The following is a 144179-nucleotide window of genomic DNA, read 5'->3' as shown; positions in this document are numbered from 1 at the left end:
GCGATACATTAAAGTCAGAAGTCCGATTTGACCATTGAGTTGGCGGATGAGTCATTCCACAGTGTAACTAAAAAACAAAACCATCGAGGAAGAGTTGGCACAGTTCGCAAGAGGACAAGTGGCCACTCCCTGTGAGACATTGGCCATGACGCAGAGGTAGGGAACTCCAAATGAAAAACAGCAGACAATCTGAAGGGGAAGAAGAGGAAGCAAACATTCAAGGATAGATTGGCTTTAAGCCATGAACAGACAGAGAACAGAAAAAGAAGAGAAGAGGAAAAACAAATGAAGACAGAGAGAGCAAGAGGAAAATAAAAGATAGTGAAGCAAGAAGTAGAAAACAGAGAGCCGAGCTGACCTAAGGCAGCATTGGGCAGACTAAAAGCTTGAGAGGTTCAAGCAATCCCTGAGAGGATCTGTCGGGAATTGAGTACCACATTGGGTTCCTCCCATTAGAGACCCGAGAGGTCAAGAATTGGATAGGAAAAGAGTCTATGCACTCTAGTGGCTTGGGGAATACAAGAACCACCCTACCAAGCATTATCTATTTCAGGAGACTCACATTGAGCTCCTCATTGTAAATCTATACTTTAAAGACACAATAAAATAAGGTCACCACTGAAAGCTGGACCAGAGACGTAACCCAAGAGGATAGGGTGAACTCCTTATTAATTGTTGTGTTCTTGTATTTGCCTACTGTGTTTCTCTTACTGTTTTCCATTTTTCAGTGTCTGTGTATTTTGCAATCTGATCGATCCGTTGTCTAAAATGACATAGAAACACACCAGCACATGAGTCTGTAACACCTTCATTCAGTAATTATTTAACTAAGATCACTCAAGAGTGAATTTCAGATCAAGTGGTATTAGAGCTTTAGGTTGTTAAGGGTAGACAAGCTTGTGTTGGTATAGCTGTTGAATGCTAACTAGATCAAAGCTCAAACTAGGAGAAGGAGAGTTGGTCGAAACTAATCCTGAAATTGGGAGAGTCTATCCTCGGAAGACAATGTCAGAGGAAGGTTCCATGCGGCCAAACCCTCAATTCATAGATAGTTTCCTAGCCATAAAGTCCATGGTAGAAGAAATGTATAGGGACTTTAGAAAACATAAGGATGAATATTCATCAGGCTCTAAACAAGAAAAAGGAGAAGATGAGTCTCACTTCCATGACCACTCAAAAGGAAAAGGGAAAGAGGAAAGCTTTCTCACACCTACTTACAACCCTGAACACAAAAAGAAAGCATCTTTGATCAAACTAGATGTTAAATTTGATCTACCTATATATGATGGAGAGTTGAATGTAGAAAAGTTGGACAATTAGATTAGACAAATTGATGTTTATTGCAGAGTGCAGAATATCAATTTAGACAAGAGCAAGATTCAGCTGGAAAGCCTAGGCCTTGGAGGCACTGCCTTGGTTTGTTGGGAAGGTAGAACCCAATCTGACATGAAAAGACATGGTAAGACTGTCTTTGTCTGGAGTGAATTTGTTTCTGCAATCAAAAAGAAGTTCTATCCATTGGCCTACATGCAGGAAGCCATGATGACTTGGCAAAATCTTCGACGGTTGAAAGGGCAAACTGTGCAAGGGTAAACTCAAGAATTTAGAAAGAGAGCATTGATTCTAGGAATCTCATCAGACTCACCTGAGACTCCGTTGAAGTACATTGGTCGTCTACACAGCTACATGAGGCACACTATCCTCATGTTTAATCCCACTAGTATAGATGAGGTATCTGTACAAGCTACTCATCTAGAAGCTAGAGGAAATAATGGAAATCCAGAAGTTGGGGGATCATCCCAACCCACTACAAGCAAGAATAAGGAGAAAAGAAAGCAAAAATGGAAAGCAAGGAAGGCTAACACTGCACAGAAAAGCAAAGCTTCATGCACTCACTGTAAAAAGGATGGGCATGATGATGAGCACTGTTGGATTCTGCATCCAGAGCTGAGACCTAAGAAGTTCGAGGGCAAGAAGAAGAAGACTGCTACAGATATTCAGAAAGATTTGGGGTTAGACTCAGGAGATGAAACAACCATTGCAGCCACAGGTATAAGAGGTAAGAATTCTGAAGCATCTACTAGTAATTCTGCACAATCTACTATTGATGAAGAAAATGAGAGAAAAAGACATGAGTTTTTCCATATTTGAGTTATTTCCAAACATCAAAAGATTGATACTTTGTTTGATAGTGACTCACAAGTAAATTTAATTTCTGAAGAAATTGTAAAAAACTTGGGATTAGTAACTACACCTCACAAGAAACCATACCCATTAGGATGGTTGAATGATAAAGAAAAACTACAAGTGACTAGACAATGCAAACTCAAGTTTTCTTTTGGGTCAGCATTTGTAGATGAGGTTGAGTTAGACACAATTCCTTTGAACATATGTGGAATTGTTTTAGGAAGTCCTTACTTGTATGACAGAAAAGCTATTTTCTATAGAGCTGAGAACAAGTATCTACTTGTTAAATATGGAATTGAATACTTTGTAAGAGCTCATAAGCTCAAGAATAATTATACTCTCATAAACTCAGGGCAAATGAAAAGAATCATAAATTAATGCAAACAATTCTTACTGATGGTTGTAAAGGAAAAGAAACCTAATAAAACCAATGTATTTGAGGGTTGTAATGCTAAACAACAAGCTGACTTATAAAAGGTTGTTTCAGAGTATGATATCTTGTTTCAAGAACCTAAAGGTCTACCACCCAAAAAGGAAATAGTACATGATATTATTTTGCAGCAAGATGCTCCATTGCCTAACATTGGAATGTATAGGTTGTCCGCTTTAGAGAATGCTGAAATCAAGAAGTAGGTGTAGGAGTTGCTCGAGAAAGGATTCATCAAACCTAGCACATCAGCATGTGGCTCACCAATCGTTTTGGTGAGAAAGAAAGATGGCTCATGGAGAATGTGCATTGATTAGCGAGCACTGAACAAGATAACAATCAAAAATCATTATCCCCTTCCTTGCATAGATGATCTTTTAGATCAATTGAAGGAAGATATTTATTTCTCGAAGCTAGACTTGCACAGTGGATACCATCAAGTCAGAGGTGCAGAACAAGATGCATGGAAGACTGCTTTCAAAACAAAGCAGGGATTGTATGAGTGGCTGGTTATGCCTTTTGGCTTAACTAATGCTCCTGCTACTTTCATGAGATTAATGAATGATGTACTCAGACCTTTTCTTGATGATTTTGTTATTGTGTATCTGGATGACATTCTGATATTTAACAAAACGTGCGAAGAACACTTAAAGCATGTTAAGCAGACACTAGATGTTTTGAAAAGAGAAAAACTTTATGTTAAACTCTCAAAATGTGAATTTGGAAAAACATCTCTGAATTATTTGGGTCATATAGTAGGGGGTGGTGAATTGAAGATAGATCCCTCTAAGGTGGCAGTCATTGTAAACTGGCCAAAACCCAAATCTGCTACAGAAGTTAGAAGCTTCTTAGGAGCAGCACAATATTGGAGGAAGTTCATTTCTAACTTTTCCTTAATTGCAGCTCCCTTACATGCTTTAATAGGATTGAACAAGGTGTTTCAGTGGGGAGGCAAACAACAGAAAGCCTTCGACGCCTTGAAATAAAAGATTAGTACAACACCTGCACTAGCACTGCCTGATATTCAAAGACCATTTGAGATCCAAACATATGCCAGTGACTATGCCATGGGAGCAGTGTTGACATAGCACAGTAAATCCATATGTTATTATTTTGAGACATTTAATTCTGCAGTGGTTAACTATCCTACATATGATAAAGAATTGTATGCATTAGTATAGAGTGTGAAAAAGTGGAAACATTACTTAATGGGAAAAGAGATAGTAATACATACTAATCATCAACCACTTCAATATCTACACTCTCAAACTAAGTTGCAGCAATTAAGACACTATAGATGGATGGGTTTTCTACAACAGTTTCATTTAGTCATCAGATATAAAAAGGGCATACATAATAAAGTTGCAGACATGTTATCTAGACCTATTATAAATGCATCTACTATACTTAAGCATAATTCTATGTTACATAAGAGCTACATTGAACAATATGCTCAAGATATAGACTTTAAAGATGTATATGCAACTTTAAGTCAAGGCAAACAAGTAGAAGAATTGGATTATCATGTAAAGGACCAACTCTTATACCATTGTGGGAAGTTATGCATTCCACAAACTGAAAGAGTAAAGATAATTCGAGAAGCACACACTTCTCTAATATGAGGTCACTTTGGGGTAAGTAAAATAGTTGCACAACTGCAAAGATTTTGTTATTGGCCAAAAATGAATGAGACAGTGTCTAAATATGTAAGAGGGTGTACTATGTGTACTAAAACCAAGCCCAACAATAGAAAACTAGGCTTGTACACTCCATTACCAGTTCCTTCTCACCCTTAGGAAAGTGTTTCCATGGATTTTGTTGGAAGACTACCTAAATCTAGGAAAGGTCATGATTATATGTATGTTGTTGTGGATAGGTTCAGCAAAATATTTATTTTTATACCTTGTAATAAACATATTACAACTGAACAACCTGAAAAACTGTTCTTTGAACATGTATGGGTTTCATTTTGGATTGCCCACTTCCATCGTATCTGATTGAGACACCCGATTTGTGGGGAAGTTTTGGTCAAGTCTATGGGAACTAATGGACACCAAACTAAATAAAAGCACAACTTTTCATCCACAAACTGATGGGCTGACAGAAGTAGTTAACAAGACAGTGATCCAGTTACTCAGAGGATATTTGGCTCAGAAATAACATTTAAACTAAACCCCTCTCTCTGTACATCAAGAAGAGGAGTTATGTGACATGCGAAGAAAGCATCTGGATGCCTTTGCCTGGAGTTACAGGGAAATGAAGGGAGTACACCCTTCAGTTTATACTCACCACATTTACATCAAGGAAGGTTGCAAGCTAGTGTGCCAGCCTCAAAGGATAATGAACCTAGCCCTCAAATACATAGTCAAAGAAGAACTACAGAAGTTATTGGATGCAGGGTTCATTTACCCCATCTCAGATAGTGAGTGGGTGTCTCCTCTGGTTCTAGTTCAAAACAAAAATGGGAAGTGGAGAATATGTGTGGATTACAGAGAGATAAACAAAGCCACAAAAAGGATCATTTCCCTCTACCTTTCATTGACCAAGTATTTGGTGGTATGGCAAGACAAAAGTTCTTCTCTTTCCTGGATGGATTCAGTGGTTACAGTTATATCTAGATCAGCCCATAGGACCAGGATTAAACCACCTTCACCTATCCCTGGGGTACCTTTTCTTATAGGGTCCTTCCTTTTTCGTTATGCAGTGCCCCTCCCACTTTTCAGAGGCCAGTCCTGAGCATATTTGCAAAGCTAGTCCATGACTCCGTGGAAATTTATATGGATGATTTCACGCCTTATGGATGTGATTTCCTAGAGGTTCTCTCTAACTTGGGAAAAGTATTTAAAAAATGCATTGAAATAAACTTATCCCTTCATCTTGAGAAGTGTGAGTTCTTGATGACTGCAGGGACTGTTTTAGGTCACTCAATATCCCAAGAAGGACTGCAAGTAGACCCCAATAAGATAGTTATAAAAAAGAGGGTCCCTACTCCTTAGAAGCATATGGATGTCAAAAGTTTCTTAGGCACTTCAGCAAGGTAGCCTCACCTTTGTTTGGACTGTAGGCCAAGGACTCCAAATGTTTATGGTCAGAAAGTTGCCAAGAGGCCTTAGAAACCCTAAAGGACAAGCTGACTACTGCACCTTTACTCTGAGGCCTAAATTGGGCTCTTCCTTTTCACATCCATGTTGATGCCTCTGACAAAGCCATAGGAGTAGTTAAGGGACAAAGAGATGACAAGCTACCTTATTCCATTTACTTCATCAGCAAAAAGTTGTCTAAAGTTGCATTGAATTACACTGTGAATGAAAAGGACCTCCTAGCTGTTGTCCATTCCTTGAAAAAAATTATACATTAAATTACTTGTTACCAGACCTTTGTACATATTGACTGTTGAACCTCATAATTACCCCCTCCTTGACAACTTTTCTCACTTCTTTCCCTTTTTTTCCATTAAAAGATAGATCCCCATCACTGATAAATGATAGATTTTGTCTCAAGGAGGACATTAAATGATTGACATGTTATACTTTTATGTTTTTGATATTTGAATAAGTTTTTGCAAATTCACTACGAAACGCAACCTATTCTGCAGCTAACTATGTTTACCGTAGCTACTTCCATGGTTTAGCAGGTTACAAGTGTCAAACGAAGAAACCGTCCACATGGGCATCTCTGGAATCATCTCGACATGGATCCTATCCTAGTCACCCAACCCAGATCGATAAAAAATCCAGCTCAAGACCACAGTAAAAGGTGGAGTCAAACATATGAAACCCGAAAGCAATAGGACTCTTTGTCTACCCTTTCGTGGTTAATTAATAAATCCAACAGTTCTATTGAAGCATTAACTCAGATCAGCCACCTATGTCAATGGTTCTGTGAAACCACCTTGTTCAAATTCAAGTCACCTGTAGCTGATCAAACATTTATGCAGACTGGTTGGAATACGTGTAGACCACCTGTAGCTAATTTTCCTCAAAAGACAGTTATGAATATTTTCTTTTAAATACTAGTTGAACAAAATCGGAAGGGGTTCAAAGTTTTCGATGTATTAAGTTTAAACTTATCAACTCCGTAATTTTGGACTTTTGTTCCTGTTTTGTAATACAAATTCATGTGTTGATTGATGATCATTTGAAGGAGCATTTTGAATTAAGTTAACAGCTCAACCCAGTCAGTTGCAAAGGGCCCTTGCTGTTATAGACATTTTTGTGCCTCGCGTCAAGGAGCAAGGAATGTCGATAATTACAGGGATCCTCAGTCCCTAAACATGTTGTTCTTACCCCTAAAAGAACAAGGTCATCAATCAACAGCACTTCCAATCAGTTCCCCACCTGAAAACACTTCAGAACAGGCTTATTTTGGATCATGTCAGCTGCTAAACTGAGCTTCTGCGCTGTATTGCAACTGTCCCACTCTGTACCTGCGCTGGAAGTCAAAAACTATGAAGGCTACCTGCGCTGGGCGAGATTGGCCAAGTGGCACAGTCATCCTGCAAGGTGTCAATTGCCCAGGAAGCTTCCAAACTGACACTTGGGTCATGAGATTCGCCCTGTGATGAGTAAGAGGTACTTGATCACCATGTGTAACCAAGGATCTCCAAGTGGACACAGGAATTGAAGATTAACTGAAGATGGAGAGGACACTAGTCAGCTATATGTCAGCCTCTAACTGACTCATCCTTTCCTCTTCTTCCCTATATATAGAGCTCTTCTATGAGGTCTAGGGAGGCTGAAATTTTGTATAAGCAAGGAGGTGCTGTTGGTATACCGCTAGGATTATTTGGGTGATTGTTTTACTAGAGGTCAAGAAGAGAGTTCTTGCTGCCGAGGAGGTGCTGCTGGATTGGAGCCAATATCATTGGTTGTAACTTCCTCTGGAACCCTGTTACTTTCTATCAATAAAGTTTGCATGTTCTCCTATTCACTTGTTTTACATAGATGCTTTGTGTTTACATGTGTATTCATTGCAATCTAATCCATGCTTTGATTATGAGTGCTTGTATCTGTTAGTTTGCTCTCTCTTGTTGTGCAGGTCTTTTGTGTAGCTGGATCGGCTTGGAGAGCAAAGAGCTGGGAGCTGGATACAAAGGAAGAAGGATAAGGATCAATCAAGCGCAAGACACCAGGTTGGTTGACCTTCTTTCCATTCTGTCTGTATACTCATAAAGAAGAACATGAAAACTTTATCATTCAGTTGTTGCTAGATTCTGTCACATCTAGAAAGGGTTAGGGTCATCCGCATCGGATACTTTTCCCCACAACAAACTGGCGACTCCGCTGGGGAGATCCTAGTATCTTGTTGTTGTTATTTGTAGTATTTTGCTATTTCTATCTTGAAGAACCGAGTACCGAATCGAAAAGCTTTTGACTATATCAAAAGCGAAGTAGAGGGTTTTGCTACTCTTGCTCCTTTGCTGAGCAACTTCAAGATTTAAAGAGCTAATCTACAGGTAGATCTTTACTCTTTGTGATAGATCTTAGTCCTCTTGATCATCCCTCTACCTGTACTTAACCCATAGCATTTTGTTTCAGTCAAAACAGTACATTTTTGAGCTTTTTATGACCCGGAATTGTTAGCAGACGTAACTCTCGTAAGTCAGTGCAGGCTGTCCACAGGCAGTCTGCATTACAGCGCAGGTAGCCCTTTCGGGAACTGCGCTGAGAGTGAAACTGACAGTGCAGTACCTGCGCTGGTCCAGTTGGCCTTAGGCTAGCTTAACTCTTCCTCTGTGTCTTGGCCCTGTTTGCACTTGTTTTTGTCTGATTGCTTGCTGGTTAATGTATTTGCTGTATACCTCATCTCCTTGACTTCATTTCGCCTCAGTTGTGTGATGAAATTGTAAACTTTCTTTCAGTATTTCTTGTTTCAATTACAATTTCCCATAGTGAAAAGCAAGCCTACAGCCTTGACCTCTTAGATTGCGATCTTATGAGTTAGTGTTATTGCTGTTCATAGCTGTTTTGGATTGATTTGCTTTCACTTTATGGTTTGAATCTGTATTTTTCTTGTATTTTAAACAAGTCTTTCATAAGGTGTTCTTCTGATTGTGGACAAGCTTGTTTATTCATATTTGAAAAGTTGATTCAAAAATCATACAACATTTTCCTTTTGTTAAGCATCAACATTAAGGAAAACGAAAAGAAATACATGCATTGTGCATTTTGCATTTGACTGTATATATGATGATTTAGGGAAATGTGCATTATAGTGTGTGTTCTTTGATCTGTGGAAAAGTTGTGTCTTACTCTTTCTTCAAGTAGATTAAGGTTTTCATAGTTGAAAGACTGAAAAGATTTTGCTTCTCATTCTTAGATTGCATATAGGAAGTTGTATATATACATCTCGTGGTGAACCTGAAAGGCAAACTACTAAGAAAGATCAACATTAAAATAAATTCAATTTACATAACAACGCTTTGGAATTTAACGCAAACATCTAGAGGTCTAGGTAGAGACGTGTTCCGGCGTCGTTAAACATAGTGACTGTCGATCTCTACGAAGGTGGGTGATTCCTCCTGAGAGTCGGTGGCACTAACACGGATTTGAGCTCCCTCGTACCGTCGAGTATATTGGGAGACCCCTATAGGCTTTTATCCTTTTATCCTTAGGAAGCCGTGTCGACCGCCCTACTGATCGCGATGCAGTGAACACAGCATTCACGAAGATCGACCACCCGTACCGTAAAACGTATTCTGTGGTTTCGCGAAAAGTTTGGCACTCCCTCTACCTAGATCTCCAGAGCAGTTTCTTTTGGCCTTTTTCAAACTCTATAACTGAAAAAGTCCAATCGAGCATTTGTCACTTCGGGCTCGTTAATACATCGAAGGCGACTAGAGTCATCTTTAGCTTTTTCTCGACTCTTAAAACATGAAAAAGCAAAGTTTGTGTCTAAAAGCGTCGTAAATAAAATTTATCTTAAAGCGGAACATAATCACCTGTTATTCCCACGTTGATCTTTTAGTTGAAAAGTATGGAGCCCACCAACCAAGGAAGTAACCTTAGCGGAAGTCCAAATCCCTTCTCCTCTTGGGGAGATGTTGGTGCGCCCCATATGGCTACATTGTCGCTTCCAGGATTGACAATTGGCCTTCCTGTTTGGCTCTTTTCAACTAATGTAGTCCAAATCGCCACTAATCCTGAGCAATCGAATCAACAGTCAGAACCATCTGAAACTACCCACCAGCCTTCCACTTCTTATAATACTTCCTCTGATCCTTCATCTTCACAGGGTAGAGCCGGCAAAAGTCAGCCTCCCAAGGAGAAGAAGGAAAAGAAGAAGAAAGGAAAGAAGCAGAAGGAGCCTCTGGCGAAGGCGACTGGGGGCAAGCAGAAGAAAACTGACAAAAACCCACACACTGCACCGACCGGGCCTAAATCGCCATGTGTCATTTGCAAAGGGATCCATTTCCATCGTGATTGTCCTTGTATTCCCCGGATACTGAAGGACTGGTCCCCAAGGTTGCACAATCCGGTAGCATCAACCTCTGGTTGTCAAGTTGATTGCATTCCGTCAACTAGCGAGAGTGAAGGACGAAGAAGGGGACCAAGATCGCCCTGTCTATTGTGTGAAGGTAGTCATGCCATCCACAAATGTCCATTCTTAGATAAGGCCAAGAGAGTTTTGGAAGATCGCCCGGTGTCACCGTTGCGACTTCCGCCTGGATATAAAAAACTCGCGCCTAATCCCTCGACAGTTGTAAATCCAGTTGGCCCTCTTAAGTGGTCAGCTGAAGTGTCGGTCATCGACAATGAACCTACAGAATCTAGACCAGACGAAAGTCTAAAGGTCGAAACGGCAGTTGACCCGGTTCTTCCTTCAGAGGTTCTATCGTCCAATGACCCCGTCGTTGAAGACCCGTCTTCAAATGACACCGTCACCGAAGAGTCATCTTCATGTGGCACTCTCACTGATGAGAACAAGGATGACACCATCCAGGTTCTCTTTATCAGCACCGACTCCGACGAGCATCTGGGCAATGCGCCCATTCCTTTATCGCAGGAAGGAACATCATCAGAGTCGCATCCGGCCGTATATTCGGTCCCACCACCAAGCAACCTGGTTGTATCCTTTGATTGGAATCAACTAGGCAGACCCCGGTTACCAGCCAGCATACCATTCAGAATCATTGTCCAGATCTATAGAATGATCATGGCTGGTACTATCATTGATGAAGGGGCATCTGTGAGTATCCTTTCCTCTATTGCTTGGAAAGCACTGGGTTCCCCGGCGCTTTTACCTGAGTTAAGAAATCTCTCAGGTTTTGATAAAGGAACCAGTCGACCATTAGGAATCCTCCCCGATGTACCTGTTACATTGAAGGGGAAGACCGTCAGGATGAACGTGTTGGTAGTTCAAGGACCCTTGGATTATAACCTACTCCTTGGACGCGACTATATTTATTGCATGGGAGCGATAGTCTCCTCACTCTTTAGAGTAATGTGTTTTCCACACGAAGGAAGAGTGGTCAAGCTCGTAGACCAACTTTCATTTCCAGGATCTCACATCGCAAATAGTCAAATACCAATCCTAAATGGTCTGTTCGCTCAAGATTCGCCTCCGCCCCCAGTCCTCCTTCCCGATGAATGCGAGTGATTCGGAAGGAAAAGACTAGGACCCAGGGGGCATGCACCCTGGTCTGCTTCGGGCAGAAGAAACTCCGGGTATAAGGAAGAATTTCCGCAGAAGAATATGACTGGTCCGTACCCCGTCCGTAGGAAGTGGGGTTGTTCCGGAATAATAATCTTTTGTTAAAGTTATGTGTTTGACCGAAGAGTCATTCACCTTTGTCTAAAGAAGTGGGCAATGCCCAAGTAGGAATTCCCTTATTATAACAAGTAGTCACCATCTTTAAATTCCAGCCTCGCCCATCGAAACATGATTTTTGAAGGATAAGCAGGGGCAGTAAACTAAGAAGGAGACCGTATTGTTGTAACAGAGGGTAACCATCTTTGGACAACCCAATGATAGACACCGCCGAAGAAAGAGATTGATTTGCGGCAGCGAATAGAACCACTCTTCGGATAATAAGAAAGAGGCAAGCCTCCCTCGATAATACCTATGTTTTATCTTTGAGTAGTGTTCTTCTATTGTCACAAATAGCTGTTTGTTAAAAGTGGGCCGACAGGAAGTCTGAGTACTGCGTAAGACCCCTTAAAATAACGAGAAGACTAGTATCGTTAGCATTAGATTGGCAAGATGACAAGTAACTGTGAACACCCAAAGAAAAACAAAAGTAGAAGAGAGGAGGGGTGGGGCCTCGAAATTCTATTCTATACCTGGGGGCATGCAACCTTTTGGAATGCAAGCAAGGGACGACTATTGATTTTTTTTAAATTTTTAGGTCCTCCCTTTAAACCTGTAGGTCTAACCCTTTAAACTCGTAGGATTAGCCGTTTCCGAACTTGCACAAAGAAAGCCTGTGGGGCAAAAGTAAAATTTGCCAAAATAAGAGCATAGCTGTAGTAAGGCATAAGCTCTATAAAAATTGGTCCTTATAGGAGGCGTTCTTATGACTGGTATTTCGAGCAGTTTTAGCATATAGTTCATGCTCGTTAAAAAATAAATGCGAAATCCGAGCAGTTTTAGGCCTGAATCCATGCTCGTTAAAAAATAGAAGAGGGTGAGCAAAAGTTTCCCCCAGAGTTCAAGCTCATGGAAAAAATGAACCGGTAAATAACCTTTTGAGATTGTAAATTCATTAGCCATAAGAACCTTGATCGTGTTTTCATCCACCACCTCCATCGTTCATTTGGCCAAGCATTCACTTCCATTTGTGTGTTTACCTCTTTTGAGAAACAGCTGCGAAGAGTGATTTCACCTAGCCATCCTTGTGACACTGCCGTGATTGGAAATTCCAACCTGTACCTGGAATCTGTAGCTATACTTGTCTATCACTCGTTTCTCAAAAGACGAGTCTTCTTTCAGCTCTTTTCACTGACTCGTAAAATATGAAAAGTTTGCCGAGTTTTGGCCTTCCAGCTCGTTAAAAGACCGGAACGCTATCCCTCCTCTAAATTTTAATCTTTTTGGACCTGAGGGATTATTACACAAAAGGATCGAGCGCTTGTCTTGTTCAGCTCGTAAAAGTATCGAATAGCCATCCCTTCTGTATTGTTTTATACTTTTTCGGACTTAAGGGATATGCTGACGAAAAAGGAACTATGGAATTAACTTTCTGTACCTTTTCAGACTCTCTAAAAATGAAAAGGACCGAGTTTTCTTTGTCGTTAGACTCGTTAAAATGATTAAATAGCGACAAACTTGTCTTTAGACGAGAACGAGTTTCCCTATCGCTAGGCTCGTTAAATCTTAGCGATGGGCTTGCCCGAAGGGCAGGTTATAGAACAAGCATATGTTATCCTCCTCAAGCTTGACAAAAATAAAGAGGTACTGGTCAGAAATGACTGGGGAAAAATTGGGAGAACATCAAAGTTTAGAGGTAGCAAGTCACTCTTGAACATGACACTTTTCCTCCGTATCACATCGGGTTGGGTTGTCTCATTCACCGGTCTCGTCACCATGGTCCTCGCCACACCATCCATTTGGGGTAATGCTACCGATCCATCGCATCAGTGTCGTTATATGTTCAAGAGGGGTCATTCAGAAAGTGTCAACCGTGTCCCATCCACTACCATACATCATCCTTCATCCATTTTCATGATCGCCACCCTGATTCATATATCACAGTTTGTTTCCACCTCCACTAAATCATTAGCTTCGTTCCGTGTCATTGATGTGGGATTCATCAAGGCCCTCCTTTGACGGATCGCTTCTTGTCGACATCAGCTCATTATCCAAGAAGTTGATCTAGGAACACCCCCATCAGTACTTTGAAGCTTGCATGCCTCAATGGCAAGTTTCTCACTTCCGGCGACAGGTATACCTCAATGACCTTCGACCGGAAGATTTTGCGTGGCGTTCGACGCTAAGTCCTTTATTCACGCCACGTGAATTGTACTGCAGTACCTTGAGGGTCATTGTCATTATTGGTGATTCCTCTCGCGCTTGTTAACGGTTTTCATTATTGACCGGTAATCAAGCGATGTCTTTCCATGTTCGACTTCGACGCAATTCTCACATGGATCGACTTGTACTTAGAGTGAAGATCGAACGAGTTTGAAGACCCCGGATCTAGTTTCATCCATCCGGGCTGCGATATATATTCAGGAAATATAAAAACATTTGCCATGTACATCATTGCAGCAGATGATCATCCTATCAAAGGATGATAATTTCAGCAGAAGATTATCAGTCTGGCCACAGACGATCGTCTGTCATATGTATCAAAATGTATTTATAAAAGCTGAGAATGGGAATTCCCGCCTCAGCCAGACCATGAAATTGAATGAAAGATAATGTATTGTATTGTATTGTATTGTATTACAGGGCACTCTCCTCCGGTACTGGAACGAACTTCGGACCCTCTAGCTAAAGCATTTCACCCGAGTAACGGCCTCATACTTTAGGGGGCAACTGTTATAGACATTTTTGTGCCTCGCGTCAAGGAGCAAGGAATGTCGATAATTACAGGGATCCTCAGTCCCTAAACATGTTGTTCTTACCCCTAAAAGAACAAGGTCATCAATCAACAGCACTTCCAATCAGTTCCCCACCTGAAAACACTTCAGAACAGGCTTATTTTGGATCATGTCAGCTGCTAAACTGAGCTTCTGCGCTGTATTGCAACTGTCCCACTCTGTACCTGCGCTGGAAGTCAAAAACTATGAAGGCTACCTGCGCTGGGCGAGATTGGCCAAGTGGCACAGTCATCCTGCAAAGTGTCAATTGCCCAGGAAGCTTCCAAACTGACACTTGGGTCATGAGATTCGCCCTGTGATGAGTAAGAGGTACTTGATCACCATGTGTAACCAAGGATCTCCAAGTGGACACAGGAACTGAAGATTAACTGAAGATGGAGAGGACACTAGTCAGCTATATGTCAGCCTCTAACTGACTCATCCTTTCCTCTTCTTCCCTATATATAGAGCTCTTCTATGAGGTCTAGGGAGGCTGAAATTTTGTATAAGCAAGGAGGTGCTGTTGGTATACCGCCAGGATTATTTGGGTGATTGTTTTACTAGAGGTCAAGAAGAGAGTTCTTGCTGCCGAGGAGGTGCTGCTGGATTGGAGCCAATATCATTGGTTGTAACTTCCTCTGGAACCCTGTTACTTTCTATCAATAAAGTTTGCATGTTCTCCTATTCACTTGTTTTACATAGATGCTTTGTGTTTACATGTGTATTCATTGCAATCTAATCCATGCTTTGATTATGAGTGCTTGTATCTGTTAGTTTGCTCTCTCTTGTTGTGCAGGTCTTTTGTGTAGCTGGATCGGCTTGGAGAGCAAAGAGCTGGGAGCTGGATACAAAGGAAGAAGGATAAGGATCAATCAAGCGCAAGACACCAGGTTGGTTGACCTTCTTTCCATTCTGTCTGTATACTCATAAAGAAGAACATGAAAACTTTATCATTCAGTTGTTGCTAGATTCTGTCACATCTAGAAAGGGTTAGGGTCATCCGCATCGGATACTTTTCCCCACAACACTTGCGCTGAAGGAAGTTTTCTGTTCATTTGTTTTGTTTGTTCAGTTTTAATTTCATCATTTGATTTTAGCAGTGTTTGTAACTTAGGTTGATTTCTTTTAGTTCTGATCAGTAGCATAGTGTTAGAATTCAATTGTGTAGTCTTGTTTCTCCAATCCATTTCGTAAAGGAAATGACTTTGTTTCTAAACAGAGTAAGATTGAAAGTAATGAGGATGCATTGTTGATTAGTTTACTCACTATTTTTGTTATTTATTTCCTAGTTCAAGTTGTCAATGCACTGTATTATTGAATGTTTTTGGTCACCATTTCAAGCAAATATCCATCCTAAACTAAATGGTTAAAAATTCACTTTACATAAGGGTTGAAACCAATCAGTTACTCTCTACATGTTTTTATTTAGTTTTTCTAGATCATGAAGTACATAAGTTTCTTGAATTCCATCTCAAGCAAGTTATCTTTCAAAATTGAAGGTTAGAGTAACTAGAAGTACTTCAGTTAATTTCATTCTCTGTATTTATTTCAACATGAATTACAACTTTACCTTCTGGTTTTAAGAATTAGATTCATGAATTAGGACAGATGACAAGATAGGATATATGCTCTATTTTTCCTTCTTTTAACTTAGATTTTGACTAGTTTTAAGCTCTTGGTTCACCTTTAGGAAGTTTAGATTCAGTTTCTCATAGTTCAAATTGTACATCATTAGGAATCAAAGAACAAAAAACCACAAAACAATATAAAATACAAAAAAATGAAGTAATAAGGGTTAACTAAGCACATATAGTGCGCTACACTTCATCATCTTACGAACCTCGGTTGATAATTTATGCAAAGAAATTTAGGACACTAAATTGACTAAACACTAACCATGTTTCTACTAAATATTTGATGAAAAATCTTGATGTGAATGCCCAAATTATTATATGGTTTCTTTTGTTACAACAGTTTGATCTAACTATCACTGATAAGCCTGCCTGAGAAAATGTAGTTGAAGATTTTTTGTCTAGATTGGCTTTGCCTGTAGGTGAGGAAGGAATGGTTGATGATGAACTGCCAGATGAACATTTATTCACCATTTCATTTCTACCTCCAAATCTGTCATCCAAGGAAAAGCGCAAAATTATATGGAAAAGCGCCCCATTCACTTGGATTGGGGGCAATCTCTTCAAGTTGGGCCCAAATCAAATTCTGAGAAGATGTGTCAAGGAGGAGGAAGTTTTTGACATCCTTCTGGCCTATCATGATGGGCCTTGTGGAGGTCACTTTGCAGCCAAAAGGAAAACCTTCAAGGTACTACAAGCTGGCTACTATTGGCCCACTCTCCACTAAGATGCAAGAAGATATACCAACCAATGTGACCGATGCCAAAGAATGGGGAAACCTACTCCCAGGGATGAAATGCCTTTGCAACCTCAAGTGAATTTTGAGCCATTTGACAAGTGGGGCATGGATTTCATTAGGCCCATTGATCCTCCATTAGGACAAAAAAAGTACATCATTGTGTGCACTGACTACTTATCAAAATGGGAAGAAACCAAAGCTATCGAAGTAGCCACATAAGAGAAAGTGGATGATTTCTTGAGGGAGAATGTGTTTTACAAGTTTGGATACCCTAGAGTGCTAATCACTGATCATGGCACTTAATTGACCTCACACGTGATTGAAAATTAGTTAAGCCACCATAATATCAAGAACATGAAGTCCACTCCTTACCAGCCTCAAGCCAATGGACAAGTAGAAGTTACCAACAGAGCATTAAAAATCATTATGATAAAGGTGATGAGAAGCAACAAGAAGGAATGGGATGACAAACTAGCGGAGGCTACTTGGGCCGATAATACAACTTGGAAGACAACAACTAGCTTCACCCCTTATGATTTTCTCTGTGGGAAGAAGTCTCTGCTCTCCATTGAGTTTGAGTACAACACTTTAAGGATGACAGCACAGTTGGATCTAGATGTTACAAAGGCACACCAAGAGAGGTTGCTCCAGCTAAATGGGTTAGATTAATTCGAGATGCAGGTCCTCCTGCACATAGAGGTGACTCAAGTACAAATAAAGGTTTGGCATGACAAAAATATTGGAGACAAACTATTTCAAGAAGGTGATTGGGCTCTCCTGCATGACTCCAGGGTCAAGGATTTCAAAGGAAAGTTGATGACAAGATGGTTGGGTCCATATGTGATAGAAAATTGCATGAACACGGGGTTTCTTAGATAATAACGATTGATGAATAAGGTATCCCCTTGCTTGTCAATGGGTATAGATTGAAAGCCTACAAAAATCCTCTGTCAAAAGAGGAGTTCATTAGTAGTATTAGTAAGGAAATAATGGTGATTGAAGGAATATCAACTTCCACCTCACCAAATTGTTGAAGACTGTTGAATATTTGAAAAATAATAATAATAATAATAAGAGAGCTAGGTGAAAACCATCATGAGGCACCCGAGGCCCACTTTTGGGTTGAAAAGAGTTAGAAAAAAAAAGGAAAAAGAGAAAAATATAAGACCCTTGGGTGAAAACCTCCTTTGAGGTGCCTAGAGTATGAAACTAGGATAAAAACCTCCTTTGAAGCACCTAGGGTAGGCAACTAGGATGAAAACCTCCTTTGAAGCAACCTGGTTATCTTTAAAAAGAAAAAGAAAAAAACAAAAACATAATGGCAGGGACCTCAAACCTGCCCACTCATAAAAATTATTGTTTTTGCAGGTTTTACATAAGATAATGGAAACCAAGTTCAGATGGAAGAAACCCATGAAAAACCCCATTTTTCCTTCATTCATGTCATCTCCTCCATGACCCCATGTTTCATTCATCCATACTCATCTCCATCCATGAAAAAACTTATTTTCAGGCAATTATGTGATTTCTACAGGATTCTTTGATCTACTTAGGGGATATGATGATGATGTGGCTAGGGAGTTTGCAATGCCACTCATACCTTAAGCTAGAGTTAGTTCCACTGATGTAGTGAGAGGATCGTCAGTAACAATTACCCCAAAAATAATTAGCAAAATTACTACACTTCCTCTAGGTTTACAAAGGAGAAAAGAGGGTAAAGCTAGCAACACTCTTGCCAAGAAGTACTTTTCTTGCAAGGTGAGGAACCATTTGAGGCAAAAAATGAGATTAGAAGGGAGATCATTCCATATCCTTGGGATGAAGAAATTTATCACATTCTCAAGTATATTTCTTGTGAGGGAAGGCTTAGTATAGTTTATGGTTACCATTTTAGACTCCTCCATGACCTGAGATTCAGAGAAGAGTTACATCCTCATATAATATTTAGTTTACCCTATTTTTTATTGAAATCAATGATAGACATGAGAATCAAAGTAAAAGAAGGGAAACATCATCATCTGGCACATCATGGAATGATCAAGCTCATACTAGAAGATGCCCTAAGCCAATTAAGAATCCCTATTATGTGGTCAACATTTGCAGACATGAACAGAGAAGATGTAATTCATGCCATTGAGTATGAAAGAGACCCTACTTATAGTGGTGAGGAAGAGGAAGAAGAACTAGAAGAAGAAGAGGAAGAAGAGTCTGAAGAAGAGAAAGAAGAGCCTGAAGAAGAGGAGCATTGAGAAGAAGAAGAAGAACCAGAGGAAGATGAGGAGACAAAAGTAAATGAAACAGAGGATGAAAAGGACAGTAGGGAAGAAGCACAAAAGGATGGATCAAGTCATGGAATACATAGCAAGGAAGGAGAGGAATCCCCAAGAGTGTCTCTTGAACCCACAGAGAAGGAGGCAACTTCTTCCATGATTTATCTAAGTACACCTATAAAATCAACAAGAAAGAGGAAGAGGTAGACTCCCATATACTTTAGAACAAGGAGGAGCACTAGGATAAAACAAGGTAGACCTCAAACACCTACCAAGACTCCTATAATCATTGAAGAATCACCAAAAGAACAAGAAAATATAGTCTTTCTATGAATGAAAGGTGAAGAGGGAACATCAAAACAAGCTTCCCTGAGGTCACCAATCACCTATGTTAGGAGGCCGGTCATTAGGTCAACCTCAGAAAAACAAATTAAATAACCTTTGACCCCTTTTAAAAAAGGGAAAGTCCTCCTACAGGAAACATAGTCATTCCTACAGAAACTATGTCAAAACTAAAGTAAACATAAAAAAAAGAGCAGGAAGGACATCAGGGACAAAGGGAAGGAAAGGAAGTAGCAACACCAGTATAGGGGAAGACAAATACTTCAAAGACAGTAAAGGGAGAGTCCCAAGAGCTGCAAGAACCTATCCCACAACCAAATCTTAGCTTCTATTATAGATTCATTAAGGGAGGCAAAACAATACCACGAAAATTTTCCATCCCTTTATTGTTTGAGCTTGAAAATGAAAGAGCAAGGACATATCATTGGATGCAAATTGTTAAATCAAAAAGTGTAGAGGATGTGTGCCATATGGAAGAGAAGTTGCTAGAGAAGGTGAGAGAGATAAGAGATAGGGAAAGAGTGATGAAATCTCAACTAGAGGCTAAGAACACATGGCTGAGGAGGAAAGTACAAGAAAAAGAGAGTCAATTGGCAGCTATGGCAAGTATATCCATGGAGGCACTACAGTGTAGGATGCCGGAAATATCATATGCCTTGTACCTCAAAGCACAATGGTTGCAGTTTCAGATAAGAACCCTAACACAATGAGGGACTATGCCTTTCCAAGACTATAAGTAGTTCATTAAGCTCTATGACCAAAGAACCCTAGAGGACAGGGCCAAGATATCTAAATTCTACTTACATAATTTTGCCTTAACATACTTGACTATGTGGGACCCCAATCCAAAGATGGGGGACTTAGAACTAATGGCCTTGGCATCATGGATGTGTCATGAGGACGCCAGGGCTAAGGAAGTAAAAAGAGCATTGGAAAGAGAAGAAATATATCCCCTTTACATGAGAGTAGAACAGATCAACTCCATGGTTTTCATTATCACCCAAAATCTCATCGTCAATGATCCCCAACTTGCACCAAGATACCTAGCTAGAGAAGATCAAGCAATCACTCATTTTGAGGACACTTTGAGATTGCTAAGTGAAGAAAGCGTGCATGCATGCCAAAGGAGATGGAGCACCTTACCCTATAGCCTAAAGATCAAGGAGTATCGTTCCTCTGGAAAATGAGGGATGCACTAGAGAGGAACCCGCTATATAAAAGGTCTCTGTAGAGAATCAAAGTCAACTGGATTGGCTTGAAAATCAGTCCACCATCGCTCTTGGTATGTTATAAGGGAGCAAGGAAGAAGAAGAAATAAAGAAATGGGAGGAAATAGAGAGGCATGCGGGATTTTATCCACAAGAGGAGGAAACAACAACATAAGCCTGGAATGTCAGGGAGGCTAATAAAGCAATGAAAGACATGGACATAGATTGAGTTTCTCAAAGGATAAGAAACAGTTTCATTAGGGTGGTGATGATAAGTCTCATTAATGGCTAAATTGTATGGACCTTAATTCCACTCTCCAACTTATTAAAATCAACTTTTCCCACATTTCCTTACATGTTTTTATTATATTTTGTTTAACGAGAAGGGTAAAGATGAGATATCATGTCTTGTGGTCTAATGTGCATTAATTGCAGGTTTTGGAAAAACTTTTGGCTAATTAAAGTGCAGGAACTCAAAGTAGAAAAGCAAGAGGGATTTTTGGAGATTGGATCTCCCTCCATAACTCCTCACTCACTTGAATATTCCTCCACCAGATCTCATCATCTCAGAGTTACAAGCAACCGAGCCATTAAGGACATTGGAAACCAAGCTAGTGATAGTTGAAGACCAGTTGATCTCGAGTTGGGAGCCCAACCTCCCTAAATTTAAGGAAGTTGTTGGTAGCTTCATTGGATAAATAAGAAGGCCTAGAGCCTCATTAGGATTCGAGTTTTTTTGTTGAAAGCAAGATTCATTCTCGAGCTAAGACACTGTGATTGATGACTCTTATGTATTTTTGATATTTTAATAAAAATGAGAAGCATTTCCTTCATCCAGCACTGAGTTGACTCAAAGGGATGCAGCTCTTGGGTTAGGGCCCAACTCTAGCAGCAAAAGTTCCTATTTTTGTACCTGTATGCTTAGATTACATTCATAGTTAATTGTTGAAGTGACTTTTTGTTTTGCTAATCTGCAAGTATTTGGGTGATTAATTAGTTTTCTTCCATTTGTGGATAGTTAGATCAATGGTATCTTAGTAATAGTAATCCCTTCATAAAAGCTTGTGATAGTTGCTTTCACCTCATCCCCTTTATGGGATGATGACTTGAGGGTTCCATTCACACAACCCTAAAACATATTTCTTGTTTGATTACTGCATAATCTAGGGTTTCTTGGTGAATAGGTCATTGTCTTTGAAGATTCTTAGGATTATTTTCAATTTTCATTTTGATCTCTTAAGTTTTTCTATGGTTTCAAAGCACGTCCATTCATGAACTTAGCCATTAGCTAATAATAACTCTATTTTCCTCCATTCAATGAATATTTTCCATGTATAGATGAATTTGTGCATAAATGAAGACAATACTATATGTTGTTGAAAGAAATTCTAATTTTCAGGGAGACCTCATCTCATTCGCCTCATCCAAGTCTTATCCATCCATGCTACCAAGGTCCACTAAACCCTCAATCTGAATTCTTGTTTTGTAAGCAAAGTTGTCATTTCCATTGAGCAAATCCAACCATATTGAAGCATATGACAGAGCCTTGTATAATGTTCACCTCCTATATGTCCTATCTCCCCATTAGACACCTTTCCCACACTTCATTCTACCTTTCCTACCATCTCCTAAGCTTTTGGCCTGTTTCTTGTAGTAAAACAGGGCATCCTTTAGTAGAACTAGGACATCCTGTCATAGTACTACATGAAACCATGTAGCAGCCCATTTTAAGCCTGAATTTATCCAAAATTTTCATCGGAGATTAGATTAGGCCTCCAATTGGCTTCCACACCCTTGAGACTAGTCCATACCTTTTCCTCCATACCTGTCTCCCCTACCAAAGAATAAGTGAAAATTAGTATTTTCATTCATAAAACTAAACATAAAAAATTGTTTTTTTCTGCAATTTCTAAATTAGCACATGCATGGAGCATTTATAATACTTCTTAGATCATATTCCATGCTCAGTTAGTCTAGATCATCACATGTTATAAACAAGGTTAAGCTAGGTTTGTTTTGCAAGAAAAATGTGTAAATGTGTAGCTAGATGACTTCGTGTCACCTTATAGCCTCTTCCAATTCAATCTTTCATTTCCTAGAGTAGGTAACATTCCTTTTCTTTCATTAATGGTAATTTTCCCTTTTCCTTTTGGTAGTTAGACTCCTTCCAGTCAATAGAAGACTGGTTTGAAAAACTAGTGGTCTATCACCCCAGTTGAAAAACTACAAGAGTATACCATTGCATCTACTATGTATACAACACTGTCACCTCCAAGTTTGTATGAACACCGGGTTGATGAATTAAAGTTGGTGCCCCCATGATCCAAAATGGATCTTGGATAAACCTCTAAGTCTAAAAGACTTCATATAAGAGTTAAAAGGTGCTAAATGGCACAAATCCTTTGTAAATCTGAGTCGAATAAAGAAAAGGTCAAAGGTGAAGTTTTATATAAATATCGCATCAGAAAGGTTCGAAAGGGAGGACTTAAGAAAAGTTAGTAAGGACCCCCGATTAGCGATCTCCGATATATCGCATTGGAGGAAGGCCTACATGCGATATCAGAACCCTAGGCAAACGATTTGTGATTGTGATCGGCTGATTGGGAGATCGGCGATCGACACAGTCAAAGGGAAGTTGTATAGACCATGGGCCATTGTGACTTGCGATATGTGATGCGTCGATAGTGCAATCGGTGATCGAGATCACAACAAGCGATGATGCGATTGCATCTAGACCGTTGGATCACGAGCTTGATCAGACAATGGAGGATCAATGGCGGGATATCACATCGCTATTATGTTAGGTCCATGAAGTGAAGCTCCTACCTGTTACGATTGCGATATGCTATTAGAGCCTGGACCCGATGGGATTATAAGCATGATTTGATATAATTTGAAATCCAGATTTACGAGATTTCTGTGTATTTAGGTTTTTGGACCTTACACAATGCGATTGCAATATGCGATCAAAACACAAACCTGAAGGGTTTATAGAGACGTCTTGATATTATTTGAGTTCTGACAAAATGCCCCATGATGGTTTTTCATTACGTGTTCGAATGCGGGATTTCTACAGGAGAAAGGCCGTTAGTTCCTTTCCAATTGAAAATTGCTCCTATTCTTAAAGAGTTTTGTGCCACACTAGCAGGGGGTATTGTGGAACAAGAATGTGTTATGGAAAACCCAGAGATCCACAGAGACGGAAAGGAATGATTCCTCATGATCAAAGGGACAGAGGAACAGATGGAAGCTGCAAGGTCAGAGGATTCTTCAAAGGCCAGAAAGCCAAGCGAAGAAGCAAGTCTCCTTTCAGGAGTTTCCCTTCAAGGAGCTCACAGCTAGGCAAAGATCCACCAGAGGTTGGAGGCAGAGCCATAGTTCCAGTGAAAGCCATAGAAGCCACCAGAGTTTGTGAGCGATGGAAAAGGGGTGATTCCTCAAAGAACTGAGCGTAGTAGATTTGCAGAGCCAGAGAGCTAAATGCAGCAGAGTTGCAAATCGTGAGAGCCTGAGAGCCAAAGAAAGAGCCAAGAGCCTGAGCCTGAGCCGAGAGCTAGAGCTAGAGCTAGAGCCAAGAGCTAGAGCCAAAGCTAGAGCCAAGAACTAGAGCTAGAGCCATAGCCAAGAGCCAGAGCCAGAGATAGAGCCAGAGCTAAGAGCCAAAGCCGAGAGCCAAAAGCCAAAAAGCCAAACATGCAGGGATAAAGATGGCATTCTAAGCCCATAGGTTCATTTGTAAACCAATGGAGTTAAGTGTAGCACTTGTAAAAGAATTGAAGCCATAATCCCAGAGAGCCTAGTCGAGTTGGCTAGAGCTCACATAGACGTAGCCCAAGAGGTTTGGATGAACTCCTAATTATATTGTTGTTATGTGTGATTGCATATTGCTGCATTGTATTTGTTGTTATATGTTTTATATCAGTTCAAGCAAATAAACTTAAAGAACTTAACAGTTAAAGTACAAACAAAAGCATACACCTATCTCAATTTATTTAATCTGCAAATTATCAATCATAAGCATAGATATTGGGGATATATAAGCTTTGCAGTGGGAGAGGTTCTTGTAAGCATGACAAGAAGCCTTTAGTGCCCCATTTTCTGATCAAGTGGCATCGGAGCCAGGTCGATTAACCCCACCTTCAAAGAAGGTGATATCAGAGCTTAAGTTACACCAGAGTAGGTTGTATCATGAAGCAGGTTGTATCATGATGCAGGTGATATCAGACCAGGATGCTTGATTGAAAGAGTAATCTATATGCTTGTTTGACTTGAAAAGTGTTCAAACAGTAGAAAGAATTTAGCTGTTTGATTGTTTGTAAATTGACTATTGTTTGAGTTTGCAGAGGTGAAGGGAAAGCTATTGATAGATAAGTCCAAGAGAGGACAATAAGGAAGAAGGGTTGAAGACATTCTTCTTATCCCAAAGGACCTCAAAGAAATCCTTGAAGCACAAGAGGTTTGTTGCAAAAGGTTGCTTGAATAAGCTCTTTGTTAGTCGTGTTTGAATTTATTTTGTTCATTCTGATAATGACAACTTATACAAGTGATTCCTCAAATTCTTCTTTCTTCACAAGATTCTTTGATGAAGACATGAAGAAAGACTTGTTCACCATGATGGATATGGTGAGAGAAATGTATGAGGATGAAAGGAAGAGCACCAAACTTCGAGATTAGTTGAATTCCATGAAGGAAGAGAATCAGTTTCTTTCTGACAAATTGCAGGAAATGGAGAGGCAAATTCATATTGCAAATATGAACCTGGAAAAGATGCATGAGTTGGAGACACAACTCTTTGTTGCCAAAGAAGCTATGGTCAAGTATCAGCTTGAAGAAGAGGTAAATAATTCCAGTTTGTCTTCAATTTCCTCTAAGAATTTTTATATTGGTTCTTTTGAAAAACATACCAGAGGCATAGGTTCCAAGTTAATGTCCAAGATGGGCTATGAAGGAAAAGGCTTGGGCAAACATGCACAAGGTATTTTTGAGCCAATAATAGTTGAGGAAAGGCCTAAGTATTTGGCCTTGGCTATGGACAAGCTTATGGAGAGAGTTCCAAAGCTACCATGAAGACCATTGAAAAAACTCCAAGAAGGAGTTTCATCGCAAGTCTTCTACCTCAAGAGTGTGAAGATTGTATTCTTGGCGAATGCAATAGTGTGAAGCATACTTTTTAGGAAGAAGGTGTTCATAAGCATACACTTGAACCAGAGAGTTGTGGAAACTCTGAAACCATTGAAGAGGTTGATGGTGTTCCAAAGGGAGCTACTTCTTCATTCAATTCACCTCCTCATGAAGGAAATAAAGGTGAAAGAGAAAGGTATAAATCTGGTTCTAACCATATTCCTTTTGATGATGTAAAGCATGATAAATTTCCATATAAGCATGGGAAAAGAATTGCATGTTCCTTTTGTAGTTTGGATAACCATAGTGTTTCTAGATGTTGGAAGAGAATGGCCACATACAGGAAACTTTTGAAGGAAAGGAAGCAAAAAGCCAAAGGTCCACTAGACAAGGCAAATCATGTTGTCAAAAAGATGCACATGAGTTGCACTTACTACCATAAGTAAGGACACATTGCTGAAAAATGTTGAACTTTGAATCCAACAATGCTTCCATGAAAATTGAAGAAGGTGGAAAGAGAGAATGGCAAGAATGGAAAGAAAGATTCCATGATTGATGTGTTTCAAGATGATTCACATGTTGATGCTGATTTGCAGACAAAGGAAGGACCCTTGAAATGGATTGGTAATAAATGGTTAGAGTTCTTATCCAATTAAAGGTTGCATGTCTATTGATATAATGCATCTATTTGCATTTCTTTGTTAATGCAATGCAAGTTGCAGGGTTTTACCAAGAAGGTGAATGGAAAAGTTGAGTAGGAGACTCACTTTATTGCTACAAAATTATATTCATTTCAGCTTCAAAAGTACAGTGTGCTTAAGCGAAAGTTGAAAGATGAAATGCATGCATAAGTATGATATGCATGACCACATGGATGTTGATGATTTCCTTGTATTTGAACATGTATGTGTGATTAACTTGAAGGGTTGATTACTTTGTTGTAAACAAGCATGTAATGTTAATGTTGACTTGGAAAAAGTTGATTTGGTCTCCAAGATGGAGATAATGATCAAATGTTTCATCTTTGAAAAAGAAATTTAAGACTCTTTTTCTACAAGCTTGACTTGAAGGGTCAATTGTTTTAAAGGCATGTTCTGTTGGCTTGTTATCTATTCAATCATTTGTATGCAGATGTAAAGACATGGAGGTGTTCATAAGATGTGAAATCTGTTTCGTTTGTTGAAGCAGGAGTTTAGGCCATCCAATTGTTGTCAGTAATCCTATTGCTGTTAATAGTTTTTGTTGACAGTATGTCAAACAGGTACAAATGAAAATTTTGTGAAGCAGATGTAACTTCACATTGGTTTGAGCCACCTTGGATCAATGATCAAGGCAGAGAAGTTCAAATTACCTTCTGTGACCTTCTCAGAATTTTGTAGGAAGTCAAGGAGGAAGACAATTCTTCCCAGGAGGACAAACACATCTAGGAAGGGAGTCTCCAAAGGCTTTCATTCAGAGGCACCATGCAAAGCAAGTGTATGGAGGCTAAAAGAAGAGGGTGAGGTACTCTCATTTACTATTCAGATCAGTATATCGGTCTTTTGGAGTCCAAAAGATTTTTAATGGGAAGGCGTGATCCAAAATGGATCTTGGATAAACCTCTAAGTCTAATAGACTTCATATAAGAGGTAAAAGGTGCTAAATGGCACAAATACTTTGTAAATCTGAGTCGGATAAAGAAAAGGATCAAAGGTGGAGTTTTATATAAATATCGCATCGGAAAGGTTCCAAAGGGAGAACTTAATCAAAGGTCGTAAGGACCTCCGATTAGTGATATCCAATATATCACATCGGAGGAAGGCCTGCATGCGAAATCGGAACCCTGGGCAAGCGATTTGTAATTGCGATCGGGAGATCAGTGGATTGGCATAGTCAAAGGGAAGTTGTATAAAACATAGGCCGTTGTAACTTTTGATATGCGACGTGCCGATAGCGCAATCAACGATCGGTGATTGGCGATCAGGATTGCAGCAATACAAAGGGACCATGCCATTGCAACTTGCGATGAGCGACGATCCGATCACATCTGGACCGTTGGATTGCGAGCTTGATCAAACAGTGGAGGATCAACGTTGGGATACCACATTGATATTATGTTAAGTCCATGGAGTGGAGCTCCTACCTGTTACGATTTAGATATGCGATCAGAGCCCGAGCCCGATGGGATTATAAGCACGATTTCATATAATTTGAAATCCAGATTTACAATATTTCTGTGTATTTCCGTGTATTTGGGTTTTTGGACCTTACACAATGTGATTGCGATATGCGATCAAAGCATGGACCCAAAAGGTTTATAGAGTCAGCTTGATATTATTTGAGTTCCGACAAAACACCCCATGATGGGTTTTTCATCAGTTTTCCTGTGTATTGCGTTACGTGTTCGAACACGAGATTTCTGCAGGAGAAAGGCCACCAATTCCTTTCAATTGAAAACTGCTCCTATTATTAAAGCGTTTTGTGCCACGCTATCAGGGGACATTGTTGAACAAGAATGTGTTATGGAAAATGCAGAGAGCCACAGAGACGGAAAGGAATGATTCCTCATGATCGAAGGGACAGAGGAATGGATGGAAGCTGAAGAGTTAGAGGATTCTTCAAAGGCCAGAGAGCCAAGCAAAGAAGCAAGTCTCCTTTCAAGAGTTTCCCTTCAGGGATCTCACGGCTGGGCTAAGAGCCACCAAAGGTTGGAGGCTTGATAGAGGCAGAGCCACTAGAGGTTGGAGGTAGAGCCGTAGTTCTAGAGAAATCCAAAGAAGCCACCAGAGGTTCGGGGCAATGGCAAAGGGGTGATTCCTTAGAGAAATGAGCACAACAGAGTTGCAGAGCCAGAGAGCTGAACATAGCAGAGTTGTAAAGGCTGAGAGCCTAAGAGCCAGAGCTAGAGCCAAGAGCCAGAGTCAGAGCCGAGAGCCAGAGCCAGAGCCAGATCCAAGAGCCAGAGCTAGAGCTAGAGCCAAGAGCTAGAGCCAAGAGCCAGAGCTAGAGCTAGAGCCAAGAGCCAGAGCCAAGAGCCAGAGCTAGAGCCAGAGCCAAATCCGAGAGCCGAGAGCCAAAAAGCCAAACAAACAGGGATAAAGATGGAATTCTAAGCCCATAGGTTCATTTGTAAACCAATGGAGTTAAGTGTAGCACTTGTAAAAGAATTAAAGCCATAATCCCAGAGATCCTAGTCGAGTTGACTAGAGCTCATAAAGACATAGCCCAAGAGGTTTGGGTGAACTCCTAATTATTGTTGTTATGTGTGATTACGTATTTCTGCATTGTATTTATTATTATAGGTTTTATATTAGTTCAATAAAATAAACTTAAAGCACTTAACAATTAAAGTACAAACACAATAATACACCTATCTCAAGTTATTTATTTTGCAAATTACCAATCATAAGCATAGATCTTGGGGATATATAAGCTTTGGAGTAGGAGAGGTTCTTGTAAGCATGACAAGAAGCCTTAGTGCCCCATTTTCATATCACCTCAGGATTTGTACCATTCTTTTTGCAATACTGACACTCATCAATTTACTTTCTGTTGGAAATAATACTGAGAGGGGGGGGGGGTGAATTAGTATTATCAGATCAATAAAACTTTTTCAATGCTCAGAAACATATACGCTACTTCAGTTAAGTGAACCAGCGTGCACACGCTACTGTGTCTAAAGAAAACAACGTATAACCAGAAAACTTATAATTCAGTTAGTTTATCTTCAGTTAAGTGCATCAGGACATTATTCACCATATTAAGAGTAAACAGATGCAGTATAACAGAACAGATGATCACACAAAAACCACACACTTGAACACCATGATATAAGGTGGAAACCCAATGTGGGTGAAAACCACGTGCTGCAAGTCGTCTCTATCTTTCTTTAATAAGAACTTCAGTTTACAATCTTTTGTATTGGTGCAGCCTTATACCAGTACGCAGGCTACAACCTGCAGAAGGCTTCAACCTTCTCTCGTTCTCCAAACTTCCTTGGAAGCGAGCTCCAACCCCCTTTGCTCTTGTACTAGCCAAGATACTAGTACGTAGGTGCTTGCCTACAATCTTCTTTCCTTCAGGTACCACTTTTCATCAATTTTCAGACTGGATACTCCTGAAGCACAACATTACAATCTGAAGACCATGATTCATTCATAAATCATTGAAGCATAAAACAACCAATACTAGCATCATCAATCTTTGAATCACTGAACCACTGAAACCCTGTCAACACCTGTCACCAGAACACAGAGCAGACTACAGAACTCTGTAATAACAGTTAGACCCAACTGCAAACCCAAAAATCAAGCTTCTAAAGATATACGCTACTTCAATGAGAGCAACCCGCATATACAGGCGCTTTTGCCGAAGACAACCTGCATACAGATCTAAAAATAAACTCTTTCAACTTGCAGTTGTACCAGACATCAGTTAGACCCAGAACATAACATTGCGTCAGTATGTAGATCTAGAAATACGCATAAACAACCATAATAGTGCTTTTCAAACCATTTGATCCCGATCTCTCCTTAGATCTTGTTCTTCATCAACCAATGAGATCTCTCCTTAGCTCAGATCAAGCAATGCATCATCAACCCATAACCTGCATACTGGATCTAATACTTCCTCAGATGTTTCAAGACATTTCAGATGCCCTTGCCTAATGATCTTCTTCTCCTTATATAGCCTTAGGCCTTGCTCAATACCTAGGACCAAAACCATAGAAATCAAAAACCATTAACTTCACAACTAGGGATCGACATGTCCGTCGAGACACCATGGTCCAAAGCCATAGGCACAACTTCCAAGGAATAACCGCCATGGACCAAATATGAGTTTTCCATATACACACTCTTTTACTGAAGCCAACCTGCGTGTACACGCGACTTGGGCTTAATGAACCTGCGTATATGAATTTTCTCTTCTTCTTATAGTCTGATCATCAATTCCTTGCTGCTGACCTTCTGCACTATGATTTGTCATCAGTGTGGTTTTCCATCAAGGACAACACTTGTCTCATAATGCCAACAATCTCCCCCTTTGGACTTGATGGCAACCCCAAGATCCTTAGAATCATTCTCCCCCTTTGTCATCAAGGGAAAAGGGTTGTGCTCCCCCTGAGTACATGCTGATCTCTCTGCTCTGTTGTGCTGAACATGCTCCCCCTGACTGTAGGAAAGATCTGCAAAAGATGTTCTTCAAATGAACCAAGACTTATACATCATAAAGGACCTTCCTATCACCAAAAGAATCAATGTATGCATCCATACTCCCAATCAAGAGGGGATACATCAGAAATTTACATATAATAACCAATAACATTACATCATTCATCCCAGTCATAGTGGGGAAATCATAGGCCGTTACATGACCTTGACACCATAAAAGAGATATGACATAGAGACAAGACTTATGAAAGACACCAGCAGTATCTGATAAACATCTTTTATATCAGCAGCCAAGATTTCCTTCTGAGCTCCTTCTCCTGAAATTAACAACAGTTGTGAACTAGGACCAAAAGCATCTAAATGCCAACAATGATGTATGAGACTTTAAGCTGCTTCCCCTGAACCTGTGCCTGCTGCACCACTTGAAACTGTGCCTGAAGAATTCTGGCATACCCATCTCAGACCTTCTACAACCAGAGTCTGCCCTTACTGTTCAGAACTTCATATACGTGACTTCTCCTGCATAAAACAGCGTATGTACGCGGATAGGATTTCTGCAACACGCGTACACCATACACGCGAACAGACAAGCTTCAACAGCAGGATGAAGCATCAATTACTCCCAGCTTTTGTCTGAGATACTCAAAAGTTTCCTTGGGCAGTGGTTTTGTGAGAATATCAGCAACTTGTTCATTAGAAGGAACATACTCCAACTTGACCTTCTGCTCAAGCACTGGTTCCCGAAGGAAGTGATACTTGATTGGTATGTGCTTGGTCTTTGAGTGCATGACTAGATTCTTTGAAATGCTGATTACACTTGTATTATCACATAAGATAGAAATTGGTGGAGTGCAAGTGATTTGGAAATCTTGCAAGGTCTGCATCATCCAAAGAAGTTGAGTGCAACAAGATGCCGCAGCCACATATTCTGCTTCAGCTGTAGATAAGGCAATCGAACTCTGTTTCTTGCTGAACCAAGATACTAATCTGGAACCCATGAAGAAAGCACCACCACTTGTGCTTTTCCTATCATCCACACTTCCGGCCCAATCTGCATCTGTGTAAGCATGAAGAGTGAGATCTGTATCTCTAGGATACCATAAGCCATAGTTTTGGGTCCCTTGAAGATACTTGAAGATTCTTTTGACTGCCTGAAGATGAGTTTCCTTTGGATTGGCTTGAAATCTTCCAACAATTCCTACTGCATGCATAATATCTGGTCGGGTACCTGTCAAATAAAGCAAACTCCCAATCATGGATCTATAAGTGGGTTGATGAACTGCTGTTGATTCATCATTTGCACTGAGGCTGCATCCTGTAACCATGGGTGTACATACTGGCTTTGAATCTTCCATCCCATACTTCTTCAAGATCTGCTTGAGGTACTTGGTTTGAGACAAGAAGATACCTCCTTCATTTTGTTGGATTTACAATCCAAGAAAGTATGTCAATTCTCCAAGTAGTGACATTTCGAATTCTTTCTGCATAACCAAGGCAAAGTTTTGACTCATAGTCTCTTCATTGCTGCTAAAGATAATATCATCTACATAAACAACAAGTATTAGCAATTTGTTATTTTCAACTTTTATATATAGATTGCTATCTGTTGATCCTTTTGAAAAGCCTTGTTGGTGAAGGTATTTGTCCAACCGATAGTACCAAGCCCTTGGAGCTTGTTTGAGACCATAGAGAGCCTTTTTCAATCTGCATACAAGGTTTGGATCATTCCCAAGAATGAAACCATCTGGCTGCTCAATATATACTTCTTCTTCTAAGTCTCCATTCAGAAAGGTTGATTTCACGTCCATTTGAAATACCTTGAAGTTTTGAAATCTTGAGAGAGAAAGGAACATTTGGATGGCCTCAAGTCTTGCAACAGGAGCAAAGGTCTCTTCAAAATCTATTCCTTCTTGCTGCGCATACCCTTTACAAACAAGTCTGGCCTTATTTCTAATTACTTCTCCATTTTCATTCAATTTATTTTTGAAGACCCATTTATTCCTTATGACAATTTTATCTTTTGGTCTAGGAACCAATTCCCAAGTATTGTTCTTTTCGATCTGCTCAAGTTCTTCATCCATTGCTTTGACCTAGCATTCATCTTTGCATGCCTCTTTCACATTTTGTGGTTCAGTGGAAGAGAGTAATGCCAAATAGCTTGAAGCTTCTGCAATTCTTCTTCTTGTTTGTATTCCTTCTTCTTTTTGCCCCACAATCTGAGATTCTGGATGATTCTTTTGAACATATATGGATGGAGTCTTTTCTTCTATTCTTGTTTTCTCCTCTGGTCTTCTTGAGGTTCTTCTTCTTCTTGAGGTTCTTCTTCTTCATCATTCTTCCTTTGAGGGTAGCCTTCATCTTCTTCGATGTATTCATGATGAACTTGCCTAGGAATATATCCCTTCTCATCAACCACTACATCAATGCTGTCAACAATTCTGCCAAGTCTTTTATTGTAGCACTTGTATGCTTTGCTATGTGGAGAATAACCAAGAAGAATGCCTTCATCTGCTCTTGGTTCAAGTTTGCCAAGTTGCTCATCAGTATTCTTAATATAACATTTGCTCGCAAAGATTTTGAAGTGGTTCACCGAAGGAGTCTTACCACACCAGAGCTCATGAGGAGTTTGAGTGCTATTTACTCGGACATTTGTTTTGTTGAGAATAATAACCGCAGCATGTGCAGCTTCACCCCAGAAAGTTGCGGGAGTACCTGACTCATCAAGCATAGCAGGAGCCATTTGTTGGATTGTTCTGTTCATTCTTTCCACAACTCCATTTTGTTCAGGAGTTCTAGCTGTAGAGAATTCTCTTCTTATCCCATGTTCTTCACAGAAATCGAAAAATTCATTCGAGGTAAACTCCCCACCTCTGTCAGATCTGAGGCACTTAATTTGTGTCCTGATTCATTTTCAGCCAAGGCTTTGAAGGATTTGAATTTTTCGAATGCTTCATCTTTGTGCTTCATAAGTCCTAACCAGACAAACCTGGAGAAATCGTCAATGAATAATATAAAATATTATTCTCCTCGAGGTGTTCTTTTTTTGAATGGACCACAAGTATCTGTATGTACTAGCTCAAGAGGCATGCTAGCTGATCCTTCCTTCTCTGGAAAATTAGTTCTGGTTTGTTTTCCAAACTGACAAGATTTGCATGTAGTGTTGTCTGGAATTTTGATATCTGGAAGACCGTAAACTGCCTGATATTTGCATGCTTTCCTTATTTGTGAAAAGCTTATATGCCCCAACCTCCTATTCCATAGCCAGTGTTCATCATCCTTGCTCAAATAGCATTGTTGTGGTCTTTCTTCAAATATGTATAGATTATTTGGAGTCCTTCTTCCTTTGATCACTGTTTTACCTGTATCAAGATCACGAACACAACATCCATTTGATCTAAATATTACCTCTGTTCCTTGATCGCACATCTGACTGACACTCAGGAGATTATGCTTCAATCGATCAACATACAAAACATTTCCAGCTTTGACCTTCTCTTTTAATGGAGCAACACCTTTTCCTTTTATGGCTGCAGAGATATCGTTTCCAAAAGAAACTTTCTTCCCCTTTTCTAATGCGGTATATGACTCAAGCTTTTCTTTGTCCCCTGTCATATGCTTCGAGCATCCGCTGTCAATGTACCATAGACTTTCTTGACCTTCTGCATAAAAGGCTATCCCACATCTTTCTGGTTGTGGTTCCTTTATTCTCCATGTTCTGACATTTGAGGTTTGCTCCTTCTGAAATGTCTTCCAGAACCTGCTCCTGCATTCAGAGTCTTCATGACCAAAGTTATTACAAATAGAGCATTCAACTTCATTTTCAAGAACCGAAAAGTTGTTATAAGTTCTTTTCATGGTTCCAGTCATTCTCCCTCGCTTTTGAGCTTCTCTAGTCATGATTGTCTTGTAGGCAACACATTAAGCTGCTTTGTGACCGAAGTTATGGCAAGAAAAGCATTGGCCATTAAAGAAACTTCTGTGATAATCAGATCTGTCATCCAACCGATTGTAGCTTCTATTGATTCTTGGAGCAAATTAGGAAGATTTTACCTGAGGCTGATTGTAGCTTCTGTTTGTCCTTAAAGCAGTTTGTCCCCAAATTTCTTGATGGTCTTTATTTGTTCTTGAGGTAAACTATCCCTGATTCACCTGATGACTTTTATTTGGCCTTTGCTCGCTTCTCCGTGCTGCATCAAGATAACTTTTAGAGGTAGAGGCTTGAGAAGTTTCTCCATTATAGCCCAGACCTGTCTTGTTTAGTGGAGACCGTTGCACATTGATAATCTCATCCAAAGTTTCAGATCCTTTGACAAACTTAAGATTAATAGCTTTTGTTTTCTCAATCTCTTTTCTAAGACCAACAATTTCACCTTCTAGTTTTTCAAGATGTTTTTCCTTTTCATCAATTTGAAATTGTAGAGTATCAATGATCATATTCTTTTCTTCTATACATCTCTTGAGTCTAGTAATTTCATCATAAAGGTTATCCACATCTATAGCATCCATATAATCATCATCTTCAAATGCCATTAACAACTTATATTCATTACCTCGTTCATCTTCGTCATTGTTCGATAGACCATCACTATCTTCATGGGTGTAGTAGCTTTTCTTATTTGCACTCTGTTTCTTGTTCCATCTAGCAGGTTCCTTTCCTTTATCCTTATAAGGACATTTTGCAGCATAATGACCTACTCTTCCACAAGCAAAGCATTTAAAAGGTAACTTACCTCTGAACCTTCCAGAACCCCTTTGAAGATTTCTGACAAAATTTGATTCTTCTTCCTCTTCTTCTGGGACGTGGCTTGCTTCATAATAATATTCTTTTCCTGATGCCTTGAAAGCAGCTTCTCTTCTGTCTGATGGACCTCCCTTTCTCATTTCATAAGCAGTTAGAATTCCATGTAGCTGAGACATAGTAAGAATTCGTAGATTTTCCTTTTCTTCTATTGCAGATACTTTAGATTCAAACTTGGGGGATAATGATCTTAGAACCTTTTCAACCACTATAGCCACTTTTATTTCTTCACCCAAATTTTTCATACAATTAACAATCTCATCTACCCGAAGAAAATAGTTAGCCACACTTTCATCATTATACATCTTGAGAGTCTGATACTGAATCCTGAGAGTTTGAAGTTTAGCACGCTTTACCTGATCATCTCCTTCATAGCTCGTGACAATTGTGTCCCATATCTCTTTTGCGGATTTGTAGTGCATTACCTTCATGAATTCCATTTGGGATATACATCCTAATAGGGTACTGACTTCTTTCGCATTTGTTTCATACTTCTTTTTCTCAGCTGCATCTGTAGGAGTAGCTGAAGGAAAAGCGTAGCCTGTTTCTACGATGTCCCAAACTTCTGTACAAAGAGATTGAAGATAGGCAGTAACTCTTACCTTCCAATAATTGAAGTTTGTCCCATCAAAAACCGATGGCCTGATTGATGCTTCTCTCTCGTAGTTGCTCATGATGAACGATCTACCTTCAAGCGATCAAGCTTCTCTGAAGGACCTGCTCTGATTCCAATTGTTGGAAATAATACTAAAGGGGGGGGGGGGGGGGGTGAATCAGTATTATCAGATCAATAAAACTTTTTCAATGCTCAGAAACATATATGCTACTTCAGTTAAGTGAACCAGTGTGTACACGCTACTATGTCTAAAGAAAACAGCGTATAACCAGAAGACTTATAATTCAGTTAGTTTATCTTCAGTTAAGTGCATCAGGACATTATTCACCATATTAAGAGTAAACAGATGCAGTATAATAGAACAGATCATCACACAAAAACCACACACATGAACACCATGATATAAGGTGGAAACCCAATGTGGGTGAAAACCACCTGCTGCAAGTCGTCTCTATCTTTCTTTAATAAGAACTTCAGTTTACAATCTTTTGTACTGGTGCAGCCTTATACCAGTATGCAGGCTACAACCTGCAGAAGGCTTCAACCTTCTCTCGTTCTCCAAACTTCCTTGGAAGGGAGCTCCAACCCCCTTTGCTCTTGTACTAGCCAAGATACTAGTACGTAGGTGCTGGCCTACAATCCTCTTTCCTTCAGGTACCACTTTTCATCAATTTTCAGACTGGATACTCCTGAAGCACAACATTACAATCTGAAGACCATGATTCATTCATAAATCATTGAAGCATAAAAAAACCAATACTAGCATCATCAATCTTTGAATCACTGAACCACTGAAACCCTGTCAACACCTGTCACCAGAACACAGAGCAGACTACAGAACTCTGTAATAACAGTCAGACCCAACTGCAAACCCAAAAATCAAGCTTCTAAAGATATACGCTACTTCAATGAGAGCAACCCGCGTATACACGCGCTTTTACCGAAGACAACCTGCGTACAGATCTAAAAATAAATTCTTTCAACTTGCAGCTGTACCAGACATTAGTTAGACCCAGAACATAACATTGCGTCAGTATGTAGATCTAGAAATACGCATAAACAACCATAATAGTGCTTTTCAAACCATTTGATTCCGATCTCTCCTTAGATCTTGTTCTTCATCAACCGGTGAGATCTCTCCTTAGCTCAGATCAAGCAATGCATCATCAACCCATAACCTGCATACTGGATCTAATACTTCCTCAGATGTTTCAAGACATTTCAGATGCCCTTGCCTAATGATCTTCTTCTCCTTATATAGCCTTAGGCCTTGCTCAATACCTCGGGCCAAAACCATAGAAATCCAAAACCATCAACTTCACAACTAGGGATCGACACGTCCGTCGAGACACCATGGTCCAAATCCATAGGCACAACTTCCAAGGAATAACCGCCACGGACCAAATATGAGTTTTCCATATACACACTCTTTTACTGAAGCCAACCTGCGTGTACACGCGACTTGGGCTTAATGAACCTGCGTATATGAATTTTCTCTTCTTCTTATAGTCTGATCATCAATTCCTTGTTGCTGACCTTCTACACTATGATTTATCATCAGTGTGGTTTGCCATCAAGGACAACACTTGTCTCATAATGCCAACATTTTCAGCTTATTGGAACTAATGCCCAAGTGGTCAAGTTGGTTGGGTGGATTATTTGTGAGCTTTTTCGAGTTAAACAAGTGAACCTACTGACCGCGCTAGTCCACCGACGATTTGGCTAAAGGTCACTGATATAGTTAACTAGGCGAAAAATTTGTCAGTGTTAATGGTCGCTGACGGGTGAAAATATCACCTGGTTAATTGGATTGTTTGACTGCCAACTAGATGCCATGTGGCATGTTATAATTGGGCCATATGACCCCTCCTCATTGGTCCACTTCTCACTCAGTCAAGCCCAGTCAACACCACATGCCATCATCTATTTGGTCTATACTAATGACATCACTACTAATTGTGCCGATGATTTCATTATTTGTACTACCATGTGTCGAAACCTGATTGGTCCAATATCACTAACTATTATAGTGATCTCATCACCTATATTTCCATGTATTAGCACTTGATTTGTCCATACTACTAATTGTGTTATTGACATCATCATCGGTACAATTGATGTCATCTACCATGTGTCACCATCTTATTGGCATGTTGGTGCTGACCACACTACCACATCATCATTCGTACGACTGATGTCAACTTCCATGTGGTTGTTTGTGGGTCTTGCCTGCAAAAGTTTTAGTTGTTTTTCAAAAACTTCAGTGAGCCATAACTTTTGTATACGGTGTTGGATTAAGGTGTCGTTCACACCGACGTATTCAAAACGACGAGATCTTCGATTTGAGATAGGTTTCACTGAGTTTTGACGACTTCAAAAATTTGGCCTTTTAGTGATTTAGGTGGATATTGGTGGCCACCCACCTATTCCAACTAGGCATATAGTTGGTTTCATCAGTTTCCTTGATTATATAAACATTTACTATTTTTAGAATTTTTCCAAGTCCTAAACTTCCAGAGTTGTTTTGACCCTCTAAACGACATTTTTTTAAGCTCCACAATAGGCCCATAGTCGTAGGCAAGGGCATGCCATAAATCCTATAGTACTTGGAGAGACTTTTCTAATGAGGTACCATATGTGCCAAACAGGGATCATGTCCAAGTTACGACTCCAAGATGTTGGCTTCCCAACTAATCCCAATGAGGCCCACAAGCTCTTGGTGTTCCATCTCCTAGGGTTAGGGTTTTGGTTTTTTAGGGTTTCCTTTTATTGTTCAATAATAAAAAGGCCCTTGAGCCTCATTGTAACACATTTCAGAGGCATGTAACCACCACATCTCTTCTCATAGATAAGAAATGATTTCCAGAGTTAGTTCATTTCCAATCTGTATGTAAGAATCTTTCAGTTCTTTGATATTAATGAAATGAAGGTTTATTTCTGCTACATCTTTGTGTTTATGTTTATATTTGTATTTTTTTGTGTTCCTCCATAAGTTCGGATTAGTGTATTAGAGAATTTTTCTCTTTCTCTTTTTTTATTTTCATGTCCCCAACAAGGCCACGGTATAAGGAGTCAGGGCTTGAACTAGTTGATCCTTTGCAAGAACAACCTCACAAATCCCGATGGCCTCCCATGGCAGAAGAAACGAAATACGAGGGAGCACAAGATCCCTTCAAAATATTTCTGGAAGAATCCCTCAAGTAACAAAGGAAAGTGATGATGGATAAATTATCCCAGATACTTCGGCGGATGCCAACAAGTGGCTCATCTTCATCTAGTAGCCTCTCTGGAGGTGCCATTCCCTTCAAGGTACAAGTCAACTTTAACATTCCCATATTGGAAGGCCAAATATATGCATACATCGTAGATAGATGGTTAAATCTATTGGAAGGATATTTTTGGTTCATGATTTTTCCAATAGGGAAAAAATTACTTTTTCACTCCTCAAAGTCGCCCCCCATATCAAGGACTGGTGGGAAACCTACTGTGCATGGAGGGACGAGAGATAACCCTCACTATTTTCTACCACACCCACTTGGAATTATTTCTGAGACACCATCAAGGAATAATATTACCTCGTAGGGAGCTATGAGGACAAGTGCATATAATGGAATATGATGTGGAAACAAAGGGATCCTGATGTGCATGAGCTAGTGAATCTTTTCCATACCATGTGTACAAAGTTGGGTACCAAATATTCTAAGAAACATCTGGTGCTCAAGTACCGTAGTTGTTTGCATAAATACATTCAAAAGGAAATTAAGTTCCTGGATATCTCCTCGCTTTGTGCAATGTGCCGATATGATGCCAATATTAAGTAGAAATTTAGGTAGAAGAAGTGATACTTTGGATCTACGAACCCAAAGCAGATAAAAGGAACCCCTAAGATATAGAGAAAAGGGCAGATTCTGGCCTCGAACTCCGGGATAACTCCTTGAAACTGCAAGCCAATAACAATGGGAAGGCAAAGAAAGACATCAGGAAGTGGTGTGAGTTCCATAAAACACCCACTCACAACATGAACGAGTTTCATGCGATGCATGCACTGGTGGTCGTGCTAAAAGACTCAAAGACAGATGCATGCACTGATTCTGAGCTGAAAATCAACAGGGGAACTAAAAAGGGAAAGTAGATCATTGATTTCGAATACATTATGATGGTATCCACCACCAAGCTCCAAAAGGCGGAACCTGAGGATCCATAAGAGGGTGAGCACCTCTTCCACTCATAGATGCAGGTAAAAGGTTTGCCATGTAGTTCATCATTGACAATGGGAAACAGAAGTACCTAAACTCAAATGACGTTTTTAAGAGATTGAAGTTGCCAACAACCCTACACCCATAGTCATAAACCATTAGGTGGCTCCACCAAGGGAGAGATTATTGTGTCAGCCAATAGTGTCGTATGCCTTATAGCATCAAGCCCTTTGCATATGAGGTATTGTGTGGTTTTTCCCCTCTAGAAGTCTGTGATTTTTTATTATGTCATCCATACATATGGAAGTGTCATTTTATATATGAATCTAGATCTTGTTATGTTATTATTACTTTGGGTCAAAAATTGTACAAGATACCAGAGATAACACCACATATCACCCTTTCTTTAATCTCTGCTATACAATGTAGTAAGATCATTTCCCAGACCGAGAAATTTTTCTTCCTTATGATTCACCCTCAGAACAAGAGGAATATTGTGGCCACATCCACAACCTCTAGATAGGGCTCCTCCACATGACAACAATAGATGGAAAAGGTCATAGGTGAGTACAGGGACATCTTCACCTCACCCACATTGGTACCCCTACATTGTCAGGTCAAGCACTCCATCGATCTGATCCCTGACATGTCGCTACCTAATGGACTAATTTATCGATGCTCTATTCTAGAGAACAATGAGATCAAGGGACAGATTCAAAAGTTGTTGTATAAAGGACATATTCAGCTAAGTTCATCACCATGTGGGAGCCCGATTGTAATGGTACAGAAGAAGGACAGAACCTAGAGTCTCTGTATTGAATAGCGAGTGCTTAATAAGAGCATTGTCTGGAATAGGTATCCAATCCCATTAATTGATGACCTTCTACACCAGCTTAAGGGGGGAAAATATTTTAGCAAGATTGACTTGAAGTTTGGAAGACTACCTTCAAATCCAAGGAGGGAATTTTCAAATGGTTGGGTTGATGAATGCCACCCACAACCTTCATGTGGTTGATGGATGAAATCTTGTATACCTTCACTAAATCATTCTTGGTAGTGTACCTGGATGACATTCTAATCTTCAGCCAAAGTTGGGAAGAGCACGTACACCATATTCGACAAATCCTATAGACCCCGCAAAAACACAAATTGTGTGCCAATTTGGAGAAATGCACTTTTGGTATGAGTCATGTTTAATATATGGGGTACATCATTGATGAGAGGCTTGTGCATGTGGACCAAAACAAGATACAAGTTATTCGATATTGGCCTGCCCCAACTACTCTACAACTTTTCCGGGTCTTGCCAATTTCTATCGCAGGGTGTTGGGATTCTTTCATATCACTTGGCCTTTGAGTCAAGTCACCAAGCGAGGAGCCAAAAGAAAAGTTCTTTTGGTCTAAATCCCAATAGAAGGTGTTTGTCAAGTTGAAGAATCATCTTCGATATACACCAACTCTTGTAGGTTTTAACCCAATGTTAGGGTCCTATAAATTATAGGATCTCAAGGTGATTTAGTATTTTGTAATTGTAATTTCATATTGTACATAAATTTCAATATTAAGGTGATTTCCAAAAATATGAAAAAAGAAAATAAAAATAGGGTATGTTTAAAAAATAAATAAGAAAAAAAAGAAATATGAACCCCACAAAAGAAAAAATACAAAATAGTACTGAAAGCACTGCAAGTCTAAGTGCCACTACTGATAAGTTAGTTCTTTTTAATTCATTATCAAATAAGGTTGTGCGAAAATTGTTTTTGAATGCCACAATGACTAGAATTTTGTTCAAATCATATAGTTTAATCATGATTGAACACATTTAAATTTCTGTTAAATAGGTTAGTGAATTGTTGACACCTAATCATAGGGATTGGGTGAACAACTGTAATTAGTGTAAATAAATAATAGGGAAAAAGGAAAGTCATCGGGAGATGAACTGAACAGTGACTCCCTCTTGTATATAATAATGAACAACCTGAATGAATAATATGATTACATTTGAGAAATTACCTCCTGGTCTGACATTGTATCAGACCCATTGCCATTTTTGGCTTCCCTCTCTGCTTTATAGCTCCCTTCTACTTATGTTCTACCTATTTTGCAGAATTGACCTCTTGCAACCACTCATGACGTTCAACTGGTTATGTGAGGCAACTACTCCACAAGCGCAGTTGAGATATCACTCCCACACCTGTATTCATGTTGCCTACCGATATACCTCTCATGGTTTCATCACTCTCTTGGTTTCATAGTGTTAAACACAGGTGCGATGAATGAAATTCTCTTATGACTGTGTATCGGTGTTCTAGACCCCAATCGGGTATTTTTCTCTATTCATACATTTTATTTATAAATCACAGTCAATTAGTGTTAAGTGTTAATATTGAGTTTAAGTGCTAAACCTTTCCTTAAGCACCTTTATTAAAAGTATGAATTAAGCACGTGGGTGGTATTGATAAGTGGTAAGCGGTATCTCACACGCCCTAAAGGCTGTAAACGATATTCCTAAAATTCAGACGATTAACCTTAGCGGGCGACACATAGCATGGGAAAACCACTTTTATCACGTGTTCTCGACCTAATATCGGTCGTAGAAGATGTCACGTGAGATTGCGTGATAATCGTTCAATTGGATGGGTCACATTGATTGTGGGGATCGTCCGGGTTAGTTGGTGAGCGGACAAAGCGATATCCATTGGATCTGGAGAAGTGAGATCAATGACACGGATTAAAGTGCTTGATAAAAGGAGAATTCATCAAAGGACCAACAGTGATTGGTCAGATAAGCAAGACCCTCAGGGGGTAAATCCATGTACAGAAGCAGATTTAAGCACAACTGATTGGTTACAAATTTAAACAGTAGTCGAATTACAAGCTACCACCTCATTTTTTTCAACCTCCTACGTCATTTTTTACCAGCGGAAGAGTGATTTTGTTTTACACAGTAGACATTTTAAAAATGTACCCACTGATATCTGTTGTGGGAGAGGTTCTCAATGGGAAGGAGAACTATCCTGAGTGGTCTCGAAAAATCAAGCACACTCTCATTTATAATGATTTGTGGAAAGGAGTGTGTGTTGGAAACAGAGACAAAGAGCTAGAACAACCTAGCTCAGACAAGGAATTCACCATTTGGGAAAATAAGAATAGCAAGGCTTATGCATTGAATGCAGAATTAGTAAATGAAGAGGTGAGTGTTATAGCTCCAAATCTCACTCTTATGGTTTGTGATGCTGCACTCATGGCCTAGGCCAACCCCTCCTTCCAGACCTGGTCCTAAAATTTAAAAAACAGTGTTTTATTCCCTATACGCGACATTGCCCTAAGTTAGACGCGTGTACACGCGGGTCTGTGTATACCCAACCCACGTGTATGCATTAAAACACTTAAAAAAATAAATAATTCCTCATTTTCAGGCGGAGATCGTGGGTTTTACCTGCTGGATCACCTGTTAGTGCCCGTGGCCCAACTGTTCCCAAAAAACTCCTAACTAAAAAACTACTTTGGAGATGGTATAAAAAGACATCAAAGGGAAGGCCAAAGGGGAGAGAAAAAGAGAGCAAGATTATTATGTTGAGATTTTCCCCTTAGACCAGGTCTGAAGTCCTTGGTGCTTTCTGCACTTCCCCAATATGGTCGCCAATTTTGGTTGAAGGTGTTATCACTGAAAATATTTCAAAGGAAAAGGAGAGCAGAAATCTTCATCAAATTCAAGCAAGGCAGCTCCTCAATTAAGCAAGGTATTTTCTTCCAAGTTGTTTTGTCTAAAGAAATTCCAAAGGAGAAAATGTCAAAAGAAAGGAAAATATCATCATCAGTACAACCATCACCAATGTACAAGAATGACAGAAACAAGGCAGCCGGCAGTCAAGAAGAAAGACAGAGCTTTGAGGAGGATAAGGAGAAATTTTGAAACCAGCTACAAATCCACGTTTTCGTAGCGCAGACAGTGTAAAAATCCTGTTTTGCGCTACGAAATCAGTGTTTTCGCAGCGCGTTGCGAAACCCCTGTAGCAGCCTGTTTCAGCAGAGAAAACAGTTTTACTAGGTAACTTCCAGAAGTTTTTCAGAGCAGCTGAGAGATCAATTTGGCAAACTGAAAGAGGTTTTTCTTCCTAAAATTTTGAATTACAAAAACCTCTTTCAGATTCTTCAATTCCATTCTGAGGTGGGAGAAATGTGTGGTCAAAGTTGCGCTACGATACTACTGTAGGTGCAGTTTTTCATCTCCTGTTTTACACCTGTTTTTAAAAGACTTATTCTGGGAATCTGGAGAAGTGTTTCAAAAACCAAAAAGAGGTTTTTGTTCAGAAGGGATTGTTTCAAAAAAACCGCCTTCAGTTTCTCCAAATACATTTTTTACGAGAAGTTATGACCTCTGTCCCAAGACCTATTTTTCAGCCAGAACAGAGCAAGGGACAATTTCCTGTTTGACACGTGTTTTTCAAGGACAGATTCCGAACAGCTGGAGGAATGTTTTAAAAAACCGGGAGAGGTTTTTGTTCTAGACATCATGGGCTAAAAAAACCTCCTTCCGTTTCGTAAACTGTGTCATGAATGAAGAAATAAAGGCTCTGCAATTTTCAAGGATCTAAACCTAAAAACAGGGAAACATGTTCCCTAATTTCTAGGGTTTGTCATCAGCAGTTGGGTGACCACGTGGGAGGCTTCATCAAATTCGACTTCATGGAGTTTTAGGTGTCAAATAATGCTTTAAATGCTTAGATAAGGTTGTTGAATCATGATAAGGAGTTACACTCCTAGTTGGATTAGGTCTCTAGGACTGCTAGTTAGGTGTCATTTGCATTTAATAGTTAGTTTTGAGTGTCATTAGGTGTCAGGTCAGGTAGAATTCGAATTTTTCTCATCCTAGAAGAGGAATCCAAGTTGTGTAAAGAGCTCTATATATAGCAGAACAGCTGATGTACAAAGGGTTGGAAAATGTTATAGAAAAAGACTACTTTTGTAAATGCTATGCAGTGATTGATATATACAGAAGCAGTTGGACTTTTCTGAAGCTGAGATTCTTAGTGTACTTCAGTGAGCTTCATCTTTTTTCTTTTATATGCTTTACTTCCATAGTATTAATGCTTATTACTCAGAATTCATGGTGGAACATGCTCTGACTTCCTTTAAGTGTTAAACTATGGTGAATTGAGTTTTTGAGTCCTATCTTTGGATGTTTTTCTTCAATGTTTTAATACTTAATACTCAGAATTCATGGCTATTCATGCTTTGACTTCCTTTAGGTATTAAACTATGATATATCACTTTAGATTCTTTCCTTTTAAATACCTTGATGTATCATTACTCAGAATTCATGCCCACATGCTCTGACTCCTATGAACTTCAAGTTATTAAGACTTTTTTGAATGTGTCACTCTTTCATTGAAGTATATACAAGCCTCAGTTTTATAAGAAGAGTTATTTGTTATCCTTATCTCTGTCACTGACTCCATAGCCCAATGGTAGCAAGTCTCCATCTTCCAACCTACAAACATATAAAATCACAAACCATAGAGTTAGCCATCTATCCATATCTTTAATCAATATCATTAACCCTTTGAGAGAGCCCTCTCAGGTTGAGGAGGCTAAGCCTCAGCCAAAAGTTGGTTTGAAAGAGTTACATAAGGTCTTCCTGATTAGCAGCCTATCAAGAGCATGATTTTGTGATAACATTTTGGTGCGTCTGCCGGGAGCCTGAAGATTACTCATTCCCGAAATTATGAAGCTGAACTTCTGAAGGTAGCAGGAGCTCAGAAGGTTTTTTGAGGCTGCAAATCTACCTTGGCGACTCCATTGTTGAAGAATTCAAAATTCATACATTCATGGTGATTCCACTGGAGTTATGAAGGACCCAGAAGCTACCATTCTTAGTTCAAGGTATGCATGCATAGATTTTTCAAGAATTCATGGTTTCCCAAATCATTTTCCCAAGGATGCATATTTTCTAAGGAATGGTCCCAAATTTAATGGAGAAGATTTGAGTTTAACTCTGAAGCATATCTCAGATTTCTGTCATTTTGCTGGGCTTCTTAGAGTTAAACATGAAGATGTTTGCATTATGTTATTTTATGATTCACTTCAAGGGAAATGCAAACAATGGATTGAAAGCTTTCCTGCCAAATCCATTAAGTCATTTCAAGACCTTTGGCTCATGTTTTTGGAGGAATGGATAGATAGGTCAGAGTTGGTGACAGACTCTCCTTCAGTTGAGGGTTTCAAACAATGGAATGATGATCATATTAATGAAGAAATAGGTGAAAATTTTTCTTTGTCCTTGTCCTCGTATCTAAAGTCCTTTGACTGCAAGGCAGAGGATAAGATGAGCTTTTTGGATGAATTTGCTGCGGACATTGAGAAAGAAATTGAAGGTTTAGAAGGTCAAATTCATGCATATAGTTTCCATAATCATGATCATTATTTTCAGAAGCTTTCTATGACAAAACACAAGGAAAGAGTGTTGGTTCCTTTCTCTTTTACACTTGAGGAAATGCACACTGCTGTTGAAGATCAGTTTGCACAGCCAGAAGGTTACAAGAAGAATCAAGTTGTTCATGTGTTCTGGGATCCTATAGCTGATTACATGGAAGAGTTTTACTCTCCAGTGCTTCAGTTTACTTATAAAGATCAGAGACAATTTCAGTGGCAGCGGTCATCACACTGTCAGATTGGCTCTGAACTCCAATGCGGTCAAAGAAATAAAATATCAGATAAAACAGAGGATTGGCTACATTGGAAATTTCATATTGATTGAGCAGAAAGAAATTGAAATTGTTAGGGTAGGTAGGTATAGGTAAATTCAAATAAGCGCAAGGTCAACTGAGCATTTTTCATTAGAAGTAGCTTTCCTTCTCCTACAGTCATGCTTGTCAAGAAAATTTCTGTTTGTCAAATAAATTCTATAAGGCACTGGAACTGCAGGTTCTTAGTGCACCACAAGGGCACACTATCCCAAGTGGAGCCACTGTTATCACTGAAAATGTTGTTGCCAATTTTTTTTAGCCTAGCTTAAAGACAGGGTGTTTTCGCAGCGCCTGAATTCCTTTTTAGCAGTTTCGCAGCGCTACATGTTTAGGTGTTTTCATAGCATGCTACGAAATTGGGGATTTGTTTGAGTTTTCAGTAGAGGTTAAAATCCTAGCAGGGCTGTTGATCCAAAATGGCCAATGGAAGGATTCATTGAGTTCAACCAAGTTATGTGTAAGGAATGGAAATGAGCTGCCCTTCTATATCACTCACGTTCCAAGTTGGCGGTAATGCAACATGTCATAATATGGGTGCTTGCAAAGAGACGGTTGACAGTTGTATAAGCGAAAGTTGCGGTGGTTATGAGGTGGACATAATGCACTTTCAATAGGAACCGCAATTCCAGGTCGTTTGTCTGGCACCAACATAAGTGATAATACAAATGGCGCTGGAGGAAATAGGTTTGCCCATTTGGTTAATCTATATGCATCCACATAGTCGGTGTCTTGATGGATTGGATCCTCTTTGTGGCAGAGTCTAAAGATATTTTTGATCAGAAGGCAAGTGATAGAGATTGGATTGATGTGCAACTTCGGTGGGGAGATTATGATTCTCATGACCTTGAACGGGAGCGTATAGGAAAGGGCCTGCAACTTTATTCTTCGGAACCAACAGAACCGTATTTGTCATCTCAAAATTGTGTACAATAATAATGGGTATTTGTTACGGTCAATATGTTCAGTTGATGCAGAGTGTGATAAGGTATTGATTGTATTTCTATTCCGAACCGTGGGTATCAGAGAAAACGCAGAACTAGGTATCAGAGGTAGCCAAGAAGGTAATAGTAGTCGAGTTGGATCCTCGTATGGTGCTGGAATTGCAGCGCAGGGTACAAGGCACAAGCAGTGCCATTCGGCTGCAGGTCATTCAAGGAGATGTTCTCAAATGAACTGCCTTATTTCGATGTGTGTGTAGCAAATATTCCTTATCAGATATCTTCTCCGCTTACATTTAAATTGTTATCACACAGACCAATTTTAGATGTGTCGTTATCATGTTCCAAAGAGAGTTTGCTATGAGACTTGTTGCAAATCCAGGAGATAATTCGTATTGCCGGCTTTGAGTGAATACTCAATTGCTAGCTCGTGTTTCACATCTCTTGAAAGTTGGCAAGAACAATTTCAGGCCTCCTCCAAAAGTTGACTCCTCGGTTGTACGTATTGAACCCTGTAATCCTCTTCCTCCAATTAGTTTCAAGGAATGGGATGGCATGGTTCGCCTCTGTTTTAATTGTAAAAATAAGACTTTAGGGGCGATCTTTAGGCAAAAGGCTATCTTATCACTACTGAAAAAGAACTTCAAGACATTTCAAGCATTGCAAGAAGCATGTCAGAAGACAAATGAGTCTGAGAACAATTCCAGAAGATATGGATATTCTCGATGAAAAATTGCTTGAGAATATTGATGATACAACTGTCAAAGGTTTGAATGGATACAGATTTACGCACGGATCCTTCAGCTAGTACCCAAGATTGAGAACTTCCGTTCCACCCTAAGATGTATCAAGTTTTGGGCAAAGAGGAGAGGAATATATTCACATACTTTCGGGTTTCTTGGAGGAATACACTGGGCTGTGCTTGTTGCACGGGTTTGCAAAATGTTTCCAAATGCCACCGTCAGTATGCTGGTTTCAAGATTCTTTTGGATATATGCACATTGGCAGTGGCCAACTCCAGTGACATTGGTGGAGACTCAGCCTGATTATTCTGATGGATCAGATAGACATCACCATATGCCAATTATCATACCAGTGTACCCCTATAGTCGCTGCAGTTACAATGTTACAAAAAGCACCCTAAAAAAACTCAAGTCAGAATTTTCACGTGGCTGGGATGCAATAATGAAAATGGAGTTAAATTGGAGCACTTTTCCAAACAGTGGTGACTGGAATGTACTCTTTGAACGGTTTCCTTTCTGCTCTAGTTATGATTTTTTCATTCAAATCCATGTTACAGCTTCAGATGAAGATGATTTTCAGAGTTGGAGAGGGTGGTTTGAATCATGTTTCTGTCATCTTCTCTTGAAGTTTGAAAATCTTCTAGCATACTGTGATCCAAATCCATACCCATATTTTGACAAGAATCTAAAGGAAGCCACCAACATGGTAGTTTTTCCATAATGACCAATAGCAACAGCTGCAACCAGTGGGTTTGTCTACGATGGCAGTATCTTTCAAATGGTGAACCGTGAAGCCTAGCAAACAGCAGCTATTCAATTTTGTGAGGATTTTAGAGGAAGACAGTGTTTTTTAAATCACACAGCAGTTTCGTAGCGCGCTACGAAACTGCTGTAGGTGGTGTTTTTAACATAAACAGGCAGTTTGGTATACAAGCGGGAATTTTAAAAAGAGAGACACCTGTCCATCAATACAGCCTATAGCTCATCCAGGATGTGGCAATCCGCTCTATTTTGGTTAATGAAAGGTTAAAAGCATACTCCTTTGGATTCGAATATGTTGAGGCAAACCAAAGACCGACAATGAGGAACAGTTTCCTATATTTCAGGGTGTGGGAGAACATGTTATATTAAAGGCAAACAAGCAACTACAGACACCTGTCACAGCCAAACTTAAAGAAGCCATTTGTCAGAGGATGAACCTGTTCTCTCATTTTCCTCGCAGGAGCACCAGTTTGATTGTAATAAATGCTATTTCCAGCATGATGTAGAAGTAGAGTTTTAATTGTTTTAGGATTCTAGCGCTGTCAATGAATAGTCAGCTGTAATTATTAGTTAGTTAAAGGTTAGTAGGTGTCATCATAGGTAGAATCGAGCTCCCCTCATGCTGGAGGAGGAAGCTCCAGGTAGTTAGAAGCATATTCCTATATATGGCTAGATCATCTATGTATTCAGGGATGGATGTTTTGATAAAAGACAAGACTATTTTGGTTTATGTATAGCAGATTTCAGTAATGCAAATAACTGTTGCTTCTTCTCAGGATTCACAATAGATCTAATGGTTCAAATGTATGATGGTTTATTCCCTTTAGTGTTCTTTTACAGTCTTGTTACAGCATAATCACTCAGAATTCATGTTTAATGCTCTGACTTCCTGTATGCTTTGCAAGCTGTGTTTTATGTAAGTTATGTTTGAACATTAGATGTAAAGTGCCCTGACTTCTATGAAAGGATAGTGTTTTGTTTGCTGAGATGTGTGAGACTCCATAAGCCCAATGGGAATCATTTTGATATTTGTCCAGCCAGCTTATTTTTCATGTGTCTTGTAAGAGTTAGCCATCTTGTTCAATATCAATAACCTATGAGAGAGCCCTCTCTGACTAAGGAGGCTAAGCCTTAGTCTAAAGCCTGGTTTGAAATAGTTTCATGAGATCTTGCTAAGTAGCAGCCCTTAGTACCTGATTTTGTGATAACACTACCATCAGACGATCGTCTGTGCTATGTACAAAAAATGTATTTATAAAGCTGAGCATGGGAAATGCCCGCATCAGCTAGATCATGAAAGAAGTATGAAAAATAATGTATTGTATTGTATCTTATTACAGGTCACCTCTCGGCAATTGAATGAACTTCGGATCCTCCTAATAAATCATTTCACCCGATAAACGACCTCATACTTTAGGGGGCAACTGTTATAGACATTTTTGTGCCTTACAAAATGAAGCATGAAATGTCAATAATCTGAGGGATCCAAAGTCCCTAAACATGTTGTTCCTACCCCTAGAGGAACAAGGTCAGCAAACCATAGCACTTCAAATCAGTTCTCCACTAAAAAACACTCAAAAACAGGTCAATTTTGGATCATTTCAACTGCTCCACTGAGCATCTGCGCTGAATGTCAACTGCCCCATGGTGTACCTACGCTGAATGTCAAATTCATCAAAGGCTACCTGCGCTGAGCGAGTTTGGACATGTGCAGGAATCTTTCCTGAATGTGTCAGTGCCCAGGAAGCTTCCAAAATGACACTTGGATCAGAAGATTCGCCTAATGATGAGTAAAGAGGTTCTAAAACTCCAAGTGGAAGGTAGAATCTCCGAGTGGACTCAAGAACTAAAGAATAACTGGGGTTGAATAGGACAACAGTCACACATCAAGCTGACTTATCTTCACTCCAAAACTCTATATAAGGATCTCATACCATGGGATCTGGAGGCCGGAATTTTGTGCAAAGAATTGTTGTTGGTTTACAGTTGAGAGTATTGGGTGATTGCTTGAAGGAGGTGAAGAGGAGATTTCTTTCCGTCGGGACGGTGATGCTGGATTGGGCCTCTTATGGTTGTATCACTACCTGAACCTTACTTTCTTCCATCAATAAAGCATTTGAGGTTCTTCTATTCGCATGTGTTTCAATGATGTATTGTCTTACTTGCGTATTTGATTTATGCTAATCCTTGAATCGATTATGAATGCATGCTTCTTGTAGTTTCCTTTTCTTGTCTTGTTTGCAGGATCTTGTGTAGCTGGGCCCGTGAGAAGACTTGGAGCTGGGAGCAAGCAACAAAGAGAGAAGATTGGATCGACCATTCGCGCAAGACATCGGTGAGTGGATCACTTCCTTTCCTCTTTTGCATGTCATAAAGAAGTAATCTTAGATAGCTTTGCTTTGACTGTTGCTAAGGAACTATCACCCTTAGAGAGGGATAGGGTCATTCCGTGTTGGATACTTTTCCCTACAACATGGAGGAAAGACTTTCTTTTGAGTTCTTTGTTCAAGGGCAACACAAATGACTCTAGCTGCCATCAAAATATGGAAATAATGTCCCGTTACCACTCTTTTTGAAATATATAATTTTTTTGTCTTTTTATTTTATATGAATCTCAAAAACGAATAAAATAATGCTATAGCACAGTGGAAAGAATGAGTGCCGAAAAAATAAATGTTCTAGTTCCTGGGAAGGGAACATTCCTATTCTCAATGCAAGGAGGCGAAACTAGTCAAAGACACTCAAAGGGATGTTCTTTCTGTGGGAAAAAGGGTGTGTTAGGTTGCAGAGGCTAAGTGATTGCAAGGTTGATTTTGCAGAAGACATGGTTGATAAGTGGCTTAAACATGAGTCCAAGTGAAGCCGGCTCAAGGCATAAAGGTGCAAGTAGTCAATATGCAATGCAGCAATGCAACTCAACACAAAGGAGCCTCTAGAGCATAAGGCTAGAAAATAGCGAAGAAGAAAGAGAATGAGTCTTCAACGCACAAGTCATGGTGAGAATAAAGAGGACTCCTGAGCATAAGAACAAAAGTTTAGCATGGGTGCCAAGTGACAACCAGGTACTATCTAAGGCGCCCATCATAAGGTAGGCTCTACCACACAAGTTATGACACTTCTATGTAATGAGAAGGTTTGGCATCATATCTTGGTGGGGTCGATCCTAAGGCCAAAATGGGAAAGGAAACTGATAAATGCACAATGCAGGTGAAAAACCTAACCTACATGCCAGTTTCGAGAACCAATACCTGTAAGAGCGGATCAACCATAAAAATGTCCAAAGGATAGATATTTCAAGTTCTGTAAACATAAGTAGGAACACTAGACAAGAAGTTAATACATCCCATATATAAACTTTTGATAAACTTTTGTGTTATATAATACAAAACTTGAAAATATGTGCCTTATATATACAATATGGTACAAGGAACCACGCAGCCTTACGGCTTATGCATAATAGTACTTTGGGATAAACCCCTTACAAGGCTCAAGCCATGGACTCCTTTGGTAATTAAAGCTCATGGCTTCAAAAAGTTCCTCCTGTGAAGGAAAATCAAATTCCAAGAAATCATGAGAACTACAAGGATCAAGAGAGGGAATTAAATGGTCGCATGTCCCTATAGGAAGAATCTATTGGTCAACTGTTGGGACCAAGTCCCAAGAAGGAGAATAATAATTCAAAGGATCCTTCTCAGAAGCAATTGAACATTTAGGATTCAATGCCACATAGTTCACTTGTGGCGGGGTAGAGTCTACTTGAGCACTTGGAACAAACCAAGGGGTAATCTGTAGTAAATTTGAAATAAGGGTGGTGATTATCAGATGCAAGTTGATCCATAGTGACAATATTCTCATTATGAGGAAAACACATCACTCGAAAGAGTGAAGACATCAAAGCATTCATGGCATAGACATAATTAGGCCCAAGTAGAATATTAAAGTATAAAGGGCGATCAACCACCATCATATCGATAAAAACAGTCCTCCCACCTAAATTAATAGGAAACTAAGGAAGAACACCCATAGATTCTCGAGGTTGTCTATCATAGGCTAACAACTGACTATCAGTTGTCAACAACTTTGGAGAACCCAAAGCTTTCCAAGTCAAGGAGCATATAATACTTGTAGAAGATCCTTCATCCATCATACATCGATAGATGTTTGTGGAATTAACTCTAACCTTTATCTGGAAAGGTGCAGTGGAAGGAAGGTGAGGCTCGACAAGGCTATCCCAATCAAAGGAGACACTCCTAGAACTTGGAGGGGGAACATTCGAAGAAACTGGACACCCCCCTATACCCGAAGACTCTGTACTAGAAATAAAAAGGACTCTCTTGTTAGGCACTTCACCCCTCGAAATAGAAGTGTAATCAGCTATAGATTGCACTGGCTTGACCACATAAACCTATGGTTGATGAGACTATTTAGAAACCATAACGAATTGAGGAGTAGAAGAACTTTTAGATTTAGAACATATCCTTTGTACCTATGGAATACCAGGACACAAATGAGCAATATGGTCTCCCTTACATATATCACAAGGGAACTTAGGTTTAAAACTTCTATGCCTAGATTTATGATCAGCCTCTATTTCGCCAACATGACTAGTATTGGTTTGCAGAGAGTCCCGAACATGACTTACAAAGGTCGATGACTCTCTCCCTAGATAGATAGGACTAGTGCCCCCAGACCTACTCATAGAAAGAGGTGAATCAACAGAAATATGACTCACAAAGGTAGGTGACCCATTTCTAGTATGTCTTACAGTGAATAGACTTATGCCCCCAGCTGAAGGCTCATCTCCAACATGAATAACAGAGGTTGATGATATATTGTTGTATGACTTGCAGTGACTAGACTTGTGCCCCCAACTTGACTTGCAGCAGCTGAAGGCTCATCTCCAATATGACTAGCAGAGGTTGAAGATATATTTCTAGTATGACTTGCAGTGACTAGAATTATGCCCCCAGCTTGAATTGTAATGGTTGAAGGCTCATCTCCAACATGACTAGTAGAGGTTGATGATGATTGGATAGAACAATTCTTCTTCTTCGTCTTCGTCTTTCTCTTCTTTCAAGATCTCTTATTACAAGAAGGAGGAGAAAAAGGAATCCCAAATTTGTCTTTTAAAGAAGATGAACAATTAACACCCACTTTATGCCCTTGAAATAAAGCATTCATCTGAGAAGCTTCAAGAACATCAGGAATATTTGGAGTGGACCACAACTAAACTAGTAGTCCAACATTTAATCCAGGAATATTCAAAGTGGCCATCAAGGGGGTACCAACATTTCCAAAGAAATGAAAAGCACAAGGATCCCATTTTGGGAGGGTACCTTGGTTGGTTTCCATAGGAATATTGGGCATATCTAAATTATTCACAGATCCTTCCCTTATGGGAATGTACAAATGAATTTCCAAGGAAGATAGATGCACAGTAGAAACCTTTTCCCTTGAGGAGGCAATTCCACAACTTTCAAAAGATCAAAATCCTTTCAAGATTGGCGGAGTGGTAGGTAAGTTACTCAGAATCTAAATTCCAAAAGTTACAAGAAAAAATACCTAAATCCAACTATACACAAAGAGCAAAGATAAATCCACTATAAAGTCCCTAAAGATACAACCGATCAAGCAACTTTCAAGTATTTCTGTTTCGGGTGATGAGGACCAGACACCAAAATACAAGAGAGGGAAGTAAGGGAACTTCTGAAGATAGTTTGGGATAGTAACAGCCCAAGCCTATCGACAGAGGTAACATAAGCAGTTATGTTGAGCTCCAGACAGCAGCCTTTGCCAGTGTAAGCACCCAAGCTTCGCAAGGGTACCCTCGAGAAGAATTCAATGCCACATAGTTCACCTATGGCGGGGTAGAGTCTACTTGAACACTTGGAAGAAACCAAGGGGTATTCTGTAGTAAATTCAAATTAGGGTGGTATTATCAGATGCAAGTTGATCCATAGTGAAAATATTCCCATTATGAGGAAAAAATATCACTCGAAAGAGTGAAGAAATCAAAGCATTCATGGCATAGACATAATCAGGCCCAAGTAGCATATTAAAGTCTAAAGGGCAATCAACCACCATCATATCGATAAAAAAAGTCTTCCCACCTAAAGTAATAGGCAACTGAGGAAGAACACCCATAGATTCTCGAGGTCTTCTATCATAGGCTAACAACTGACTATCAACTGTCAACAACTTTGGAGAACCCAAAGCTTTCCAAGTCAAGTAGGATATAATACTTTCAAAAGATCCTTCATCCACCATACATCGATAGACGTTTATGGAATTAAATCTAACCTTTATTTGGAAAGGTGCAGCAGAAGGAAGATGAGGCTCGACAAGAATATCGCAATCAAAGGAGACACTTCTAGAACTTGGAGGGGGAACATTCGAAGAAACTGGACTCTCCCTATACCCGAAGACTCTGTACTAGAAATAAAAAAGACTCTCTTGTTAGGCACTTCACCCCTCGAAATAGAAGTGTAATCAGCTAGAGATTGCACTGGCTTGACCACATTATCAACCAATGGTTGATGAGACTGTTTAGAAACCATAACAAATTCAGGAGTAAAATAACTTTCAGATTGAGACCATATCCTTTGTACCTTTGGAATGCCAGGACACAAATGAGTAAGATCGTCTCCCTTACATATATTACAAGGGAACTTAGGTTTAAAACTTTTACGCCTAGATTTATGATCAACCTCTATTCTGCCAACATGACTAGTAGTGGTTTGCGGAGAGTCCCGAACATGACTTGCGGAGGTCAGTGACTGTCTCCCTAGAGAGATAGGACTAGTGCCCCTAGCCGTACTCATAGAAAGAGGTGAATCAACAGAAATATGACTCATAGAGGTGGGTGACCCATTGCTAGTATGACTCGCAGTGACTAGACTTATGCCCCCAACTGAAGGCTCATCTCCAACATGAATAGCAGAGGTTGATGATATATTTCTGTATGAATTGCAGTGACTAGACTTGTGCCCCCAACTCGACTTGCAGCAGCTGAAGGCTCATCTCCAATATGACTAGCAGAGGTTGAAGATATATTTCTAGTATGACTTGCAGTGACTAGACTTATGCCCCTAGCTTGACTTGCAATGGTTGAAGGCTCATCTCCAACATGACTAGCAGAGGTTGATGACGATTGGATAGAACTATTCTTCTTCTTCATCTTCGTCTTTCTCTTCTTTCTAGATCTCTTATTACAATAAGGAGGAGAAAAAGGAATCCCAAATTTGTCTTTTAAAGAAGATGAACAATTAACACCCACTTTATGCCCTTGAAATAAAGCATTTATTTGAGAAGCTTTAAGAACATCAGGAATATTTGGAGTGGACCACAACCAAACTAGTAGTCCACCATTTAATCCAGTAATATTCAAAGTGGCCATCCAGGGGATACCAACATTTCCAAAGAAATGAAAAGCACAAGGATCCCCTTTTGGGAGGGTAATTTGGTTGGTTTCCACAGGAATATTGGCCATATCTAACTTATTCACAGATCCTTCCCTTATGGGAATGTACAAATGAATTTCCAAGAAAGATAGTTTGACAATGAAAACGTTTTCCGTTGAGGAGGCAACTCCACAACTTTCAAAAGATCCAAATGCTTTCAAGATCGGCGGAGTGGTAGGTCAGTCACTCAGAATCTAAAGTCCAAAAGTGACAAGACAAAAATACCTAAAGAAAACTATACACAAAGAGCAAAGAGAACTCCACTATAAAGTCCCTAAAGATGCAACTAATCAAGCAACTTTCAAGTATTTTTGTTTTGGTTGATGAGGACTAGACACAAAAACACAAGAGAAGGAAGTAAGGGAACTTACGAAGATAGTTTGGGATAGTAATAGCCCAAGCCTATCGACAAAGGTAATAGAAGCACTTACGTTGACCTCCAAACAATAGCCTTTGCTGATGCAAGCACCCATGCTTGACAAGGGTACCCTCCAAAAGTACTACTCAACGTGATGCAATGTCACCCTCAGGTGCCACGGGATTCCCCTCCACAGCGACCTATAAGATTCCTAGGAAAGGCAACTATGGGCACCAACTCGTATCAAAAGCTAGGCGGAATAGTCGTGAGGCGGGATACAGCAAGTAGGAGAGGGGGTATCTCTCTTCCTTGTCTTCACTCTCCCCCGTGCTTAACTCCTAGTCACAGAGCTTTCCTGGTCTTTCTAACGATATTATATTTTTCTATTTTTTCAACTTCTACGTTTTGTAATTTTGGCAGCCTTGGAGAGTTAACTCTCCACTCACCTAATCCAAGGCCCTAATGAACCTAAACTTCTTGGTTTTTTTTAATGACAACAATAAAAGTTATAGTTTATTTTATTAATCGCTTGATTTTATATAGTTGTTCTTTAAGTTAGGGGAAATTATGAGAGTGACACTGATGATGTTTTGACGCAATAGAAACCAATAGAAACTTAGCTGCATGAAAATGCAGTTATTTTCTTCAATGGAAAGGGATTTCTATAGAGTTCTATGAATAAACTTGTACAAGAAAATTTTCCTTTTTCTAGAAAACATACTCCATACACACAAAAGATGACAAAAAGACTAACATGTCTGCAATGCAAACTATCTTAATGCACACTATAAAGATAGTGCATGGATGCTCATACAAGAAGAAAGTGTTTCTTTATAAGATCAAAAAGGCAACTTAACAATAAAGAGGGCAAAAAGTTTTAACACAAATCTCTCCTCAAAGCAAGAAGAAAAAATTGCAAAAGATCACAATTCAGTTTTCAACAATAAAACAAAAGAAACTGTAAACCAAAAACTTGGAAAAAGAAAAACAAAAGCAATGTTTTTTGAGCTTTTTCTTTTAAGGAAACAAAACAACTTTTGAAGTCACAAAAGTACCACTAAAACTCAAAAGGTCAATAAAAAAGCACAAGGATTATTTCAATCTTGCAAGTTATAAACTCGAAAATAAAAGAAACTTCAACAAGAAAGACTGCAAACTTGTACAAACTGATCCAAATAGTAACAAAAGATTTCGACAAACTGACCAAAAGTCCAAGAAATAAATACTTTCAAACTTGTCAAAAAGACTGTCAAAAAGCAAGAAAATCAATAAGTCCACCAAACAAGGGAAAGCAAAGTAGGAGAACTTGAAATCCGAGCTAAAAACGAAATTGAAAACAATTTCCTATTCTAGAAGACCTGTTGTCTTGTTGGGGCCTGACCCAGGTTTAGCATTAGTTAGCCAAACAAATCCTACACCACTGGCCCTTTCAGCATCAGCCCGCAGAGTGCAAATTGAAGTCTCACTCGAAGCAGTATGGGGGGATGTTGGAACCAAGTTTCCGCACCCTGAGATGGTCGTGATGTCGGTTTATTCCTTCTATTCCTGCTTTCATGCAGGTCACTTTAGTTCTAGAGATTTCTAGAATAGCCCTTTCTTCTACCCTTCAGTACCTTTGCAGAAAGGTATGATTGACCTTCACATAGCCCTAACCTATAGTTCAGGTGCTTTCACGCTGCTGGGGCAGCGCACCGTGCAGATTCCCAAACTAGTTTAAGTGTCTTTATTAAACAATCATAGTAAGCACTGCGTAAACAAATGTTCTTACTTGCATTCACTTAACCGACATAATTACATACATTCACGCATCATATAAACATTATAAATAAAATTCATACATAACATGTCAAGATGCATAAACATGAAACCAAGACAAAAAATTCGTAGAATGCTTCTCTTTATTGATATCTTTAGATGATTACAGACTCTATTTTCTATGCACACACAGCTGCAGGGGTCCACACACTTAGCTACAGTCTTCCACCCTAGGCCTCTGCGCATAGCTGCAGACCCTCTACCTACGCTATGACTCAAAACTTAGACTTCTTACTTCAGAGATATGACTATCTGACTCCGACTCATGACTAAAAACTACTTAGAGCTTACTTACTTAGCTCTTTTTTATACAATCCCATGGTCCACAGACCATGGGTATATATTTTACAGCCGAATTTTCTTTACAAAAATAAGGGCAGACAACCCTTTATGACTCATGACACATTCGCGCTCTGCGACCACAAAATGCAGAGACTTTAATATTTTATTACAAAATTCGACCGAAAACATGGGCTTTTAGCCACAAAACTGTCCTTGGGGGATCCCGTTCCTAACAGGCCCCCAACACAAACATCATGACTCACCTTGGAGTCACTCAGTAGGCACGAAGATCTTTGCACGAAGACCTTCTATCTCGACTCATATGACTGCAACCTTCGAAGTGCACTATGCGACCGCCAGCTTTGCGTCTTCAACCATCTGCTCAGTCACTGCTCTCGAATTGTTGGCCTGAAGCTTTTGCTGAGTTGCTTGCAGAGTCACATGCTTTTCTTCAATATAACCTATCACTATGTAAACCTCATCCAGTTATGGCTTCAATCGTGCCTTCAACACTGCTTCCTTGTGCAGCGCTGCATCCACCTGTTCTTTCACTTGCTTGGCCTCCTACAACTTTTCTAGTCTTTGTGTCAGCGCGATGGTTCGTGTTGTTCCCTTGACCTCATCATAGCGCTGTTGTAGCTCGCGCACTTCCGTATCTAGTTGTTTTACATTGGGGTCCTCCTACAAGATTGTCAGAACCTCAAACGACTGCTACTTATCTTGCTGTAGTGCCATATGCTCATTGTTGATCTGTTGTTAGCTGATCATCTGGAGGGTACAGTGCTCATGGGCCCTTAGCTCTGCAATCAATCCATCCTACAAGAGGTGGAGCGCTTCACCAAGGATCACTTCCAGATTCATCCCTACTCCCTTTAGGGCACTGAAAGTGGGCCTTTCAGCCTCATTCTCTATGGTCAATGCTCCATCGGGAAGCACGATCGCATTGGAGGCCTTTGTGTGAAGCAGCTTGACATCTTCTGAAGTGCCGATAGCAAGGCTGGTAGACATCTACCAGCTTATGATGTGCATGTCTACAACTCCTGCAAAAATGTTTGAATATCCCCTACGATGATCTACTGGTGCTGCTCAAACTGTTGGAGGGCCTTCATGGTGACATCTCGCACAGTGTCACCGATATCCTGCAAGTCGCCCTCTATTATCGTGATCGGGTCTATTGATGTCTTGGTAGCCTTTGATTTCTTCCCGGACCCTCTTTTCTCCTATTCCCTTGGATGCTTGATGCGGGCAAACATCACCTGTGGGTCCACACCGTGTTGTTCTATTTTCTCATTCGTCTCCTCCTATATCTTAGGTGAAGGTGACCTCACGCCTTTGTTAGAGCCTCGCTCTATCCCACCTATCTGATTTATTGTTTTTTGCGTGGCCTCACACTTTACATGGGCCTTGTCAGCAGCCTCCTTCTTTCTCTTTTCATCTAGCTGAGTCATCTTTAGCTTAGGCTCCTCCTTCTTTCTCTGCGAGGTGGACTTGCTCCCTCCCACCGCCAGGTCTGTTGTAGCACGCCACTCTGCTGGCCATTGATTAAGTACTGCATCAATGGCATCATCCATTGCCAAATAAGGCAAGTCATAACATTTTTGTGCAGGTCATTCCGCGCCCTAATGGATACATGATGAAAGTCTTATTTAAATTCTACATAGCCTTGCAGGTTGGCGTATACCATAGGCTACACTCACGGTTTGCAATTGATGGCAATGCGAATGTTCATCTCCATCAAGATCTAGAAGATCTTGCTGTCCTTGACTCATTGGGCATTGTCGGTCACCCACAGTGAAGCGTACTTTGCTGCCTCTGGTAGGTCTGGCGCGACCAAAGGGAATTGACTGTCGTCTGGCAACTCCCATGCTACCAGCACAATCAACAACAAGAGTCATGCATAGTGGAACATCTTGCTAAGCTCCTTTGCTTCGTGGAAGTTCGCCAGGAACTCTCTGCGAAGGTAATCTGACCAGTTGAACTAGATTCCTTCGTTGCACTGGGCTACTAGCACAACGACAGGGGACATCACCTCATCAATGCGACACTTCCTCATCACTTTACCTACTAAAATCTGGGTAGCTACCTTTATAGTAGGGTCACAGATGCTGGATATAGCATATCCGCACAACTTCTTCACCAACTTAAACTTTTCATTCATGGATTCTGTGAGGGCTTGCTCAGCATTCTTTCCACCAAATATCATGGACGAATTCTCTCCCGTGTAAGGCAATTGTGTTATCTTGTGGATCAACTTTCCAGTGATGGGTATTTACTCCTCCAGCCACAAACACCCATCATGTACCAAGCATAGTAGCTGCTTGGTGACCAATATTGTAACCGGGGTGCGGTTGTAGTGTGGAACCCAAAGCAGGTTGAGAAACCTTGCCTTGTCTACTCCTCTAAGCCACCTCCATGGCTCTAATGTGGTCATTCCAGTGTTTTTATTGATGATGTGGCACATCAACTGCTCGGTTGGCAGGTGTGGGAACTTCTCATGGTCGGCCAAGTCACGTCTTCAAGTTTTAACAGTGGCACACACACAATGCGTGGTCCTTTGAAAACAATCTCATCTAGCAGTAGAGGGGTTTGCAAGGGGGTCTTCCATTAATCGATGTATTTCGGCAGCTTGGTCTCGCCCTTGCGCAAAGGGACATACTTAGGCAATTGAGTGATAGGGTCAATACGCTGAGCTTCAACTTCCTCCACATCAACTCCCACATACTCATCATCCATCAGAATGTCTTCGAGTTCTTCCTCCTCCGGATCTAAGTTGATGGTTTTTCCATTCTCCTGTGCAGTGGGCTTCAGTGGGTTTCTCCTTGGCGATGCATGCACCGGTATGGCAGGCTGCTTGCCCTTTTTATCCTTAGCAGTCTCCTTAGTTGGGGTCAGCTTGCGTCTTTGCGTCCTTTGTGATTTGGGGACTTCTGCTAGTACTTCGACGACCTCTGCAGCAGCGACTTCTGCCTCCATCTCAATTTCCGGGATTGACTCCTCTGCTTCGGTATCTAGATATTTTGTGGCCGTGACATGATTTTCTACAAGAAATCCTATGTGTCCTTCGACAACGTCTCAAATACTTTACTGGCTATCAGAAGTTCATAGTGTTCGTGATTCATGTGCGCCTGAGAGCTCAACAACTTAATTCTCAAAATGCCAAGTGTTTTTCACTGGACATCCACTTATAATTTATAGGCCATTTTGAATTCAAATCTCACTGTTCCCCCCAAATTCGGTTCATTAATGTTCAATTGGCAGCATATTTTCAAGGATCTGGCCCATAAATTTCGTCTTAAATGTTGTCTGCCCACTCCATTTGGCTGTATTTCTCTTGTCAAATCATGAACAGTGACTTTAATGGTCACTTTCATCCGACCTGCATGATTTCTCCTTGGGTAGCGCAACTCCCTTCGCACTGCCTCGAGCCCTGTGACACTTCCTTGCTTCGTACAATCCTCCAATCACACAACTCCCTAACTCAAGCAATGTAGTTTATAGTCCCTCACCTCCTTTCAGCTACCTAGAGTGCTAAGACTGTGTTACCTTCATCTAGTCACATGGCCGGACCACCGGTGTATGGCTTCAATCGACTACCATTCACCTTTCCTGGGAAGGGCTCTACATTCAATTTGACCAACTAAATTGCTCCTCCGTCGATAATTTCCTTAATGACATAGGGCACTAACCAGTGCATTCTGAATTTCCTTGGAAATTTATCAAACTTTCTATCATATAACAAAGCTAGGTCATTTACCTTAAAGGTGTGTAGCTTAATGTGTAGATCATGCCATACTTTTTCGCACTACTTTTGGACCTGTTGGTGAAATCCGGCCAGAAATATTTCTTCCTCAAGCTTAGCTAGCTGCACGAGCCTCTCCCCTAGGGCTATGCGATCTGTCATACCTGCGAGTGTCGCTATGCGTAGACTAGGCACAATATATTCCATAGGAATTTCCACTTCAACACCATAGATAAGCCTAAAGGGGGTTTGTCGAGTCAAGTTCTTGCATGTTGTTTGATAAGCCCATAGTACTGCAGGTATGCGTAGGTCCCAATCACTTTGATAAGCATTGCAACCTTGGTTAGCCGTTCTCCAAAACTTTATTGAATGCTTCCACCATCCTGTTAGTCTACGGGTGATAAGGCATGCTCTTTTGGTGATATACCTGAAATTCTTCTATCAACGCACTGCTCGTCTCATTTAGAAAGTGCGTACTGTTATCACTCATAAAAATATTTGGATAGCCAAATCACGTCAGTACATTCTCAAAGAGGAACTTCGTAGCAGTTGCACCTGTGCAATCCTTCATAGGATGTGCCTCCATCCAATAAGTCAAATACTCTGTCGCGGTGATGATGTGCCTCGCTCTCGTCTTTCCTTGGGGATGAATGGGTCCCACAAAATCTATCGCCCATTTCTCATCGAGTTGTAACGTCATCTGTGGATTTAGAGGCATATCATCCCTCCATGATGCCCTTCCAGTCCTTTGACACACATCACACGCTTTGCAATAAGATTTTGAATCCTAATGGAGGGTTGGCCACCACAACCCTGTGCGTAGAATCTTTTGCGCGGTTAGTCTCCCTGCATAATGTCCTCTTGCAGCACCCCCATGAGCATCCACGAGGATGCTGCTCCTTTCAAACTTCGATACATTTCATCTCAAGATCTCATCTAACCCCATTTTGTACAAATGCCCGACAATGACAGAAAAATCCATTGCGCGCACCACTAATTCCTTCTTCTACTGGATGGTGTATCCTTTCGGGGCAGTTCCTATTGTTAGGAAGTGTATTATATCCTCAAAATGACTATCCACGACTCACACTACAAATAGTTGCGCATCATGAAATCCCTCCTCCAAATTAGTGGGATCTTCTCCTGCTTCGATACATGACAGATGGTCTGGTCCCACCCTCAGTCATCCAGGCTTCACAATAACTTCAAAGTCATACTCATGGAACAATAACAGCCACCTGCAGATTCTCCACCCCAACATAGGCTTATTAACCAGGTATTGTAGTGTGAAGTGATCTGTATACATCTTAGAATGGCCACCCAAAAAGTAGTGTCTAAAATTTTGGAGCGTTTATACCATAGCTTACCCTTCACGCTCAGTGGTGGAATAGTTCTTCTTTGCCTTGCATAACCTTCTGCTTACGAATGTTATAGGACGTTACAAGTCTCCTCTGCCAGCTTGTGTTAGTACACCTCCCAACACTATACACGACATGTAGACATGTACTTGAAACTCCTCCTTCCAATCCGAGAAGATTAAAATCGGCGCGGTGACAATATTTTCTTTCAATACATCCAAGCTCTTCTTACAGTCCTCATTCCAGCAGAATGTGACATCCTTCTTTAACAAATTCTCCATAGGCATGGTGATCTGGGCATAGCCTTTGATGAACTTTATGTAATATCCTATATGTCCTAGGGTAGCACACAACTGTTTCACACTCCTCGGTGCTTCCAAGTTTAGTATCACCGTGATCTTCATGGGATCTACCATCAGTCCCTGTCTACAAACCACATGACCCAGCAGGGTCCCAAAAGGAACACAAAACATACACTTCTTCAGATTAAGCGTGATCTGATATCTTCGATAAGTATCTAGCATCAGGCATGAACTAGCGACATGGTGTTTCACTAGCCCAAACACAGTCCAGTCATCAATGTATACTTCCAGGAACTTATGAATATATTCCTTGAATGTCACAACGATTACGTGCGAGAAAATCACAGGCGAATTCTTTAATCTGAACAGCATTATAGTGTACTAAAAACACCCCCACTTAGTTGTGAAGGTTTTCTTGATCCTATCCTCTGGCGCAATTTTGATCAAATGGTACCCAAAGAACCAATCGGTGAAGGAATATGCTTCCTAGCCACCTACGTTGTCCAATACTTCATCAGTGAAAGGAGTTGGGAAAGGATCATCTACGCAAGCATCATTCAACTTTTTGAGATCCATGCATATCCTTATTTCATCCTTCTGCTTCTTTTTCTGTACCAGCATTGGGCTTACCCAGTCAGATTCGTCCACTGGCTCAATGATTCCTGCCACGAGCATCTTGTCTAGCTCTAAGCAGACCTTCTCCTTATACTTTAGATTGAGATAGTAAGGTCTCTGCTTAACCATCTTCGCATCAGGATTCAACGTGGTATTCATAACACTAAGGTATTTGATTATCCCCTTTAGATCTGTAAATTTGGTATGGAACAAATCCTGGTATTCACGGAGCAATTCAGTGACCTTATCCACGATCGTGTCATCCCAGTAATCTCCAATATTCACGAATTTGGGCTCTGCCTTCGTACCAATATTTACTTGTTTCGTATTTAGCGACGTAATTATATCAAGATTCTCAATCTGCGGTCCTTTAACCTAACAATGTCCTTTTGTTTTATGGATTTTAATATTTCGTGGATCCTCATCTTCTTATTCAGTGGTTAGGTTATAGAATTTGAGCACATGACTCAGCTGAGTAGCCCAATCAGGCTGAATCAGGTCCAAAGGATCCTGCGGTATCCTAAAGATTGTTTCTTTCACCTATTGAAGAGCCTCATCAATACAGTCAAACCCATCGTCAAAGATGAATGTTATTATGAATCCTTCGCGTAGAATATCCCATTCACCTGTACCATGGCAGAGCTCTGTTTCTACTTACTAGTTCATCCGGATGACGTCTAGGGTATGACAGAATAAGTGCACCCATTCAGGTTGGGGCTTCTCTCCATAATCTTGATCCCATTTTCCAAGTGCACATGCAGATCATTTAACCCATCATATTTTTTTGTTACTTTCACTACCGGCTTCCCAAAGCATGTTCTCATCATCCTCCTACATTTGCGCCAATCGTCAAATCTTCCCTTGTGCGTACCTGACCATCTTGCAGGTGTAGCGCATAATAACCAGTTCAATGCCTAGAAGCGCTGCTTTTCTGATACCTCCCTCTCAAATGCATCTAAAAATATATCCACATTATTGAGGACATCATAAGTAGGCAGATTTCTTACCTCTAACGACACATAGTGTAGCGATCGGGTCATCATGTTAGAGCTTAGTGTAGATACTTCATGTAATTGATTCTGTTAGTGCTCTAATTCTTCATCAAAGTCCAAGGTGTAGGAACTTTCGCGATCCCATGTAATTCATCCATCTGGTGTTGGATTCTATTGGGTAGCGGAGGCCCCGCATAACAGTTTTGGGGCTTAAAGCCCGTAATTTAGGGTAATGATATGGTAAAAATTCTGCGAAGTGTGGTGAGTGAAAAATGTAATGGGTCAAGTCAAAGGGTTGTTTGCCCGAAAATAATGTCAAATAATAGAAAGTGAGTCGTCCTACCCATGGTCCGCGAACCATGGGAATGTATAAATAGAGCGAGGCTCTAAGGGTAGAAGGTATCTTTTTGAAAGATTTGATGTGTTATGGGTTTGTAAAAGGAATAGTCGCTCTGAGTCTGTAAGTGTGAGTTGTAAGGATTAGTAGTTAGATAGAGGCTCCGCAGCTGTTTGCGTAGAGGCTTGGTAGAGTCTGCAGTTGCGTGCGCAGGGAAGGAAGTGGATTGTACTGAAACGAAGATATTAATAAAGATAAGTTGGTTCTGAGACATTGTGTTGATTCTGAATTATTGTGGATCTGTTTATATTCTGGTTTATACGTCTGTTATATGAGTTTAAGCATGTCTTTATGAATGATGATGATGCACACTGGGTATTATTGTTAAATGTTTTCTTAAAGACCGTAAGAAGTAGAGTAGATCTATAATAAACTCGTTAATAATATAGTGCATTGGTGTGGGTCCACGTGTAAGCTCGATAGCTGTGCAGAGTGGTTCAGAGGCACAGATCAGTTCGTGACCCCTCCAGAACACATCAAGACATCCCAAGGGTGTGGAAACCTGGTTCCAACACCCTCCCCTACTACCTCGGGTGAGACTTCAGTCCTCGCTCTGCGGACTGTTGCCGAAAGGACTGGTAGTGCGAGATTTATTTGGCTAAAACACTTTTGAACCTAGGTTAGGCCCCAATAAGCCAACATATTCACCCAATCTTGGTCTCGCACTGTTATCTTATAGATACAGTCCATATCGTCATCACTCTCATAATCGCGGACTAGTTTTGTATAGTGCGATCCTTCAGAAGGATCTAGGGGTACTATTACGCAGAGTGATTTCTTCTAAAATATCATCTTTCACTTCTTTAGGTTGATTACCCCATTCATATCAGTAGCCTAATCCATTCCAAGGAGTGTAGGATAGGGGCTGCTATCATCCACAATTTCTATTACTTGAAAGTTAGCCATATTTCTCGCACCTTCAGTATCTACAGTCGCCCCTTCCTACTGCCCCATGGGGATGATCTTCTACGGCTTTGCCATCCTTAGCTAAATCGGAGACCACTGCAGCACAGGTCTCCCCATCCGCACCCAAGTCTTCTTCCGTAGGACGTTCGTGTCTGACCCCAGGTCCAAAATAACCTAATCCATTTCATACTCTCCTATCTATGCAACTAGTCTCATCTCTCATCTTGTCCTTGTTTTATGCTTACCAATCTTTCATACGATGCATGGATCACTCAGAGTGTTTTTGGCACATTGGTTTATAAGCTCTTGTAACCCCTTCACAGCCTTGCTATCATGCAGTAACTTCATGCAGGTCTCCAGGAAGGTTGTAAGCATAGAAGGGTCCATCTCCTGATCAGGCTTATCCTTGCTCCTTGAGGTGGAGGCCTCAACGAAGCTCTTCTTCACTTCCATGAATGTTTCACATGCGCCCTCAAAATTGAACTCATCCTCCTTCACCAGAGCTTTGCGAACCCATGTGTTGTCTTCGGGTCATTTCCCCTTGTCATCTCTTGTTGTGATTCCACTTCGGAGCACTATATTCATGTTCGAATCCTCTTCGTGCAGCTCAGACCTCATTGTTTGCAGGTTTTGAGTCGGCTGAGGTGGTAGCGCCCCTTTGTCACGTATCCTTGATATCACCGTAGGAAAATCTTCCATTTCATGATCAAACAGAGTGCAATATTTGCATGACGGACGTGTTGGGTTAGTCCAATCGCGGGCATAGTGTCCTGGTCCTATGCAATTATAACAGATGAGCTAGCCCTAACCTTTGTTGTTGGCTTATTGGGGCCTTAAAAAACCCACGCTACCGGCCCTTTCAGCAATAGCCTGTGGAGCTCGGACTGAGGTCTCACCTGAGGTAGCAGGGGGGGTGCTGGAACTAGGTTTCCGCACCTAAGGGATGTCGTGATGGGAACTTGGAAGGTTCGCGATTAACCTTGCAGCTTCGTGCTGCTCTGTATCGCTCTTCAACTTCTACGCAGATCCATAACCGAGTATCCTTTCCACCGATACATGTGTTTCTTACATATTAGATTTAGTTCTTAGGGTCTTTAAGAAAACCTTCCATAGATAGATTATAGATTTAACTTATTAAGCATAACACAGAGATCATAACAAATGCACAAAACATAACGAACACAGATCACAATACTCCAGAACCACTTATCTTTATTAATATGATCAATCTATTACATTTCACTTCCGTCCTACGCACACAGCTGCAAGGGTCCGCGCACACAACTGTGTACTCTACCAAGCCTCCATGCACATAGTTACAGAGCCTCTATCTCCTATCACCAACCCAGACTCAGACTTACAGACTCAGACTTTCTTTTGCTTCCAATAACCCATAACATATCAGATCTAACAAAAAGCTACCTTCTACCTTAGCACCTTGCTCTATTTATACCTTCCCATGGTCGTAGACCAAGGGTAAGCCGACTCACTTCCTATTTCTTTACATTATTTTTCAGGCGGACAACCCTTTGACTTGCCCCATTACATTTCGCACTCCACACTTTTTATAGACTTTTACCCCATCATTCCCCTAAACTACGGACTCTATGCCCCAAATCCATTACGTGGTGCCTCAGCTACCCAACAGTGGGTGAGACTTCAGTTCGCGCTCCGCGGACTGTTGCAGAAAGGGCCGGTAGTGTAGGATTTGTTTGGCTAAAACACTTCCGAACCTGGGTTAGGCCCCAATAAGCCAACAGATTCACCCAATCTTGGTCTCGCGCTGTTATCTTATAGATGCAGTCCACATCGTCATATCTCTCATAATCGTGGACTGGTTCCATATAGCGTGATCCTTCAGAAGGATCTAGGGGTACTATTATGCAGAGTGATTTCTTCTCAAATATCATCCTTCACTTCTTTAGGTTGATTACCTCGTTCATATCAGTAGCCCAATCCATTCCAAGGAGCACAGGATAGGGGTTGCTATCATCCACAATTCCTATTACTTCAAAGTCAGCCATCTTGATCGCACCTTCAATATCTATAGTCACCATTTGCAGCTGCCCCATGGGCATGATCTTCTGCTGGTTTGCCATCCTTAGCTGAATCGGAGACCACTGCAGCGCAGGTCTCCTCATCCACTCCCAATTCTGCTTCGATAGGACATTTGCGTCTAACCCCAGGTCCAAAATAACCTGATCCCTTGCATACTCTCCTATCTGTGCAGCTAGTCTCATCTCTCGTCATGTCCTTGTTTTATGCTTACCAATATTTCATACGATGCACAGATCACCTGGAGTGTTTCTGGCGCGTCGGTTTATAAGCTCTTGTAACCCCTTGACAACCTTGCTATTGTGTAGTAACTTCATGCAGGTCTCCAGGAAGGTTGTAAGCATAGAAGGGTCCATCTCCTAATTAGGCTTATCCTTGCTACCTGAGGTGGAGGCCTCAATGAAGCTCTTCTTCACTTACATGAATGTTTCACGTGCACCCTCAAAATCGAACTCAACCTCCTTTGCTGGAGCTTTGAGAACCCATGTGTTGTCTTCGGGTCATTTCCCCTTGTCATCTCTTGTTGTGATTCCACTTCGAAGCAGTATATTCACGTTCGGATCCTCTTCATGTGGCTCAGAACTCATCATTTGTAGGTTCTGAGACAGTTGAGGTGGTAGTGCCCCTTTGTCACGTATCCTTGCTATCAGCGTAGGACAATCTTCCATTTCATGATCAAATAGAGTGCAATATTTGCATGACGGATGTGTTGGGTTAGTCCAATCACGGGCATAGTGTCCTAGTCCTCCGCAATTATAGCAGATGAGTTGTCCCTGACCTCTGCCAGGTCCTCCTCTACTTTGGCCTTGTCTGCGCCCCTGAAATCCTTTTTGCGCCATCCCTGTGCTCTTGTCAGGGGGCCATGTTTATGCTTGAACACTATAGGTGGGTGTTCTATCCATCATCAATTCATAACTTCTGCAATTGTGCTCATCATGCCCTACTGACCTGCAGAAGTTGCAGAACAGTTGTCGCGGTGTATGTACAAACTTCTGCAGCAAATGACAATTATCCATGGCATGTTACCCTACTACTTGACATATAGCGCACCACATTGCAGGCCCTGCACTCGATCCCACATGAGCTTCTGACCTCAGAGGCATCGATCCTCCTCCAGTAATATAGTTCGCAAAGACTAGGCAATGGTCTTTTTCATGCCCCTGACCCTTGCATTTCAGGCACCATACCTCTTCATGCACCTTTGGTCGGACTGCTTTTTCCTGCTTCAAAATTTGCATCTCAAGGCAAAGATTTTTCAATTGCACATGGAACTGTTGAAATCCCAAATTCAGATCTTGCATCGGTGTTTCATGCAGTCCCATTGAAATATCTAAGGCCTCTTCCTGAGTTGTTACCTTTTGCTGTGATAGTGCAACCCTTAAGTGTGGCAAGAGTGAAGCCACAAACCACTCGCGGTGCTGTCCATCTATTAAGTTCATAGTAGCTTCATGGATTTTACACTTCAACCTCTAATCTAGTTCCCAAGGGGTCTCGCCTGGTTGCATCACGATTTCCTTGAACCGCACAATCGACTATGCCTCAAACATAGGCGTACTGAATTCTTTGTTCAACACAGTGTGGATGTCTACCACTCCAACATTTGGGTTATCATTAGAGTAATTGATGTACCAGGTTAGCGCATGATCCTACAGAGAACTAACCAGTGTTGCCTTCTTCATGTGATCATCGGTAATGCCCTGAGCTTCCCAGTCAACTTTCACAACGAACCAGAATTAGTTCGAGACCTCATTTCCTAAGCATTTAAACAAAAGAAGCTTCACTGAATTTGCCATACTGAACTGTGGTGGAGGCGAAGGTGGTACGGCTGAAGTCGCAAGTGACGGTGGTGAAGTTGGAGGTGGTGTGGGTGGAGGTGGAAGTTGTGGGAATCCTTTTCTTATCATCTGAATAACACTTCACGAAGAAGCCTACGCTACTCCCTCTTCATCACCTCATGGAGGTGAAATCAATTGACTATATTTAGGACCCTTTCTTACTTCGTTCTTGTAAAATTTTCCGCTTTGCGTAGCTCCGAATGTCAAGGTAGCTGAATAACCCGATTTTCACACAATAACATTTTAATCCAGGTATTCAAAGATTTCAAGCACTTACCACGTGGACCTTTAAAAAAGTGTTTCTCCGCCTCACTGTAGTTGACTGAGGTGTCGACTGTGAAATAAGTTACAAATCCTCTAATGGCACGATCAAGCCGATGATCAACAGGGCGTGCGATCTTATCCTTAGATGCTTCCAATCTCTGTACTAGCTCCGGGGTCCAAACAATAGGACCGTCAAGTTTTCACCTTCCTTGGCTATCTTCTAGCTTTGTGATCCACTTGTATAGCTCAACCGGAAAGGAACATAAAAATATCTCTTGTATTTTTGTATATATGTACCTATCCAACCACTATTCCTTTGTCAGTCATGGGTTTCTGTTCTCCTGCACCCTGAATTCGCGGATCTTCCTATCAACCAGTCTCTGATCTCTTTCTTAGTTGGATTCAAGTGATATGACATCACACATCTCTTATGCAGATTCCGGTCCTGGCAATGGAACCATTTGTTGGCTTGTTGTGGCTTGACCCAGGTTCAGCATTACTTAGCCAAACAAATCCCTTCACTACTGGCCCTTTCGGCATCATCCCGCAAAGCGTGGATCGAAGTCTCACCCGAAGCAGTATGGGGGGGATGCTGGAACCAAGTTTCTGCACCCTGCGATGGTCGTGATGTCGGTTTATTCCTTCTATTCCCACTTTCGTGCAGGTCACTTTAGTTCTAGGGCTTGCCAGACTAGCCCTTTCTTCTACCCTTTAGTACCTTCGGGTAAAGGTATGATTGACCTTCGCGCAGCCCTAACCTGCGATTCAGGTGCTTTCGCGCTGCTGGGGCAGCATACCGTGCAAATTCACAAAGTAGTTTAAGTGTCTTTATTAAACAATCATAGTTAGCACTGTCTAAATAGATTTTCTTACTTGCATTCAATTAACCGACATAATTACATACATTCGCGCATCATATAAGCATTTAAATGAAATTCATACATAACATGTCAAGATGCATAAACAGGAAACCAAGACATAGAATTCGTAGAATGCTTGTCTTTATTGATATCTTCAGACGATTATAGACTCTATCCACCCTATGCACACAGCTAAACGGGTCTGTGTACTCAGTTGCGGACCTCCACCCTAGGCCTCTAAGCACTCAGCTGTAGAGTCGCTACATATGCTACGACGCAAAACATAGACTTATTACTTCAGAGCTATGACTATCTGACTCCAAATCATGACTACAAACTACTTAGAGCTTACTTAGCTCCTTTTTATAGAATCCCATGGTCCGCGGACAATGGGTAGATCTTTAACAACAGTATTTTATTTACAAAAATAAGGGCAGACAACCCTTTATGACTCATGACACCTTTGTGCTCTGCAACCACAAAACGTGGAAACTTTACTATTTTATTACAAAATTTGACCCAAAACATGGGATTTTAGCCCCAAAACTTTCCTTGGAGGATCTCGTTCCCAACAAGACCAGAACAAACAAGAACTTCAAAACGAAGTCTTGAATACCAAGATACAAACTACAAACTTGCTTAAGAAGCAAACCTAGGCTTTTCAATGAGAAGGAGATTTTGAAAAAGAAATCTTGCAGGAAAATTGAATTCTCCAGATAGCAGATGACCATACAACAACATAAATCAACAGGTGGTAAACCTAACTGGGTAGAAAGATTTGAAAAAATAATCCAAAAAATTGCATACGCGACTTTGTAAAGACACAGAAGCGTGCACATGCATTTATAATATAGGAAACTCGTGTATACGCGAGTCGGATTTACAGAAACCTGTGTGTATATGCTACTGTAATCAAAGAAAACAATGTATACACAGCTTTAATAGGAAAAACAAAAATCAAGGTCTAATCAAGAAGATCATACTTGTTGCCTAGGACACTAATGGACCAAACAATACTATAAAAGCAAGAAATCAAGAAACTGAACCCTGATTGAGAACAAACAACCCAAACCAGGAATAACAAGATTGTTATCCCTAGTGGAGTCGCCAATTCTGTTGCGGGTGAAACCACCCTAGGGCTTTGGGTTGAGAACCCCAATAGAGAAAAGGGAAAACCACAACAAGAAATGCTCAGGCAATCAACCAAAATGCTTATTCTACTAAACTATGTAGGAGTGTCCTTACCCTGATGTCCTTCATTTGTGTAGAACTAAGCCATAGCCAAACAGTCAAATCTTACCAAAATAGATCAAATGCCATGCATTCAGATGAGGAAATTGAAACTAAATCTATATTGTATCATCAAATGGTTTGCCAAAAATGAGTTCATAGAATGGGTTGAATGGTTTTCCAAAATGTATCAATGGAGAAAGGATCAACATGTTGTCTATTAATGACAAATTTGTACTGAATTTGAGTGTGGCAAATCTGGAATTGTGGTATGTAAAAGAGGGCCACACCTTATCATGTTTGAATGGTTTTTGGTGGGAGCCAACGAGATTATATGCCTTGCCTACAAATATGTGAGAAAGGAAAGAGCCATAGCAATAGCCATAATGAAAATGATAGCCATAGTGTCTGCCTGAGGAAATAAATAAAATACGTACCCTACCCTCAATAAAACGTTCAGATGGAGGACCACAAATTTATTTGAAAAGAGAAGATATAAACCATACTGGTGCGCATAATATTAACAATATTGTTGCACCATTACTTATCGCTAAACACATCAGCAAAAAAAGAATAATAACTTAGTGTTGGGCAGCAGATCCCCCATACCATGTTTTTGGGGCTTGAAGCCCAAATTTTGGTCAAGTGTAATGTAAAGACCCTGCGAAATGTGAGCATGGAGTGCAAGAGTCTAGGGTTGTCCGCCCTAATATAATGTAATTTAATGTAAAGTGTGTTGGCCTACCCATGTTCTGCAGACCATGGGATTGTATAAATAGAGCGAGACTCTAAGTGTAGAGAGAGTCTCAGTTTTCAAAGAAATAATAGACTGATGCGAAGGCATGGTTAGAAGTTAGAAGTAGACCTGAAGGTATTGGGTCATAGTGATAGGTAGAGGCTCTGTAGCTGAGTGCGTAGAGGCCTAGTAGAGTCCGCAGCTGAGTGTGCAGACCCCTGCAGCTGAGTGCGCAGGGCGAAGTCAGATCTATAACTGAACTTGAGTATTAATAAAGATAAGATTGATTCAAAATATTATGCATCTTTTTGTAGATCTGTATTTCCATGTTCTGGTTATCTTTATGCATTTATATTGCTTTTAAGTATGCATGCTAATTTGAAAGTTGAAAAAAGTAATAAGAATATTGGCCCCGCATAAACTAAGCAATAATGTAATAGCGCGGTAAGGATCAGATCAAAATAACACGGTATTCACAAAGGGTGCATGGGTTTCGAAGAATAGGAAGCTGCGCGGAGCAGAGCAACGCGTGGATCAGGATCACGAACCTTCAGAACCCTCATCAAGACATCCCTAGGGTGCGGAAACCTGGTTCCAGCACCCTCCCAAACTACTTTGGGTGAGACCTCAGTTCGCGCTCTGTGCACTATTGCTGAAAGGGCCAGTAGTACCGAGATTTGCTTGGCTAAACTCATTGTTGAACCTAGGTTAGGCCCCACGTAGCCAACAAATTGTTCCGTTGCCAGGACCGGGATCTACCTAAGGGATGTCTGATGTCGTGCCACTAGAACTGAACAAAGAAGGAAATTGAAGAGTGGTTGGACAAGAAGATTCATGAGTTAGCGACATAGGAAAATAGAACTCTACAGGTATCTGAGAAAAGGTGGTTGGATCGCTACGTGTATATAGAAATCCATGAGATCTTCTTCGCATCTTTTCCTTGTAAAATGTATGAGTGGATCGCGAGGTTAGCCGATAGCCAGGGAAGGTGTAAACTCGACCAATCGATAGTGTGGACTTTGAAATTAGTGCGTATACTAGAGGCATCAGAAGATAAGATCGCGCAAGCTATGGACCATTGGATCGACAGGATAATAGGGGGATTTATCACTGAGTTTGCGGTAGACACGACTGTGAGCTACAGCGAAGCAAAAAACCATTTTCTCAAGGGACCGCGAGGTAAGTACAATAAATCCCTGAATACCTGGATTAAAAGATGCTGTTATGTGAAAAACAAGTTATGCAAATACATTAATGTTTGGAATGACACGTAGCAAAAATATCTACAAAGGTAGTGGGGAATTAGGAAATAGTCCCTTAATTTCACCTTCACGGGAGAGCGAGGAGGAGCTCACTCAGGTCTCTTCGAGAAGTGCGGTCAGTTTGATAAGACAACGTATTTCGTAGTTACCACCTCCACCCATGCCACCACCTGCTTCACCTCGTTCACCTCCATCTCCACCCACTCCACCTCCACCAACCCCGCAGTTCAACATGATAAGCACGATCAAGCTACTCGTATTTAGAGAAGTAGGGAATGAGGATTCGGACCAATTCTGGTTCGTGGTAAGAGCAGTGTGGGAAGTGCAAGGGGTCATGGATGACAACATTAAGAAGGCTACATTGGTGAGCACGCTGCAGGATCGTGCATTGACATGGTATATCAAGCACTCTAATGACCACCCAAATGCAGGGATAGCATAGATCCAGAATGCGTTGAATAGAGAATTTAGCTATTCGCAATCAGAGACACAATCAATCATTGGGTTTAAAGAGATCGTGATGCTTCTAGGTGAGACCCTCTGGGAACTAGATCAGTGATAGAAGAGTACGATCCACGAGACCAGTATGACGCTCACAGATGCACAACATTGCACATGGTTTGTGGCATCTCTGACACCACACCTGAAGGCAGCGCTATCACAACAGAAACTTTCTACCTAGCCCGAAGCATTGGAAGTGGCAACGAGGTTGCATGACACACTGATACAAGATCAAGGGCTGGGAGTTCAACAAATCCACACGTAACTACAGAATCTCTGCCTAGAAATGTAGAGCTTGAAGCAGGATAGGGCACCACAGCTAGAAGCGCACGAGCAAGTATGGTGCATAAAGTCCAAAGGCCAGGGCCATGACAAAGACCATTGTCCAGTATTCGCGAACTACTTGGCGGGAGGGGTGCTAATGCCATCAAGATTGGAGGCACATGTAGGGCCAAGTGCGACAACCACGTTATGTTGTGTGAACTATCAGATAGGAGGAAAACACATGACAGATAATTGTCATTTGTTGCAGAAGTATACACACTGGACTCCCAAACAGTTATTTTGTAATTTTTGTAGGTCAGTAGGCCACGATGAGTGTACTTATCACAGATATGAGATAATGATGGATCAAATCCCAACCTATAGAATGTAGACAGAAATGTGAGGCCTCAACCCAGTGGTGGGGATGGTGCACGCTGGATTTCAAGGGCAAGGTCGAGGATGAGGAGGAATGGGACCAGGAAGGGGCCACTGGTAGTTAATTTGCTTTACTTGCGGGGGACCAGGGCACTACGCCCATGATTATACCAACACAACAAGAACATCCTATTCATACTATGCTCAATTAGATCATGAAATGATAGATTGTCCTACGTTGATCGCCCAGATGCACGAGAAAGGGGTACTCCAGCCTCCTCTGACTCAAAATATCCAAATGATGAGGTTTGAACTGCGTGAAGAAGACCCAAATGTGAACATGATGCTTAGAAGCAGTGCGACCACAGGGGAGGATAAGGGAAAGCAGCTCGAAGAACATACATGGGTTCACAAGACTCCTACAAAGGAACCTGAGTTTGACCTAGAATGGGCAAAGGAGACGTTCATGGAAGCTAAGAAGAGCTTTATAGAGGCCTCTACTACAGATAGTAAGGATCAACCATAGCCAGGGATGGATCCTTCTATGCTTACTACCTTTTTGGAGACATGCATGAAACTGCTGCGCGACAATAAGGTAGTTAAGGGACTATAGGAGTTGATCACCAGGTGCTCAGGGTCAGGGGAACTGCGCGTAGTCCGGAAACTATGAAAGCATGCATTGCACACCAGGAGGGAAATTAGATTGACTACATAGATTGGTGAGTATGAAAGAGATCAGGTAATCCTAGTCCGAGGTTCAGACGTGAATGTATTACCGAAGCAGACATATGAACGTATGGGCAAGCCCGTGTTACAGTGGTCCCTTATTCAATTACGAATGGCGAACCAACAAAAGATTTTGCCCATGGGGAGGTTGCAAGGGGTAACAGTTGATATCGAAGACACGAGCACATAGACGGACTTTGAAGTAATAAAGATTGTCGATGACAATAATCCCTATCCTGCATTGCTAGGAATAGACTAGGCCACCGAGATGAATGGAGTTATCAACCTGAAGATGATCTTCGAGAAAAAGTCCCTACGTGTAGTAGTCCCGCTAGACCCAGTCGAAGGAGTGCGCTACATAAAACCAGTGCGCGATGATGAGATGGATTGTATTTACCAAATAACCGCATGAGACCAGGAGTGGGTGAACCCAACTGCAGATGGGAGAATCTCGTGGGAGTGTGACAGTTCCTGCACTTCAGATTCAGACAAAGAAGTAGAACGCTGGCAAAACCGGTTGCACAAAGTGACAACGCTAAATTGCAACATGATGATTAGATCATTGCGTTGCGTGATGACAGAGGCAAGGGAACTGCCAACCAATGATGGGGTGATGACGATGGATGAATTCCTAGACAAATTTGAAAGCACAGTACCGGAACAACAACAATATGGTTCGCTGGAATGGGAATTGTGTGCAACACCCTTACGATGGTGGAGTACACATAAGAAGGCCATTATAAACTGATACAAATGTAGAAGACGGATGTGCTTACAATTTGGAAACCCCTAGCGTCGAACGAGAATCGGGCAACCAGGACGATGAAGCTTGCGTGCCCACCTGTGTCGATGGGTGTAGACGTGTGCTGTGAAAGCACATCCCAGGCTAAGGATCGAAAATCAGAACTAGATGCGGCAACAGGAAAAGCGACACACACCACAAATATTCCACGTCGGAGCATTCAAAGAGCTATGCAGAATCATGAACAGAGTTCACCAGGTGAGAAAAACTGACTGGGACCTGTGCGTACCAGTAGTTCGATGGGCCTATATGGTCATAAGCAAAAATCGGAGTGCAAAAGTGATCCTAACACTGATGAGAAGAGACGAAACCATAAGAGCAAAGAAAAATCCCCCTAAAATAGCTCCCACAGTTGGGAAAGTATGCGAGGACCCGGGTAAAGGAATTATGCAGTTACAGGAAGCCATTCGGTGAGCGAACTTGAAACTTTGTGAACTCAAAGATGATTGGCTACGGCTGAGAAATAAAAGCATGATATTGGACGAAGAAATCAACAAACTAGAAACCAAATTCATGCAAGCATGCTACGCTAAGAAACTAAGCACGATGGGACAAGGAATAGCCAGCAATACTACTGCAGTAGAAGAATTTATGACCCTGCTACCATGGCTGCGACCGCACCTTACTAGACAAAGTAAATAGGGGAGTGCACCGCATAAGAAGGAACACGAGACACTAACTGGTGTGAGGCTAGCTAAGGAAGGCAAATTGAAGCCTCACACCAGTGATGAAACCACCTGACTAACCGTAGGAATCATAGTCTTAGCGCTCCAAGTAGTTGAAAGAGAGCGCGAGACTATAAAAGAGTCTGTATGGGAGCTACACGACAAGGAGGTTCCATGTAGGATCGATATGACACATGGGTTGCGTCCACACACAGGGGACTGTGATGCTACGTGGGTGGGCTGGGAAGTGCCCGTTGGTGTCACTATTCATGACAAGATGTCCAATTTATGACAACGAGGAGTGGGCGACGGGAAATTAAGACACGAAGTCAGAACTAGATTTGGGACTAAATGTTGCCAATCTCGCATTAATGAGCCGAATAAGGGGGGAACGGTCGAATTTGAATTCAAAAGGGCCTATAAATCATAGGTGGCTCTCCACCGAATAACCATTGGTGTTTTGAGAATTCAGTTGGTGTGCTATCAATTGGGTATGGACTTGATGAATTTGGAGGCTGTGAGAGCAAGTTCATTATTTGAGACACTGCCATGGGAGACACAGGATTTCATGATCAGAATGATGTCAACAAATAAGGGAGCCACACAGAGCTCTACACCGCTAGTGGGAGATGCACCAGAAATCCCTAAATCACCCCGTACACCAAGGCCCAAAAAGGATCCACAAGTAGCAGGACCAGTCTGTATGTCTCCGCGAAATCCGAGGTTTGGTAAAATGTCTATGGAAGAGAAGGGAAAGGCAGTTAATCTGGAGACAGATGATTAGGAGGAGGATCTCCAGGCTGTCATAGAAGAGATTGAACCAAATGAAGAAATGGAGAAAGACATTCAACCAGTGCGCGCTGCAACAAAACTGCATAAATATGTCCCCCCCACGGAGAGGAAAAGTAAAAGTACCCAAGGATATGGATGTTGTTAAGAGCGCACTTGAAACCCCACTCCTCCTAGATGGAATTATATTTGAGCATTCAGTCCTGGGCCACATGCCCAAAATGAAATTTGAAGATTGGGACCTCGCGAACAGCGAAAAGTTCCCACATTTGGAGACTAGCCAATTTATGAAACAAAGCAAGGAAGGATCAGTTACAACGCTACAACCACAGAAATGGCTGTGCGGGTTAGAGTAGGCCTGGCTACTCCACCTACTATGGATTCCACACTTTCACCAGGCACCAATCATGATATTTGTCATCAAGCAACTTCTTTTCCTAGTGCATGATGGGTACTTATGGCTGGAGGAGCCAATTCCCATCACGACGAAGCTTATTCATAGGATTTCTCCGCTTCCCTATACGGGAAGGGACCCCACATAAATAGCTGGCCAAAGTAGAGACTTGGCGCTTGTAGAGGCCATGAAGAAGAAATACATTTTGGAGAAGAAGCAGAGGAGCTATGTCATTACTAGCATTCAAGACAAAGGGGTGCGCGTAGCCACCTAGCTGCTAGCAGGAAAAGTGATGAGAAAATGTCGTGGAAACAAGGTACCAGCAACGGTCATTTCGCTAGCCAAGCAATGTGCCAGAGGGTACAGTTCAACTGGGCGCAGTTCCTTTGTGATTAGTTCCTGACAAACTGCAAGGAGGCCCAGGAACAGGGTAAGACCTTCCACTATGCTGGTTGCTCTTATCCATCTTGTTGGTCGTAGGGGAATTTTGGAGGACAGTCAGTTTCCTCCTCTTGATCAAGACTTTCCAGAGGCCGCGAAATACGCGTCGCTATGGGGAACATGGGATGTTACGCGGATCTGTGAGACCAAGAGCTTCTAGATACTTACGGAGGCAAGCATATAGATAGGGATCAACAAACAATGGCACCTATCACCCATGGTATACGAAAGTCTGCGATGCTTTGAAGACTTTAAGTCAGACATGCACAGTGTGTATATTAGGGCGCGGAAGGATCTAGAGCAGAAATGGACCAAACTCCCCTTCATCGCGATCGATGATGCTTTGTTCGCGGTGCTCAATTCCTGGCCACCCAAGGGGCGTGCCCCAGATCTAGTAGTGTGCGATGAGGCAGCGATACAAAGACAGAAGGATGCTGCCAAGCTACTGGCACAACAGAAGTGGAGTGAGAAATTTTCCGAGGAGGTAAGGGCTTCCCGCAAGGCAACGAAGGCCGCTGCAGAGAAAACCAAGGCCGTGAAAAATCAGAAAAAACACCAACAACTGGGGCAACCACGACGTAGGCGGGAAGAGGCCCAAATCTGACCACAGGATAGGGGATAGACGAAACCGTGGACGGCACAGACCCAAGCACGACATCAACACAACTGAAACGGATGCACGGTATGGAATGAACAGGGCTACTGAAGAAGACCAAGGCATCCAAACTGGATGGGGAACCTATTACACTGACAGAGGGTGATCTATATGACATTGGTGACATAGTTCACGAGGTCACCAGGGAAGCGCTCCAGGAAGCAATGACAGAGTAGTAGAATATGTTTGGGGCCCTTAGGGCTCAACTCCATGGACTTCAGGTGCGGCCCCCATAAGAGGGAATGGTAGTCACCTACGGTGCCGCGGGAACATCGGAAACAGAGGAAATATTGCGGGCCAAAATGGCTAACACCGACATGCTGCTGAAATGAGCACTGACAGTGGACAAATGGAGGATAGAGCCATGGTAGGACGGATCAAGGGACTCGACCTAAACTTGGCTGCCCTTCCGCACGATATTTTATTCCAGCTAGAGGACGGACCAACAACAGAACTCCGTGCTAGGGAGGGATGTGAAATGCAAATGCTAAGTGAACAATGAATCAACATCGAACAGCTTAGCCTACAACATGATGAAGCGGTGGCACAAAACTAGCAGCTGGAGCAGATCATAGAATAAGCATGTCGGCGCATCCCAAAACTGGAAATTGCGACAGATCTACCAATACGAATGTGGATCTACAAATTGGCTAGTGGATTCTGTCAGGGCAAGGGGGGACCTATGAGGATCCAGATGGACCTCAACTTGCAAATTGCTGCACTGCGATTAAAGGCGCAACCCTCCATACCCCCAAGAAGTTCGAGAATAGCGCACTGGCGATATCTGAGAAGTGCTTGCAGAAATTGAATAGGCAGTGCAGAGCTGTACCACTTTGTTGGAAGAATCCTTCGGGGTCCTCACAACCTTACAGGAGGATCCCACCATATAGCGGTTGGAAATAGAGGTTCGGGAGCTTCCAATGAAATATGATAGTGTGCGCGGGACGACGCAGATAGTAGTCCTAACTCAGTGGCTCGTGAGGTTACAAAAGGTGAAGGCATTGAAGGAACAAGTGGACGCAACACACCAAAAAGGGGTAGTACTTAAAGCACGTGTCTAGCCTTGGATCGATGAGGCCTTCCTCATCATGGCAGACATTGAAGGAAAAATCACACACATGAAAGCAATGCATGACCTAAGACAGGGATTTGACCCTCATAGTGAGAATTCAGCCGAGCGAGCAGAGCAGATCTAGCGGGCAACAGAACAGTGCGCTGTGGACCTTTGTGCCACACAGGCACAGTTAAATGGACTTCATGCAAAGATCGCCTCACCAGTAGAGTGACTCAAGATGAGTCACGATGATTGTGTTGGGGGCCTGTTGGGTATCGGATCCCCCCATAGCATGTTTTTGGGGCTTGAAGCCCGAATTTTGGTAAAGTGTAATGTAAAGACCACGTGAAATGCGAGCGCATAGCGCAAGAGTCTAGGGTTGTTCACCCTAAGACAATTTAATTCAATGTAAAGTGTGTCGGCCTACCCATGGTCCACGGACCATGCGATTGTATAAATAGAGCGAGGCTCTAAGTGTAAAGAGAGTCTTAGTTTTTGGAGAAATAATAGACCGATGTGAAGGTATGGTTAGAAGTTAGAAGTAGACCTGAAGTTATTGGGTCATAGTGATAGGTAGAGGCTTTGAAGCTGAGTGCACAGAGGCCTAGTAGAGTCTACAGCTGAGCGCGCGGACCCCTGCAGCTGAGTACACAGGGCGAAGTCGGGTCTGTAACTGAACTTGAGTATTAATAACGATAAGATTGATTCAGAATATTGTTCATCTTTTTGTAGATCTATATTTCCATGTTCTGGTTATCTTTAAGAATTTATATTGCAGTAAGGATCAGATCAAAATAACATGGTATTCACAAAGGGCGCATGGGTTGTGAAGAATAGAAAGCTACACAGAGCAGCGTAGTGCGCAGATTAGGATCACGAACATTTAGAACCCTCATCAAGACATCCCTAGGGTGCGGAAACTTGGTTCCAGCACCCTCCCATACTACTTCGGGTGAGACCTCAGTCCACGCTCCACAGACTATTGCCGAAAGGGCCAGTAGTACCGGGATTTTCTTGGCTAAAGTCAGTGCTGAACCTGGGTCAGGCCCCATGTAGCCAACATTGAGACAGATGTTGGGCAAGATAGTGTTGCAACAGTTGCTGTTTATGCATGGTTAAGTTCGCAGTGTGTTGTTTACATGGGTGCACAAGATATTGAAAGGTAGTCCTTGAATGTCTTCCAAATGCATCTTCTTGGAGCTGCAGTGACAAATTGGTTTTTGTTCATTGGAAGACATGGGCTAGTGAGCCTAAAATTCGAAAGCTTTTTCAAGACATAGTCTAAGGAAGAATTTTATGCAAATATCATTGTGGTTGTAGGGGTCAATGTTGTTGGTGTCGTTGTAAGAAATTTTGTAACTGCCACAATGAGTTCCATGCAGTTATATGCTAGTATTATTGTTGCTGGCACTAGTTGTTCTATGAGCGTCGTAATTGTTCTAGTTTGGGGGCTTTGTTTATAAAGACTTGATTCTAAAAGTTTTTAGAACTTTTTACAAACAACATTTATTTGCTGCTTGTTTGCTGCAATTTCTTTATAATTGTTTTCAATTTTAATCTTGAAATTGCGAGACAGAGGATCGTGTAAAACTTCCCTTATCATGAAATAATTGGTTTCAAAAATATTAAGAGAAAATATTTGTTTGCAACTAGATCAGTCCGAACGGATTTTTATTGCAGATTTCTTCTTTGAAGACTGATTTTGAATTGTTAATATGTAGATTTGGCTTGTTTGAAGAAATGATTCCAGCACATATGTAGAGAAAGAAATCATATGCCAAGAAGTTTTATGCAGAGAAGTTTTAACACATTGATCAAATCACTAAGCTACAAATTGAATTTTAATTTTTTTTTTTATTTTTTTTATTTTTTTTTTCTAAGTAAAGACTAATTCTATTAAGAGAAGAAAAATATAGTACAATCAAGCTTGCATGCAAGCGTAGCAGAAAAGCAAGGGAGCCAAAGGTGAAAGGCTAACCACTTCGCTCCACAGTGACAAACAAGGAAAGGACCATAGAGAACATGGGAAAACAAAAAGCTAGAACTTCATAGAGAGAAGCTACCCTGAGAGGGCAGTTGCTGCCACACGACACTTTTTGCCTTTGTCTTGCTTACTTTGACCCATCCAGAAGAGTTTGGCTGAGCCGTAACAAGTTGTAGACTATTCTGCCCTGACGACTGAATATCCTTATCAGAGTCCGAGGACGAAGATGAATGAGAACGTTTCTGAGAGCTCTGAGGGGCGGAGGGGTTTGTCGGACCGACTGAGGGAGCATCCAGCGGAATCTCCATATTCTGCCCATCTGCTATGATTTATTCCTCATCCAAACTATAGGAATCTATATCGTCCATAGGAGGGAGAGGCACACATGGATTCCAGCTTTTGGATTTGGGTTTGTGATTCAGATTCTTCTTTTTGTCGAGGAACTGGGTACAAGAACTCTGGAGGTGCCCCGTTTGATGACAATGGCGTCAACGGAAGGCTGTGTTCTCATAATCCAAGGTTTGAGTCCAGAGGAAATCACCATATTTGATATTAATCTGATCCGGTATTCCTTTGCTAATATCTATTTCTACACAAATTCTGCCGTAGGTGAAGAGTCCATTTTCCTTTCGTGTAGAATCTACCTGCGGGTAGCGTCCCAAAGTGTCTGTAATGGCTAAGAAGACAGAGATATGCCATAGATGCGCCGGAAGATTCGGGAGCCTGACCCAAATGGGAATCTTGGTGATGACAGCTGTAGAAGGGTCGAAGTCTGGAAACCAGGGGGTGAGAAAGAGCCCAACCGAGCCCCAAAACCAGGGGCCTCTTGTTAAGGCCTTATGGTAATCTTCATTTGAGTCAAAAGCCACAATGAATAATGCTTTTGAACATAAGTAGATCTCGCTTTTTTTAGTCCAGTTGGTGTGGATCCACTAGTATAGATCTGATGTACGAGGCCAAAGCCCGTTAAATCTGCATATAAGTGCGGATTCTGCAAAATGCTGATAGCAATCGTCAATCCCAGAATGTGAGAGATTGATGGAAGGAATTTCCTCTTATTTGTCTACCAAAAATGGCTTTGGAGCCCCAAAAGGTTGGGCTACTTCCGCAGAGAGCTGCGGATGGGCAGCGTCTTTGTGGACTGCGTCTTTATAAGAGAAGGAGGGGGCTGAGGAGGATTGCCTAAAGGAGCCACCTCTTAAACGAAAGGTAGCCACAATAGAAGCATCCTTGAAAATGTTGTAAGCAGAGAGAGGAAGGTGATTCATAAGTTGCTTACCCTTATATAGCAATCTGAGGTAAGAGGAGGGGATCCTTAGTCGATGTTCGAGATTTTGCAAAAGATATTGCACAAGATTGTTGCGTGTACCCATAGCAATGTCGTTTTTCCTGAGAGATTGATTTGGATCTGAAATGCATGTTTCTCTTCAGGCACATTTTGCGTTATGACCTTTGAAGCCGGTGTGTTGCGAGGCTTCAAACCCTCAGCTATGACCCTTGTTGCCACCTCCTTGTCGGTTATGAGTCCATAGCGAAAGGCGTTGTGATCCATGAGCAAAGCATCGTCAACCCTGCGCATGGCCATACAACGGCCAGCTTCATTTACTGACTTTCCCTTTGTAATGCTGAGCGCCTTGAACAATCTCAGCCTTTTCACGGTGTCTTGGCCCATCTGTTGATTGTGGGATGGATTGGTTAGATCCGGGGCTGAACCAGGGATTTTATGCCTTTCCACGGTGGGAGAGGACAGCGCGGCTCCATACAGCAACCTTTCTTTGGTTTCCGTGGCCGATTCGGTGAATGGACTTGCAGATCCAGCCTTGTTGGCGCCGAAAACCCCAATCCTTTGCTTCCTTCTGTTACTACTCAGTGAATACGGCATTCCTATGTGTTGCTGGAGGTGGTTTTCTCTGGCCCCTTCTGCAGTGAGCTTGGATGCTGCTTCAGTCTTTATTATTCCGCGTTTGAAGATCTTCTGTTCTCCAGAGCCATGATAACTTGCAGATGTGTGAACGTAAAGGGTCATGGCATAGATCTGGCGCTGTGCATTGAGTTCTCTTGGCCTGGAAATCCCTCCCCAACATCTTTTGAGCCGAAGCGTTGGGTTGCAGAGGCGGCCATGGGAGTCGATAGGGTTTCGTCTTTCGAAGGCCTCAAATTTTTAAAATTTTAAATTGAAAATAAATGAATTTAAAAAAAAAATGATTTTTATTTCTTATCATGCTTGTAGTTTTAATGATTTGTGCAAATTTCCCAGCAAGAAATTTTTATTTAATTTTGAAAATAAATCTATAGATTTTCTAATCTTCCTGATCACTCGAAGCACAGGAAGAGAGCATACTAACCTATTGATTTGTTTATTTTTATTTTTCAGGTTAGTGTGGATGTAAATTTATTCATGAGAAATGATGATGATTTTTTTATTATTTTTATTTAAAAAAAGACATGACTAAAAGAAAACTCTACCAGATCTGGTTTTACTTTGCTAATATATTCTATTTTAACTTGAGAGTTTTTTTATTTCTTAGGTAAAAGAATGCTTCTAGTGAAGCCATCTACGGACTAAAAATTCAAATATGCTCACATCTAAATTTAATATTCTTACCTGATTCTTTGCAAGGATGTGAGTAACCTGCTTTTTTCTTGGAGTTGGCACAAGGTACTTTTGAACCCAATCTTCAATATTGTTCTTTCCCTCCAAGAAGTACCTGTTTGACTTCTTAAAATTTCTCATCCGTAGATGAATTCATAAGAAATGGGGGGATTTTTTTTTTTAAACTAAATTTGAAACTAACTAAGTACCAAAATAAAAAAAAATACTCCTAGATTTGAATTGCTTGATGAATATCCTACTGTCACTAGGTTTGACAAGTTAGTCCATAAAAATATATTGCAACAGAAATAACTTCCTAAGGCTATCTCCAAATGATCTCCCCCGGAAACGGTGCCAAAATGTTGGGTCTAAAATGCAGATGCAAATTAGAGTTTCATTTACTATCAATCCAGGTAAGTAAACTTCAAGGATCATACAATATATATGGACTTAGAGACAAACTAAACTAATCTAGGTGAAAAAATTCCAAATCTCCCTTACAGGAGGTCTTTCATTGGCATCTCCAACACCTATTTAGTCATTTAACAAAATGAAATCTAAAGACATTGTGACAAGTGTAAGAAATATTAAAGCTCCCTTCCTCTCGCGCTTGTTAACCGTTTACATCATTGGCTGGTAATCAAGCGATGTCTTTCCATGTTCAACTTCAGAACATTTCTCACATGGATCGACTTGTACTTCGAGTGAAGATCAAACGAGATTGAAGACCCCAGATCTAGTTTCATCCATCCGGGCTGCGATATATATTCAGGGAAATAAAGACATCAAATGTACATCATTGCCGCACAGATAATCATCCAATCAAAAGGATGATGGCTCTATCAGAATCATCAGTCTACACTCAGACGATTGTCTATCCTATGTACATGAAAATGAATTTATAAAGCTGAGCATGGGAATGCCCGCCTCAGCTAGATCATGAAAATATTATGAAGATAATGTATTGTATTGTATCTTATTACAGGTCTCCTCCCAGCATTGAAAGAACTTCGGATCCTCATAATAAAGCATTTCACCCGACATCAAAAGATTAACAACCTCCTGCTTTAGGGGGCAACTTTTATAGACATTTTTGGGCACTACAACCCCAAGCATGAAATGTCCATAAACCAAGGGCTCCTAAGTCCCTAAAAGTGTTGTTCTAAGCCCTAAAGGAACAAGGTCAATAGATTATAGCTTCTCCCAGAAGTTCTCCATGAAACACTGCTCAAAATTGGTCAAAACAGGATCATTTCAGTTGCTCCACTGGCCAAGTGCGTTGCATCTCACCTAAATACACTGTGTGGGTGCGTTGCATTTCAAAAATCCCTTCTATGGGGTGCGATGGGCAAGAAATGACAAATGCAAGTGTCATTTCGCGAGGTGGAGAGGGAATGGAAGCTTCCAGAAACTTCTCCTGTGACACTTGCCTCACTAAATTCGACCAAGGATGAGTAAGAGATCATCAATCTCCAAGTGGAAGCAAGAACTATCAGAGGGAAGACACTAATCAAATCATGAGCTGACTCATCTCCATTACAGATATCTATATATGGATCCCTCATCCCAGAGATCCAGGGGATGGAATTTTGCATATTGTAAGGAATTGTTGTTGGTTTCTTGAGACAAACATCAGATTGTTGGGTGATCTAAGTTTGTTTGAGGTGAAGAGGGGCTTTTTAGCTGGGAGGTTGATGCTGGGTTAGAACAACTGGTTGTAACTCCTCTTGGCTCTTTCTTGTTTATCAATAAAAGCTATTGAATTTTTCGTCCATGCTCTTGTGTCATTGATGCTTGCTACATTTGTATGGTCAATTTACATCTGATCCTAGATTGTTTACGATTATAGATCCATGTCTTTGTATAGTGCTATGCTACTGTGATCTTACAGGTACTTTGTGAAGCTGGGCATGCAAGGGAGCAGGTAGCTAAAGACTATCAAATAAGAGAGGAATCAAATCAGGAGATTAGCGCAAGACAGAGGTTGGTCTTTCTGTTCCTCTCTATCTATAATTCATAAAGGAAAAACGAAAGTAGCTTTTCTATATTTGTTTCTAAGGTAGCTGTCACACCTTAGTGGGATAGAGCAGTTCTATATAGACACTTTTCCCTGTAACATTTGTGGACAACAAAATCTCTCTTACAAAAATGCAACACAAGTTGCTGCAGACAGTGCGTATAGTAGACCAGACATTGGAGACTTGCTGCTTTGGCACGAAGAGTTCCCGCATGCGGCACCCTAGCTCGAGCTAAAATCCTATGAGGGATTGCCTAGTGTTAACCGAGCATAGCAGAATGAGCATCATTGGTTGCGTGAATTCGTAGAGGCAATGGAGCAGGAGGTTGAAGAAGAATTGCAGGACACAAGGAGGAAGCAACAGAACGTAGTGCGTCACTCACCGGGATGGTGGACCGCAAAGCCTTGGTACTGCATATCTCCGCAACAACGAGTGACTTGAGATGAGTCATGATGATTGTGTTGGGTGCCTGTTGGGTAGCGGAGGCCCCGTGTAATGGTTTTGGGTCTTAAAGCCCATAGTTTAGGGTAATGATATTGTAAAAGTCCGCGAAGTGCGCGGAGCACAAACTGTAATATGTCGAGTCAAAGGGTTGTCCACCTGAAAATAATGTAAAATAATAGAAAGTGAGTTGGCCTGCCCATGGTCCGCGGACCATGGGAATGTATAAATAGAGAAAGGCTCTAAGGGTAGAAGGCAACTTTTTGGGAGGAAGATCTGGGATATTATGGGTTTGTAAAGGCAATATTTCTTTGCGTCTGTAAGTCTGAGTCTTGGGTCATAGTAGGAGATAGAGGCTCCGCAGCTATGTGCATGGAGGCTTGGTAGAGTCCGCAGCTGTGTGCATAGGGTAGGAAGTGGATTGTACTGAAACAAAGACATTAATAAAGATAAGTTGGTTCTGAAATATTGTGGATCTGTTATATTCTAGTTTATGCCTCTGTTATGGTTTATGATTTTATGAATTATGATTGCGTGCACTGGTTATAATTGTTGAATGCTAGAATAAGACCTTAATGGTTAGATCAGATCTATAATAAACACATTAATAATAAGAATCTGAGAAGTGCCTCGTCACCGAGCTACACGAAGGCCAGACAAGCTGTGCAGAGTAGCGCGAGTGCACAGGTTGGTTCGCGACCCTTCTAGTCCTCATAAAGACATCCATAGGGTGTGGAAACCTGGCTCCAGTACCCTCCCATACTACCTCGGGTGAGACTTTAGTCCACGATCCATGGATTGTTGCTGAAAGGGCCGGTAGTGCGGGATTTTTTTGGCTAAAACACTTCAGAAACTTGGGTTAGGGCCCATCAAGCCAACAATGTTCCACACCTCCTTCTTGGTCTTATGCTCCTCAATATACTCCTCAACCTATCAATCAACCATTTTAGCCATATGCTCCCCAACCTCCTCAATGGAACAACCCATCACAAGGGTGGATACCTCAACTCAACCAACCTCCTGCTCTACTACCTCCACCTCAGCCTCAACCACAACTCACTCATCCTTCTCCACCCTAGAAACTTCAAATTCCTACTCATCTGAATTCGAACCTGAATAAAAATAAAGTACAACAGGTATATAGTGGAGAGCATCTTACCCTACCTATGTTGTGGAGATCCAAGAGGTCAACCTTAGGTCTAGAAGAGTGCTTCCATATAACTATCCAACATCTCCACCTAAATAACTTGAAGAGGAAAATGAAGAGATTACCCCTCAATTAAATCCAACTCCTTTTCCCGAGAGATTGATTCACCCTATCCAGGATACCCTAGAAGAGATTGAAATTTGTGGAGAATTCAAGAATCAATGTGTTAAAATACCACTTCTCCAGGATATTAAGGATGTTCCCATCTATAATAAGGTTATCAAGGAGAAATGTTTCAAATACCCTGGGAGGAGAAAAAGAGACACCCCCACCATCAATGTTATTGGTCAATTATCTTATTTGATGTTGGGGAGAGTGATTTGTCTAAAATATTTAGACCCTGGGAGTCTAGTAGTATATGTGCACATTGATGGCATCATTGTACCTCATACCCTGATTGAGATTGGGGCTGCCATAAATGTGATGAATAAATAAACCATGCTAAAAATAAACCTCCAAGGAGCCTTGAGAAAGACCACTATAGTGGTATAGCTTGCAGATAAATCCATAGTAACTTCTGAGGGAGTTGTTGAGGATGTAATGGTCTCCATTGACTCCTAGGAGTATCCTATTGACTTCTTGGTTCCCCAACCCAAAACAAAATTCAATGGATATCTTCTCATCTTGGAAAGATCATGGTTACCCACTGTTGATGCTTACAGTAGTGGCATGGTTGGGAACATGACCATTAAGAATGGGCATGTTTCCAAAATATTGGTATTGTATCCTCCTACTCAACCATCGATTGAGCATGAATTAACTTTGTGGCTAGAAGAGGAGGAGGAATATGAAGTGCATCATACAAGATCGAATGCAATCTATTCCCTAGATGTTGTTATAGGAGGGGGGCAACTTGATGAAGATGACCTCATTAACTAGATCCTTCAGAACCAACCCCCCAATACCATGGCTCTTGATCATCTAGTGAAAGAATCTGAGAGTAGTCTTTGGAATGAATTATTCAGTTGACCCAAGTCTTTCCCATGTCAAAGTTGTGGAATTTGGCCCATCTAGAAACTTGAATATTAACCCCTCTCTCAGTCAACCAAGAAGAGAAATTGTCCAAGATGTTGAGAGAACACTTATATGCCTTTTCTTGGAACTATAAAGAAATGAAGGGGGTGCATCCCTCAGTTTGTACTCATCATGTATACATTAAGGAGGGATGTGTTACACACTACTTTTTCACACCTCTTACACTTCCCTGTGACATACCTCAAAGTGAATGAAACATGACCATGATGCAATGTACTCATTCATATATGGAGCTCAGATCCTCCTTAAGATATTGATTGCAAAATGCCTTAAGCTTCCCCTGAAGGAAATAGATCTAAAACCCTAATTTGAGAATCATCGCTCTTATGATACTGAAGACCGTGATGGTCGCCTGTTGCATTATACTCAACCCACAATGGTAGCACTCTTTTTGATTGTATACCTGCGATGGTCCCAAAAAGTTAATTTTCCCAAAGAGGATGAGAAACATTGTGATCTAGAAGCTTCTAGAGTAGCGAGCTGGAGGTTGTTTGACGTAGATGAGGTCGAGTTCTCCCAACTTGGCCTCTTGGTCTTATCCCTCTGAGCTACCTCCTTGAGATGAGGGCCTACTCCTATCTTTGGAGAGATCCTAACTCCCTTTCCCTGCATATATATTCATCCTCTCTCATTCCCAAATGGATTGGTCTTTGTCTATTTGCACCCTTATGCTAAGATTGTGCCTATATGCTCCTCATTTGGCTTGGAGAAGGAGTGCTAGAGAGCCTAGCTTGGACTTGGACATTCATTGCAGGAAAGACTATTGACATGAAGGCTTGGTTGTATGCTTCCTCCTTTATTCTATTAATATACAACTACTAGTTCATTTCCCCTAAATGTGTATGCTCATGTATCATTTAGCTTACTGATCCTTGATTTATTAAATAGGTTACTTTTGGATATACTATTTGTATTTGCATGCCTTGTTATATCTTGATCTATTATGCAGGTGCATAAACGCTGTGAGTAGTAGGAACGAGCCCGTGACATAGGTGATTCAAGGTCTTAAACAAAGGAGAACATGATAGCGCCACAATGAGGTAAGCCATCTTCCTTGTCTCTCATTTCAATATTAGGAAAGTGTCTTGTAGATTGTCACGTAGTTTTCTAGTCCCACTCATTGGGTTGGAGGGATCATCTCTGTCCGCGGAGAGGATTTACCTAGACAACAAAATGGCAATTGTTGGGTAGCAAAGGCCTCGCATAATGGTTTTGGGGCATAAAGTCTGTAGTCTAGGGGAATGAGGGGGTAAAAGTCTGTAAAAAGCACGGAGTACGAAATGTAATGGGTCGAGTCGAAGGGTTATCTGCCTGAAAAGTAATGTAAATAAATAGGAAGTGAGTCGGCTTACCCTTGGTCTGCAGACCATGGGAAGATATAAATAGAGAAACGTTCTAAGGTAGAAAGCCATTTTTTGGGGAGATCTGATATGTTCAGGGTTTGAAGAAGTGAATAGAGCTCTGAGTATGTAAGTTCGAGTCATGGTTGGTGATAGGATATAGAGGCTCCATAGCTGTGTACGTGGAGGCTTAGTAGATTCCGCAGCTATGTGCGTGGACCCCTGCAGCTATGTGCACATGGCAGAAGTGGAATGTACTAGATTGACCATATTAATAAAGATAAGTGATTCTGGAATATTGTGATATGTTCTCCTTCTGTTGTATGCATCTGTTATGATCTTTGTGTTATGATTAATCAAATGAATATATGATATGTCTGGGTATGCGCGCGAGTTAATATTTATAAATGTTTGCTTAAAGACCTTACGGACTAGATTTGATCTGTAAGAAACACATTAATCAATCGAAAGAATGCCCTATTCCGGAGCCGCGTAAAGGTCAAAGAGCAGTACAGAGTGGCGCGAAGCTACAGGGTTAATCGGGAACCTTCCAAGTTCTCATCATTACATCCCTCCAGTACAGAAACCTAGTTCTAGCATCCCCCTGCTACCTAAGGTGAGACCTCAGTCTACGTTTTGTGGACTGTTTCCAAAAGGGTCGGTAGCGCGGGTTTTGTTTAGCTAAATAACTCTTTCGAACCTCGGTTAGGCCCCAATAAGCCAACAAATGGTTCCATTGCTAGGACCGGGATCTGCCTAAAGGGTGTCTGGTGGTGGGATAAGTAGACACTGCGAAGAAAAGGAGTAAATATTGTCAGGATCAGAAGATAACATGGCAACCATGATCAAGTTATCGATGTTCAAGGGAGTAGGAAGCAAAAATCCAAAACAATTTTGGTTTGTAGTGAAGGTTATATGGGAAGTGCACGGAGTTATAGATGACAATGTCAAAAAGGCCACCCTGGTAAGCGCACTGCAAGATTGGGCACTGACATGGTATATAAAGCTCTCTAGCAATAACCGAAATGCGGGGATAATAGTGATTCAGGATGTGTTGAACAAGGAATTCAGTCAACCAAAATCTGAAAGACAGTCAATCATCGGATTGAAGGAGATCGAGATGCTACCAGGTGAAACCCCATGGGATCTGGATCAGAGACTGAAGAGTACAATCCAGGAAGCTAACATGACGTTGATAGATGCAAAACATTGCATGTGGTTTGTGGCATCCTTGACACCATACCTCGGGACAGTGGTGTCACAACAGAAGGTCTCAATCCAGGCAGAGGCACTAGAAACCGTGATGAGGTTACATGAGATGCCAATACAGGACCCTGGGTTGGGAGTTCAGAAGATCCACGCACAAATCCAAAACCTATGTTTAGAGATCCAGAATCTGAAATAGGAAAAGGCGCCTAGACTAGAAGCATGTGAGGAAGCATGGTGTATCAAGTACAAAGGTCAAGGGCATGACAAAGATCATTGCTCGATGTTTACGAATTACTTGATCATGGGGGGACCAATGCCATTGCAACTAGAGGCATCAGTAGGGCCGATCACAACGCCTTCGCTTTAGTGCATGATCTGTCAGGTGGGAGGAAAGCACACCATGAACAACTATCACCTTCTACCAAAATTCACGTAGACGCCCCCTAGCTTCTATTTTGTAAGTTTTGTAGATTGGTAGGGCATGATGAGCGAGATTCCCATAGCTATGAGTTATTGATGGATCAAACATCCACCTACAGGATGAAGAGTGAGGCGTGAGGACAGGATCCAGCCATGGCGGGTACGAGGGATGCAAATGAGGATGGGGAGGCATGGGCCCAGGCAGGGGACGCGACCAACTGGTCTGTTACAATTGTGGAGGACCAGGTCATTATGCACGAGATTGTACTAACCCTACAAGACTGTCGTGTCCATATTGTAAAGAGTTCGATCATGAAATGATAGATTGTCCCATGCTGATAGCATAGATACATGAGAAAAGGGAAGCCCAACCAACACCAACGCAAAATGTCCAAATGATGAGATCTGAGCTGTGCGAGGAGGATTCCTATGTAAAACTAATGCACAGAAGTGGCACGACCACAGAAGAAAATAAGCAAAGCCTGACAAACACGGGGGCCCACAGGGAAATAGGACTGGAAGCTAGGGAGAGCTTCGTGGAGGTCTCTACCCCAGGTAGTAGGGACCGACTAGAATCAGAAATAGGTCCCTCGATGCTAACTACCTTTTTAGAGACATGTATGAAGTTGCTACTAGACAGTAAAGCGGTTAAAGGCTTGCAGGAGATGATGCATAGATGTGCAGGGTCGGGTGAACCTCGCGTAAATAGAAAACTGGGGAAGCAGGTGTTGCGTACTAGTAGAGAGATGTGATTGACGGTGAGGATTGGAGATTATGAGATGGACCAGATCATTCTGGACTTAGGATCGGATGCAAATCCTACCTAGGCAGACGTGGGAGTGCATGGGCTGACCTATGCTACAGTGGTCCCCGGTTCAGTTGAGGATGGCGAACCAACGAACGATCTTGCCCATGGGGAGACTAACATGAATCACTATAGATATAGCAAGTGCTAGTACACAAATAGACTTTGAAGTAATAGAAGTCGTGGATGGCCAGAGCTCTTATCCTGCGTTATTAGGGGTCGACTGGGCCACGGATATGAATGCAGTCATCAATTTGAAGGATAGGGAGATGGTATTTGAAAAGAAGTCCTTACGTGTAGTCATTCTGCTCGACCCAGAGGATGAAGTGCACTACATAGAATCCGTCCGCGACAGTACAAGGGAAACAAACTTGGATCATATCTACAAGATAATCGCGTGACGGCAGGATCAGGTAACTCAAACCCCAGAAGGAAGGATGTTGGAAGAACACGTAGTGCTCTATGATACAGACTCTGATGAAGAGGATGAACGATGGCATAACCAGTTGAGTAGCGTAACCACACTAAACTACAACATGATGACACAGCTGTTATATTGTGTAAGAACCTAGGATCGTGAGTTCCCAAAGTATGATGGGCTGACATAGGTAGGCATATTTCTAACCAAGTTCGAGAACACAGTACCAGAGCATCAGTGGTTCGACACATTAAAATGGGCATTACGCGCGATGCCTGCATGATGGTGGGGAACACATGAAGGAACCTTTGAAGAGTGGCGCGACTGTAGAAGAATGATGCAGATTAGGTTTGGAAAACTGGAACTTAGACTGACCATGAAGTATGATGGGCGTGATGACCTACGTATACACTTGGCACGATGGACCAAGGCCTATGGGGAAGAACCTGAGCTAGAGTGGGTACATTTATTCTATCATACCTTGGATGTTATACCATGGAATTGGTATACTGAAACAGAGCTTCGACATGGCACTAGCGAGTGGGATATTTTGTGTGAAGGATTCTTGAAAACATTCTTGTTCGAAGATAAATGGACGGATACTATTGATGATGTGCTGAAAGCAGTAAAAGCTGTTATTTTTAGAAATCCACCCGAAATAGAAGAAGTAGTGCAGCTGGAAGGGGTACAACAATTAAGCCAGGCCCTGGAATGTTACAATGTGTAGGTAGACGATGATGAGGATGACCCCAGGAACATCAGTATTCTGAAGACAGAGGGGAGCTGCGAAGTGCGCAGATCAGCAATCAAGGACCCCGACATTACTGCACTGCTAAAAACAAAACAGGTCAATATTGGTACCGAGGAGGAGCCAAAGTTTGCCACACTTGGAGACTATTGGGATGCCGCAACAGTGGAGAAGGTCATCAAGTTACTCAAGGAATATTAGGACTTATTCCCAACAAAAATCATGGAGTTAAAAGGGATCCTCGGTGACTTAGGAATGATGAAGATAACTCTGAAGCCAGACGTGAAACCAATCAAGTAGCGACCCTATCGGTTGAACCCAAAATACAAAGCAAAGGTCCACAAAGAATTGGACAAAATTCTTGCCGCAGGAATAATCGAACCAGTGGAGGAATCTGATTGGGTAAGTCCCATGGTGGTCTAGGAGAAGAAACAAAAGGGAGAAATTCGCATCTATGTAGATCTCAGGAAACTAAACGATGCATGTGTGAATGATCCTTTCCCAACGCCATTCACAGACGAGGTACTGGAGAATGTTGGTGGACAGGAAGCCTATTCGTTTATGGATGGTTTCTCGGGGTACCACCAAATCAAGATCGTGCCGGAGGATAGGCGAAAAACAACGTTTGTGACTGAATGGGGTTGTTTTCAGTACACGGTGATGTCCTTTGGATTGAAAAACACATCGGCAATATTCTCGCACGTTGTGGTAGCTGCATTCAAGGAGTTTATACACAAGTTTTTGGAGGTATATCTGGATGACTGGACTATCTTTGGGTTAGTCAAGAAACATACTGCAAGTTTACGGTTAATGCTGGATACATGCCGACGACACCAGATTGCACTAAACCTCAAAAAGTGTACGTTCCTTGTCCCATTTGGGAACTTGCTAGGCCATGTGGTGTGTAGGCAAGGGTTGATGGTAGACTCGGCCAAGATTGTCATCATACTCAATCTACAAGCACCGCGGAGTGTCAAACAGTTGTGCGCCATGCTAGGACACACTGGCTATTATTGGAAGTTCATAAAGAGCTACGCGCAGATCACGGCTCCGATGGAACAATTGTTAAAGAAGGATGCTACGTACTATTGGAATGAAGAATGTAATAAGAGTCTGGAAACACTGAAAGAAAGGATGGCATCCACGCCCATATTGGTCTTTCCAAAATGGGACGTCGAATTTCATGTGCATGTGGATGCGTCGTGTATCGCGCTGGGTGCGTACTCACACAGGAAGGGGCGGAGGGGATTGATCATCCGATTGCGTTTCCCAGCAGATGATTGTCCAAAGCTGAAAAGAATTACTCTACTACGGAGCGCGAAGGGTTGGCCATGGTATACATGCTACAGAAATATTGCCACTATCTGCTTGGGAGACATTCAAATATGTACACAAATCATTCTGTGCTAAAATACCTAGTGAATAAGTCTATGTTGGGGGGCCACATTTGCAGATGGTTGTTGTTGTTCCAGGAATATGATTTTGAACTCATCATCAAGCCGGGATGTTTAAACACAGGACCGAATTATTTCTCCCAAATTGAGAACGGTGAAGAGCCCATGAACCTAGAGGAAGGGTTACCAGATGCATAGCTATATGCAGTATGCATCGCGGATGGCCACTTTGAGGATATCATCCATTTTCTGACTGTAGGAACTGTGCCACTAGGGTACTCCATTCAGCAGAAAAAAGAACTGGTGATACATGCGGCGGATTTTATAGTTATCGCAGTACACCTCTACAAAATGGGCAATGATGAAATCCTATGCAGATATGTACCAGACTTTGAGCGTGGACAGATCCTTGCCGAAGCACATGGGGGAGTTGCAGGCGGACATTATGCGGGATGCACGATAGCACAGAAGATTCTTTGCACTAGATTATGGTGGCCGACTCTACATCAAGACTCGAAAGCATTCTATCGGGCCTGCGATGTCTGTGAATGGACCGTGAAACCTTCACAAAGAGATGAAATGCCGCTCAAGCCTCAGATGACGCTGCAACCATTCGAGAAATGGGCAATCGACTTTGTAAGGCCTATTGCACTACCCGAAAAGGTGGGCGTACACTATATTATCACCGTGATAGAGTATTTGACCCGATGGGCAGAAGCACAACCAGTTAAGGATTGCATAGCCGCTACAGCCGCCACATTTTTGTTTGAGAACGTATTAATGTGATTTGGGTGCCTGAAAATTATAATGAGCGACCACGGAACACATTTCTTGAATGAGACTATTAACACACTCATGGAAGAATTCCAGATTTATCACCAATAGAGCACACCATATCATCCACAAGCCAATGGGACCGTTGAAGCGTTTAATAAGATCTTGGAGACAACATTGACAAAGGTATGTAATGCGCAGTGAAATGATTGGGATCTATGCATACCAGCTGTACTATGGGCTTACCACACGACGTGCAAGAAGTTGACAGGCCAGACACCTTTCCGGTTGGTCTATGGAAAAGAAGCTGTGATGCCAGTCGAATACATTGTACCCAGTTTAGGAATTGCAGCAACGACAAGCATGGCAGACCGCGCAACATTGGAAGAAAGGATCGCGCAACTGGAGGAGCTGGAAGAGGAACGATTCTTGGCAGGGTTTCATAAACAGGTACAGAAGCAATGGGAAAAGGCTTGGCATGATCATCATATCAAGATGCACACATTCAAAGAGAATGACTTAGTGTTACTCTACTATGAAAAGTTTGAGAATTTCCCAGAAAGATTTGCATGTATTGGTTACGACCCTATGTTGTCAAATAAGTCACTGATGGAGGCACGCTCCAACTAGCTAAGCTGAATGGAGAACCCTTCTCAGGAAGAGTAAACGGGAGTCACCTGAAGCTCTACACGGATGGGCTGACTACCTGACTAACCACCTGACATATAGTCTCATCGCTCCGGGCAGTTGGAAGAGAGCGAGGGACGATAAAGAAGTCTACGTGGAAGCTGTGCGTTACTAAGGGTGCACGGAGAGTCGGTTTGATACAAGGTTCATGGTGGCGCGAAGGGAGATGCAAGGTTGTGAGGCTAATCGAGGAAGTGATAGAAAAAGTCATTATTCATGATAAGATATATGAGTTAAGATGAAAAGGAGCGGGCGGCGGACAATTAAGTTTCCAAGTACGAACCGAAGTTGGAAAGATCCTCTGCAGATGCAGCAGTACGACGCCAGAAAAGGAGGGAACAACTAAATTTGAATTTCGAATTGCTTATAAATTCTGAGGGAGCATCCACCGAATGAGCTGTGGTTGTGAAGGAAGTACGCTATCTTGCCTGTCTATCATTATGACGGTGTTGATCATTGAAGCCAAGGGAGTAAGCCCGGGAGTCGTTATATGGCCACTAAAGATGTGGGACCCTTTGGGAAGTACTGTGTCAGTGGTAAGGGAGGAACTGGCGACTCATAGACACAAAGAAAAACTAGTCCAGACGTTGTTGCCCAGCCCACGGGCTGGCCAACGACCCATGAAAGATAAGAAAAAGACCGTGAATAAGGAGACAAGAGGTGGAATTGCAGTTACCAGTTCATCTCCATAGTACCTGGACGATTGGGATTTCATGACAGTAGCATCATTCTTGCAAGATAGTGCATAAGGAAGATCAGAGAGCGGATATTGGGTGCTATGGCACAAAGAGTTCTTGAAGGTGGCACCCCATCTTGAGCTAAAATCCTATGAGGGGGTGCTCTTTGTTAACCAAGCAGAGCAAAATTAGCATCATCGGTTGTGCAAGGTAGTAAAGGACACGAAGCAAGAATATGTAGAAGAGCTGCAGGAGGTCAAGAAGGAACAACAGTACGAAGAGTGTCACTTAGAGGGATGGTGGACCACGAAGCAATGGCAGAGTGTAGCGTCGTACCGCAGAGTGACTCGGGACGAGTCACGATGATTGTGTTGGGGGCCTGTTAGGTAGCAAAGGCCCCGCGTAACGGTTTTGGGGCATAAAGTCCATAGTCTAGGGGAATGAAGGGGTAAAAGTCTATAAAAAGTGTAGAGCGCGAAATGTAATGGGTCGAGTCGAAGGGTTGTCCACCCGAAAAATAATGTAAAGAAATAGGAAGTGAGTCGGCTTACCCTTGGTTCGCGGACCATGGGAAGATATAAATAGAGCAAGGTTCTAAGGTAGAAAGACATTTTTTGGGGAGATCTGATATGTTAAGGGTTTGAAGAAGTGAATAGATCTCTGAGTCTATAAGTCCAAGTCGGGGTTGGTGATAGGAGATAGAGGCTCCGTAGTTGTGTGCGTGGAGGCCTAGTAGAGTCCGCAACTGTGTGCGCAGATCCCTACAGCTGTGTGCGTAGGGTGGAAGTGGAATGTACTGGATTGACCATATTAATAAAGATAAGTGATTCTGGAATATTGTGATCTGTGCTCCTTCTGTTTTATGCATCTGTTATGATCTCTGTGTTATGATTATTAAAATGAATCTATAATCTGTTAGGGTATGCGCACCGGTTAATATTGCTAAATGTTTCTTAAATACCTTAAGAACTAGATTTGATCTGTAAGAAACAAATTAATCAGTCAAAAGAATTCCCTATTTCGGAGCTGCGTAAAGGTCAAAGAGCAGTACAGAGCAGCGCAAAGCTGCAGGGTTAATTGGGAACCTTCCAAGTTCTTATCACAACATCTCTCTGATGCGGAAACTTGGTTTGCTGAGAGATCTGGTAGCGCGGGTTTTGTTTGGCTAAATAACTCTTCCAAACCTGGTTTAGGCCACAATAAGCCAATAGCGACTCCATTGTGGAAGCTATAATCTTTTCCATTTAATCCTTCACCTTGAATTTGTGATGAGTTTGACCAACCATCAATTTTCTAGCTTTTTTTCTTTTCTGTATCTATTTTCACTTGCTCGTGATTGCTTGAGGATATTGAGTTTTGTCTGGTCTTGAAGATTTTTTATTTTTTCTTCATTTTCCTCACCCATCATAGGTTTTCCTCTCACAACCGCGATATCATCACGGATCCTTTAATTATAGTCAGTATTATCACACTTTAATCGTTGTTTTTCCTTTAATAGGTGCGATGATCCCAAAGCATAAGAAAAAATAGTATTTTCCTTCTTGTTTTCAGTCTTTGTGTCCTATATAAGTGATTTTCCAGAGTTTCTATGGTGTGTTGGTCCTGATTATCATGTTTAATTGATTGCAATTGTCTCTTGATTTGGTTTTTTGTGTGTTTGAGGCTTGTTTTCTTCTTATGGTTTCTAGGGTTTCTAGCTCACCCTTCACTTATTGATTGATCTACTTCTCAGAGATTGATCACTCTTGTTCAAGAGTCTTCTATATTGGGACATATTTTACAAGTGCTTTTGGTTCTTTAGTGTGAAATTGTTCTCATTGGTGTCATTTCATATTGATGCTTTGAAGATCATTTTACTTCCATTGTCAAGCATAGATCACAAATTGCTTTCTTTGGTTGAATTGAAAGAAATTGCTTGTTATCATTCTTATGTTTTGGAAAGTGAAAGTGTACATCATTTAAGTATTTTTGAGACATTTCTTGCATTCAAATTAGAAAGTGAAAGATATTTTCATTATTAGTGAATTGTTTGCATTTCCCTTTACTTTTTGCATTCCTTTGCATTGATTGATTTAAAGTGAAAGGAAAACCATTGTTGCATCTTTAGTGAAAAGAAAGAATATTTTCGTTTTCTATGGCATTGAATTTGTTGGTAGAATGAAAGATTAGATTTCATTTTTACATATTTCATTCAAAAGAATTGTATTAATGATTTTTGGATTGTTTGATGCATTGATTGGTTGTTTCTCATCCTTTGTTAGAATAGCCTTCATCGAATGAAAATTTTCATTTTCATCATTTAGTTGCTTTCTAGGAACAGGTGATATCGTTGAGCCATCAAAACTTAAACTTAATTCAAGATTAAATTAAAATTTACCTCAATTAATGTAAGGATAATTTGTCACTTAATGTAAATATTTAGACGTCTAGGCTAGAGATGTGTTCTGACGTCTTAAAACATAATAGTTGTCGTTAACTACCTTTAGTGTATCCCGGGGGTGAAATCCCATCCTAGTATGGAAGTATATAGAAGGTTCTCCAGTAATTTCGGGTATATCAGTGGCACTTCATTATGAAGTATATATAGGGATGCTCTGATCGAAAAATTATGCATTAGACAAGGCTAATACATAATTGTGCTCCCTGTACCGTTGCTTATATATTGGGAGACCCTGTTAAGTTGTTATCCTTTAGCCGCAGGTAACCGAGTCAACCGCCTTGTAAATGTGATACAACGAACACAACATTCTGAGAGATTGGCTACCGTACATTAAGTCCTTGGCTTTGGCTGGGGTGTATATTACATTTCACGGATACTTGGTAAACCCTATTGCCTAGATTTTACCCATTTTGATTTATTTGTTATTTCGTGTCAATAAAATTAACTGCCAATGATAACATGTCGAACCCATGCAGTTTCTTCTTGGCCCAATATTGAGTTAATACTTGTAAATTTTAATTTTAATCAACCCTCAATGAATCTCCTCTCTTTTTTCTGCTCTTGAGAGAAAGTCATTGTGGCTGAACCATTGAGTTCACCCCAAATTTCCCGTTTGTTGTCTGATACTAAAGGGTCTTCACAACGAGTTCATCTAGCACTTCCTTAGTGACTTAAATCTCAAGACCTTGAACTTGGGATTGTCCTGAGCATCCAACCCCTTGCTTCTCGTCCACCACCTTCGGATTCCTTGTCACCTCAAGAATCTGATCCAGAAAACCTTGAGATTCCACAGAGCTTTGTATTATATCCGTTGAATCTATTATTTGATCCTGTTGTGATATCTCCTAAGGTTCCTTACAGTCCTTACAATCAACCTAGTGTTCCTTTGGAGTTATCTCCTCGTACGTATTAGATTCCTCCTCACCAGTTGTTTCCACCCATGGATTCAGAAGGTGAGAGCCTAACCTCTCCGCCAGGTCATTTGGAAGTTTATGCTACTCATACTCCTCATGTTGATGATGATCAAGGTTATGAATTTCCTTCAGAAGGCTTTCTTTTATGGGAAGAGTCCCATCTCACACACTTCCTGAAACTAGTGGGCCTATGTTTCCACCTGGTTATACAACCTTAGCCCAATTAGTTTCAGGAACTCCTAGTGCTTCATCTTTGTATCAAAATCCTATTTGGTCTTCAAATTCTATGCCCACTACTAGTCCATTTAGTCCAAACATGACCTGTCAAATATCTGTACAAACTGCTATTAGGTCAAATCTTGTTCAACCTACGATTCCATCGCAACCTGTACCGTTGTTGCAACCATTCATTCCAGTACAACCGATTGTTTCAGGTCAAGTTTTAGTCAGTTCTTCTACCCCTCCTTCAAGTGGACAGAATGTACCACTGCCTGGGGGAAAAAATCCAAACATTCCTCTTGTGTCGGGTGAAACCCATGTGAGTGGATTACAAACTCACATTGTTGGAGTCAATCAGCCTTATTCTAGTGGTACTCCTATTGGTCCATACAGGTCAGGTAATATTCAGTATCAACAGCCTTGTATGGTTTAGATTCCACTCCAACAGGATTATGTCCCATATGGTTCACAAGCTCTGGTCAATCCACCTTACATTCTACAAGTAGGAGCCTATGTCGAGCCTGGTCAATCGACTATTCCTAGTGGATATAATTAGATTCAATTCGTAAATTACCAATACCCACAGCATATACCCCAAGGAATTGTCCAACAACCCTTGCAGCAGTAAGGGAAACCTTTGTAGCAGTAGGGGAAACCTTTGCAACAGTATCAACATCTTTTGTAGCCACAAACTTAGTTTGTTCAATAGCCTACTCAACCTGTGTATTCGCAAGGTCATATTTTGCAGTAGCAAGGCCAACGTTTACAACAAGACCTTTGCAACAAGCTCAACTTGTCTATCAACAAGGTCAACCCTTTATAAACACACGATCAACCCCTGCAACAATAGGGCTAATCTCTTCAGGTCTAGGGTCAACAGGTCCAACAACCTTACAATCCGTATGCCACATATACTACTTATCAATAGTCTATGGTAGGTCAATATAAAGCCTATACTCGACAAAATCCAGCTTATGGTCAAGCTACCATTTAGTGGGGGGGAAATCAAGTTCCCTATGGTCAAAATTCTCTATTATGGAGCTAGAATCCTTACCAGCAAGGTTAGAACCCGCCCTTTGAGCCTCCTCAAAGGCCCGACATTCCATTCAATCCATAATTTCCATTTTTAGCCACGTTGAAACTACCTGATGTGTCGACGCTTACTAATGATCCTCTTCTTCACTTGCCTTACTAGCCTCTAGTTCCTACTAAAATTCAGAGTGACTGCCCTAAGTTCGAAGGAAAACCTAAAGAGGACCCTCAAGTCCATGCGATGACATATCACTGATGGTGCTCTTCAAATTACTACGTTGACAACTTTATCCACATTCACCTCTTTCATAGAACTTTAACAGGTGTTGCTGCAAAATGGTATGTTGAGTTACCTTGAGGTAGCTATGCCGAATTTAATTCTTTAGTTATGTCTTTCCTCACCCACTTTGAGTTGCCAGTTCGTTATGAAAATGGCACTCATTTGCTAACATATCTTAAGCAAGATACCGCGACACACATTTTTGATCATATCCATGAATGGAGACGTAGGCATCGCCTCATCAAATTCGAGATTCTTAATGACTTGTTAACTGAATGGTTCACAAAATCATTCGTAAAAAAGATTTCTAAAGATATAGTAATGGGTGGTTGTGTTACCGAGGACCAAGCTATTGCTCATGCCTAGTATTTAGACTTAGTCTATTCCCAATATGGCATATTATATGAGATGTTTCCTGATGCTCCAAGACCATATTTGGATCTGGTAGCTTCAAAGTCTCTTGATGTACCACCCGTTGATAGTGTAATTGGATCAATGTCCTAGACCTCCACTAAGACTTCTTCGAGGCAACAGTCTGTTTCAGATACTAGTTCCAACTATCCTTTGAAAAATTCGTCAAATCTTGGTAAAACCTCCGAGGTCCATTCTGTTTAGTCTACTGCAATAGATAAGGCCTCAAAAGGCAATAAAAATGGTAAAGGTAAAGCCAAAACCAATTCCCTAAAACAAGATCCATCTAAGTCATCTGCTGATGATGCTTCCAAACAAAAGCCGAAATAACTTGCCTCATTTGTGAGGAATACCATTATACCAAGGATTGTCCTCCACGTGCTGAAGTTAACCGTCTTTTGAAAGTGACTCCGGCTATTTTGAAGGAACCATTTCCATCTCAGCAGATGTAATTGGTAGACCAAATGGAATCCTATGCCTCCTCTGGTTTTCAAGTTTTCATGATGCAAGGTTCCTCACCTGTTTCTATCGCTACTCGATCAAACGACTATTAAACCCCGCAAAACAAGATGGTGGAGAAAGAATTCAATGATATACCTTCTACTTCCAGTCCATCTAGTTCTAGTTCACTCCATATTGAGTGACCTAAACATGAATTCATAATCCAACCACCTCCCAAAGGTGCGCTTCAGAAATCATCTTATAACCCGAACGCTAGAGCTACACAACATTATTATATAGTCAAAGATTTAGCTCAAGCGCCTTTGGTGATGTTTTCTTTGTAATTTCTCCAATCATGTCCAACGCAATGGGAATAATTGGTGTCTACTATATGAACCATTGATCCTGCCGATTTAAGTTTAATTACCTTTAATCTTGAAAACTATGTTCCTCGTCTTCCTCATCAGATTGCTTTTCTGATTCAAGTTATCATTAAAAGAAAGATGATCCATCAAACTGTTATTGATGAAGGTGATTCCACTTGCATCATGTTTGTTTCATGTTGGAAGGCCATTAGCTCTCCTCCCCTTAACCAGTTCCCGAACACTTTGGAAGCCTTTGATAGCAGAGGCTCCTATTCGTATGGTATTCTCACAAATTTTCCTATCAAGTTGGAAGGAAAGACTATTGAGCTAGAACATGAAGTTGTAGATGAAAATCTGAATTACAACCTTCTTCTAGGGTGAAGTTGGACCCATGCTATTTTTTGTGTGGTTTCTTCTTTATTTTGGGTTCTTCGTTTTCCTCATGAAGGAAAATTTGTCACCGTCGACCAATTGTCTTTTTTCTCTTCTGGTACATTGAACGATAGTGTCCCATATGTGGGAAATACCGAAATGCCTTATGAGAGTGTGGGGGCAGGTCTTTTTAAAGATTCTTATTTAATGGGTAATTTTGGTCTCCCACCTCTGAATATCACTTAAATTAATATGATCTCTGTTTCTACAGATTCTTGAATTATTCCTACTCTGGTTCAGATTGATTCGTTTGGTGATTTTATGTTGTTAAGTCCATTAGAACAAGCTTATCAAGAAGTTGTCTTGGCTTCAATGGTCGCTTTAGAATTTCATATTGTTTCTAGTATGAACATGGATACTTATGCGCAATCTACTTGGCTTGGTTCTTGGGATTCTCCAGATCCTTTGAACGAGACATTCCTCATCGACGATAGCATTGTTGAGGTTATGTCTCTGGACGAAACTCCTTGGAATGATATCCATCACATTTTTCATTTCTTCCCAGCCTGAGTTAGATGTCTTCATGTCTTGAAGCTTTCGTTTCTCATAAACCAATGCATCCACTTCAAACACCTGTTTTGGTGCATGAAATCCTATATGTGGGTAATAAGGGAAACATTACTGGAACCCTGCCTGTTATGTGGAATTTTTCATCTACAAATAAATACAATTTCCCTAGGTGGGTAGCTACACCTAGAACAATAGATTTAAAGCATTTATCCTTTTTCTATAGAAGATAAATAAGACAAGGGACCTACTTGTTATCTTTCGCTTTCCCTTTGTCTCTTTTGTATGGTTCCCATCACTCCTTATCGAACTTAATCCGCTCGACAAGTACCTGCAATCATAAATACAGGACAAAAACCAATCAAAGAAAGAGATCTATCTACTATAAGAAAATGGAATCAAAATAATTTACACATATAATCATCATACATAAAGACAAGAATATGGGAAAAGGTGTAAACAACTTTATTAAGTTGAAGGAAGAGTTACAACCATGAAGCCCGATCCAATGTCACTCCTCTAGCTTAGGTTCCAACCAACATCACATGAAAAGCATGGCACTCTGACAGCATAACAATACTTTCTTACAATCTCAAAGCTCACACCAACAATATATCCTTACAAATTCTCAAAGTCTAGCCCCTGATCACTTAGATGAGTGCTCAATTTATAGGAAAATGGAGGAGGTTCGGTCATAAATGAGTATATTGAATGGCCTTCCAAACTTAGAGTTAGTTTCCACGGAGGAAGGGATGAGAGGATAGGAGGTTACTTAATTCATTCCCTATTCAATTTCGAGCTCATAGGAGATGAAAAGTGTGAGAATTTTCTAGAAGACTCCAGAAGATAGGAATATTCTAGAACCCTATGAGGATTTCGCTCAATCTCGCCCAGTGTAGGTCAAAGTGGGCCTAAGAACTCTAAAATGCACCCTAACATGGGCCTGCCTGCACTGAAGTGCACTTACCCCTGACTAAGGCTGCGATTGTCGCTCAAGGAGGCATTTCTAGAGGGATTTAGGCCAAGAAACTCTCAAGGAAGGAGGCATTAAAAGTGATGACTTCTCTAGGGCATGTAACAACTGAATTAGGGCTTGATGAGCCCTGAAAGTACTGATCTGAATGTTGTGAGTGATGTGCCAAAATGGATATGTAACATCTGCCCCCCTAAAGCATGAAGTTGAAAATGATAATGTTGAGTGATATGCTTTACGATGTGATGAGAAAGTTCCAAAGTGGATCGTGACCTGCATAAATTACAATACATAATATCATGATATTTTTATTTTTCATGAATTGTTGAGGGAAGGCATACCCATGCTCAAAATATAAACTTTCATTACAAGTACATAGATAGTCGTCTACAGTTATAGACCCATGATGAGATGACCATCAGTGTAAAGCCATTGTACGGATGATTTGGTACTTTCCTGAAATCACAACCCGGATGGATGAAACTAGATCCGAGGTCTTCTATCTCATTCAATTGTTCACTCAAGTACGAGTCTAACCATGTGAATATGTGATCTGAAGTTGAACATGGGGAAGACACCATCTGATTACCAACCAATGATGTGAGTTGTTAACAAACGTGAGAGAAATCATCGATAATGATAATGGTCCTCAAGGTACTATAGTACATTCTGCATGGTGTGAATGGATGTTTTGATTTCAGACACCATACAAAGTCTTTCAGTTGAAGGCGAGCGATGTCAACCTTTTTCCAGAAGTGAGAAACTTGCCATTAGTGTATGCAAGACCCAAGGTACTGAAAGGGTGTTTCTAAGTCAAATTCTTGGATAATGTGCTGATGTCAACAAGAAGCGACTTGTCGAAGGAGGGCCTTGATGTATCCCACATCAACGACACGAAACAAGTGTAATGATTTTTGGATATGGAATGTGACTAATGACACAAGGTTCAGGAATGGCGGTCATGAAAATGAAGGTTTATGAGTATTGCAAAGGATGATTTTAACTTAATGACTTCTCTTGAACATGTCGACGACACTAAATAAATTGGAAGCATTGACCCAAAGCCAAAGTAATGGATGGTATGATAGACCAAGGTATGGTAACCATAAAGCAGATAACCCAACCCAAATAGTCACAGTGATGAAGTGAAAGTGTCATGTTCAAGAGTGACGTGTTGCCATAAAGTGGTTTATCCTTTTTCCCATTTTCCCCAGTCATTGCTGACCAATACCTCTTTATTTTTATCAAGCTTGAGGAGGATAACATATGCTTGTTGTATAATTCCACCCTTTGGGTGAATCCATTGCTATGTGATGTTTTAATGAGTCTAGTGAAGATGAAACTCAGTCTTTTCATGATGGACAAGTTTGTCACTATTTGATGTTTTAACGAGTTTAACAACAATGATAACTCAGTCCTTTTCATGTTTAGATATTTTGAAAAGGGACAAAAAGAGAACTCCACAAGTTCTTTATGTATATTTGTCTCTCAAGTCTAAGAAAGCATAAAACAATACAAGGGAGAACATATTGATCATATTCGATCAACGCATTCCTTTTTCGTAAATAATATATCTTAGTTCGGAAAAGCATTAAACTTATACCGAGTAGATGTCATTTCCAATTTGTTAATGAGCTAAAAGCACTCAGAAATATTTTCATGTTTCGAGAGTCTGAAAAGATCTTAAAGGGGACTCCACTTAGAGGAACGAGTGGTGTCTAGGATAGCAATTGATTCCGGTGATGTTGGAACTTCTCAAAACATGTTGATTTATGTGAAGAGGCTGGCTAATAAGATCACTCATTGCAACTGTTCCTTAAAAATGGTAAAATAACCAAGTGAAAGCATATGATCGGCCAAGTAGATAGTAACAATGGAATGACAAAAATGAAGGCTCATTTGACGGAAGAGGCTGATAGAATGGCAATCACGAGGGTTCAAATGGAGATGGTTTCATTTTGACACAAGCTTGAACCGTAGGGAACTATGCTTGGATTTAGTTTCATGTTTACACAAGCTTGAAACGAAAAACTATGATTGGATTCAGTTTCATGTTTACAAAAGCTTGAAACAAAAAACTATGCTTGGATTCAGTTTCACTTTTACACAAGCTTGAAACAAAAAACTATGCTTGGAATTGGTTTACATGCCCCCAACATGATGAATCAATTCTAGGTTCATGCCGCCCAAGCTTCATTACATTCACCTAATTAGAGTACTCGTGGCTATCAGGTGGATGGAATGAAGGTTCATTTATGAGATCAAGTGAAAGACTCGACTGGGATTTTACGAGATCTAATCAAAGAATCAAATTGGGACCTTGTTTCATTTTTTAATGAGCTTGACACAAGACAAGAAACTATGCCCGTATTCCTTGTTTCATTCTTTAACGAGCTTGACACAAGACAAGGAACTATGCTGTGGGACCTATTTCAATTTTAATGAGTTTGACACAGTAGAAGAACTATCCTCATATTCCTTGTTTCATTTTTTAATGAGATTGACACAATACCAGGAACTATCCTCATACCCTTTGTTTTATTTTTAAATGAGGTTGACACAAGACCAAGAACTATCCTCATATTCCTTTTTCACAACCCATAAGAGGTCATGACTTCTGAGAGGTTCTCATCATATGGGAGAACAATGCTCTGGAAGGGATCCATAACAAGGAATCTTAGATCTTGATTCAATTCCCCCAATACATAATGTACAACATCACATAATTGGTTGTCAGTTGATGTAGGCATGGAACGGGTTGCCACATAATTGACCCGTGGTGGGGAAGATACCATTGGGACAAAAGGACCATTTAGGGAAGATGGTTGACTGGAAACCATATTTGGACTGGGAAATGAAAGTTGGTCAACGGTGACAATTTTGCCTTCATGCAGGAAACACATCACTCGAAAGAGTGTTAAAGCAATAGCTTCCATGTCATAAACACAATCATGCCCAAGAAGTAAATTGTAATCTAAAGGGCCTGGGACTATCATCACATTAAGATAAACAAATTTTCCTCCCAAAGTAATAGGAAACTAAGGAAGGATCCCTAATGGTTTACTGGTTCCTCTGTTAAAAGCCAATAGATTCTGGGTAACAGGCAAAAGTGGTAGCGAACTGAGAGCTTTCCAAGTAGTGGAGGAAAGGATACTCACATATGCACCTTCATCTATCATAGTGCCACGTACAATCATATTAAAAACCTGTACTATGATATGGAAAGGCACATTAGAAGGAAGACGACATCTTACCAGTCGATTCCAAACAAAGGAAGTAACCGGACTACTTGGAGGGGGTACCGTAAGAACGGGAGAATTACCCCCTTAAGTTATGGGAACACTAGGATTTTCCTCCTATCTTGATGGAACAAGAGGGTTGTCCCTAAGTTCATTGTAATCTAAGAAATGAAAAGAACCTGAGTGGTATCATACTCGCTCTCTATGGGAAAGGTATGATTAACTAAAGGTGAAATTAGGTCAACTGTTTCCTCATCCTATGATTGGTCAGGTATAGAATCATAGGATTCATATTTAGGGAGAGTGGGTGTTATAGACATTTTTGTGCCTTACAGCATGAAGCATGAAATGTCCATAATCTAAGGGATCCAAAGTCCCTAAACATGTTGTTCCTACCCCTAGAGGAACAAGGTCAGCAAACCACAGCAATTCAAATCAGTTCTCCACTAAAAAACACTCAAAAACAAGTCAATTATGGATCATGTCAACTGCTCCACTGAGCATCTGCGCTGAATGTCAACTGCTCCATGGTCTACCTACGCTGAATGTCAACTTCAACAAAGGCTACCTGCGCTGAGCGAGTTTTGGCATGTGGAGGTCTCATTCCTCAATGTGTCAGTGCCCAGGAAGCTTCTAAAATGACACTTGGATCAAGGAATTTGCCTAGTGATGAGTAAGAGGTTCTAAAACTCCAAGTGGAAGCAAGGATCTCCAAGTGGACTCAAGAACTGAAGAAGAACTGGAGTTGAAGAGGACACTAGTCACACATCAGGCTGACTCATCTTCTCTTCAAAACTCTATATAAGGATCTCATCCCATGAGATCTGAAGGCTGGAATTTTGTGCAAAGAATTGCTGTTGGTTTACAGTTAGAACTATTGGGTGATTGCTTGAAGGAGGTGAAGAGGAGATTTCTTTCCATCGGGAAGGTGATGCTGGATTGGGCCTCTTATGGTTGTATCACCACCTGAACCTTACTTTCTTCCATTAATAAAGCATTTGAGGTTCTTCTATTCGCATGTGTTTCAATGATGTATTGTTGTACTTGCGTATTTGATTTATTCTAATCCTTGAATCGATTATGAATGTATGCTTCTTGTAGTTTCCTTCTCTTGTCTTTTTCCAGGATCTTGGTGTAGCTGGGCCCATGAGAGAACAAGGAGCTGGGAGCAAGCAGCAAGGAGAGAAGATTGGATCAACCATTAGCGAAAGACATCGGTTAGTGGATCTCTTTCTTCCCCCTTTTACATCTCATAAAGAAGTAATCTTAGATAGCTTTGCTTTGATTGTTGCTAAGGATCTATCACCCTTAGAGTGGGATAGGGTCATTCCGTATTGGATACTTTTCCCAACAACATACTGGCAACTCCGCTGGGGATCGTATCTTGTTGGATGTTTGTGTTTCTTGCTATTCATTTCCTAAACACTGGGAGTACCGAATCGAACTGCATTTGAATCTTTCAGATGCAAAGTAGAGGGCAGCTACTCTAGCTCAGTTTCTGGGCATGTTTATGATTTGAAGAGCTGATCCACAAGGACTCTAAATAGCTCTTTGTGATATTATTCATCTTCCTTTAATCATCCTTTGGTGTGTACTTGATTGATAGCCTTTGATTTGGCCTGAAACTGTTGATTTTTGAGCAATCTGTGACCCGGAACCAGAGAGAAACGTAAGTTTCTTCTTTAGCGCAGGCACTATGAAGGCAGTCTACATTTCAACGTAGGTCCCGAAGGGGCTACCTGTGCTGAATGTCAAACTGACAGTGTTGGGGTTGCGCTGAACCAGTTTTGCCTTGTGCAACTGGGGTTCTCTGCTTTCTGTTGCCCAGTTTTCAGTATTGTTTTTGCAGCCTGTTATCGACCAGTGTACCTATCTGAAACTACCTTTCTTTGCCACTGTTCCGCCTCAGTTGTATAAAGAAATTGTGATTGTTCTTTTGTATTTCTTACTTCATTTACAGTTTCCCATAACGAAAGTGAACTAGTCTTGTTGTGGCCTCTTAGATCTAGACCTGTGATAAGTGTCGTTTTGATCCTAAGAGTTAGTTTGTTTGCTGTTCATAGCTGATTGAGCTTTTTCTTTCATCATATGGTTCGAATTTAAGTATTTCTAGTGTTGAAACAAGTAAATCTTAAGGTGTCTTTTGATTTTGGACAAAAGCTTGTTTGCTTTCACTTGAAATTGAATTCGAAATTATACAACAGCTTTCTTTTTGTAATACATCAACATTAAGAAAGAGGAAAAGAAATACCTGCATTATGCATGTGCATTTTGACAGCTTGCATGTTGATTTAGGAAAAAGTGCATCAGTGTGTGCTCTATGATCTGTGTGAAAAGATTATGTCTTTCTTTTCCCTCAGTAGTTAAGATTTTCATAAGTTGAAAGATTGAAAAAGCTTGCTTATCATTCTTAGACTGCATTTAGGATTTGTACCATACATCACGTGGTGATCCTTAAAGGCAAACTGCTAAACAAGATCAACCTACAATGAATTGAATTTACATAACAACGCTTTGAAACATAACAAAAACACATAGAGGTCTAAGCTCGAGACGTGTTCGGCGTCGTTAAACGTGATATCTTAGCGTCGAGTGGTTGGGTGATTCCTCCACGGTGAAGCGATAAGTATCAATACAGACTTGTGCTCCCACGTACCGTCGCGTATATATTGGGAGACCCCTATAGGAATAAAGACTTTATCCATAGGAAGCTGTGTCGGCCGCCCTACTAATCGCAATGCAGTGAACACAGCATTCACGAAGATCGACCACCCGTACCGTAAGACGTATTCTGTGGTTTTTGCGAAAATTTTGGCACACCCTCTGCCTAGAACTCCAGAGTAGTTTCTTTTGGCCCTTTTCAAACTCTATAACTGAAAAAGTCCATCCGAGCATTTGTCACTTTGGGCTCGTTAAAACATCGAAGGAGACCAGAGTCATCTTTAGCTTTTTCTCGACTCTTAAAAAGTGAAAAAGCAAGTTGTGTCTAAAAAGCGTCTAAAATTAATTCAATTCGGAAACACATTTTCCCCTTTGTATTTTGGTTGATCGAGTAATCTGCAATCGTGGAAGAAAGTCAATTGAAACCCCGTCGTTCGCGGAGGCTTACGAGTCAACCGTCTTTGTCTCCGGAATAGAAAACAGTACGGGCAAAGCGAACTCGTTTAACCGGTTCAAAATCTCCTATCAAAGTTAGAACAAGTGTTCCAACAACATCTGAGGTTCCAGTTACTCCAAACATTTCTGGGAACCCTGCCTCTATTGAAGAAGTTCAACAGCCCCAGAGGGACAGTAACACTGATCCTAGTCTGAGAGCAAATACTTGTGTTACTGAATCAGTTCCATCTGTAACCGGTTCACAGAGTCTTGCTCCTCAAACAACTGTCGCTGTCGAAACAACCCCTTCTTCGGCACCAGAAATATTTTACGGACCTGACGGTCTTCCTCTTCCACCTGGTCTGATTGCAATAGAGGAAATTGTAGAAGATCCGCAAGCAACTACTCCAACCCATTTTGGAGTAGGGGTCACTCTATTTCCCTCTACATCAGAAGCTAGCCTATCACCAGGGGAAGTTCCTGTAGAATCGCTAGGCAATCTATTGGATAGACTCAAAATGTCTGAACAACCGTCAACTTCTAGGACTGTTTCAAATGACACAGCGACATCAGAACCTCCTGCCGTCACTCCGACAATGTTTGCCGGCATACCATCTGTCCCAACTAGCTCTCAACAGCTGGAAGGAACCCCTTCAGGGGCTATAACGACAATGTGGTCTGTTCCTGTTTGTTCTCCCGGGATAATACCCAGTAACTCTTATGTTGGAACTCAACAAATTGATCCTTTTGGAGGTCAGTTTGGGCAATCCGGTCCTCAAGGTTTAGTAATTCCTTTCAGCTCCAGATCACCACCGTATGGGGGGCAGTATGCCCTTTCATTACCCCCTCCCGAAGGTTACCCATACGGGAGTTCACAATAGTATTCAAGTTATACTGGAATGACTACAAGTGGTTGGGTACCTATGCTACCCCAGCAACCAAGAGTTGTGTATTCTATGCAACAATGTGTACCTGTGACGAACATCCTGACAACACCAGCGATTGTAACCGTGTCGCAAGTTCAAACGATGCCTGTTGTGTGTCAACCTCAGATTTCTCAGGTTGTAATGCAACAGCCATTTGACCCTATGACTCAACCACAATCGCCAACTGGCGGGGCGGCACAAGTACAAACCGGTACCATTACCCCACATCTTGGTCCAACGGTTAGTATAGCACAACAACACATGGCTTCGCAACTGTGGCTGGTGCAGTACCAGCAACCGCAATTCCAGCAAGTATACCAAGGTTCTGAGTAGCAGATTTTTGCGAACAGTGGACAACTGTATATACAACACGGTCAAAACCAACCACTTTACAGTGGGGTAGTCCACCAACCATATCAATCATACCAACATCAATTACATTATGCTGGTATGCAAAGACCAACTGCTCAGGCGATTCCATCGTATCCTGGGTATGCTTCACCTAATCTGAGTCAACAGCTACCATTCGTGGCAACTCTAGAGTTACCCGATTTACATCGGTTGACAAATGATCCGATTGCTTATGCCCCTTGGTGGCTAGCGATTCCTCACAAACTTCCTTCGGACATTCCTAAATTCAATGGAAATCCAGGTGAAGATCCGTCGAATCACGTGATGACTTTTCATCTGTGGTGTTCATCGAACACTCTGAACGATGATTCGGTAAGACTTCGCCTCTTTCAAAGGACATTGACAGGTCCAGCGGCTAAATGGTATATTGAATTGCCAAGAGCCTCTTTCGACAATTTCAGCTCCTTAGCCACGACTTTCTTAACCCATTTTCAATTACCAATAAGGTATGAAACGGGAACCGAAATATTAACCAACTTCAAACAGACAATAGCTACTCACATATATGATCATATACATGAGTGGCGTCGTCGTCGTAGGATGGTGAAAACATACGTTCCCGATCAGCTATTAGCTGAATGGTTTATAAAGTCGTTACTTCCAGCTATAAGGGAAGATGTGGCCAAGGGGGGAGTCGTAACAGAGGAGCAAGTCATTGCTTGTGCTCAATATTTGGACTTAGTATATACTCAGTCTGGCACGCTCTACGACAAAATACCTGATGCCCCTAGACCTGAATTTTCAATTCCTCCCCCTCCTAAGTTGAATATTGACTCTCATGCCAGCGATGGCGTGATTGGCACTGCAAGCGCGAAATCGAAAAAGGCTTCGTCTCAGAAAGCCCGTAAGACTTCAGATCAAAATGAAAATGAGGAGATTCTTGCTTCGGAAGTAAATGCCGTATCAGCAGATAAAGGCAATGAAACCAATCAACCAGGAAGCAAGAAGAAGAAAAACAAAGGGAAGAAGAAGAAACAGGAAGAGTCATCACCTGAAAAAACTTCTTCAAACCCTTCTGGAAGAGGGAAACAGAAATGGCCATGTCAGATATGTGATGACGAGGATCATCGGACAAATAATTGTCCGTTCAAAGCTGAGCTCAAAAGATTCTTTAAAAGTCCTAAAACCTCAGTGGTCCTAACTGACCCATTTCCTAATCCAGGTCAAAATCTGGTTGGTAGCGGAAATGCTTCCCCGTCGCAAGCGCTAATGTTGTCGATCTCTAAGCAACATAATGATGCTTTGATTTCGACAAGGAACAAAGATTACGGGAATCCGCAACTGTCGAACGACAAAGGTAAAGATCAACCAAGTAGTTCGACAACAACTTCGACAGAAGTTGTCCCACCCATAATTCCTGAATTAACAATAAAACCGCCAAAGGGAGTAGTACACAAGTCTACATTTAATCCTCGCGCCAGAGCGGCGCAGCATTATAACATAGTGGAAGATTTGGCCCAATCGCCATCCGCTATGTCGACTCTTGAGGTACTACAAAATTGTCCATCCCAAAGGCAGGCGTTATTATCAGCCATTGGTGGGGTTGATCCTAAGGATTCCAATCTTGTCTCCTTTGATCACAAAGGATACGACCCTCAGTTACCGGCTCAACTAGCTTTCCTTATTCAAGTGAAAGCCCTCAACAAAACTATTCACCGGACAATTATTGATGAGGGGGCATCTACATGTATTATGTCGATGAGTTGCTAGAAAACTTTAGGGTCGCCAACCTTGTCGAGATCCTCGACAACATTGAAAGCATTCGACGGTAGGACATATACCCCTTACGGTATCCTAAATAACTTGAAGGTTGAACTAGGTGGAAAAACAGTAGAAATAGATGTTGAAGTCATCGATGGGAATCTTGATTACAACATCCTACTGGGAAGACCATGGATATATGCCATGGCAGCTGTAGTGTCGACTTATTTTAGGAAGATCGCATTCCCGTTTGAAGGAGGGATTACGGTCGTCGACCAACAAAACGTCCTCCCTAATGGTTCACAAGTTACAGGAAGCATTCCCATGATCCATGAGAGCGACCATTCAATTCGAGATATCGGAGTAGGCCTGTTGAAGGACCCCACAATGATGGGAACTTTTGTGCTACCAAATCCTATCCATATAGGAAATATACCGTTTGTAGCAACCTGCAACATGATATCTTCCACGAAGGTCACAAAATACAAAGTCTACATGGATCGTGCAATGGTTTTGCCCCCAAGCCCAATAGAAATATTGTAGCAATCAATGTTTCAGGCATGGGAGGCGAGCCCAAGTCAACGCTTGGCAAGCGTTTGGGTAGATAGGCCTAGAGAATATGGCACCCCTTTGGATCCCTGGTCACGAGTGCATGGAAGTGACGAAGGAATCCTGCAATCAATGTTGATTGAGGGGGCACCATGGAATGATAACCACCATCGTTCCCTTCCTCCGGAAGATACTCAGGATGACCTGTATCACCCTTCAGTGTTTGAATTCCTAACAAATACTGTAAATACGGTGGATTCCGAGCAAAACCTATCCAATATTGAGGAAACTATAGCCATAAATATCTCGACCAAAACAGATGTTGTAGAGAATATTTATGTCGGCAAAGGTTGTTCCCCTTCAGAACTGGAAATATATAACGCTCTTTTCCGCGAATTCAGAGATGTCTTTGCTTGGTCATACGATGAAATGTTAGGCATTGACTCGAGTATCGTTGAACATGAAATTAAGATGTATCCTGATGTCAAACTAGTAAGACAACGGCTTCGGCAGGTGCACCCCATGTTATAGACAATTTTGTGCCTTACAGCAACAAGCATGAATTGTCAATAATCCAAGGGATCCAAAGTTCCCTAAACATGATGTTCCTACCCCTGGAGGAACAAGGTCAGCAAACCAACAGCTCTCAGATCAGTTCTCCACCTGAAAACACTCAAAAACAAGCAATCCTGAAATCAAAGCAGGTGCTCCACTAGGCTTCTGCGCTGAAACACAACTGCTCCATGGTGTACCTGCGTTGCAAAGCAGGTAGAACAAATCCCACCTGCGTTGAGCGACTTTGGACATGTGTCACACTGAGTCATTTCTCTGGAATCTTCCAAAAATGACACTTGGATCAGGGATTTCGCCTTGTGATGAGTCAGAGGCTTTGTTTCTCCAAGTGGAAGCAAGGTTCACCAAGTGGACTCAAGAACTGAAGATCAACTAAAGATTAACTGAAGAGAGAGAGGACACAAGGCACCTACACATCAGTTGCAAGCTGACTCATCCTTTCTTAATTCATCTATATATTGAGCTCTCTCCTATGAGCTCAGGAGGCTGGAATTTGGTGCAAAGTAATGATATGCTGTTGGTTTCATCATTGAGTTATTGGGTGATTGTTTGAGAGAGGTGAAGAAGAGCAATTCTTTCTGCTGGGAGGTGTTGCTGGGATGGAGCCTGCAATGGTTGTAATACTCTCAGAACCTTTATTTCTTCATTAATAAAAGCTATTGAGGTTCTTCTATGTGCTCTTGTTTCAATTATATATTGTGATGATTGCATGTTTGGTTTACACTAATCCATGAACCAGTTATGATTGCATGCCTCTTGTAGTTTCCTTCTTTGTTATTTTGCAGGATCTCATTGTAGCTGGGCGAGCAGAAGGACAAAGAGCTAGGAGCAAGCGGCCAAAGAGAAGAGTTTGGATTCGACATTAACCGCAAGGCAACGGTTAGTGCTTTCTCCATTCTCTTTTGCTTTCATAAAGAAGTAAACCTTAAGTAGTTTGTTTTATAGTTGTTGCTAAGGAACTGTCACCCTTAGAGTGGGATAGGGTCATCCGAGTCGGATACTTTTCCCTACAACAAACTGGCGACTCCGCTGGGGAGCGTATCCGTTTGATTGTGTTTGTAGTATTTTGCTATTCATTTCCTGAACAAAAGAGTACCAAATCGAAAAGCTTTTGACTATATCAAAAGCAAAGTAGAGGGCAGCTACTCTTGCTCATTTTCTGAGCAAATTCATGATTTGAAGAGCTGATCTACAAAGATCCTTGTAAGCTCTTAGTCATAGCTTTGCACCTTCTAAATCATCCCTTTGAGTGTGCTTGACTGATTTCTTCTGATTTGAGCAAAAACCGTGCATTTTTGAGAAAATTATGACCCAGAAACTGTGAAAACGCAATTCTCGTTTTCCAAAGCAGGTAGTACAGAGGCTACCTGCTTTACAACGCAGGTCCCGAAGGGGCTACCTGCACTGAGAGCCAGTTTGGCTGTGCAGAGCCTGCGTTGGCCCAAATTTGCTTAGTGCATGTTGGGGTTTCCTCCTTTCTCTTGCCTGTTTTCACTTAGTTTTGCTGCTAGGTGTCAGTCTTGTGCCTGTTTTGAAACCAATATTACTTGCCATCATTCTGCCTCTGTTATATAACGAAATTGTACTTTTTCTTTGTATTTCTTACTCATTTACAATTTCCCATAACGAAAAGTAAACTATTCTTGCTTTTGGCCTCTTAGATCTGAACCTGTGTTAGGCATTTTGCTGGTCTAAAAGAGTTAGCTTGTTTGCGGTCCATAGCTGATTAGTCATTTTACTTTCGTTAGTATCGTTTGATTTCATGTATTTCCAGTGACTAAGCAAGTGAATCTTAAGGTGTCTTTTGATTTTGGACAAGCTTGTTTACTTTCGCTTTAAATCGAAATCAAAGTTATATAACCACTTTCTTTTTGTATCCATCCACATTAAGAAAGGGAAAAGAAAATACATGCATTGTGCATTTTGCATTTGACTTTGTGCTTGACGATTTAGGAAAAATTTGAATTTTAGTGTGTGCTCTATGATCTGTGTGAAAAGATTTGCCTTTCTTTTCCCTCAGTAGTTAAGGTTTTCAAAGTTGAAAGATTGAAAAGTTTGCTTCTCATCTTAGACTGCATTCAGGAATTTGTTACATACATCTCGTGGTGATCCTTAAAGGCAAACTGATAAGCAAGATCAACATTAAAATAAATCCAATTTACATAAGAACGCTTTGTAACATAACGCAAACACATAGAGGTCTAGGCAGAGACGTGTTCCGGCGTCGTTAAACATAGTGACTGTCGATCTCTACGAAGGTGGGTGATTCCTCCTGAGAGTCGGTGGCACTAATACGGATTTGTGCTCCCACGTACCGTCGCGTATATATTGGGGGACCCCTATAGGCAATTATCCTTTATCCGTAGGAAGCCGTGTTGACCGCCCTACTGATCGCGATGCAGTGAACACAACATTCACGAAGATCGACCACCTGTACCGTAAAACGTATTCTGTGGTTTCGCGAAAAGTTTGGCACACCCTCTGCCTAGAACTCCAGAGCAGTTTCTTTTGGCCTTTTTCAAACTCTATAACTGAAAAAGTCCATCCGAGCATTTGTCACTTCGGGCTCGTTAAAACATCGAAGGTGACTAGAGTCATCTTTAGCTTTTTCTCGACTCTTAAAACATGAAAAAGCAAGTTTGTGTCTAAAAGCGTCGTTAATAAAATTTATTTTAAGCGAAACATAATCACATGTTATTCCCACGTTGATCTTTCAGTTGAAAAGTATGGAGCCCACCAACCAAGGAAATAACCTTGGTGGAAGTCCAAATCCCTTCTCCTCTTGGGGAGATGTTGGTGCGCCTCATATGGCAACATTGTCACTTCCAGGTTTGACAATTGGCCTACCTGTATGGCTCTTTTCAACTAATGTAGTCCAGATCGCCACTAATCCTGAGCAGTCAAATCAACAGTCAGAACAGTCTAGAGCTACCAACCAGCCTTCCACTTCTTACAATTCTTCCTCTGATCCTTCATCTTCACAAGGTAGAGCCGGCAAAAGTTAGCCTCCCATGGAGAAGAAGGAAAAGAAGAAAAGAGAAAAGAAGCAGAAGGGGCCTATGGCGAAGGCGACTGGGGGCAAGAAAAAGACAGCTGACAAAAACCCACACACTGCATCGACCGGGCCTAAATCGCCATGTGTCATTTGCAAAGGGGCCCACTTCCATCGTGATTGTCCTTGTATTCCCCGGATACTAAGGGACTGGTCCCCAAGGTTGCACAATCCGGTAGCATCAACCTCTGGTAGTCATGTTGATTGCAGTCCGTCAACTAGCGAGAGTGAAGGACGAAGAGGGAGACCAAGATCACCCTGTATATTGTGTGAAGGCGAGCATGCCATCCACCGATGTCCATTCTTAGATGAGGCAAAGAGAGTTTTAGAAGATCGTCCGGTTTCACCGTTACGACTTCCTCCTGGATACCAAAAACTCGCGCCTAATCCCTCAATAGTTGAAAATCCAGCTGACCCGCCCAAGTGGTCAGCTGAAGTGTCAGTCATTGAGAATGAATCTACTGAATCCAGACCAGACGAAAGTCTAAAGGTCGAAACGAAAGTTGACCCGGTTCTTCCTTCAGAGGTTTCATCGGCCAATGACTCCGTCATTGAAGACCCGTCTTCAAATGACACCCTCACTGAAGAGGATAAGGATGACACCGTCCATATTCTTTTCATCAACACAGACTCTGATGAGCATCAGGGCAATGTGCCCATTCCTTTATCGCAGGAAGGAACATCGTCAGAGTCGTATCCGGCCGTATATTCGGTCCCACCACCAAGAAACCTAGTTGTATCCTTTGATTGGAATCAACTAGGCAGAACCTGGTTACCAGCCAGTATCCCATTCAGAATCATAGTCCAAATCTACAGAATGGTGATGGCTGGAACTATCATTGATGAAGGGGCATCTGTGAGTATCCTTTCCTCTGTTGCTTGGAAAGCACTGGGTTGCCCGGTGCTTTTACCTGAGATGAGAAATCTATCAGGTTTTGATAAAGGAACCAGTCACCCGTTAGGGATTCTCCCCAATGTTCCAGTTACATTGAAAGGGAAGAAATTTCGCATGAACATCATGGTCGTCCAGGGACCCTTGGCATATAACTTACTCCTTGGACGAGACTATATATATTGCATGGAGGCAATAGTGTCCTTGCTTTTTAGAGTCATGTGTTTTCCGCACGAAGGAAGAATGGTCAAGCTCGTAGACCAACTTTCATTTCCAGGATCACGCATTGCAAATAGTCAAATACCATCCCTTAACAGTTTTTTCACTCAAGGAATGCCACCGCCCCCGATTCTACTTCCCGATGAATGCGAGTAATTCGGAAAGAAAAGAACTGGGACCCAGGGGGCATGCACCCTGGCCTGCCTCGGGCAGGGAAAACCTTAGGTATAAAGTTAATTTCCGCAGAAGGATGGACTAGTCCGTACCCCGTCCGGCAGAGGAAGAGAGGGTTGTTCTAGGATAAAATTCTTTTGTCAAAGTTATGTTGAAGCGGAAGAATCGCTCCCTTTGTCTAAAGAAGTGGGCTCTCCTAAGGAGGGGATCTATTTGTGGCAGCAAGTAGCCACCATCTTTGAATGTCAAGCCTCACCCATTAAAACAATATGTTTTGAAGGATAAGTAGGGGCAGTCTCCAAAGAAAGAGATGAAATTGCTGCAACAAGTAGTCACCATCCTTAGCAACCTAATGATAGACATCGCCGAAAAAAGAGTTTAGTTTGCGGCAGCGAACAAAACCATTTTTCGGATAATAAGTAAGAGATGGCAGAATCTCGAAATTATACTTTATACCTGGGGGCATGAAAACCTTTTGGAGTGCAAGCACGGGACGACTATTTTTTTTTTTTTAATTTTTAGGTCCTCCCTTTAAGCCTGTAGGTCTAACCCGTTAAACTCGTAGGATTAGCCGTTTCCAGCTTGCATAAAGAAAGGATAAAGGGAAAAAGTTAAAACCTGCCAAATTGGAGTAATTAGTGAGGTATCGCTCCTTAAATAAGATTACCTCACCTAAAGCATTCCTTGTATTAAGACTGGTATAAATCGAGCAGTTTTAGCAATGTTCATGCTCATTAAAAAATAAACGCAAGAATCGAGCAGTTTTTGTGTAGAGTTCATGCTCGTTAAAAAATAAACATAAATTGTGAGCAATCTTTCCCTAGCAGTTCAAGCTCATCCAGAAAAAATGAACCGGTAAACAACCTCGAGAAATGTAACCTTTGAAAGCCATATTAAAAGCCCTTGGTCGTGTTTATATGCCATCACCTCCATCCGTTCATTTGGCCAATCGTTCACCTCCATATGTTTGTTTACCCTTTTGAGGAACAGCTGCGAAGAGTGATTTCACTTAGCCATCCTTGTGACACTGTCGTGATTGGAGAATTCCAACCTGTACCTGGAATCTGCTGCTATCCTTGTTCATCACTCGTACCTCAAAAGACGAGTCTTCTTTCAGCTCTTTTCACTGACTTGTAAAATATGAAAAGTTTGCCGAGTTTTGGCCTTCCAGCTCGTTAAAGCGACCGGAAAGCTATCCCTCCTCTAGATTTTAATCTTTTTGGACCTGAGGGATTATTGCACAAAAAGATCGAGCGCTTGTTTTGTTCGGCTCGTTAAAGCAATCGAAAATTCATCCCTTCTGTATTGTTTTATACTTTTTCGGACTTAAGGGATTAGATGACGAAAAAGGAATTTTGGAGTTAACTTTTCGTACCTTTTCAGACTCTCTAAAAATGAAAAGGACTGATTTTTCTTTATCGTTAGACTCGTTAAAATGATTAAATAGCGACAAACTTGTCTTTAGACGAGAACGAGTTTCCCTATCGCTAGGCTCGTTAAAACATAGCGATGGGCTTGCCCGAAGGGCAGGTTATAGAACAAGCATATGTTATCCTCCTCAAGCTTGACAAAAATAAAGAGGTACTGGTCAGCAATGACTGGGGAAAAATTGGGAGAACCTCACAGCATTAATGGTAGCAAGTCGCTCTTGAACATGACACTTTGTCCTCCGTAGCACATCGGGTTGGGTTGTTTCATTCACCGGTCTCATAACCATGGTCCTCGCCACACCATCCAGTTGTTGGGGTAATGCTACCAATCCATCACATCAGTGTCGTTATATGTTCAAGAGATGTGGTTCTGTAAAGAGTCAACCGTGTTCCACCCACTACCATACATTATCCTTCATCCACTTCATGACCGCCACCCTGAATCATACATCACAGTTTGTTTTCACCTCATCACAATCACTAGCTTCGTTCCGTGTCACTGATGTGGGATTCATTAAGGTTCTCCTTTGACGGATCGCTCCTTGTCGACATCAGCTCATTATCCAAGGAGTTGATCTAGGAACACCCCCCTCAGTACTTTGAAGCTTGCATGCCTCAATGGCAAGTTTCTCACTTCCGGCGACAGGTATACATTAATGACCTTCGACCAGAAGATTTTGCATGGTGGTCGACGCCAAGTCCTTTATTCCCACCATGTGGATTGTACTGCCGTACCTTGAGGGTCATCATCCTTATCGGTGACTCCTCTCGCGCTTGTTAACGGTTTACATCATTGACCGGTAATCAAGCGATGTCTTTCCATGTTCGACTTCAAGAAATTCTCACATGGATCGACTTGTACATCGAGTGAAGATCGGAAGAGATTGAAGACCCCGGATCTAGTTTCATCCATCCGGGCTGCAATATATATTATAGACATAAAGACATTTGATATGTACATCATTACAGCAGATGATCATCCTTCTCAAAGGATGATAATGTCGGCAGAGAATTATCAGTCTACAATAAGACGATCGTCTGTTCTATGTACCAAAATGTATTTATAAAGCTGAGCATGGGAATGCCCGCCTCAGCTAGATCATGAAAAATGTATGAAAAATAATGTATTATATTGTATCTTATTACAGGACACTTCTCAGCAGATTGAATGAACTTCGGATCCTCTCAATAAAGCATTTCACCCGATAAACGACCTCATACTTTAGGGGGCATCTGTTATAGACAATTTTGTGCCTTACAGCAACAAGCATGAATTGTCAATAATCCAAGGGATCCAAAGTTCCCTAAACATGATGTTCCTACCCCTGGAGGAACAAGGTCAGCAAACCAACAGCTCTCAGATCAGTTCTCCACCTGAAAACACTAAAAAACAAGCAATCATGAAATCAAAGCAGGTGCTCCACTAGGCTTCTGCGCTGAAACACAACTACTCCATGGTGTACCTGCGTTGCAAAGCAGGTAGAACAAAGCCCACCTGCGTTGAGCGAGTTTGGACATGTGGCACACTGAGTCATTGCTCTGGAATCTTCCAAAAATGACACTTGGATCAGGGATTTCACCTTGTGATGAGTCAGAGGCTTTGTTTCTCCAAGTGGAAGCAAGGTTCACCAAGTGGACTCAAGAACTGAAGATCAACTAAAGATTAACTGAAGAGAGAGAAGACACAAGGCAGCTACACATCAGTTGCAAGCTGACTCATCCTTTCTCAATTCATCTATATATTGAGCTCTCTCCTATGAGCTCAGGAGGCTGGAATTTGGTGCAAAGTAATGATATGTTGTTGGTTTCATCATTGAGTTATTGGGTGATTGTTTGAGAGAGGTGAAGAAGAGCAATTCTTTCTGCTGGGAGGTGTTGCTGGGTTGGAGCCTGCAATGGTTGTAATACTCTCAGAACCTTTATTTCTTCATTAATAAAAGCTATTGAGGTTCTTCTATGTGCTCTTGTTTCAATTATATATTGTGATGATTGCATGTTTGGTTTACACTAATCCATGAACCAGTTATGATTGCATGCCTCTTGTAGTTTCCTTCTTTGTTATTTTGCAGGATCTCATTGTAGCTGGGCGAGCAGAAGGACAAAGAGCTAGGAGCAAGCGTACAAAGAGAAGAGTTTGGATTCGACATTAAGCGCAAGGCAACGGTTAGTGCTTTCTCCATTCTCTTTTTCTTTCATAAAGAAGTAAACCTTAAGTAGTTTGTTTTACAGTTGTTGCTAAGGAACTGTCACCCTTAGAGTGGGATAGGGTCATCCGAGTCAGATACTTTTCCCTACAACACCCCAAGAAAGCCGCCACCATTAAGGCAGAAGTTGAAAAGCTTCTCCATGATGGTTTCATCTACCCGGTTCGTCTAACTGATTGGGTATCGAATATTGTCCCTATTATGAAAAAACAAGGAACAATAAGAGTGTGCGTTGATTATAGGGATGTAAATCAAGCTTGTCCGAAGGACAACTACCCTACACCCTTCATCGACCAGATAATTGATGAATGCGCCGGATGTGAAATCTTTTCATTTATGGATGGATTTTCCGAGTATAATCAAATAAATATCCATCCACAGGACTAGTCAAAGACTGCATTTATTTGTCTGTGGGGCACATTCGCTTATCGAAAATTACCCTTTGGTTTAAAGAACGCAGGGGCGACGTTTCAGAGAGCAATGAATTATGCTTTCCATGACATCAAGAACATCGTTCAACCTTATCTCGACGATCTTCTGGCTCATTCGCGATAGTGGACTAATCATCCGCAGCATTTAAGAGCGATATTTCTACGTTGTCGACACTACAAGATAAGACTCAATCCACACAAATGTGTGTTTTCCGTCGGTTCTGGTCGTTTACTTGGCTTTGTAGTCTCCAAGGATGGGATTTGTCTCGACCCTTGCAAGGTGCAGGCAATCATTAATTTGCCTCCACCTTCAAATTTGCTTCAGATTCAGAAACTCCAGGGGAAAGCAAACTTTTTGAGAAGATTCATTCCAAATTACGCAGAACTTGCTAAAGGTTATACCCGTCTCTTGAAAAAGGATGTACCTTTCATCTAGGACCAGGTCGTGCAAGCTTCCTTTGATGCTCTGAAAGATTCTCTAGTAAAAGCATCATTAATGTACACCCCGGACTATCAAAGAGACTTTAACCTGTATCTGGCTGCAGCGGATACGACCATTGCGATGGTTTTAGTTCAAGAAGTCGATGGAATTGAACACCCTATATATTATTTAAGTAAAAACTTAAATGATACAGAGAGTAAATATTCTCACATTGAAAAGCTAGCACTTGCTGCTGTTCAAGCAATACAAAGATTTCGACACTATGTCCTCTTCAGGAAGACTACCGTATTGTCAGATTGCAACCCCATGACTTATATACTGTCGCGACAGTTGCTTGGGGGAAAATATTCAAAATGGATAGCAATCCTTCAAGAGTTTGATCTAGAATTTGTAAAATCCAAATCAAAGAAAGCTTTAGTTTTCGCAGAATTATTATGCGATCTCCCATCGTCGTCCAACGATGAAACATCCTAAGAATCAATCGTGGACGAAAGTTTGTTTCTGATATCAGCAAATGATGAGTGGTATGGAGATATAATAGTTTATCTCCAAACCCAAAGGTTTCGGCCAAACACCTCGCACTCAGAACAAAAATGCATTCGATACCAAGCAAAAGACTACATGATCGTCGGTGATACGCTTTACCGTCGTGGTGTCGATACGGTTCTGAGAAGGTGTCTCACCCATGAGGAGGCCGAAAAAGCCCTGAATGAGTGTCATTCAGGCGCCTATGCGGGGCATCAATCTGGATATGCTACAGCACAAAAAATCTTACGAGCAGGATACTTCTGGCCAACCATGTTCAAAGATTGCATAACCGCAGTTAGAAGTTACCATGCTTGTCAGATTTTTGATAGCAAAACCAGAAGACCCCCCGCTCCTTTACAGCCAATAATAGTTGTGGGGCCTTTCGCCAAATGGGGCATCGATTTCATGCAATGTAACCCCACCTCGACCGGGGGGCATGGGTATATTATAGTCGCAGTTGACTATTTTACCAAATGGGTCGAGGCAATGCCTACATTGGATAATACTGGTGAAACAGCTGCCCTATTCTTTTTCAATCATGTAGTCGCCAGGTTCGGCGTACCACAGGCCATAGTCACAGATCATGGATTGCATTTTCGCAATCACATGATGGTTGAATTAACTGCCAAACTAGGGTTGTCTCACGACAACTCTACCCCATACTATCTGCAAGCTAACGGACAAGTTGAAGCAATCAACAAGGTCCTGAAGCGCATGCTGCAAAGGATGGTTGGGGTTCACAAAAGAATATGGCATTTAATCCTGTACTCGGCTTTGTGGGCCTACCGAACGTCGGTAAGAAATGCGACTGGGTTCACACCGTTCCAACTGGTGTACGGCCTGGAAGCAATCCTACCAATCCAGTGTGAAATTTCGTCTCTTAAACTCGCAATTGATCTCCTCCCGGGAACTTCAGAAGAAGAGGCTCGTTTCTTGGAATTAATCCAATTGGATGAAACCCGTCGTGATGCCGCATTGGCTAACGAAGCCCATAAGAAATGAGTCAAGGCGCAGTTCGACAAAAATGTCAAACCCCGTGTCTTCTCAGAAGGTGATTTGGTCTTGCTTTACGACCAAGAATCCGATAAACTGGGAGATGGTAAATTTAAGTCTTTATGGATGGGCCCCTATATTGTTAAGAGAGTATTAGCAAAAGGAGCCTACGAGTTGATGGATTATGATGGAATTCCACTGGCGCAACCCTGCAACGGGTTGTACCTTAAGCGTTACTATGCCTAATAGTAACCTGTATGCTTTTGTTACATTTTTGTTTTCGCTAAAATGTTTGTTCCAGTTAAGTAATCCACTTTTTTCATTTAATGCAGATGTCAAATCCATTGGAACCGTGGGTTGGATATGCCGACGGAGCGAGTCGTAGTTCAAGGAACCTATCCTCTGCAGCATGGGCCATTTTTGATCCAAGCGGCGAGTTAGTGAGTTTCAGAGGGGTTTGTATCGGTCAATCAACGAATAACATCGCTGAGTATAGTGCGTTGATAGAACTGCTCTCTGATGCCATCACCCATGGCATACGCCGACTAATTGTCAGGCTAGACTCACAGCTCGTGGTACTGCAACTCATTGGTACCTACTCTGTCCGAAATCCAGCTATTTATCGCAAGTTCCTAAGAGTTAAAATCTTGGAAAGAAAGTTTGATTTCATTCAATATCAACACATTTCCAGAAACTTAAACACATTAACCGACTCATTAGCAAACTATGTGTTAGATAGACATTTGCAAAATTGATAAAAAGAGAAGCATCATCAATGTTTCATGCATGGATCACATAAAAACTGAAATAAACTCCGAAAATCAAAAATATATAGCTGTTTACGGTTTAAATATAATGTTATGTAACCAAGACAAAATCGGTCATATGACCCCAAAACTCAAAATGGCTGGGGGGCACCCTAGCCTAGTGATGCTCATGATAGCAAGTCACGGCCTGTGCAATCATGCGCAAGAGACGAGTCCATGGTCTGGGTACACCAGTGGTATGCCGCTGCAACCGTAAAGGTAACTCGTCTATCCGTACATCCGGAATGCCAAGAGTAAGGCCTTCAACCTGTTATTGCACAGCTACAAGAGTCTCGGCCAAGTCAAGGTCGCAAAGAATAGCTCTCCCAGGAGCCTCCCCTGCTAGGGCAGTAACTAGAGCTCTCGGGCGAACTGCTGGACGGACAGGACCAACATCTGCATGCACACATGAGTTTGATTAGAGTCTTGACAGAATAAAGCACAAAGACATTATAAATAAAAACAGTAAACAATGATATGGTCAAAGATTTTACCAATAGCGCCCCACTGCTCGCCATCCGGTAGCACCAAATCCGGATCACCTCGGAAATCCATAACAACATATGGATACTCGGAAAAGGCCATCTCCTGGCACTCGAACCACCTGAAGAAGGTGTCAGTGAAAGTAATCTGAGATTGACCAGTGTGTCTAGACATGTGGTCAACCCACCTCTACATGCGTGGCTTAGTGGGAGAAGGCAAGTCAAGTGCAACATACTGAGGCTGCATCAGTGGTATCTTCTCCAAAGCGAAGGCAGTCAGAACTGAACCAAAACCAAAGTTCTTCAGTTTCCCGTCCTTTAATTTGGTCAACTGACTTTTCATCTGAATAAGTACTGCATCACACCAGTTGAATACTTTCGGCGAAAGACACTCCAGTGCGTGCTGCACATAAGACCTGTTGGCAACATGAAGGGATGCACTACCGGCCATCCTACCAATCGTGTACAGTATGGACCTGAGAGACCTGTCAGTAATCTCACGGATAGTAATCTTGCCGTCTCTGCTCGGCCGGGACCCTTCCCTGCAATACTGACGGACATAATCTCTCACGGAATCACTCCCTCGGACCAAACCAGACAAAGAAATGGGGGCACCCCGCCTTGACAACCCAGTCAAGAAGTAAATGTCTACTATGGTCAAGGGGATGGACTTGCCCCTGATCTGGAATACTTGGTTGACAGGATCCCAAGCATCAAGCATGTACTGCAGTAAAGATATCTGTGCTCTCATGCTAGAGATACGGAAGAATTTCAGCAGGCCACAGTTCCGCAGCGCGTTCACCGTGACAGGATCATGGAGGGAAATCATGTCCTCTTCTTCATGCTCTTGTTCTCGCCATGTAAGGGTCATTTTGCTCCAATAAAATCTGCAAAACAAACATGAGGAGGAGTAAGATCCCAGTTTTGATGAGAAACTGGCGAAATTTTCATCAAAAACTGTGCAACAGAACTCCTTTTCTACGCCTAACGCAGGTAGCTAAGTGTTCCACCTGCGTTGAAGGTAAAACTGCCCTTAAGCAGCTTGACATTCAACGCAGGTTTCGAATGGAACACCTGCGCTGATGGCAGAACGCCCTAATGAAACCCCAGGGACTCATGGGAACAGGAAAACAGGCACAGAATGGAAGAATGAAACCATGAAAAGAAAGAGCTAGGGTTTAGCTTCTACCTGGTCCAGACGGTGCTAAGAATCGTCCACAAAATCTCCTGAAATCAGCTGGTGAAAAATCAAAAGGAAGAGGCACCTCCAGAGCTCCAACAAGCCAAATGCAAATGAAATGGTAAAATGAGAGGTAAAAACACCTTTTAATTGCTTTTTACGTAGTTCAAAGTGAAATATTAGAGTTTTAACCTCATGTTGTTCATTTCTAACTAGTTTGTTGCAGCAATTGATGATACAGTACTATCTTTGAAAAGGGAAAAGCTAGTCAAGGTAAAATATAAAATTGACCTTATCGAACGAGCAGTTTTGGCAAAGTTCATTCTCGTTAAAAAATAAACGCAAAAACGAGCAGTTTTGGCAAAGTTCATGCTCGTTAAAAAATAAACGCAAAACCGAGCAGTTTTAACGCGGAATTCATGCTCGTTAAAAAATAAACATAAGCTGTGAGCAAGCTTCCCCCAGAGTTCAAGCTCATCCAGAAAAAATGAACCGGTAAATAACCATTTGAGACCGTAAATTCATCAGCCATAAAAGCCTTGGTCGTGTTTGCACTGTGACCTCCACTTTTCATTTGGCCGATCATTCACCTCCACTTGATTGTTTACCTATTTTGAGGAACAGATGCGAAGAGTGATTTCACCTAGCCATCCTTGTGACACTGCCGTGATTGGAAAATTCCAACCTGTACTTGGAATCTGCTGCTATCCCTGTTTATCACTCGTTCCTCAAAATACGAGCCTTCTTTGAGCTCTTTTCATCTGACTCGTAGAATATGAAAATTTTGCCGAGTTTTGGCCTTCCAGCTCGTTAAAAGGACCGGAAGAGCTATCCCTCCTCTAGATTTTAATATTTTTGGACCTGAAGGATTATTGCACAAAAAGATCGAGCGCTTGTCTAGTTCGGCTCGATAAAACTATCGAACATTCATCCCTTCTGTATTGTTTTATAATTTTTCGGACTTAAGGGATTAGATAACGAAAAAGGACCTTTGGAGTTAACTTTACGTACGTTTTCAGACTCTCTAAAAATGAAAAGGACCGAGTTGTCTGTGTCGCTAGACTCGTTAAATACATTAAATAGCGACAAACTTGTCTTTAGACGAGAACGAGTTTCCCTATCGCTAGGCTCGTTAAAACATAGCGATGGGCTTGCCCGAAGGGCAGGTTATAGAACAAGCATATGTTATCCTCCTCAAGCTTGACAAAAATAAAGAGGTACTGGTCAGAAATGACTGGGGAAAAATTGGGAGAATCTCAAAGCTATAATGGTAGCAAGTCGCTCTTGAACATAACACTTTTGCCTCCGTACCACATCGGGTTGGGTTGTTTCATTCACCGGTCTCATCACCATGGTCTCACCATGGTCTCACCATACCATCCAAATTTGGGGTAATGCTACCGATCCATCACATCAGTGTCGTTATATGTTCAAGAGATGTCGTTCAGAAAGAGTCAACCGTGTCCCATCCACTGCCATACATCATCTTTCATCCTTTCATGACCGCCACCCTGAATCATATTTCACAGATCGTTTTCACCTTCATCACAATCATTAGCTCCGTTCCGTGTCACTGATGTGGGATTCATTAAGGCCCTCCTTTGACGGATCGCTTCTTGTCGACATCAGCTCATTATCCAAGAAGTTGATCTAGGAACACCCCCCTCAGTACTTTGAAGCTTGCATGCCTCAATGGCAAGTTTCTCACTTCCGGCGACAGGTATACATCAATGAACTTCGACCGAAAGATTTTGCGTGGTGTTCGACGCCAAGTCCTATATTCACACCACGTGAATTGTACTGCAGTACCTTGAGGGTCATCATCATTATCGGTGATTCCTATCGCGCTTGTTAACAATTTACATTATTGACTGGTAATCAAGCGATGTCTTTCCATATTCGACTCCAAGAAATTCTCACATGGATCGACTTCTACTTAGAGTGAAGATCGGACGAGTTTGAAGACCCCGGATCTAGTTTCATCCATCCGGGCTGCGATATATATTCAGGAAATAAAGACATTTACATGTGCAGCAGATGATCATCCTACTCAAAGGATGATAATTTCAGCAGAGAATTATCAGTCTACCATTAGACGATTGTCTGTTCTATGTACAGAAAATGTATTTATAAAGCTGAGCATGGGAAATTCCCACCTCAGCTAGATCATGAAAGCAGTATGAAAAATAATGTATTGTATTGTATTTTATTACAGGTCACCTCCCGACGATTGAATGAACTTCGGATCCTCCTGATAAAGCATTTCACCCGATAAAAGACCTCATACTTTAGGGGGCAACTGTTATAGACATTTTTGTGCCTTACAGCATGAAGCATGAAATGTCCATAATCTAAGGGATCCAAAGTCCCTAAACATGTTGTTCCTACCCCTAGAGGAACAAGGTCAGCAAACCACAGCAATTCAAATCAGTTCTCCACTAAAAAACACTCAAAAACAAGTCAATTCTGGATCATGTCAACTGCTCCACTGAGCATCTGCGCTGAATGTCAATTGCTCCATGGTCTACCTGCGCTGAATGTCAACTTCAACAAATGCTACCTGCGCTGAGCGAGTTTTGACATGTGGAGGTCTCATTCCTTAATGTGTCAGTGCCCAAGAAGCTTCTAAAATGACACTTGGATCAAGGAATTCGCCTAGTGATGAGTAAGAGGTTCTAAAACTCCAAGTGGAAGCAAGGATCTCCAAGTGGACTCAAGAACTGAAGAAGAACTGGAGTTGAAGAGGACACTAGTCACACATCAGGCTGACTCATCTTCTCTTCAAAACTCTATATAAGGATCTCATCCCATGAGATCTAAAGGCTGGAATTTTGTGCAAAGAATTGCTGTTGGTTTATAGTTAGGACTATTGGGTGATTGCTTGAAGGAGGTGAAGAGGAGATTTCTTTCCATCGGGAAGGTGATGCTGGATTGGGCCTCTTATGGTTGTATCACCACCTGAACCTTACTTTCTTCCATTAATAAAGCATTTGAGGTTCTTCTATTCGCATGTGTTTCAATGATGTATTGTTGTACTTGCGTATTTGATTTATTCTAATCCTTGAATCGATTATGAATGTATGCTTCTTGTAGTTTCCTTCTCTTGTCTTTTTCCAGGATCTTGGTGTAGCTGGGCCCGTGAGAGAACAAGGAGCTGGGAGCAAGCAGCAAGGAGAGAACATTGGATCAACCATTAGCGAAAGACATCAGTTAGTGGATCTCTTTCTTCCCCCTTTTACATCTCATAAATAAGTAATATTAGATAGCTTTGCTTTGATTGTTGCTAAGGATCTATCACCCTTAGAGTGGGATAGGGTCATTCCGTATTGGATACTTTTCCCAACAACAGTGGGTTTGACCGATGGTTGATTTGGGTCAGTCACTTTATCAACTAGTGAAGGATTAAGGAAGAGTCTCCTGTAACCAAATGAAAGTCATTGCGGAGAACCAAGATGGTTTTCCAACACTTTTTTGGCTTCATCCAGATAGGGACAAAGATGAATGGGATGATTCCCTTCGCATAACCTACAGGGAAACTTAACTTTACCCTCCTTTCCATGAACTTTACTACCACTAGTTAATGGTGTGTCACTAGCATGATCTCTAGAAGTTGATGACATGGGATGATGTGAACAAGAAGACCATTCTTCTAAGATTTGAGGAATACCAGAACAATTTCTAAGAAGATGGTCTCCCGTACAAAGTTTGCAAGGATATCGAAGTTTGTGAGGCTTATCGGACGGTTTCTCATCAAAAGTTGCATTCAAAGCAATGGTTTCCCCCCTGCCGAATTTGCTTCTTCTTCTTCTTCTTTTTCCCCTTCTTCTTCTTCTTAGCCACCTAGTTACTAGTGCCAATACTTTCACCAGGCGAATAGGAATGAGGGGAGGAAGAAACAACCAACAAAGAAGGCAAAGGATCAACTGGAGGTTGATTTTGTCCACGTGGAGGAGTAATCGATTGCAGAGAAATCACGATATTTTGAACCAAGGAGGTTGAAAACAACCATACTAGCAAGCCAATGGTAAATCTCGAAAGGGATAATGTAGCCATATATGGAGCACCAATATTTCCTAAAGGAGGAAGAGGACTAGGATTCCCATCAAAAGGAATTCCTTGATCAATGAACTCGGGAGTCGTTGCCATATGTCTCAACCTAATATTAACTAAGGAGTGAGCATGGAGGATGTTATCTGTGGTAAATTAATTTTATTTTAATCAAAATGACATAACAAAACAAAATAGGGATAATCTAGGCAAAAGGATTACCAAGCAACTATGAACTACAATATACTGCCTTAGTAAACCAAGGACTTAACATACATGCATGCAATCTACCCGAATGTTGTGTTTGATGTATCACAGTGTACAAGGATGCTGACTCGGTTACCTAAGGATGGATAGAAACCTAGTGTTTTCCTCCCATATATACCCGAAATCAGGGAAAATTTTAAGAACCACCCTAAATTTATATGTATAATAAATGGGTTAATCCCCATGATTCATAGGAAAAATGGGAGGTGATTTTATCAATAATATAATATGTATATATAATTGTTTTGGCGAATCTCTCACCAGATTATATTATCTTATACAGTGATGGAGAATCTTTCACTGAATTATAAAATCTTGTAAGATCTTGGAAAATATTTTACTGAATAATAAAACATTGTGAAGTCTTGGCGAATGTTTTGTTAAAGTATGAAACCTTATATGATAATAAGAAAACATATTCACTAAACTGTAATATACTAACATACATGTTTGGAAAAAAAGAAACATAATTTTCTCTTCCTACAAACAATGTTCCAAGTTTCAGTGGCTGTGTTAGTCAAGGTTCTCACAATACACTGTTTCATATCCTTCTATTAGTTTTGATAAGATTCCACAAGAAAGTTCTTGTAGGTGTTGATATTGACAATGAGTTCTGTCAAGGTAGGAGAGATTAATCTTTTCTCTACAACTTTTATCAAGCTACCACTTTTTTCAAGTTATCAAATTTCTTTCTTATTCCATAGACTCAACTGTGAGATAAAAAAAAAAAACACATCAAGTTTGTTTACCCCAACACGCCAACAAGTAGCAAGCCCCAAATATATCATATAAGAAAGTATTAGGTATCCCAAAGGCTTGAACGAGATCTAATTGAAAGAAGTGACCATTGTGAGAATCCTTCCAATCAATATATGAATATATAAATGTAGATTTATTATTATTTTAATTGGAAATCTTCAATTAAATAATAAAATTTAATTATGTCTCTCCCAATCTAAATTGCTTATTAGTATAATTCACTACCCTCATAGGTCTTGCATTTTTTAACAACGTTGTAACATGTAGATTAATTTCATTTTTGGTGAAAAATATCCACCTTTTAGGAAAATATGGTGCGATGGCTCCATCCCCTACAGATCATTAGGACAAACTAAAAATAACACAAAAGATGAAATGTTGTACAAACCAGCTTATTTTTCAAACAACTAATCCAACATCAGTACCTAAACATTTTCATGAAGATATGATATTGAGAATGTTTGAAAAATGGTGAACATTTTCATGAAGATATCATATTGAGAATGTTTGAAAAATGGTGAGAAATCCTCTGCGAGGGTGATGCGGAAAGAATGATAAGGTTTCATTTTTTTGAATTTTTTGTGTTAAATTAGAAAAAGTTAAAAACCAATATTAATGGAGATATTGGTATTTTTTACTAAATTTTGTGAAGTGACTAAATGTAGCTTTAACCATTCACGTTAAGATGTTTTTACAATATAATTTCCTAAGTCTATTTAATATCTTCATTATCATAAAAACAAACCTATATCCATCTTAACTCCACATCTACCACTCTTAAGGGGGATGAAATCTATTTATCCCTCTGAGCACTTGGTAGACCCAGAATTAAGATGGATCTAAGATGATAGAATTTCCCCTTTAAATATTCTATCATCACATGAATACCATGGTATTACCATGGGTTATCATAAACCTGGAGCTTAAAAATTACTATTAGTAATTTATAAAAATTAATAAATTAATAATTGATTTTTATTTTAACCAAGTTAAAATGTTTAACATACATTAGATTACAACATCCTTTTTTACTCTTGATCCATAGGGATCAAATATTTTTTCACTCTATGCTAGTTTGCATATCATGATATTTGATCCCTCTCGGGGCTTAGTAGATCCAGAGTAAAGATGGATCTATGCTGGTTTAATTCCCCCATTTAAATAGGCTACATTCCACGTGAATACCATGGGTCAATACCATGTGCCATTTTTATTTTTATTAATACTAATATTAGGGTTAATAATGTTTTTTGGCATGGTATTAATAATAATCCAGCCCATGGGATTTGGCCCATAGTATTTTTCCCATAGGTTTCACCTAAATATAACGCATTTTTTAAGTGTTCGTAAATATAAGGTGACTTATGGAGTAAATATTAAAAAAATGTTTTATTTGTTTACCATACCTCTCGTTTATTTATATTTTTATTAATTTACCATACCTCTTTTACAAATATGGTATTTGGCCATAGGATTCACTTAAATAAAACCTCTTTTTTGAGCCTTAATAAATAGAAAAAGGGTTAAGGACTAAATATACAAAGAGGTTTTATTTATTTACCATATGTCTAGTTTATTTATATTTTTATTTATTTACCATACCTTTTGAGTAAGTATAAAAAGAGGTTTTTTTATTTACCATACCTCCACTTTATTTATATTTTTATTTGTTTACACCCTTGCATGTATATAAGGTGACTTATGGAGTAAATATAAAAATTGTTTTATTTATTTACCATACATCTCATTTATTTATATTTTTATTAATTTAACATACCTCTTTTATAAATATGGTATTTGGCCCATAAGATTCACTTAAATAAAACCTATTCTTGAAAATTAGGGTGAAAGGAAGGTTGTAACTCCTAATTTCAAGGGCTAAATTTACCTTTTTTACCCTCTCCCTTAAAATAAGGTGGTCTATTTGAGGAGATTTGTAAAACTGTACTATGATACAAAATATTCGCCCACTAAAAATTTAAAACCCCTTAATTTCGCCAAAGGGCGAACATTCGCCCTTAAAATTTTCCATGCCCAAAATTATGTGGAGGCCCTATCTGTATTAGCGTTGTCTAATGCGAAATCGCATAGTGAGAGCATTCCTTTATACTTTACGTATTGTAACACTGCCCTATATACCCAAAGGTACGTGGATGAGCTATGATATACTCACGTATGTGGAATGAGGTATGACATTCGAAATGTATCGCAGACAAGTTAGCGAAAACTACTATGTTTAATGACGCTGGAACATGTCTCTAGCCTAGACCTCTAAATTTTATCCGCTAAGTTACAATGGTCCATTAGGTTAATTGAGATAACTTTTAAGTTGATCTTCTTAAGAATTTTCCTTTCAAGTTTCACCACGTGATATATGTTTTCAATTCCTAGAATGCAACTAACATGAGAATTATTCTTACATTCAATTAACAATGAAAATTGTAGCTAGTAAGGGATAGAGCAATCATATTATTTTAATCAAATAAAAAAGAGCACATCTAAGTAATTTCCCTAAACTATTCCTACGAGCACACTCAAACTTTTTCAATGCACAATGCAAGTTTTTCTTTTCAATTCCCTTAATGTTTGAAATGAAAAAAACGAAACTAATGCACATACAATCAATCAATCGTTTTGCAAGAATGAAGACTTTACGACAGTTCCTTTTCGAAAGAAATGAAGAATTTTACGACACTTTATTTTGAACAAAGATTAATCGACTATAAAATAAATTTGACAATGAATTGATAGTGATAAAGAAATCATTTAAGAAACAATAAACAATCAAGACCAAAGTAAGGTTAGGAAAGGAAACACAAATTGATTTCAGAGACACAAAAATCATCGATCTTTTAGTAAGCAAAACCAAAAGGAAATTTGGTAAAAATCAAGTCAAAGGTGGGATTTGTGACCTAAGGAGGACCAGTGCAGCCCTAAATTGGAGACAATGCGCTTCAGAGCACAGTCCTCAAGCGAAGGGTTCTCTGCAGTGCTCTTTGTCCTCACCAAGCCTGCGCTGGTGCCATAGAGGCATTCTAGGGTCTTTCAAGCACAATTTTTTACCAAAAAACACTCCAAAAAGGCTGAAACAAGATCAATGGAAGAAATTAAAGTCTACTAGGGTGTACTAGGATGAAGGTAAACTACCCGGAATGTTGATCATCTCCCCAGTGGAGTCACCAATTTGTTATGTGGAATTTTGTATCTACTGATAAATACAAATTCCCTAGGTGGGTATCTACACCTAGAACAATAGATTTAAAGCGTTTATCCTTTTTCTATAGAAGATAAATAAGCCAAGGGACCTAATTGTTATATTTCTCTTTCCCTTTGTCTCCATCATATGGTTCTCATCACTCCTTGAACTTAACCTGCTCGACAAGTACTTGCAATCCTAAACAGAGAACAGAAACCAATCAAAGCAAGAGATATATCTACTATAAGAAAATGGAATCGAAAGCATTTACACATATAATCATCATACATAAAGACAAGAATATGGGAAAAGGTGTAAACATCTTTATTAAGTAGAAGGAAGAGTTACAACCATGAAGTCCGATCCAATGTCACTCCTCCAGCTTGGGTTCCAGCCAACTTCACATCAAAAGCATGACACTCTGGCAGCATAACAATACTTGCTTACAATATCAAACCTCACACCAATAGTATCTCCTTACAAATTCTCAAATTCCAACCCCTAATCACTTAGATGAGCACTCAATTTTTAGGAAAATGGAGGAGGTTTGGTCATAAATGAGGGTATTGAATGGCCTTCCAAACTTAGAGTTAGTTTCCATGGAGGAAGGGATGAGAGGATAGGAGGTTACTTAACTCATTCCCCATCCAATTTAGAGCTCATAGGAGATGATAAGTGTGGGAATCTTCTAGAAGGCTCTAGAAGATAAGAATATTCCCAAAACCCTATGAGGATTTTGCTCAATCTCGCCCAACGCAGGTCAAGGTGGGGCTAAGTGCTCTGAAATGCACCCTGACATGGGCCGACCTGCACTGAAGAGCACTTACCCTTGACCAAGGCTACACTACTCCCCCAAGGAGGCATTCAAAGTGATGACTTCTCTAGGGCATGTAACAATTGAATTAGGATTTGATGAGTGCTAAAAGTATTGATTTGAATGTTGGGAGTGATGTGCCCAAGTGGGTCTATAATGTTGCCTGTTGACATTTCAGTTCAACCTGAAATTGTCAAAATATTTCAACTGGGGGCATCTTTTCCTTGTCATGAGATTAAATTTTTCCTGCCTCCTCTCATGAGGTTTTTTTTTGTCAAGTCTCTACCATTTGCCCATTATCACAGTGGTGTTTTTATCTTATGACTCATAACCCTCACTCACCCGGGGGGCATGGGGGCATAACCTTTTATGAGTTCTAATCTATTATTTGGCCAAGTCGATGCTTACACATCATGTCAACAATGAAACTTCAGTTTTATTCTTTGTTGATTGATTACCTGAGTCCGAAAATGGGCCCCATATGAACCTTTTTACACATGCTTATTTGTGTAAATATATTTTTGTACAATAGTGTGTGAATTCATTGGTGTTCACTTTTTGATTTTTAATGTTCTTGTTTTCTTTGCAGACATGTTTTTTCTACTTACCTTGTGTTCCAATTAGTTTGCAAATTGTTATGAAACCATCTCACAAAAAGATAAAAAAGAAATATCAATGCCTTAGAAATCAGCCTCTTCGAGGGGGCAACCTCCTTTACATTACAGAAATGAACAATTCATGGATGATACAAATGACAAGACCTCCTTTTTATATATAAGAGTCTAAGGGGTCATAATATAATCAGAGCTGACATAACAATAATAATGTAAGGGCACAATAATAAAAACAATGGGATTTTATGGGGCACAATAATAACAATATGGGGACTACATGGGCACAACGATATAATAAGGGGTTTGCAATAATAACAATAAGGGGCTACACTAGTAGTATAGGGACCTAACATGCTCCTCTCCTTCAAAAAGTGTTGTCCTCAATGCTTGAGTAGTTCTTGATGCTTCTGTATAAAATTCTTGTCCTCTCATGTGGAATATTCAGTGGGTAAGTTCTTCCACTTGATGAGATACTCTGAAATTAATCGATTTCGTAGCTGTCGGGTTCTTGTTTCTGTGACTGCTCCAATTTCCAATATGATTTTTCCTTCCTCGTCAAGTTTTGGAAATATTGTTTGAACTAGGATCTTGCAAATTTTGAATGAGTCGCCATACTTCTTCGTCCTTCTTCCATTCATCCCTTGCTTCGTTTATTCAATTTGGTTGGATAATAGAAATAGCACAAAACAATGATTCCACATCCTCATCCTTTCTTGAGAGTGAATCTGCAACAACATTTTGCTTCCCTTTTTTGTAGATGATTTCAAAGTCATAACCCAACATACTTGTGACCCGTTTTTTCTGTTTTTCTGAAGATAATCTTTGTTCTAAAAAACACTTAAGACTATCATGATCCATTTTTACCTTGAAGTTTCTTCCCATTAGCTAAGGTTGCCATTTCTCAAGTGCATGTAGTATTTATAACATTTCCTTCTCATAAGTAGATTGCTTGAGATGTGGCCGTAAAAATAACGAATCACCTACATCAAAACTTCTTTCACTGCAATGTTGATCTACCTGTTGTTTCATTCGATTCTGCACCAAAGTGGCATTATCCTTTAAAAGTTGGAGAACTTGTTGTTGATGCTCGATGTGATATTTCACTACTTGAATCGTTTTCTTCTTGATATGTCCTTCTATCTTGAGAGTTTTAGGAGTGGTAATTTCTTCCAATGCATTACAAGATATGTTCAGATTCATTTCTTGATGCTCAATGTGATCTTTCACTTCTTGAACATTTTTCTTCTTGATATGTCCTTCTATGTTGATAGTTATAGGAGTGGTAATTCTAGCCAATGCATTATAAGATATGGTCAGATTCATTTCTTCTTTCTCAATGTGATCTTTCACTTCTTGAACATTTTTCTTCTTAATATGTCCTTCTATCTTGAGAGTTTGAGGAGTCGTAATTTTTGCCAATGCTTTACAAGATATGGCTAGATTCATTTCTTATTTCTCTAGGGTTGGTTCCTAGTGTATATCCTCTTCTTTTGATGTTTCTTGATCCTTTTCTCCCTCCTCTTCACAATCAATGTAAAATAATTTCTTCTCAGCACGCTTATGACCTTTCATGTTTTTTTTATCACAATTGTAACAAATCCCTTTTGCTATTTTTTCTTTAATTGTTGTGGTGTCAACCTTGTAGGTTGTGGAATTCTAGGAGAAACAACACCTCCATCTTTATAGTTGTGAGGGATAGACTTCCTTGTTTTCATAATTTTTTTTCCACTTTTCTGTCCAACCTCAATGCCCTCTCCAATGAATCAGGTTCCCAAAGATGAACCTCATGTTGAATGTTATCCTTTAAAGTCCCTATGGAGACATCAATCCTTTGCTTCTCTAGAATATCATTTTCCCTTATATTCAATTTTTGAAAGTCCTTAATGTGTTATGCCATTGAACACTTTTGTTTGAGATTTATCAATTGGCTAAAGAAGGTGTTGCTCTTTGTATCCTCAAAATGTGCTATCATTTCCTCCATGAAAATTGACCACGTAACAAGTGGTTTACGAGAAAAAAGCATTTTATACCATAAAAATTGATCTGGTTCTAAATATGAAGATGTAATATGTACCTTTTTGTAATAGTTGCATGTCATGTAGATCAAAATATTTCTCCAATTGTAGTATCCAATTTACGGGATCCTTGCCATCAAACTTCCTCATATCGGCTTTTCTTGATTTTAGGAGCTCGATCTTCAAATGACTGTAACTCTGTAATTTCGAATCTCCTAGTTTTGAAATTGTGACCAGAAGTAGCCGTCTGCGTCCTCTTTCCAATGCCACTAGTTTGATTGAAATTGGATTCTCCAAGGAGGAGTTATACACAATCTTCCAAGATGACCTAATTATATACCTTTTCAGACAAGTGAACTTGTACGAAGTGCCACATGTCGTTGTTTCGACCTTCGGATATGAAAAAGATAAACAGAAAACTATAGTTCATCCTCTTTCTGAAACATCTTACAAAATTTTAATCTAATGCTCAGAGAGACAGTTATGATGATTTCCCCAGGTCGCCTATTTGGAATGTAATTTGGGAGCCTACAGAAAACCTAAGTGTCTTGGATTGTATCTCCGACAATATAGCGAAAAAAGATCTGCAATTTGGGCCTGAGATTCACCACGATTTAGGCTCAAATGGGATTTAATTTTAGAGTTTTCACCTTTTTAGAAAAAAATTATAGCGAAAATACCACGATGACCTCTTTGAGATGGAATTCTGGACCTTGCAAAAACCCTAACTCTCTCAAATCATATCTCTGAAAATAGAGCGAGACAAGATCTGAAATTCGGATCCAAGGTTCAGAACGATTTCATCTCAAATGGGTTTGTCTTTTAGCTCCTCAAACATCACAGAA

This window comes from Pinus tabuliformis, chromosome 2_1, assembly GCF_031772625.1.
Source record: "Pinus tabuliformis cultivar Carrire ecotype Pingquan chromosome 2_1, CPIR1, whole genome shotgun sequence".
Lineage (NCBI taxonomy): Eukaryota > Viridiplantae > Streptophyta > Pinopsida > Pinales > Pinaceae > Pinus > Pinus tabuliformis.
Note: the sequence above shows the minus strand (reverse complement) of the source record.